This window comes from Monodelphis domestica, chromosome 4 (assembly GCF_027887165.1).
Source record: "Monodelphis domestica isolate mMonDom1 chromosome 4, mMonDom1.pri, whole genome shotgun sequence".
NCBI classification, from domain to species: domain Eukaryota; kingdom Metazoa; phylum Chordata; class Mammalia; order Didelphimorphia; family Didelphidae; genus Monodelphis; species Monodelphis domestica.
Genome location: NC_077230.1, coordinates 218,966,936 through 219,107,292, shown reverse-complemented (window position 1 = coordinate 219,107,292; position 140,357 = coordinate 218,966,936). Strand labels below are relative to the sequence as shown.

General features: G+C 37.0%; 2 protein-coding genes, 1 non-coding gene and 1 pseudogene across 23 annotated transcripts in view; 3 read left to right on the top strand and 1 right to left on the bottom strand.

Annotated features, from left to right (window-relative positions):
• The first annotated feature begins 31,495 nt into the window (after positions 1-31,495).
• Positions 31,496-80,297, top strand: SF3B1 (splicing factor 3b subunit 1). Of its 4 annotated transcripts, XM_001369907.4 has the most exons (25): positions 31,496-31,646; positions 51,824-51,990; positions 52,649-52,753; positions 52,966-53,080; positions 54,904-54,983; positions 55,430-55,597; positions 56,909-57,146; positions 57,810-58,022; positions 58,340-58,461; positions 61,245-61,442; positions 61,570-61,671; positions 62,171-62,350; positions 63,355-63,441; positions 63,905-64,175; positions 64,828-64,973; positions 65,056-65,202; positions 65,343-65,468; positions 69,167-69,388; positions 69,961-70,143; positions 70,242-70,353; positions 72,047-72,167; positions 73,499-73,630; positions 75,966-76,238; positions 77,280-77,496; positions 77,867-80,297. In XM_001369907.4, the coding sequence occupies exons 1-25, from the start codon at positions 31,619-31,621 to the stop codon at positions 78,023-78,025; spliced, it is 3,912 nt and encodes a 1,303-aa protein (XP_001369944.1). In that variant the 5' UTR covers positions 31,496-31,618; the 3' UTR covers positions 78,026-80,297. The 4 variants fall into 4 exon arrangements, with proteins under 4 accessions (XP_001369944.1, XP_056650136.1, XP_016289244.1 ...); XM_056794158.1 differs by lacking the exons at positions 73,499-73,630; positions 75,966-76,238; positions 77,280-77,496; positions 77,867-80,297 and adding an exon at positions 71,602-71,671 and having other exon boundaries at positions 31,517-31,646; positions 72,047-72,100; XM_016433758.2 differs by lacking the exons at positions 55,430-55,597; positions 56,909-57,146; positions 57,810-58,022; ... (15 more) ...; positions 77,280-77,496; positions 77,867-80,297 and adding an exon at positions 54,531-54,587 and having other exon boundaries at positions 31,518-31,646.
• A 12,988-nt stretch (positions 80,298-93,285) lies between these two features.
• On the bottom strand, positions 93,286-94,333 carry LOC100022213 (ubiquitin-conjugating enzyme E2 J1-like; annotated as a pseudogene).
• Positions 94,334-105,975: 11,642 nt separating this feature from the next.
• On the top strand, positions 105,976-106,079 carry LOC130454134 (U6 spliceosomal RNA). Its single transcript, XR_008911817.1, has one exon. It is a non-coding gene; the product is annotated as a U6 spliceosomal RNA (small nuclear RNA).
• A 25,090-nt stretch (positions 106,080-131,169) lies between these two features.
• The window catches only part of ANKRD44 (ankyrin repeat domain 44), a 384,212-nt gene continuing 375,024 nt past the window's right edge, over positions 131,170-140,357 (top strand). For all 18 annotated transcript variants that reach the window (XM_007494559.3, XM_056794152.1, XM_056794155.1 and 15 more), the window contains exon 1: positions 131,170-133,467. In XM_007494559.3, coding sequence (XP_007494621.1) covers positions 133,441-133,467 — 27 coding nt within the window. In that variant the 5' untranslated portion in view covers positions 131,170-133,440. The remainder of the gene's footprint in view (positions 133,468-140,357) is intronic.

Here is a 140,357-nt window from a genome sequence, read left to right as displayed (position 1 = left end):
ATCCTCCCCCACACTTAATCCTTAAGTGGGGGTGTCTACATTCCTGGTGGCTAAGATTCTAAAGAATAAGTAGAGTGGATTTAATCTCAATTGAACAGCCAAGAAGACCAAAAATAGAGAAAGAAAATAACAGACTAATATCCTTAATGAACATAGATGCAAAAATGTTAAATAAAATACTAGCAAAGAGACTTTAGCTATATATTCTCAGGAATTATTCATTATGACCAGTTGGGATTTATGTCGGGAAAGCAAGGCTGGTTTAATATTAAGAAAACCATCAGCAAAACTGACCACATCAATAATCAAACTAACAGAAATCATTTGATTATCTCAATAGATGCAGAAAAATGACAAAATACAAAACTCATTCCTTTTAAAAACACTAGAAAGCATAGAAATAAAATGGCCTTTCCTTAAAATAATAAATAGTATCTATCTAAAACTATTGGCAAGTATCATCTGCAATGGGAACAAGTTAGAAGCCTTCTCATTAAGATCAGGGATAAAGCAAGGATGCCCCTTGTTACCACAAAATATTATTTAATATTGTACTAGAAATGCTAACTTAGAAAATAAACTTACATAAATCATCAGCATTTCTATATTTCCAGTAAAGTTCAGAAGCAAGAGTTAGAAAGAGAAATTTAAAATTTAATTTCATTTAAAATAACTCTAGACAATATAAAGTACTTGGGAATCTATTTGCCAAGACAAATAAAGGAACCATATAAACAAAACACTTTTCACACATATAAAGTTAGATCTAAACAACTGGGAAAACATTAGTTGCTCATGGTTAGACTGTGCTAACTTAATAAAAATGGCAACCCTACCTAAATTAACTTACTTATTGTGCCATACCAATCAAACTACCAAAAACCTATTTTATAGAGCTAGAAAAAATAACAACAAAATTCATCTGGAAGGACAAAATGTCAAGAATATCAAGGGAACTAATTAAAAAAAAATGAGACCTAGCAGTACCAGATCTTAAACTGTACTATAAAGTAGTAATCTTGAAAATAGTCTCCAACTGGCTAAGAAATAGAAGAGTGGATCAATGGAATAAATTAGGGATAAATGACCTCATCAATCTAGTGTTTGATAAACCCAAAGATCTCAACCTTTGGGGTAAGAAAACACTATTTGACAAAAACTAATGGTGATATCTGAAAACAGAAAGGCAGAAATTAAGTCACACCCTATACCAAAATAAAGTCAAGATGAGTATATGATTTAGATAGAAAGTATGACATTACAAATAAAATGGGTGAACATAGAATAGTTTACCTATCAGATCTATGGAGAAGGAAAGAAATTATGACTAAGCAAGAGACAGAGAACATTACAAGATGTAAAATGGATAATTTTGATTATATTAAATTTAAAAGGTTTTGTACAAACAAAAACAACGCAACCAAAATTAGAAGGGAAACACTCAAAATGGGGGAAATGATATGGATAAAAAGCTTCTGATTATATGAGGAAGATAATTATACCTCAAATTTATATAGCAATTTATAGTTTATAGTCCATTTTCTTCATAATAATTCAAATGCTGGGGGATATATATAGTCTTTTATTGTTCTGTCACAAAAAATCTGCCATAAAAGTTTGAAATCTTAATATGGAAAAAAAATTGTGTATATGGCAGGATTTATTGGGGAACCATGCAAATAACTTTTCCAGGGTAAAAGCCTATAATTGTTAATCAACCCTAGCAAAAGCAACTATTTGTCCAATAGAACCAGGTAGTTCTCTGTTATTTCTGAATAATCAATTTCTAGTGCCTCTATTGTGTCCTGGATTTCCTGCCCTAAAATTTTCCAAAATCTTGCTTTCTTGACTTTGAATACTCGTAGCTTACATAATTTGTAAATGAGACTTCATAGAGGCTGCCATAGGACCATATCCTAATTCAGTTCTCCTTCCCCCTCCCCCATCCCTGTTTCCAACACACACACACACACACACACACACTTAAAAAAACAACTTTCTTGCTCTGCCTTAATAACTCTAAGATAGAAGGGCAAGGCAAATGGGTTAAATGACTTGACTATGGTCATATAACTAGGAAGTGTCTGAGGTCATATTTGAACACAGGTATTCCCAACTCCAGGTGTGGCACTCAATCCACTGTGCCATCTAGGTGCCCCATTTCCCATCCTTTTGCCTTAAAGATCCTTTCTTGACACTCAAGGGAAATAGCAGCAACACATTTATGGAAAAGACATTGTGGAAGCATATAACAAAATAATATTCCAAACTACTTTGAATTCTTGAATAGATAAAATCTCCAAGTCCTAGAATTAAGTTTTGTTAGAACCTAAGGAACTGAAACACAACCATTCACTCCTTAAATCTAATTATAGAGTTTACAGGTAGAGGTATGGCAATCATTTTATTGTTGAAAAGTTAAAGGGATAAAGACCTATCTGAACTCTAAATGAAGCTCCCAGAACAATGTGCATGGACCAGAAAGAGATTGTGGGAGTTGAAAGGAGTTAATAATAATTTTATCACCCCAAATTAAATAGAAGGCTGAATTTAAGGATTGATAACTCAGACTGAGGCAGAGTTTAAAAAAAAAACACTAAGAATTTCTTCAGTTGCCTTGATAGTTGAGTCTGGATCACAAAAGAACTAAAATAGACTGAAGTTGTGAGCTTAAAGAGCATGTTTTACAATGTCAAGAGGCACCTGTGGCAATTTATCAGGTGATCAAGGGGTGGGAAAAAAGCTAATGATAAAACCTATCTCTCAGGGTTGTTTTAAGGATCAAATGAAACAATAAATGTAAAAATACTTGGTAAATCTTAGTGTGAATAAAAGTTAAATAGTGCTATTGATAGATCCATAGAGGGCAGCAGAGCACATGCAGAGAGGATCCCAATGGAAGGATTTAGTAGATAGCAGTAATAGAAAAATAGAAAATAACAGCAGCAAAAAGAATAACCCAGCAGTAGAGAAATATCTTCCCTTCCTGTCATTTCCTTCACCACTGTATAAGATGAAAATGTGACTCTGTCAAGGCAAACCCATCTATATGTATATTTGATCTCATTCCTTCCCATCCAAACTAGGAGATTGCAGATTAGGCATTTTTCATTCCCTAATTTTTAATACCTCCTTATCTACTGACTCCTTTTCTGTTGGGTACAAACACATCTTCATTTCCCCTATGTGTAAAACTAAACAAAACAAAAAAACCACCTTACTCACTCTGATCACTTTGGTAGCTATCATGTTATATATCTCCTCCATTCCTTTATCTTTCTTACCTGTATGTCTAAAAAATTCATTTACTCTTATTGCTTATGCTTCCTCTCCTCTTCCTCTCTTCGTAACCCTTTGCAATCTGGCTTCCAATTTCATCATTCAAAAGAAACTGCTGTCTCTTGAGTTATAAATTAGTTACCATGTTCAATGGCCTTTTCTTAATCCTCATCTTTCAGTTTTTGACACTGTTGATTACTCTCTGTTCCTGGATATTTTCTCCTCTCTAGATTTTCATGACACTATTTTCTCTTGATTCTTTTCCTACCTGAATGACTGCTGTTTCTTCTTTCTTTCTCTTTCTTTCTTTCTTTCTTTCTTTCTTTCTTTCTTTCTTTCTTTCTTTCTTTCTTTCTTTCTTTCTTTCTTTCCTTCTTTCTCTCTTTCTCTCTTTCTTCCTTCCTTCCTTCCTTCCCTCCTTCCTTCCCTCCTTCCTTCCTTCCTTCCTTCCTTCCTTTCTTTCTTTCTTTCTTTCTTTCTTTCTTTCTTTCTTTCTTTCTTTCTTTCTTTCTTTCTTTCTTTCTTTCTTTCTTTCTTTCTTTCTTTCTTTCTTTCTTTCTTTCTTTCTTTCTTTCTTTCTTTCTTTCTTTCTTTCTTTCTTTCTTTCTTTCTTTCTTTCTTTCTTTCTTTCTTTCTTTCTTGTTCTTCTTCTTGTTCTTCTTCTTCTTCTTCTTGTTCTTCTTGTTCTTGTTCTTGTTGTTCTTGTTGTTGTTGTTGTTGTTCTTCTTCTTCTTCTTCTTGTTCTTGTTCTTCTTGTTCTTCTTCTTGTTCTTCTTCTTCTCCTTACTTTCCATCTTATAATCAATACTGTGTATTGTTTCCAAAGCAAAAGAGCAATAAGGACTAGGCAATGGGAGTCAAATGACTTGCCCATGGTCACACAGCAAGGAAGTGTCTGAGGCTAGATTTGAATCTAGGACCTTCTGTCTCTAGGTCTGACTCTCAATCCACTAAGTCACCCAGCTGCCCCTGTATAATTGAAAATCTGTTACCCTAAAAAAAGAACTACATTTCCCAATAGCCCATTGACTTCCTGTTGTTATGTACTTCCTGAAGACAGAGGATATTAGCGAGTGGGTGGTCCTCTTAAGGCTTTTTCTTGGGCCTCTTTTTCTTGGGCTTGCAGCCAGCATGGTAGAGGTGTTAAGCTAAGCGTGGGAATTTTAAATGGACTAATCAGCCACAGGCAAGTGGTCTTTATTTTGTATCTTCTTTATTCCTTGATTTCTAAAGGTTATTAGTAAATCTCCTAAAAATATAGTATTTTTTGTTATTGAGATCTAAATTTAACTTTTACATTTTTGGCAACCAGAAGGGATGAGAAAAAGCCTCAATTTTTTTTTAAAAGATAGCCTAGATAAATTTTAAGCCACATTTTTCCTGCCAAGGCTTTTTGCCCACCCCACTCTGAAGTTGTGAGTGATTGGAAAAATAGTAGTACCCTCAGAGAGGGGTAGTATCTCTGGTATGGAGGGCTTGTTGTGCCCTCTTAGGGCATCTCTCCAGCCTCTGACCCTCACCTGACACCCATCGCTCACTTGCGGCTCCTAGTAGCTGCTAGCATGCAGCAGCGGCCACACCCCAAGCAACCGCTTTGACAGGAGTCTAAACCTTGTGAGGGTAGCCATCGGGTCGTAGACCCCTGGTGAACTAGGGCTTTGCTCACCCAGCATGTGAAGACTGCTCCAGCGAAACAGATGGAAGAAACCAATAAGAAGGTTCAACGGCTGAGATGGCGACACAGCAAAGCACTGTGGAGTGCTTAGGGTGTGTTGGAGCACAAAAGACAACACAGCCATCCAACGCAGCTGAGGAAATCTCCAGGTGTAATGACTTTTCGTACCACTGGACCCAGGCTTCCAATGCCGAGAGAGTGGGACTGTCTCTATGCATCTACTTTTCCACTTAAATCTCCTTCATGCACAAGTGTCTTTGTGCACACTCATCCATCATAGATGAAAGCGCACAAAGACAATCGTCATCCTCGGTTACCGAGAGACTACTACTACTACCCACCCACCCTCTATTTGGAGCTACTGCCTTTTTCTTCCCCTACTTTTTGCCCAGTTGCCCTCACTACTGGACTATTTTTGGCTGTGGGACTCTTGGTGAAAAAGAGGTAAACCACTTCTTTTGCCCATCTGCTTGAGCCCATGTTCCTCAGTTCCTTGTTGCTACCTCTGGCATTGCTGTTGCTGATACTTCCTGCTGTTGCTTCTTAATCCTCTTCCTGATCTCTGGCCCCAGCCCAGCTCCAGCCCCAGTCCTGTTGGGCTGCTCCTAGCTGCAGCTGTGTATTCAGAATCACAAACTAGCTGGCAAAAATTGGGGTGTATTTTCCTTAGGCAACAATTAACCTTCTAACGCCCTCTCCATGTAGCTGGGGAAACTAGCATTTTACCTCAGAGGGAAGGGAAGAAGGAAGTTACTCTTTCAAACAGGAAGCAAATTACAAGCATGATTCATTCTATGAAAGAGCAATGCATTACCTATTTCAAACAGCTTCCAGCTTTAGGATGGTTTTGTTTGTTTGTTTTTGTTTTTCTTTTTTTTTTAAACATTATTTTATTTGGTCATTTCCAAACAATATTCATTGGAGACAAAGATAATTTTCTTATCGTCCCCTACCTCCCACCACCTCTCCCATAGCCGATGCACGATTCCACTGGGGATCACATGTGATCTTGATTCAAACCCATTTCTATGTTGTTGGTATTTGCATTAGAGTGTTCATTTAGAGTCTCTCCTCAGACATGTCCCCTCAACTCCTGTAGTCAAGCAGTTGCTTTTCCTCGGTGCTTTTCCTCCCACAGTTTGTCCTCTGCTTGTGGATAGTGCTTTTTCTCCTAGGGACATTGCATTGACACTAATGGAGAAGTCCATTACGTTCGATTGTACCACAGTGTATCAGTCTCTTTGTACAATGTTTTCCTGGTTCTGCTTCTTTTGCTCTGCCTCACTTCCTGGAGGTTGTTCCAGTCTCCATGGGATTCCTCCACTTTATTATTCCTTTTAGCACAATAGTATTCAATCACCAACATATACCACAATTTGTTCAGCCATTCCCCAATTGAAGGGCATCCCCTCACTTTCCAATTTTTTTGCCACCACAAAGAGCACAGCTATGAATATTCTTGTACAAGTCTTTTTCCTTATTATCTCCTTGGGGTACAAACCCAGAAGTGCTATAGCTGGATCAAAGGGCAGGCAGTCTTTTATCGCCCTTTAGTCATAGTTCCAAATTGCCCTCCAGAATGGTTGGATCAATTCACAACCCCACCAGCAATGAATTAATGTCCCTACTTTGCCACATCCCCTCCAGCATTCATTACTTTCCTTTGCTGTAGGATGTTTTTTTCTTGAGTACACTAATCCTTTCACTTGTCTTGCCTAAGATTCAGGGAAGAAAATTCATCTGCCTACAACCCTTTGCCATTTGGACCTGCCCAGTCTCTAAGATTCATCCAATTTGGGATTCCTCCTTACCATCTTCAGCAAGAAATTCTCCCTCACTATGGGAGAGCCAAAAAAATCTGACAAAAAGAATCTGGATGCATAGAGAAAGGAACTTTAAAGAGACTGGAGGTGAAATTTTTAAGTCTTTTCAGACTACATTGTTTTATGAAAGTCTCTGTATTTTATTGTATTTTGCTGATTGTCTGCTTTAAGATTTAATTTTGTTGTTTTAAGTTCATATATTAATGTATTCAATACTATTCTATTACACTGAATCAGTTTAATCTACTGTGTTTTAACTACTGATATATTCTGTTACCTTTCCCTTATAATTATACTGAACAAATATTATTGAATAAACCCATATAAAAACAGCTTTTTCTCCCATTTTTGCTTTGTAAATTGTCACACAAATGATGGTTGTGTGAGATTTAAAATGGTTGAGGTCTTAAACTATAGTGATTAAAATAGTGGAAGATATAAATTGTGATAGATATAAGAGAGGGTGAGTAAATTTTACCGCAGAAATATGTTTCACTACAGTGTCTTGGGTTTTAAAATCAAATATAAGGTGGTCACCAGGGAAATATTCCCAATTATTCAAATACCCAAGTCAATTGGGTTTTATAGAGATTTTAATTAACAATACAATGAGTAATCAAAGAAAGAGAGAGAGAGTAAGAAAGGAATAAGTATGAAGGGCCTCAAGCCAATATGGCCTAGACCTGAGTCTTAAAAGAGAAATCAGTCAGTTTTTTTTAACACTCACCACAAGGTCTGACTAAACAAGGATACTAGTGACACCAGGCCAGCATCCTTCCTCAAAGAGTCTTCCATCCAGAGATTGTTTCAAAGGGCCTCTCTCTCAAGAGCCTCCAGAGCTCCTACCCCAAAGGGACAGAGCCCCTCAGAGGAGCTCCTCAAGGAGCTCTCCTCCAGAATGAGAGTCAGAAATCGAGATCCCTGAATGAGATCCAAGCTCTTATTTTTAAGGGCAAAATTTCCTCTGTCACCTCCCCTAAGTCCTTACATCTACCAATCACTGTAGATGTTTCTAAAGGACCGCCCATTTTGAGTTCACAGCTCAGTAGTTTTAATCTCTTTAGTAAGTCAGAAAAAAATGCTGCTGTGTCGACAAATTTCATTAAGAAAAAACCTCTGAATAAGTTATCACCCTTTTAGGTTTAAGTAGTTTACAAGTTCCCCCACCTTTATAGGTACTTAGTATCCCATTGTATCAATTCTAAAACAGTCATGACTCAAAGAACTTCCTGTCCCTTCCATAAGCATGGATCAAAGTACTTTCATTGTTTAGCAAGCCGTTTTCTGTCCTAAAGCAGTCTTAAGTAGGGTGGAGCAGGGACACTCTCATAACTAGGAGCCCCCACACTCAAGTAGAGTTCTCACCATATGCTAGGGAATTTTTTTAAGTAGAAGATTCCCCAATAGGGGGGAAACCCCTAACATTCATAAGTCTGAGAAATTTTAAGGTTTACAGTTGGACTCCATCAACCTGGTTCACAACCTTTGGTAAATTTAATGATCTAAATATCTCAAATTGATTTTAAGAGGCCTTTGACATAATCAAAAAAATTTTTTCAACAACTCTGATTATTTTGCCTACATCTGAGTTATTTGGAACAAGAGGTAAAGGGTCTATTTTAGTAGCTGAAGTGAAGTACAATTATAATCCCCACCTCCCGCATTTGTAAAAATGTGAATGTATGGGACATAACAGTCTCATATCAAAGGAGCTGGGAAGTTTATCCCAGGGCATGGTATCTCAAGATGGCTCCAAAGAGGGAGCATCTCTCATTTGTAACTCTTCAGTTTAATTTACTTCCACCAGAACAATCTAGATTTCTTAGTAATGTTCTGGACCCAAATAAGTTTTACTTTGTTTAAAAATATCTCAACAAAGGTTGAAAGATTTACTACCCCTGAAAAACCTGTGACAAGTATCCATTAACTTTAAATGTCATACAGCAGACTTATGTAAAATATGATAGTGGATTTGTTTGCTGTCATAAAATGGGCTATTATAACTTTGGATATTTTGATATTTCATGAATGTGCATTACATTCTGTACTACTATTCTTTATAAAAAATTGTTAGTGGATCATGGCCAAGTTTGAAAAGGAAATAATTTTTGGTGAGAAACCTTTGTATTCTACCTTGCTTAGCTGACACAGTGTGACAATGATTGTAAGCTATATAGTTTTGATTTTTAAAACATTTTTATTATTGTTTTGCTTGCATGTGCAATATACTATTTCAGTTTGATTTTTTCCCCTCCTTTTGCATTAGAAGCACATGCCAATCCAGAGTGAACTTGGGATGTGGTGATTTGTACTGTGTGGGGTTGAATGCATTTGTTTTGTATGTATACTCTTATGCCAAAGGGGACTGCCCCCTAACTGGCTTTTTGTCAATGCACCTAACAATCATTGGTTTTGTTCTCTTTTCCTTTTATCCCCAAATTATTGTAATTTCAAAGTTGGTTATGTTTACAAGATCCATTGGAAAGACCAGTCTTCCATGTATCTCAGAGGGGAATGTATAATTGAAAATATGTTACCCTAAAAAAGAACTACTTTTCCCAGAAGCCCACTGACTTCCTGTCATTACATACTTCCTTTAGACAGAGGATATTAGCAAGTGGGCAGTCCTCTTGGGGCTTTTTCTTGGGCCTCTTTTTCTTGGGCTTGCAGCCAGCATGGTGGCAGTGGTAAGCTAAGCATGGGGATTTTAAATGGGCTAATTAGCCATGGGCATGTGGTCTTTATTTTGTATCTTCTTTATTCCTTGATTTCTAATGATTATTAATAAATCTCTTAAAATTTTTTTTATTATTAATATCTAATTTTAAATTTACTTCCCACCCCTTAGTCTTGTTGATGGACATTAATCCAAGTTATGTCCACTAATAATCATGAGAGTTCACTAAATCTCTGTCCTGATCACTCTTTTTTTCTTTTATACTTTCTCACATGGTGAATTCATTATCTCCCATGGAGCCAACTGTCATTTTTATGCAGATGAGCAAAAATCTATTTGTCTAGTCCTAGTCTTTCTTCTGAGAGAAGTTACACATCACCAAGTACCTTTTGGACACTTTAGATTGTATGCCTCAAATTCAACATGTCCTAAATAGAATTCATTATCACTGCCCCAAACTCTCCATTCTTCCCAACTTATCTATTACTGTGAAGGGTATCACCATTCTCCAAAGGTTACCTCTCTTGTATCATTATTTCAGGGAAAAAACCTAGTCATGCTTCATTCACTTCAGTCCCAGCTCCCTGGTCATCTCTTCCATAGTCTTGTCAGCCATTACATACCTGCCTCTCTCCCCAGTCCTCTAATTCTGTATAATAAATCTAAATCAAATCAAAACTTTCATTGTTCCTGGATTGAGAGTATAGATTTAATCCCTTATGGCCCCACTCATCATCACAGTTACCTTCTGGATCAAAGTGCCTCTCCTTGGCTATCACCCACCTTTGTTTTTTCTCACCCCCCTTTGAAATGTAAACTTTCCATGAGTTTTTTCTCTTATTAGTAGTAATTTGGAGCATTTTTTCATTTGGCTGCAGATAATTTGTGCTGGGGTAGTAGAGTGCATAGAACTCTGGATATAGAGTTGGGTAGGCCTGAGTTCAAATGCAGCCTCAGGCACTTACTAACTGTGTGACCTTGGGCAGGTCATTTAACCTTAATTTCCTCAATTGTAAAATGGAGCACTTACTTCACTGGGTTGTTATGAGGATTGAACAAGATAATGTTTATAAAGCACTTAGTACAGCGTAGGAACAATATAAGTCTTTATTTCTTTCCCTTCCTCAATGAGTATCCTTTAGTAATGTTTAGTTATAGGAGAAAGGTTCTTATCTTTATGCTTTTATATCAATTCTCTATATATTGGGGATATCAGACCTTTTTCAGAGAAAGTTGTTGTCAAGTCCCCCCCCCCAACAATTTCTAGCTCCCACTCTGCTTATCAATGCATTGATGTTTTGCAAAAAAAAAAAAAAATTCTGTTTTATGTAGTCATAGTTGTCCATTTTATCTCTTGTGATCTTCTCTAACTCTTGTTTGATTAAAAACTCTCCTTTAATCCGTTTTTGAGAAAGCTATTTCCATCCTATTTCCTTTAGTTTGATATTAATATGCACCTTTATGTCTAAATCACATATCAGAGGGACATCTGGGTAGCTCAGTGGATTGAGAGCCAGGCCTAGAAATGGAAAGTCGTAGGTTCAAAAATTTGCCTCAGACACTTCCTAGCCATGTGATACTATGTATTGGTTCCAAGGCAGAAGGTAAGGGTTTAAAAATAAATAAATAAATCACATATAAATTTGAAGTTTATTGTGCTACATAGGAGATGTTGGTCTAAACCTAATTTCCTCTAGAATGATTTCTAAATTTCCCAGCTGTTTTGTTGAATAGTGAGTTCCTAGTCCAGTATTTGGAGTATTTGAGTTTATCAAAAATTGTGTTACAATGTTCTATTGCTGCCAGTTCTCATGCAACTAATTTGTTCCACTAATCAACTATTTGACTTTTTTTAGCCAGTAACAAATACTTTTTACCTGATAACTTTTAAAAAAATTATTTTTATTTATTTATTTTTCTGGAATTATTTATTTTTCTTTATTTTATTCCAGTGACAAATGCACACATAAGTTTTCCAAGTTTGCATGATTCATGCTGTCTCCCTCCTCCTTTCTTTCCTCCCCTCCCAGAATTGACAAGAAATTCTACTGGTTTATACATGTATCACTCAAAACCTGCTTCCATATTATTCATTTTTTGTACAAAAGTAATCTTTTAAGACCAAAACCCACATCATATACCCAAATATACAAGTGATAAATCATGTTTTCATTTGCATTTCTACTCCAACAGTTCTTTCTTTAGATGTGGATAACATTCCTTTTCATAAATCCCTCAGAATTATCCGGTTTCATTTTGTTGCTGTTAGTAGCAAAGTCTATCACATTTGATCATCCCACAATATTTCAGTTACTCTGTATAACGTTCTCCTAGTTCTGCTTATTTCACTCATTAGTTCATATTCATCTTTCCAGTTCTTAAAGAAATCCTCCACTTTATTATTCCTTATAGCATAATAATATTCCATCACCATCATATACCACAATTTGTTTAGCCATTCCCAAATTGAGGGACAACCCCTCATTTTCCAATTTTTTGCCATGACAAAAAGAGAAGCTATTAATATTTTTGTACAAACAGGTCCATTCCCATTTTTTTTATCTCTTTGAGATATAGACCTAGTAGTGGTATTGCTGAATAAAAAAGGTATGCATTCTTTTTTTTAACCCTTACCTTTCCTCTTAGTATCAATACTGGGTATTGGTTCCAAGGCAGAAGAGTGATAAGGACTAGGCAATGGGGGTTAAGTGTCTTGCCCAGGTTCACACAGCTATAATGTGTCTGAGGCCAGATTTGCTAGGCCTGGCTCTCAATCCACTAAGTCACCTAGCTGCCCCCTATTATGCATTCTTTTAAAGCCCTTTGGGTATAATTCCAAATTGCCTTCCAGAATGGGACAACTTCTCTGGAAATGCTTTAGTGTCCCAATTTTGCCACATCCCTTCCAACATTTATTATTTTCCTTTACTTTCACATTGGCCAATCAGTTAGGTGTAAGGCAGTACCTCAGAGTTGTTTTAATTTTCATTTCTCTAATCAGGAGGGATTTAGAACATTTTTTCCATAGGATTATTGATAGCTTTTATCTCTTCCTCTGAACATTGCTTATTCATATCCCTTGACCATTTGTCAATTGGGGAATGGCTTGGTATCTTATAAATATGTCTTAGTTCTTTATATATTTGAGAAATTAGATCTTCATCAGAGAAATTTGTTATAAATTTTGCCCCCAGTTTGTTGCTTCTCTTCAATCTTGGTTGCACCGGTTTAGTTTGTACAAAACCTTTTAAATTTAATCTAATCAAAATTATTCATTTTATATCTTGTAATGTTCTCTATCTCTTGTTTGGTCTTAAATTCTTCTCTTCTCCACAAATCTGATAAGCAAACAATTCTATTTTTACCTAATTTGCTTATAATATCACTCTTTATGTTTAAGTCATATACCCATTTTGAACTTATCTTGGTACAGGGTGTGAGATATTGATCTAAACCTAATTTTTGCCATACTGTTTTCCAGTTTTCCCAGCAGTTTTTGTCAAATAGCATGTTCTTATCTCAAAAGCTGGGGTCTTTGAGTTTACTAAATGCCAGATTGCTGAGGTCATTTACCCATAGTTTATTCCATTGATCCCTCCTTCTATCTCTTAGTCAGTACTAGATTGTTTTGATGATTACTGCTTTATAGAACTATTTAAGATCTGGTAATGCCACCATCCATCATTCCCGCCCCCACCCCCCATTAATTTCCTTGATATTCTTGATCTTTTGTTCTTCCAGATGAATTTTGTTATTTTTTCTAGTTCTACAAAATAGTTTTTTGGTAGGTTGATAGGTATGTCACTAAATAAGTAAATTACCTTAGGTTGGATTGTTATTTTACTTATATTAGCTTGGCCTACCCATGAGCAATTAATGTTTTTTCAATTATTTAGATCTAATGTTATTTGTGTGAAAAGTGTTTTATAATTTTGTTCATATAATTCCTGTGTTTGTGTTGGCAGACAAATTCCCAAATATTTTATATTATATTCAGTAATTTTAAATGGAGTTTCTTTTTCTAATTCCTATTGCTGACTTTTGTTGGAAATATATTGAAATACAAATGATTTATGTGGGTTTATTTTGTATCCTGCAACTTTGCTAAAGTTGTTAATTATTTTCACTAGCTTTTAGTTGATTTCTAGGATCATATCATCTGCAAAGAGTGATAGTTTAATTTCCTCATTGCCGACTTTAATTACTTCAAATTCTTTTTCTTCTCAAATTGCTACAGCTAGCATTTCTAGTATAATGTTAAGTAATAGTGGTGATAATGGGCATCATTGCTTCACTCCTGATCTTATTGGGAAGACTTATCCCCATTGCAGATGATACTTGCTAATAGTTTTAAATAAATACTACTTATTTTGAGGAAAGGTCCTTTTATTCCTATGCTTTCTAGTATTTTTTTCCCTTTTAAACATTATTTTATTTGGTCATTTTCAAACATTATTCATTGGAAACAAAGATCATTTTCTTTTCTTCCCCCACCTCCCACCATCCCTCCCATAGCCTATGCACAATTCCACTGGGGATCACATGTGTCCTTGATTCGAACCCATTTCTATGTTGTTGGTATTTGCATTAGGGTGTTCATTTAGAGTCTCTCCTCAATCATATCCCTTCAACCCCTGTAGTCAAGCAGTTGCTTTTCCTCGGTGCTTTTACTCCCACAGTTTGTCCTCTGCTTGTGGATAGTGTTTTTTCTCCTAGATCTCTGCAGATTGTTTAGGGACATTGCATTGACACTAATGGAGAAGTCCATTACGTTCGATTGTACCATGGTGTATCAGTCTCTGTGTACAATGTTTTCCTGGTTCTGCTTCTTTTGCCCTGCCTCACTTCCTGGAGGTTGTTCCAGTCTCCATGGAATTCCTCCACTTTATCATTCCTTTTAGCACAATAGTATTCCATCACCAACATATACCACAATTTGTTCAGCCATTCCCCAATTGAAGGGCATCCCCTCGTTTTCCAATTTTTGGCCACCACAAAGAGCGCAGCTATGAATATTCTTGTATAAGTCTTTTTCTTATTATCTCCTTGGGGTACAAACCCAGCAGTGCTATGGCTGAATCAAAGGGTAGGCAGTCTTTTATCGCCTTTTGGGCATAGTTCCAAATTGCCCTCCAGAATGGTTGGATCAATTCACAACCCCACCAGCAATGAATTAATGTCCCAACTTTGCCACATTCCCCACCAGCATTCATTACTTTCCTTTGCTGTCATGTTAGCCAATCTGCTAGGTGTGAGGTGATACCTCAGAGTTGTTTTGATTTGCATCTCTCTGATTATAAGAGATTTAGAACACTTTTTCATGTGCTTATTAATAGTTTTGATTTCTTCATCGGAAAACTGCCTATTCGTGTCCCTTGCCCATTTATCAATTGGAGAATGGCTTGATTTTTTTGTACAATTGATTTAGCTCTTTGTAAATTTGAGTAATTTAACCTTTGTCAGACTTTTTATGAAGATTGTTTCCCAATTTGTTGTTTCCCTTCTAATTTTAGTTACACTGGTTTTGTTTGTACACAGATTTTTTTAATTTGATGTAGTCAAAATTATTTATTTTACATTTTGTGACTCTTTCTAAGTCTTGCTTGGTTTTAAAATCTTTCCCTTCCCAAAGGTCTGACATGTATACTATTCTGTGTTCCCCTAATTTACTTAGTTTCCTTCTTTATGTTAAAGTCATTCACCCATTCTGAGTTAATCTTGGTGTAGGGTGTGAGGTGTTGATCCAAACCTAATCTCTCCCACACTGTCTTCCAATTTTCCCAGAAGTTTTTATCAAATAGTGGATTTTTGTCCCAAAAGCTGGGGTCTTTGGGTTTGTCATAGACTGTCTTGCTGAGGTCACTTACCCCAAGTCTATTCCACTGATCCTCCTTTCTGTCTCTTAGCCAGTACCAAATTGTTTTGATGACCACTGCTTTATAGTATAGTTAGAGATCTGGGACTGCAAGTCCTCCTTCCTTTGCATTTTTTTTTCATGATTTCCCTGGATATCTTTGATCTTTTGTTCTTCCAAATGAACTTAGTAATGTTTTTTTCTAATTCAGTAAAGAATCTTTTTGGTAGTTAAATGAGTATGGCACTAAATAAGTAAATTAATTTGGGTAGGATTGTCATTTTTATTATGTTAGCTCATCCCACCCATGAGCAATCAATGTTTTTCCAATTGTTTAGATCTAGTTTTAACTGTGTGGAGAGTGTTTTATAGTTGTGTTCACGTAGTTCCTGTGCTTGTCTCAGCAGATAGATTCCTAAGTATTTTATATTGTCTAGGGTAATTTTAAATGGTATTTCTCTTTCTAATTCTTGCTGCTGAAATGGGTTAGAGATGTATAGAAATGCTGATGACTTATGTGAGTTTATTTTGTATCCTGCAACTTTGCTAAAGTTGTTGATTATTTCAAGTAACTTTTTGGTTGATTCTCTAGGATTCTTTAAGTAAACCATAATATCATCCGCAAAGAGTGATAGCTTGGTCTTCGCATTGCCAATTTTAATACCTTCAATTTCTTTTTCTTCTCTAATTGCTGCTGCTAGTGTTTCTAGTACAATGTTAAATAATAGAGGTGATAATGGGCATCCTTGTTTTACTCTCAATCTTATTGGGAAGGCTTCTAGTTTCTCCCCATTGCAGATGATGTTTGCTGATGGTTTTAGATATATACTGTTAATTACTTTTAGGAAAGGCCCTTCTATTCCTATACTTTCCAGTGTTTTCAATAGGAATGGGTGTTATATTTTATCAAAGGCTTTTTCTGCATCTATCGAGATAATCATGTGATTTTTGTCAGTTTGCTTGTTTATATGGTCAATTATGTGGATGGTTTTCCTAATATTGAACCATCCTTGTATTCCTGGTATAAATCCTGCCTGGTCATAGTGGATAACCCTTGTGATGACTTGCTGGAGTCTTTTTGCTAGTATCCTATTTAAGATTTTTGTATCTATATTCATTAGGGAGATTTGTCTATAGTTTTCTTTCTCTGTTTTTGAGATCAGTACCATGTTTGTGTTGTAAAATGAATTTGGTAGAACTCTTTCTTGGCTTTTATGTCAAATAGTTTGTTTAATATTGGGATTAGTTGTTCTTTGAATGTTTGATAGAATTCATTTGTGAATCCATCTGGACTAGGGGATTTTTTCTTAGGGAGTTCTTTGATGGCTTGTTCAATTTCTTTTTCTGATATTGGGTTGTTTAGGTAATTTATTTCTTCTTCTTTTAGTCTAGGCAATTTATATTTTTGTCAGTATTCATCCATATCCCCTAGATTGCCATATTTATTGCCATATAATTGGGCATAGCAGTTTTTAATGATTGCCTTAATTTCCTCTTCATTAGAGGTGAGGTCTCCATTTTCATCTTGGATACTGTCAATTTTTTTTCTTTCCTTTTTTTAATTAGACTGACTAGTACTTTGTCAATTTTATTTGTTTTTTTCCAAAGTACCAGCTTCTAGTCTTATTTATTAAATCAATAGTTCTTTGACTTTCAATCTTATTAATTTCTCCTTTGAGTTTTAGGATCTCTAATTTAGTCTTCATCTGAGGATTTTTAACTTGTTAACCTTCTAATTTTTTAATTTGCATGCCCAATTCATTGACCTCTGCCCTTCTTAATTTGTTAATATATAAACTCAAGGATATAAATTTACCCCTGAGTACTGCTTTGGCTGCATCCCATAGGTTTTGAAAGGATGTCTCATCATTGTCATTTTCTTCAATGAAGTTATTAATTGTTTCTATGATTTGTTCTTTAACTAACTGGTTTTGGAGAATCGTATTGTTTAATTTGCAATTAATTTTTGATTTACCTTTTCACATTCCCTTACTAATTATCATTTTCATTGCATTGTGATCTGAGAAAGTTTCATTTATTATTTCTGCTCTTTTGCACTTTTTTGCAATGTTTTTATGCCCTAATACACGGTCAATTTTTGTGAATGTATCATGTGCTGCAGAAAAGAAGGTATATTCCTTTTTGTCCCTATTTATTTTTCTCCACATGTCTACTAACTCTAATTTTGCTAAGATTTCATTCACTTCTCTTACCTCTTTCTTATTTATTTTGGTTTGATTTATCTAGTTTGGATAGAGGAAGGTTCAGGTCTCCCACTAGTACAGTTTTTCTATCTATTTCATCCTTGATATACTCTAGTTTCTCCTTTAGAAATTTGGGTGCTATGCCATTTGTTGAGTACATGTTGAGTACAGATATTTCCTCGTTGTCTATACTGCCTTTTATCAGAATGTAATTACTTTTCCTATCTCTTTTAACTAGATTTATTTTTACTTTGTCTTTGTCAGATATCATGATTGCGACTCCTGCCTTCTTTTTATCAGTTGATTTGGCTCCACCCTCTTACTTTCTAGTATTTTTAGTAAGAATGAGTGTTGTATTTTGTCAAAGGCTTTTTCTGCCTATCTATTGAGATAATCGTGATTTCTATTAGTTTGATTGTTGATATGATCAGTTATGCTGACTTTTAAAAAAATTTTTATTTAGTCAATTAAGAACAATATTTCTTGGTTACAAGAATCATATTCTTTCCCTCCCTCTCCTCCCCCCTACCCTTCCCACAGCCTTGTAGCTGATGCTCAATTCCACTGGGTTTACATGTGTCCTTGATCAGAACCTATTTCCATGTTGTTGATGTTTGCACTAGGATGTTCATTTAGAGTCTATATCCCTAATCATATCCCCCTCGACCCATGTAATCAAGCAGGTGTTTTTCTTTGGTGTTTCTACTCCCACAGTTTTTCCTCTGGATGTGGATAGTGTTCTCTCTAGTAGATCCCTCCAGGCTGTTCAGGATCACTGAATTGCCACCAATGGAGAAGTCCACTACATTCGATCGCACCATAGTGTATCAGTCTCTGTGTACATTGTTATCCTGGTTCTGCTCCTTATGCTCTGCATCGGTTCCTGGAGATTACTCCAGTTCACATGGAGCTCCTCCAATTCATTATTCCTTTGAGCACAATAGTATTCCAACACCAACATATACCACAATTTGTTCAGCCATTCCCCAATTGAAGGGCATCCCCTCACTTTCCAATTTTTTTGCCACCACAAAGAGCACAGCTATGAATATTCTTGTACAAGTCTTTTTCCTTATTATCTCCTTGGGGTACAAACCCAGCAGTGCTATAGCTGGATCAAAGGGCAGGCAGTCTTTTATCGCCCTTTAGTCATAGTTCCAAATTGCCCTCCAGAATGGTTGGATCAATTCACAACCCCACCAGCAATGAATTAATGTCCCTACTTTGCCACATCCCCTCCAGCATTCATTACTTTCCTTTGCTGTCATGTTAGTCAATCTGCTAGGTGTGAGGTGATACCTCAGAGTTGTTTTGATTTGCATCTCTCTGATTATAAGAGATTTAGAACACTTTTTCATGTGCTTATTAATAGTTTTGATTTCTTTATCTGAAAACTGCCTATTTATGTCCCTTGCCCATTTATCAATTGGAGAATGGCTTGATTTTTTTTTGTACAATTGATTTAGCTCTTTATAAATTTGAGTAATTAGACCATTGTCAGAGGTTTTTGTTATGAAGATTGTTTCCCAATTTATTGCTTCCCTTCTAATTTTGGTTGTATTAATTTTGTTTGTATAAAACCTTTTTAATTTGATGTAATCAAAATTATTTATTTTACATTTTGTGATTTTTTTCTAACTCTTGCTTGGTTTTAAAATCTTTCCTTTCCCAAAGATCTGACATGTATACTATTCTGTGTTCACCTGATTTACTTATAGTTTCCTTCTTTATGTTCAAGTCATTCACCCATTCTGAGTTAATCTTGGTGTAGGGTGTAAGATGTTGATACAAACACAATCTCTCGCATACAGTCTTCTAATTTTCCCAGCAGTTTTTATCAAATAGTGGATTTTGGTACCAAAATCTGGGATCTTTGGGCTTATCATAGACTGTCTTGCTGAGGTCACTTACCCCAAGTCTATTCCACTGATCCTCCTTTCTGTCTCTTAGCCAGTACCAAATTGTTTTGATGACCACTGCTTTATAGTATAGTTTGAGATCTGTGTGACAAGGAAATCACTTTAAAAGACTTATATATATTAATTTAAGGTCGCCAAGGAATTCAGCTATGTAATTCCTAAATGAAAACTCAAGTCAGCAGTCAATCTTTTATGGAGTTTAATTACAATAGGAGGAAGAAAGGAATTAGAGATAGAGAGAGAGAAAAGGGAGAGAAGGGAATAGGGCTTAAATACCCCTTCTGTTTAGGCTGGGCCAAAAGGCCCAAGCCCTTAGATAGCTGGGGCAAAGAAAAGAGATCAGTCCCTATTACTCACGTGACCAAAATGGAGAAACAGTCTCAGAGGCCCCCACCTTCAGCTTCCTTCAGAGCAAGCTTCTCAGAGCACACTCCAACCACTCAGACAAACTCCTCAACCACCACCCCCAGTCTTCAGACCCCTCTCTCTTTTTAAGGAAACCATCCAAGTTGCCTCCCCTCAGTTCTCACATCTACCAATCACTGTCCATCAATTTCCCTGTGCCAATGGAGGCTCTAGCTTAACCCAGGACCGCCCAGAGGTCTCTGGCTTTGCACATGTCTGTTGAAGGTCATATTTTCAAATAATTAAATCTTTGATCCTTTGCTACAGCCCTTCCTAAATCCTGTTAGGACTGAGTAGGGTGGAGATTGATTCCAAGTATCTCCATTGTATCAATTCTAAAAGCAATCATGACTCAAAGAAATTCCTGTTCTATGCTTAAGCATAGGTCAAAGTCCTTTCCATTGTTCAGCAAAAGGTTTCTGTCCTAAAGTAATCTTAAGAAGGGAGGAGGAGGAACCTCCCATGCCAATGGGGTTCACATTCCAATAGACTATCAGTAAGAAATTTTCCAAGTATGAAATTTTCCAATGGTGAAATTTCCAACATTTATAAGTCTAAGGAATTTTAAGGTTTACAATCCCCCCTGATGATCATTGGGAGACTAGTCTCCCCATTGATCATTTAACATAATCATTTTGTAGTTCTAAATTCACTTCTATAAGATATACACAATATTCAATTTTCTAAGAGAAATTAGAATAGTGAGAGAGGAAATAGAAAAGAAAAGAAAGCAAAACCAATGTTTGCTAGGCGCATTGACAGAAAGCCAAATTAGGGGCAGTCCCTTTTGGCATAAATGTGTACAGTTACAATAAATGTTCAATCAAAAGTTCAGTCCAATCAATCACATCCAAAGTTCATTCTTGATCTTCTTGATGAAGTGTAGGTTTTTGGCATCTTTCTGCAACAGTTCATTCTCTGGATATAAAAGTTTCAAGCTTCTTTCTTGAAGATCTTTTCTCAAACAGAATCAAAATCTTTGAATTTTTTTATAAAAGTAAAATCTTAAACAAAATTCTTGGATTTTTATAAAAATACAATCTCAAACAAAAAAAAATTCAAAAATTCTTAGATTTTAAATTAAAATACAATCCCCGCTGAAGTAAGTATTTAAAAAAAAAATCAAGTTTAGCTCAGAATGCAATGTTCAGTTATGGGGGTGTATGTGTCAATTATCAAAAGAATAGAAAAATAATAAAAAACATAAGAAAAATTCAAAATAGACCTTGTATAGGTCCAGTTTAAAGTAATTTCTATCCCACAAGTATGTAGGACAGAATGCAGTAATATTTCACTTAGCCATTTGTAGCCAAGACTACAGGAAGTTGCCATAATATAAGAAGAAAAGAATTAGAATTCTATTTTGATGGAGAAATGTCATTCCCTTGTCTGATTTTTTTTCCTTCAGAGATATAGGGAGCCAGCATGATAGTCAAGCTTTGTACTTCTTTGAGTACTTCACAAAGAGTGTAGATACAAGGAAGTCCTACGACTTAAACATAAGTTAAGCGTCGCAACCTCGAGTCTCACTTTAATATTTCTTGTGTGCTCTATTGGCACTATTCAGGTTTAGTCTGTGCTCCTTGTTTTTATCCCTTTTCCTGGAATCAGACACAAACATTAATCACAGTCCTATAATATTTTATCAATAAATGGCAGGTTCCCATAGTTTAAAGCTTTTAGGCATATATTGATATTATAGCAAGAGTATATATATTAACTTGTATTACTGCAGGGAAAAATAATATTAATATTAATTATGTGTACCTTCAGTACAAAAAATGAGAAAAAAATCAAATATTCTGATCAAAAAAGAAAAGAAAAGAAATAAGAAAAAATAAGAAAAAATCAGTAATTCAATATATCCTTGAAAAAAAAAACCAGCATCCACTTGTCTATGGATTATTATCTCCAATTCATATGATAAGATAGAGTCACAATTCATATGATAGGATAGAGTCAATCAGTCTCAGCAGAAGATGCTTTCTTCACATGTGAGCAGTGAATCCAAGAGTCTCTTTCTCCAATCTTTATAGATGTTGGAGTAGTTAATAATATTTGGAATGGTCCTTCCCATGAAGGTTGAGTTGCTCCAGTTCACTTGAAAGTCTTGATATAAACTTTATCTCCTGGGTTCAGGTCATGCAGAGAAAAGTCTAATGGTCCGGCTTGTACTGCAGCTCCGGATTCATGAAGTTCACGTAGTTTGTGCTGTAACTCCTGTATATAGGAAGCAATAGTAATATCTCCCCCTAATAGCGACGTATAAGCCTGGGAGAAAGGCTTAGCCTGTATAGGCGGATGTCCAAAAAGCATCTCAAATGGTGAAATATGTAAGTCTCCTCTAGGCCTGCTTCTAAGATAAAATAGGGCCAGAGGGAGAATTTCAGGCCATTTTAAATGGGTCTCAGGGCATAATTTGCCAATCATAGTCTTAAGTTCTTTATTCATCCTCTCCACTTGGCCTGAGCTCTGGGGGTGATATGGAACATGGAATTTTGGAGTTATCCCCAAGCAAGAATATATTTGGTTTAAGACAGAATCGGTAAAATGACTCCCTCTATCAGAGTCAATACGTGTTGGTAGGCCAAAACGAGGAATAATTTCTTTTAAAAGTATCTTTGCAACAAAATCTGCTGTGGCTCGGGTTGTAGGAAATGCTTCTGGCCATCTGGTTAGTTGATCTACAATTACTAGACAAAATTTATAACGTCCAGCCTTTGGCATCGTTATGAAATCTATCTGTAGATGTTCAAAAGGTGTGTAAGCCAGAGGACATCCCCCAAAGGCTTTTCCACGATATGCATGTTGGTTATATGCCTGGCAGATAGGGCAGGCTGAACATACTTTAGAGGCTATAGTAGTTATACCAGGGGCTATCCATACTCTCTTGACAGAGTCCACGATGCCCTGGGTGCCAAAATGACCATTTTTATGAATAGATTGAGAAATTTGGTTATAGAAACTTCTAGGGAGCAGGGGTTTTCCTTCAGATGACACCCATACTCCATTAATTTGTTTTGCTTTAAATTTTTGTTTCCATTTTTCCACTTCCTTTTCATTATAGGAAAGTGATAAATTTAAATTATCAGTGGTTGTTAATGTTAAAATTAATCCAGGTCCTTCTATGGCTGCTAGTTTTGCAGCGGCATCTGCTCGGTCATTTCCTCTAGAGACAGGGTCAGAGCCACCTGTATGGGCAGAGCAATGAACTACAGCTAGGGCTTTAGGCAGTTTGAGAGCAGAAAGAACTTCATTAATAATTTCTGCATTAGCTATGGATTTTCCAGCTGAGGTTAAAAATCCTCTTTGGAGCCATAACATCCCGACTGAGTGACAAATGCCGAAAGCATATCTAGAATCCGTATAAATTGTTGCCTTTTTATCCTTGGCAATTATACAAGCTTGTTTTAGAGCTATGAGTTCTGCTCCTTGAGTGCTAATGTTAGAAGGTAGTGAAGCTGACCATTCAGTGGCAAATTCTGAGACTACGGCAGCTCCAGTGTAACGTATGCCATCCCTCATAAAAGAGGAACCATCGGTAAATAAAATCAGATCTGCATTGTCTAAGGAAGTGTCCAAGAGATTATCTCGAGGCTTTTCTGCCATGGACACTAATGTTTCACAGTTATGTAATGGTTCTCCTGAAGTAGGTAAATCTGGAAGCAAGGTGGCAGGGTTAAGAGTTGAACAGCGTTTCAAGGTAATATTTTCACTATTTAATAAGGTTATTTCATACCTTGTAATTCTCTGATCCGAGAATGCCTGTGTTCTATGTTTTATCAATAATGCTTCAATCTCATGTGGGCACATTATTGTTAATGGACATCCCAATACTAAATCAATGGTTTTTGTTACTAGTAACTGCAAGTCCTCCTTCCTTTGCATTTTTTTTTCATGATTTCCTTGGATATCCTTGATCTTTTGTTCTTCCAAATGAACTTCATTATGTTTTTTTCTAATTTAGTAAAAAAGTTTTTTTGTAGTTCAATGGGTATGCAAGTAAATAAGTAAATTAATTTGGGTAGGATTGTAATTTTTATTATATTAGCTCATCCTACCCATGACCAATCAATGTTTTTCCAATTATTTAGATCTAGTTTTAATTGTGTGGAGAGTGTTTTGTAGTTGTGTTCTTATAGTTCCTGTGTTTGTCTTGGCAGATAGATTCCTAAGCATTTTATATAATCTAGGGTGATTTTAAATGGAATTTCTCTTTCTAATTCTTGCTGCTGATTGGAAATCATTGGAAATATGTAGAAATGCTGATGACTTATGTGGGTTTATTTTGTATCTTGCAACTTTGCTAAAGTTGTTGATTATTTCCACTAGCTTTCTAGTTGATTCTCTAGGATTCTTTAAGTAGACCATCATATCATCTGCAAAGAGTGAATGCTTGATCTCCTCATTCCCTATTTTAAAACCTTCAATTTCCTTTTCTTTAATTGCTACTGCTAGTGTTTCCTAGTACAATGTTAAGTGATAGTGGTGATAATGGGCATCATTGCTTCACTCCTGATCTTATTGGGGAGTCTTCTAACTTATTTCCATTGCAGATGATACTTGCTGATGGTTTTAAATAAATACTACTTATCATTTTGAGGAAAGGCCCTTTTATTCCTATGCTTTCTAGTATTTTTAATAGGAACGAGTGTTGTATTTTGTCAAAGCCTTTTTCTGCCTTTCTATTGAGATAATCATGATTTCAGTTAGTTTGATTATTGATATGATCAGTTATGCTGATGGTTTTCTTAATATTAAACCAGCCTTGCATTCCTGGTATAAACCCTACCTGGTCAGAGTGAATAATTCTTGTGACATATTGCTGAAGTCTCTTTGCTGATATTTTTATTTAAGATTTTTGCATCTATGTTCACTAAGATTGGTCTATAATTTTCTTTCTCTATTTTTGGTCTTCTTGGTTTAGGAATCAGTACCATATTGTATTATAAAAAGATTTTGGTAAGACTCCTTTGCTTATTTTGTCAAATAGTTTGCAGAGTATTGGGATTAGTTGTTCTTTAAATGTTTGATAAAATTCACTTGTGAATCCATCTGACCCTGAGGATTTTATCCTGGGGAGTTCATTGATGACTTGTTCAATTTCTAACAAATAATTTTTAAAAATAATATTTTATTTTCCCCCATTTACAAGTAAAAACAGATGATAACATTTATTTTATTTGAAATTTTGAGTTCTAAATTCTCTACCCCACTTCCACCCCTACCCTCTTCCTGAGATGGTAATCAATCTGATATAGATTTTACATATACTGTCATGTAAAACATTTTTCCATCCTAGTAATTTTATGGAAGAGATCTCAAACAAAAAAAGAAGAAAGAAAGCAAAATATAGGTTCACTTCATATTCAGACTCCATCAGTTCTTTCTTGGAGGGCAGGTGACATTTTTCATCATGAGTCTACTGTTTTGGATTAGGACATTGCTGCTCTTTATTGGCATATAATTTAGCAAAAATAGTTTCTAATCATCATCATTATTATTAATTCTCTTTTTTTCTTTTGGTAAAGAGATTTTCATCTCTCAAAGAGATTTGCCAATAGTTTCTAAGCTTTTAAAAAAATAGCTATGAAATGCTTTTTGCCATGGCAAACAACTGTAAATAAAGTAGGTGCTCTCCAGCTGAGGAGTGGCTGAACATATTGTGTCTTAATGTAATATAATATTATCCTTGTGCTGTAAGAACATGTATCTATATATGTATATACACATTGTCCTTCAGTGTTTCACAGTTGGTTTCCTTTGCAACTTAATACTTATTATATGTGACTGAAGGACTCTGATTAATAAAGTGGACAAGCATGATTCCAATTCGCTGACTGACAAAGAGGTAGGGAACTCAAAGTGCAGATTGAGACATGAGTTTCTTTTGTTGTGCTTATTAGTTACAAAGTTATTGTTGTTGTTTTTAAGGGTGGTGGGGAATTGAGAGAATTGACCAGTAGATACTGAAGAAAGAAAAGAGAGTCAGTGTAGCATTTTCTAAAAAAGTAATCAGGGGGTTCCGAAGGATACACAGACAAGGACAGCTTTGGATTTAACGTGTTTAATTTATTGCATAATTTTAAAGAGAAATGAAAGTATCTCTAACAGAAACGTGAAGTTTCAGGACAATACTTTTTCTGTTCTTTCTTGTATGTGGAAATATTAATATTTGTTGATGTTTCCCAAGTTCAGAATACACAAAAAATGAGATTATTTAAAAAAAAAACAACTCCTAGTTATATCTATTATTTGCATTTCTTGTTTTCAGTTTTATCTCTGATTTTTTAGAATGTTTATATTTGTATTTAACTGAGATTTTAAAATGTTATTTTGCTAAATTTTAAAGTTATATGCCTAATTCATTGATCTGTTCACTTTCCTGTTGATGAGTGTGTTTAATGATATAAAATTTCCTGCAGAAGTATCTAGATTGGTCATTGAATAGAGAACCAGACATAGAGATGGGAGGTTCTGGGTTCAAATGTGATATCAGATATTTCCTAGCTGTGTGATCCTCTGCAAATCATTTAACCCCCACTGCTTAGCCCTTACCACTTTTCTTCCTTAGAACCAATAATCAGCATCCAGTCTAAGACAGAAGGCAAGTGATTTTTTTTGTTTTGTTTTGTTTTGTTTTTAAATACCCCTAAGAACTACTTTATCTGTATCTTAAGAGTTCTGGTAAAGCTCTAGGAACTTTAATGGGTCAAACAAACAACATTAAAAAAAATTTTTTTTTAAGAATTCTGGTATGCTATATCATTGTTGTAATTTTCCTTAATGAAAATTTCTGTGATTTATTCCTTGCTTTTCTTTTTTTCAAAAGCCCTTACCTTCTGTCTTAGAATCTATTCTAAGTATCAGTTCCAAAGTGGAAGAGTGGTAAGGTCTAGGCAATTAAGGTTAAGTGACTTGCCCAGGATCACACAGGCAGGAAGTATCAGAGGCTACATTCAAACCCAGGACCTGTCATCTCCAGGCCTGACTCCTTTCTATCCACTGAGACATCTAGCTGCTCCTCTGTGATTTATTCTTTGGGCCACAGGGTAGCTTTTCTGGGTGACCCATGTATAAGAGATGGTATCCCATATGTTCTAAAAATGAAATTCTGAAGTAATTCAGTCATATGGAACAAATTTAGTTTAGCTGGAAAAAAAGAAGCACTGAGCAGAGGGAAAGGCATGTCCATTCTCCTACCTCTTTGGGATGGATTAGAGACAGGTCATGGGAGTTAAGGAAATTGAGAAACTGGGAAGTTTTTGTTCTCAAAAGAGTTGAGGAAAAGAAAAACACTCAAACCAGATACTAACTTTATTGAAGAGGAGGAAGTGTGATTCATAAATCCACTGATGATAGTGATCTTTAATAGAGAATAGCTGCCAATGGATAATGGAAACAGAATGATCTTAATGTGGCAATGAGAAGCCAAGATTAGGTCAATTCCCCTGGTGGTGAAGGATATGTCAAAGGGTTTTAAAGAAGGAGCTTTAGCATATGAAATGATAAAATATCTTCAAAAGAAAGCTAGGTTTGCGTGAATACCTAAATGGGGAAGAAACATGAAAGGAATAGATCTAGGATCATAGGATCTTAGACTTAGAGCTGAAATAGACCTTCCAACCAGCTGTAGATGGAGAAATGAAGGTAAAAAAAAGTAAAGTAATTTTGACACAGAATCACAGATATACAGTTGAAGAGAACCTCAATGATCACCTAGTACAACTTAAGTGGCAGAGAGATATTAGAATTCAAGCTCCTATAGAAGTTTGGTAAACAGTGGATAGTGTGCAAAGCCTGAGGCAGGAGGATATGGCTTCAAATCTAATTTCAGGCATTTCCTAGCTGTGTGACCCTAGGCAAGTCACTTAACCCCAATTGCTTAGGTAGTTTTGACTCTAAGACAGGCAGTGAGAGTTAAAAAACAAAAAAACTCAAGTCTTTAAAAAAATTTTACCTTTTGTCTTTATATCACATTTACTTATAAATAGTTGTTTCTTCCTCTCCCAGCAAAAGTATAACTATCCCTGCCTTTCCATAACCCCATCAACATTGACTATTTGCATTTTTGTCATCTTTGTCATTGTGGAACCTCTTGAAAGAGATTAGTAATCACTAAAAAGAGCTTGTCTTGACCATGCACATAAGAAAAACTAAATGGGTGAAGAATGCCTATTGGCCACACTATAGCATTCGTTTGGATAGAAAACTGCAATTGGATAGAGAGCCTATAAAATTTATCTATCAGCATGAATTTATGGAACAATGTAGATGACCTATGAGGTGGGGTTGCCTGGAGTTGAAAAAGAAAGCAGATAAGATTTCCTTTGTGGAATTATAAAGGAAGGAAGGAAGGAAGGATTTTTAAAGCATTTTCTATGTGCCAGGCCCTGTGCTAAGCACTTTATGTTACTTAATCCTCACAACCAATCCTGGAAAGTATATGCTATTATTATCCCCATTTTGAAGTTGAGAAAACTATGGCAAACACAGGGTTAAGTGACTTATCCATGATCACACAGCTAATAAATGTTTGAGGCTGGATTTGAACTTAAGACATTCCTGACTTAAGATCCAGCACAAAATACCTAGTGCACTCTCTATGGCAGTGATGGTGAACCTATGGTATGGACACCAAAGATGGCATGAGGAGGGCTCTCTATGGGCAGATGCGCTGCCTTCCCCTAAAACTCCCCCCCCCAAAGAGTTTATTACTAGAAAAAGGGACTTAGGTGCGAACTGCTCCCTTCCCCTTCCCCACCATGCCTGATGACATTTTTTTCACATCTCCCATCCCTCTGTTCAGCAACCAATGGGAGCACACAGGGAGTAAAGTGGGTGGCTCACAGGCACACACTTGCTGAGGGCATTCCTCCTTTTACCTCTCTGCCTAGCAGCCCAATGGGAGTGCTTTCTCCCTCCCTGTGTGGGGTAAGGGGAGGTAGGGTACACCTGGCACTTGGTGTGGTGGGGGGGGACACAGCACTCAGTCTGGAAGGTGGGGGGTGAGGGGCAGGGCCCAGCACTCCATCTCTAAAAGGTTCACCATCACTGATCTATGGGCTTCTTGCAAAGTTTCTTTAATGACTCCAAACTTCTCATGGAAACAGAGGCCCATCAAGGCCCAGCAGATATTCTACTGATTTTGTTCTATGGCACTAAAATAGGAAATACAACATTCCTTGAAAAAGAAATATTAAACAGATAGCAGTGATTGGTGTGAACAGGCAGCAAAATATAATCAATGGACAACTTCAAGGTACAGTAGTAAAAAGCTGATTCCATAGCAAGAATGAAAGACTATGGATGGAGAACTGGAATGTTCTAGTGATACTTTAAAAGTGTCAGGGGAAATGGATGAAAGGGTCTCATACATCAAGTAGAACTCATTTTGAGAATTGATGACCAAATGTCTTTGGCTTCTGATTGTTATCTTAGGAACGAACTAGTTAATTGATTAAGCAGCTAGGTGGGGCAATGGATAGAGTGCTGGGTCTGGAGTCAGCAAGATTCATTTTTTCAGAGTTCAAATCTAGCCTCCAGCACTTACTAGCTGTAGGATCTTGGGCAAATCACTTAAGCTTATTTGCCTCAGTTTCCTCATTTATAAAATTAGTTGGAGAAGGATAACAACCACTCCAGTTTCTTTGCCAAGAAAACCCCAAATTGTGATCACAAAGAATTGGACACGACTAAACAATAATAAATGAATTGAACAGATCACAAATCTATTTGAGAATTATTGTTACCTATTTGCTGGATTTGAGGTGAAATTCTCGAGTTGTTTTACTCTGTATTTCTTTTATCATTAGTGGTATGGAGCAATCTTTCACCTAGTTAATATTTTCAATCTATTTTTAATAACTATATATTTTGATCACTTATCAGATGGGGAATTGCTCTTGGTTTTATAAATTTCTGTTAATTCCTTATGTATTTTCACGATCAAATCCTTATCAGAGATATTTTGAAGCAAAGATATTTTTCTCCCAATAGATAATTTCCCTTCTTATCCTAGTTGCCTTGATTTTGTTCATTAAGACTTCCCCTCTTAACCAAAATTATGAAGAGAAAAGTGACAACTCATACAGAGATAGCATTTAACAAACTTTATTGCTACTCACAAGGATAGAAGGAGAATATCTGATAGTTGGGCCAGCCTCCTAGCCAGCAGGGGGGCCCATACAGTGGAGGGAAGAAGTGGCATATACATGCTCCATATGAAGACCCAGAACTCTTCAGGACTCAAACTTATATAGAGTTTTAAACAAAGGGCCAGTATAATACTAATAGAAGATTGCCCTGTGACCTAGAGGACAGTAAAGTGAGGATATTTCCTAAATTGCTGTATAAAGAGTGAGGAATGAGAAGCAAGGATGTAGGAAACTTAATTCTCTTTTGGCCAATCCAGCAAGAGGCTAAGGGGAAATAGTCATTCTCTGGATTTATTAAACTCCACATACCTGTATTCTGAGGGACTGGGGCTATATCAGTCAAACCTGTTTTTATAAGTGGAGAATACTTTCAACATTTTCTTCCAGTTATTTTAAGGTGCAAGTGTTTATTTTGCTGAATATTCATTTAGAATGTATTGTGGTATAATACTGGTCTAACCCAATTTTTTTTTGACAAACAGCTTTCCTTTTTCACCAAGGGTTTTAGGGAGTCCTTCCCCAAGTTCTTTAGGTCCTTAGATTTATGGCATACTGGATTACTGAGCTTTTGACCTTTATCTCTTGTTCTACTGTTCTTTTCTGTTCTACTGAATTTTTCTATTTTTAAACCAATATATAACATCAGCTCCAACAGTTTCTCCAACAAAATAGATATCGGCTACTGTAGCCTTATTTAAAAAAAAAACTAGAATTTTGAGAAGCTATAGCAGTTATTTTTTAAAGTGTAGTAGAAAGGCTGAGGCTAAAATACAGAGAACTTCCTAACAGTTTGAGGTTGCAGAAACTCCTTTGTAAGTTACCTAGAGATGCCTATTGATTTAATCAACTGGGATCATAATAAGGTCATAGATTTAGAGTTGTGAAAGATATTCAAGTTTTTCGAATCCACATTTCTCAATTTACAAAAAAGGAAACTGAGGCTTAAAGAGGCTCAGTGCCTATAGCTACAAACCAGTTTGTCAGGGGCAGAATTTGAACCCAATCTTCCTAAAATCAAGCTCAGCAATTTTTGCACCATCCCACATTGCCTATCCTGAGCTACTAAGGGCTGCTTTGTGACACTGTGGATAGAGTGCCAGGCCAGTAGTCTGGAAGCCTCATTTTACTGATTTATTAAACACTGCAGAAGGTTAAAATGTTAAGACTTGCATGTTCCTTTTTTACATGCTGTTATACGGGAACAAATAACATTTGACTGAGAGAATTATGCAAATAGAGCTTAATTATTATTATGGGGAACAGAGGGATTCACAAGATGTCTCTTATAGGCCTCTGATTACGTAACGCCACAAAGTGGATCTTTCTATTCAAGAAGAATCTTTTCTATCCATAAGGGTGTTAAATTACAGTTGACTTTAATTCACTTCTGGGGGCCAATCTGGGGCTGACCTCAGGGTTCTCTTCGACTCCCACAACCACAATGCACCGGGCCACGCCATCTTAGTAGTTCCTCTATCACGTGATACTCTCTTGCGCGCACTCCCCTTTGGCGTCTGCGCAGAAGCTTCGGCTCCCCTCCCCCTCCGCTATTTTTCTCGGTGGCGGCGGCCACGAGCGGAAGTTCTTGGACGTACCAGTTCCGTCTGTGTGTTCGAGTGGACAAAATGGCGAAGATCGCCAAAACTCACGAAGGTAAGGAATATTTCCCTGTTTTCTCTTGATCACTTCTTCTCTTAAGTTCTTGCGGTCCCATTTCCCCCTCGTCCTTTTGTTTTACCTTCTCTGGGGTCGAGAAGACAAACTGTAGGCCTCGGGGTTTGGGGTCGATTGGGCGGCGGCGCAGGCCGCGGTACGATGTAATGGCGTCCCACCCGCTTTCCCCCACCCCCTCCCCGACAGCGCTTTGTCTTGTGCTTCGGTGCTACTCTTCCCCTTGTCTTTCTTTGTGAGCTCGATGAGCTTCTCCTAAACGCACAGGAAAAGGCCCCGGAGAATGAGATCGTGAAAAAGGCGGAATCGGGCTCGGGGGAAAAGGGCACATGCGCTGGTCTTCTCTACCCCTAGAAATGGTGTTATTATGCCTCAGACGAGACAGGGAGGGACTCAAATATGGTGTTTTTATTTGTGGCATCGCGGTGAGGTTCCTCCGGGGCCCTTTGGTTTCCGTCTAGCCACATGTAGGGCACTCTACATGTTTTACTAACTAATTTAGTTCAGTATTTAGATTTGCCTGAGCGAAGCTGTTTGGTACCGCCCTTGTTCCCACCCCACCCTACCCCCTCCCCATTATTCTTTTTAATTTTTTTGTAGATACTGTTGTACTAGAGGGAATGGGGGAAGGTGGTTTCCTTAATGTAAGAAGCTTAGGCCTTAGTTTTTCATTTTGAAATTATTTTAACGCGAGGGAGAGGGGTTGTGTTAGCAAATTGGTAGTTAATTTACTAAAATTCACTGTATAGTCTGACTAGGGAGGGGGAATTTCTTTGTATCTCCAGCTCTTAACACAGTGCCTGGCACGTAGTAAACGCTTAGCGAATGCTTCTTGCCTTGAATGTAGAGCTCCGTTTCTGGTTTTCCAATTTTAGTAGCCACAAGAGGATTCCAAAGAATGTTACGCCTGAGAATCTGAAACTAGGCAATTAAAACTTATACCTACATATTGTTTAAAAAGCTATAGTCTATGTAATATAGCTCTATAGCTCCTACTGTTTAAAAACTTAAACCGGATGTAATTTTAGTGTTTTTCAAGTTTGTGCTTTTTTGTTTCTTGAACATTACTACCCAGAAGTGGTGTTTTTCAAGTGTTTCATTATAATAGCTTGTAAGAATGAGTAAAAGAACGTAAATTTGCATTAAATTTCTAGATGATACAATGATGGTAGGGATAGCCAACTCTAGATAATAGGATCCAAAAAAACTTACTATTTTACAAAAGTTATATAGCTTTGATTCTTAATTCTGTGGAATAATTTTGTCTTGTCACTATTTTTTATGCTTCACTTTCTGCCTTCTAAAAATGTTCTTTATTAACATGTTTACTAGAAGGTACCCATGGATAGAATGAGGAATTGAGTTAAGAGCAGTAGGTTTTGCTAAGTTTCCACATCTCGGTGTAAAAGCTTTGGTGGGTAAGATAAGATATTGAAAACCATTAATGTTAAAGTAATTTTTATGAGTGAATTTTCATGATCGATTTGAGCAACTTGATTGTATTAGGGTCATTGAAAACTGACTTGCTTTTTGTAATAAAGTGTATGTTCAGATAATTATATTGCCGAATAAGTTACCAACCTAGTTTACGTGTTTGTGAAAAGATTGTTAGATATTGAATACAAGACATTCCAGCTTAGTTTTTATTTAGTCACTAGCTCTACCTGCAGTTTGTACCTTGTCTTGTGTGTCTGTTTAACCACATCCTTTCTCTGAGGTACCTTTGTGGATCTTTGGTGTCACTTCCCTTCATTATGCTACGACTCTAGGGTGTCAGTCTATTCAATTCACATGATCTACTCGTCTACACAGATTTTTGGAACCTTGATCTTGCTATTACTCACACCATGTTCATGAACTCTGAAATTCCTTTATCTGATCATAATACTTGTTATTCGATTTTTTAATCTTTACTTTATTATCACAAATTATGCTTTATCTTTCAGTTCCTCTACCTTTCAGTTTTTTAGTAGGTCATACCAACACTGGCTACATTTTCTTGCCTTCCCCATCTTTACTTCTTGGAGAATGAATTTAGCTCTATGACAGTCTAAACTCTTGTTCTCTTGCCATTGCACTGATCACACTTGCCAAACTTAGTCTTGGATTATTCCTTTACTTTAATTCATGTTTATTTATGTAACATAATTTTCACTGCACTTTCTTGGCAGCAGGGTAATTATTTTATACCTCTTTAATTATTCCATAGTTTTTCATCTCTTTTCAAGCCTTCTGTGGCACCCCATCCCCTTTCTCTTAACCTTTGACCTTGCCTCTGCTCCAAAGAAATTGAGACTTTTTGCTGAGAGATTGCTTTTCCCATGTCTTCCTCATATCACTCAGATATTAATCCCCACTATCTCCTTCACTCCTGTCTCACATGAAAAGATGGCTCTTCTTGCAAAGGTAGCCCTCAGCATTAGGAGTTCTTTGCCTAGATTTCATGGATAGTTTTCTGAAAATCCACAAGCTGGATGGGGAGAAAATTACTTCTTTATTTATCCCTTTATGTTTAGTTGCCTTTTGTTGTATCCCCAGCACTTAGGACAGTGCTTGGTACACAGTATGCCCTTTTATTTTTTTAACTCTTAACTTCTGTCAGAGAATCAATACTGGGTATTGGTTCTAAGGCAGAAGAGTAGTGAGGGCTAGGCAATGGGGGGGAGGGGTTAGATTACTTGTCCCGGTGTCCAGAGTCACATAGTAAAGTGTCTGAGGTCAAATTTTAACCCAGGACCTCCCACCTCTGGGACTGGCTCAATTCACTGAGCTACCTAGCTGCCCCCACAGTATGCTCTTAAATGCTTCTTAATTTGTCTTGATTGAGCAATTATAATTTTAAAAAAATTCTTACCTTCTGTCTTAGAATCAATACTAAGCATCAAAGGTCAAGGAAAAGAGTGGTAAGGATTACTAGGCTATTGGATGACTTGCCAAGGATCACACAACACTCAGAAGTATCAGAGATCAGATCTGAACCTAGGACCTCCAGTCTCCAGGACTGGCTCTATCCATTGAGCCACCTAGCTGCTCTGATCAGTTATAAATTTAAAAAAAAAAAACATTTTGAGAAGGATTCCATAGACGTTTCCAGCCTGCCAAAGGGGTATCTGACATTAAAAAGGGTAAGAACTGAATGCCTATCTTCAGAAGATTGCTTCCTTATAATCTGCCTCCTTCCATACCTTCAAAGAAGATCATGTCTCTCCCATCCTTAAGACTTCACGTGATTTTATCATCTCTAGTTATTATCCTTTATCTTTTCTCCCTTCATGGCTAAATTTCTTGAGAAAGTCATCTATACTTGGTGCTTCTAATTTCTCTTCTCTTTTAAATCCTCTGTAGTCTGTCTTCCAAATTCATCATTCAGTTGAAATTGCTTGATCCAAAATCAGAGGTGCTGCCTTGCCAAATCTAAAGACCTTTTCTAAATCCTCAACCTTTTGGAACTCTGCAGTATTTTACACTGCCCAGCACTTTTTTCCTAGATAATTTCTCTTCACCTATCTGAATTATTCCTCAGTCTCCCTTGCCAGATCTCATGTTACTCCCCATTAACTGTGAGTAGTTCCTAAGGCTCTGTCATGGGCCTTCTTTTCTCCCTTTATACCCTGGGGTTCTTCGTTTCTGGCATACTCCTTTGGTAGTCTTGTGAAACCTATGGATCCCATCTCAGAATGTTGTTTTTAAATGCATGAAATAAATAGGATTACTACAGGAAACCAATTAATTGAAATAAAGATATGTTTTTTTCCAGCCTAGGTCTTGCATGGTTCCTCTGAAATCTCTCCATAGCAGTCAATGGTTCAGTTTAATAATCCCTGCTCTATATTATCTTTATTGGTGATCTTATCAGCTCTCTTGAGTTCAATTATCTCTATGCAAATGATTCCCAGTTGTATAAATATAGCCCTAATGTCTCTCCTGAATAAGGCCCTAGTGTCTCTCTGAAGCTCCAAGTCTTCTATTTCCAATTGCCTTTAGGACATTTTGAATTAGAAGTCCCTGCAGGCATTACCTCAACATGACCAAAACAGTACTCTTTATTTTTTCCTTCCCAAACTCCCCCTCTCCCCAACTTTCTTATTACTGTCAAGAGTAACATTTTTCTATCAGTAACCATGGTGACTGAGATATCATTCCTTGTTCTTGAACTCAACTCACATGTCCTCCCTGATCCCAGGCCCATCTTCTTTTGTTTTTCTTATTTCCATTCACTAAGCTTTCCACCTAGTACAAGACCTTCTTTATTCCTAGACTACTCTTCTTAATAATCTAACGTGTCTTCCTGCCTCAAATCTTTACCCATTCCAATCCAAACTCAACTCAATTGCCTATGGTTTTCCTAAAACAATAGGCTCTTCCTCCATTCCCTCCCTACTTCTTCCCTCCTCTTCTCCTTCACCAGTAAAATACAATGGTTCTTTATTACTTCTAGGATCAAATATAAAATCTTTGGTTTTAAAGCCTCTACCACCTGGCCTCTTCCTTAACTTCAGTATTCTTAAACTTTTCTTTCCTTCAGGTACTCTCACTGGCCTATTGCTCTTCACATATGGCATTCCATCTCCTGACTGCCTTTTCACTGACTTTTTCCATGCCTCCACTTCCTATTTTCTTTCTAGACTTGATTTGAATCCTACCTTCTGCAAAAGGCCTTTTCCAATCCCTTCTCCATTGCTGTGTCATTTACATTTATATTTACACTGTTTATTGTATGTGCTTAGTTCTCTTCATGTTGCCTCCCCCATTAAATGTGAATACCCTGAGGGCTGGAAACTTGTTTTTGCCTTTCTTTGTCTCCTCCAGGGTTAAATTAATACAATAACTGACACACACTAAGCACTTAAAATACTCTTCCACCATTCTGCCTTTATCATCTTTATCAAAAAGCATGTGTTGCTAAATAGGACCCACAGAGTATATTTGTGTATATATAAAGATTTAATGTACATGACCTCTACTTTCTATGATTCTTTTTATTTATTATTTCTATGATTCTTATAACTGAACATAGGTCAATCTCTAGAGTATGTTAGCAAAATTGGAAGAGAACTTCTAGTGGATCATCTAAAAATCTTTGATACTGGATTTTTGTTGTGCTGAAATTTGAAAATTCTGACTTTTTAATGGGAATATTTGATAGTGAACGTAAGATAAAGCATGAGATTAGTCTGAGAATTTGGGGATTTGTACAATTTCACAATTCTAGCATGGTAAAGTGAAAAGAGTGATGAAGTTAGATTTGAGATTCAAAATCCAACATCATTATTTGTATAACTGTGCAAACACTTCAGTTCTGGCTATTGGGTAGCTTCCTCATTTGTAAAATGTGGGAGGTTGGATCATAAGATCTCTAATTCTTCCAATTCTAAATCTGTAATTCTTTGAACTTATTCCTGTTTTACATTCATTACACAGGGATAACCTGGATTCTCAGAATAATTTATGGTGAACAGCACTTGTAAGAAATTATTCAACACCTATTTGAATTGACCCCTGCCTTATTACTAAATCAATTAGTTTATCCCTATACTAATACCTAATCAATATCCAGATTAATGTGATTTTCTAAGGATACTGATTTTTTTTTTGTACTAACAGATCTTAACAGAGTTAAGGGTAATCAACTGATCTGAATACATAATTTGGAATAATTTGATTAGATTATATAGTTGAATAGTCTTTTGTTGTGGTTGTTAGATTTTTAACCTTGTTAGAACATGTACTTATCTGGCCTCAAAATGTCCTAACTAGAGGATCTCTACCCATGTGGCCTGAGGAGTGTCATTATGGGCAAGGAAAACCTCCACCCTGGACTATATGAAGAGATGTTCTAATGGGATGGAAAGTCCCTACAAAATGTCCTCTTGTTATTTTAGTAGTCTGTTGCCCAACTCTGTACTTAACATTGGGGTAGAGATCTACCAGCTTGTTACCTTGGAATTTGCTCACCCTTTACTTTGTGAATCCCATTGTGATTGTGGGGACTACTAATGAGATTTTGTATTGTACCATCTGAATTGTTGGTTACCTAAAGAGTTATAAAATTTGTACTCTAGAGTCTTAGACCATAAGGAAAGCCTAGGATCCTAATTGTTAAAGGGGTTGAAAAGGGCTTATTTAATAGCCATTGACTCAGAGCTCTGCCTCAGTTTTGTTTATTGCAAGTTGGACAGATTTCTGGCATTATACACTTTTATGTTTTTGATTTCTCACCTTTCTTGAATTAGGAGAGGTAACATTAATTTTGGAAAGATTTGAGTCACAAATGGTATAGATTCTGGTTCTCTCTTGTTCTTCCCATGAGAGAGGTATCTTTTTTTGTCCTTTTGGGTATCAAGTTATATACCAACCAGTGAGTGACAAAGCCATATGTGAGTCCATTTAATAGGATGATAATGGCAAAATAGTCTCCCAGTTTTTCCTTTATGAGATGTAACTTTTTGACTTAAAAGGATTTCTATTAGACTGAAGGCTATATGAATAAATTTTTTTTTATTAACAGCATGCTCAGCTTCTAAATTTTCCTCTAGTGTCAATCCTGTAGTTAATCTTAACCACAACTAAAAAACTGATAGCAAGTTATCAGTTTATTATATACTCCCTACTTTTGCTTGCTCTTCATCCACAAGCTTCTCCAAAGTCTGACTTCAAGCCTCTTTTTCTCTCTAGGGTTTTCCTATTTGTCAACATACACTTCCCTCCCTTTAATTATCCCCTTCTGCAGGGGACTAACTCTGGTCCTGGAAGGGTTTCAGTAAATGACAAATCATCTCCAAAACTAAACTCATCTTTCTTTAAAATGTCCATACTTGCCAAATATCCATCTGTCTTTAAATGATGTCACTATTCTCTGAGGTTTCTAACTTTATAATCAATTATCTTTGATTTCTTCCTTTTCCTTCACTGGGTTCATTTAGTCATTTGCGAAATTCTGTGATTTCCACCTCTGAAAATTCTCCCATCTGTTTTCACTTCTACTTGCCATCATCCTTGTTAAGACCCTCATCAGACTTATTTTAATAGCTTCCTAGTCCTTTTGCTCCCAGTTTTTCTCCATTCTGTTCTATCTATGCTGCTCCTAAAATAAGCTTCTAACATACAAATACAAATCTGACTTGACTGTAGGTCTGAATTACTTTTAAGGTAAAGTACAAATAGCTTTACATTTAATTTTTCCCAAAACTTCCCTTTCATGAATTGTGGGTTGGTTGGTTTGTTGTTGTTGGAAGGGGCTTTTTTGTTGTTGAAATAAACTTTCCAGCTTCTGCCTCACAGCTTTTTTTTTAAACCCTTACCATCCATCTTGTAATTAATGCTGTGTATTGGTTCCAAGGCAGAAGAGTGGTAAGGGCTAGGCAATGGGGGTCAAGTGACTTGCCCAGGGTCACACAACTGGGAAGTGTCTGAGCACAGATTTGAACACAGAACCTCCTATCTCTAGGCCTGGCTCAATCCACCGAGTTACCCAGCTGCCCCCACCTCACAGCTCTTTTGAGACTCAAATAAGAATAAATGTAATAGCATTGGTTTGAAAGTCTTGCCTTTGACACTTTTACTAGCTGTGTGGCCATTGTTAAGTCACCTGACTTCTTGGAGCCTCATTTTCTTCACCTGTAAAATAAGAGATTAAAAATGCCTGAAGTACTTGCATCAGACTGTGAGGCTCAGCTGTGGTAATGTATATAGAGCTTTGCAGACTTTGTTATCCTGTGCTGTCCAGTTCCTCTTCTACAGAAACTTCCTCCCATGTCTGTGGAGGACTCTTTTTCCACATCTTTGCCTGTTGAAATTCTCTTCCTGTTCAAGCTCAGTTACTCCATTTTCCAGGAAGAATCCCTTCAAACTGAAAATATTCTCTCCTTGGATTTCTTATGGCTGTTTGTCTGGATGATGTCTGGACAAAAAGGCCTTTCCCTTATTGTATTTTCCTTATGTAATTGTGTGCATATATTTTATTCCTTGAATTAGATATAAACTTCCTAAAGACAAGGATTATGCCAATGCTCATCTTTGTAGTTCGGCAGTGTTGAACTATTGAAATTGGCTTGGTGCTCTCTCTCAAATATCTTCTCATCTGTCTAGACATCTGGTAAAGTAATAGTCCTAAAGCACAAATCTGAACAAAATCCTCAATAAGCTATTAATAAACTCAAGTGGTGCCTTGCAAATACAAACTCCTCTGTCTGATATTAAAAGCTTTTCAAAGTCTGACTCCAACATACTTTTCCAGACTCATTATACATTATTCCCCTTAAAACACTATAGTTTATTAAAAACAAAACAAAACATAGTTTAGCCAGACTCTCCTTGTGTTCCCCACACATGACATGTTTCCTATTTCATCTTTCTGTATCTGGAATGTACTGCCTAGCATGCAGTGCTTGCCAGTATTAGATACTTAATAAATACTTGTACACAGACATTTTCCTGGAGATTAAATAGCTATTCAAATAGCCCAATTACTGGGGCAAGTAGTTAGAAGATCTCTGATAGAATGTATGTCAGACATTAGCATCTATACATTGTCCCACCTGGATAGTACATCTCTCTTTATCACCAAATATGTTCATATTTGTGAAGCAATTTCTTTTGAGGCTCTTGATTTTAAAAATGTTTTTTGATAACTATATTTAAACAAAGAGTTTTCTTTGCAGGCCTGTCTTTTATGATTTTTTTTTAACACTGGAAAGATGTTAGGTTTCACCATCCTACCAAAGGAGTCCATGACAAAAAAAAAAACAAACAGTTATAACTTCTGCTCTAAAAAACGAAGGAAGAAGAGCTTTCAATGGATTCATTAATTTATTAATTTGCTTCTTTGACAGAGCTAAGATATAGAAAGGAGAAAGGAAGAGAAAAGGGAGTGAAGAAAAAGGGAAAGGTGAGACAGGTGCTTAGTTTAGAAAATGAATAGTGAAGTGTTCCCTATGTGCCTAAGGAGTCATAAACTCAAAGACTTTTAGAGATGGAAGTAATTGCCAGGGTCAATATATTTGCTAAAGCCAGATTGATTTTTCAATTTTCAAATAAAAAAGAAAAAACAAAACTGGGGAAGAGGGAAGGGTAAGTATGTAACAGAAAAATCCTTTGTACCATTACTAAAATGAGAGTGGGGTGGGAGGTGACTTTAGGGTATTTCAATTGAATAAAACTCAACTCTATTGGAATTTTTTTTAAACATCCAGGAGGGTTTTAAGTTTGTATTGTTGAATTAGGAAGCATTGGCTACATCTCAGGTCAAGTCTGAGAACAAGACTTATTTTAGGTTTCTCTGTATGTCTAGTGCCTACCATAATGCCATGAACTTATGAAGTTGTTGGATTGTTTTGGAAATCAGGCTACTCAGAAGTTGATTTTTTAAAAAATATTTTAAATTTTTAGTATGGTCTTTTAAAAATTATTAGGCCTGTTGTTTCATAGGTATGGGGAGCATTCCACTGAGGAAGTTCCTCTATGCCTGTTGCCTTATAGAATTGGGATAATAGCACCTTCCTTATAGGGTGTTGTGAGAATCAAATGAGTTAACATGTAAAGTACTTTGCAAATCTTAAAGCACTAATTATTATCATTTACCAATGCATATCTGACACCTCTACAACTTGGTCTTAGACTGTACTTAGACTGTAGCCTGGGTCACTGAGAAGTTAAATGGCTTCCATCTTTTCCATTGTTTTATGATCCTCTAATCTGTATTTTGCCTTTACTGTGATTTTTAGTGAGTGTCTGTATTACTCATTTCTTTTCCTGGCTACACTCTACCCTCTCCCTATCTCAATCCTTTGGTTAGCCAGTTCAACTCTTATGTTATCTTCTATGCTCTTCTGTTCCTTTCTTGTTAATCATAGATTGCTGCATGGAACTAGGGAAAATTTGAAACCATGTTTATTGGATCTACACTACATGTTATATTACATAATAATCTCAACAAGGCCTTCATCATAAGGGAACCCTTTTATATTGCTTTAATCAGTTTGTCTTCCCACTCATTACAGCATCTGTTCAAGCTTTTCATTCTTCCTACAGCCTCTAATAACTCTCTCCTGACTACTTTGTCAGCTGAGGACCTTGCTTAAATACTTAGCTTAAAATAGAGCTCCCTCTTTTCTCTCTTCATCTCACATCCCTCTGAGGCTTTCCCTCACTGTCTTCACCCCTTTCTCACCTGAAGAGATGATCTTTTTGGTTGAGGCAAATTCTTTCACCTGCAACCTTGACCTCATTGCATCTGTCTTCTCCATCAGATTACCACTTCTGCCATCCTCATTCTTCAGTTTTTCCTTCTTTACTGGCTGCTTCTTTGCAGCCTACATATACGACCCAGGTCTCCCCCATACTTTAAAAAACTCTCACTTGATCTGTCTATTCATAATCCTCTTTATTTGAATCACTAACATTTATATAGGACTTTCTAGATCCCAGTTTGGGTTAAAGGCTTTACAATTATTTTCTAATTAGATTTTCATGACAATCCTGGGAGGTAGGTGCTATTATTTTTATTTTACAGATGAGGAAACAGATGAGGAAAACAAAGGGTAAACTCGGTCACAAAACTAGTGTTTGAACTTAGGTCTTCCTGGTTCCAGGACCAGCACAATATCCCCTGGGCTGCTACCTCCCTAGTCACCTGTGCTTTACCAAAATTAGCTAAACTCCCTAAGAAAGTGTATATTTAGTGCCTCCATTCTGTCTCCTAAAACCTTCTACAGTCTGACTTCCTTATGAGTTCCATCGTAAAACTGAAACTGCTCTCCAAAATTACCAGTGATCTCTTAATTGCCCAAACTGGCCTTTTCTCAGTCCTCATCCTTCTTGACTTCTCTTTAACCTTTGACATATACTTAACCTTTTCTGGATTTTTTTTTCCTTTCTAGGTTTTCATGACACTGCTCTATTTCTAATTTTCTTACCTGTCTGATTGTTCCAACTCAGTTTTTTTTTTCCTGGTTCTTCATAACAGTTCATTCTGTTTACATGTAAGAACTAATGAATAGGAACATTCACTGTGGGTGTTCCCCCAGACTGTTCTGTGTCCTTTAACCCCACTATATTCTCACTTCATATTTCCTCCCAAGAGTTTAATTTATCTCTATGCCAATCACTGGTCCACTTACCTAATATCTCTGCTGACCTCCAGTCTCCCACCAGCAACTGCCTATTGGACACTTTGAACTGGATGTTCTGTAGACATCTCAAACTAAGAATTCCCTAAATAAAGCTGATTCTCTTTCCTAACCCCCACCCCCTTTTTCTTCTCTATTTACTTTTGAGGGTGCCACCATCCTACCAGTTACCCAGACTCCCCAAGGTGTGATCCATAATTCCTCACTCTTTTATCCCCTTCCTATATCCAGTCTATTGCCAAGTCTTGTTGATTTCACTTTTCCAAATTCTTTAAGTCTTCTTTGATGCTGCTACAACAATGGAGCAAGCCTTTGTCACCTCATATTGGACTATTACAGTAATTCAATAGATTCCATTCAACTTAGGAAACATTTATAAAATGCCTACTATATGCCAGTCCCTGTCTGCAAGGAATTTACAGTCTGAAGAGGAAAGGCAATAATATCCTTCTGGAAGGTTTCTACCAGAAGTCACAGAAACATACATTCTACTCATTAAACTCCCAAGGCTGATGATTAAACAGACAGTTTTCCATTGCCTAAACATGTGGAGTGAAACAGCAAGGAAGCAAAGGACAGAGAAGCCAAAAAGGCATGGTGGTAGGGAACAGACACTCAGTAACCAAGCATGGATGGACTGAAGACAAGCATTCAGGGGTCAGACAAGCTGGCCAGGTGGATTGGGGTAAAGGTTTTCTTTTTGGGGCAAGGGAGGTAGGGTCCTCATCAATCTGTTCTTTCACTTAGAGTTTTTTTTTAAGGGTTTTTTTGAGAGAAGGGGATGAGAGGTTGGAGTTTGGAGCCAAGGGGCAGGAGTAGAAAGAGAGAGAACATAGTATTGTACAGGAAAGTTAACATAGGTGAGTTTTTTGAATGTGAATTTCTTTCAGAATTATTTTAAGTAAAGTCAAGTTTTTTTCTTAATGTGAATTTTTGTAAAATGAAAACTTTTTGTATTTGGTTTTAGAGTTTTTTAATAATTTGGCCCCTTCCTATCCTGTTTTCATAGACTTTGTTCTGTGTCACAGTCTCTAGGATCCAGTGACGTTGACCTTATTGTTCTAACAAGATTGTTATTATGTCTAACTCTTTGTGACCCCATTTGGGTTTTGTTTTGTTTTTTTTGCAAAGATACTGGAGTGTCATTTCCTTCTCTAGCTTATTTTACAGATTTTACAGAATTTGAGGTACACAGGGTCGGGTTGAGTATAATGCCCAAGGTCACACAATTAATAAATGTCCAAGTCTGGATTTGAACTCTGTTCCCCTGGCTCCATGGCTAGCACTATTCACTTTTTTTTTTTAAACCCTTATCTTCTGTCTTGGAACCAATACTGTGTAGAATACTGCAATACTGTGCAGAAGAGTGGTAAGGGTAGGCAATGGGGGTTAAGTGACATGCCCAGGGTCACAGCTGGGAAGTGTCTGAGGCCAGATTTGAACCTACGACCTCCTGTGTCTAGGCCTGGCTCTCAATCCACTGAGCTACCCAGCTGCCCCCCTAGCACTATTCATTCTTTAGAACTGTCCCTCATGATTTCATGCTCCTTATCTTTTTTCATGCTTCAACTAAAGTCTCATTTGCATTCAGCCCTTTCAGGACTCCCTTAATACTAGTGCTTTCCCTCTGAGATTCGTTCCAATGTATCTTGTATTCATCTTGTACATATTTGTTTTCATGTTACTTCCTTCTTAAGGATACGAACTCCTTTAGAACAAGGACTTTTTTTTTTTGGCCTACTTTTGTATCCCTAGTGTCTAGAACATAGTAATACCTTAGAAAATACTTGACATTTAGACATGACAGTGCCTTGAAAGGATATGCAAGTAAGTTTGTTTTTTTAAATCTATCATGCTTTCCTATAAAACGGCCCTTTGTGTGTCACATTGAGAGACAGTACTTTGCTTAGTGTGGACAATTGTGATATAGAATAAAATTTCTGAGACTCTTAATGTTAAACCACTCATTTATTCAGGCCAGATAAAAATAACTGGAAGGAAAATTAACTTAAACAGAGTTGGGGACTCAGTGGTGGATAAGATGACCAGGCCTAGAGACTGGAGGTCCTGGGTTCAAATTTGGCCTCTGATACTTCCTAGCTATGTGATTCTGGGCAAGTCACTTAACCTCCATTGCCTAGAACTTTCACACTTAGAACTGATACATAGTTTTGATTCTAAGATGGAAGGTAAAGGTTTAAAAACAAAAACAAGAGATGAAATAATTCTGTGCAATCTGGTGGATAGGATTTTAATAAAGAACAATGGTATTGTTGAACTTTATCTAGTTCTATCCTATAATACCTGTCAGTTCTGTGCTATCAAATGTATGCTGAGAAAGAACCAATATATTCTATATAGATGCTTACTCTTTGAGTCCGTTTTGTACCACAACTATATTGTTATACTTGATGCTAGGAATGCAGTTATGAAAATTGACAGTGCTTATAAAGTAATATACATTTGATATACCATTAAAATCTTTAGGTTTGATAGTATCAATTTTATTAGAATATTCTAGTTTACTCATTGACTCTTGTTTGCTATTTGGCCATCTCTTCAGTTTTTAAAGTCTTTTTCTATGAATATTGTTTTAAGTTGTATTTACATAATACCTCTATAGTCTTGGTTCAGGTTAAGTCCCAGCTGTTCAATGCATTTGGTATGTTAAGTTGAATTTTTCTTTATTCTTCTAGGTTTTTATTAGTAAAACACAGAAAATTGAATGATTTGTTGATTTGCTTCTTGATATATTGCTATTGTGCTAAAGACCTTTTTGTTGGTCTATAGCCCAAAGAAATCAAAGGAAAAGGAAATGGTTCTATGTGTACAAAAATATTTATATCCGCTCTTTTTGTGGTGGTAAATAATTAGTAATTGTTGGTATATGATTGTGATGGTGTATTTTTTTTTTATTGTGCCTTAAGAAATGACAAGCAGGCTGGTTTCACAAGAATTTGGGAGATTTATTTGAACTGATGCAAAATTAAATAAGCAGAGTCAGGCAATCATTGTACACAATAATAGCAATATTATACAATGATAAACTGCATAGTTCCCAATTTATCCATATTATTTATGATGCTATATTTATCCTAATCATTTTTGCATTCATGTTATTATCTTAAATTGGTCATAATGAATTTTTGGATGTAATATAATGTTTTTGATAGTATTTTATTTAATAATTAGTATTTATTACTAATATTTTCTTTCCTTTATCTCTCCCTGGTTTAGGAATCAGGATCCTGTTTGTATCATAGAACTTGATAGAGTACTACCTTTCTCTTTTTAAAAGCAATTATATCCAACTTAAGGATTATTTAAGTTGCTGGTAAACTTGTATAGTTATGGAATTTTTTTTCTCATTGAAGTTCATTTTTGACTTGCCTCATCTTTCTTACTGAAATCAAGTTGTTTAGGTTATCCATTTCCAGTTTTGTAAATTTTGATACTTCATATTTGTTTAGAAATAAATGCATTTTTTTGGTTTTTGGTTTTGTGGCCATAGAATTATGTATAGTAATTTCTGTTCGTGTACTTGTTTTATTAGTTTGGTATTCTTGAATTTGGAGTCTTGAGAATCTGGGTTTCATTTCCTCTTTGATGCTTAGTCCATGTCCCAACCTTGACTTGAAAGTCATTTAAGTTCTCAAGGCCTCAGTTTCTTCATCCATAAAGCAATGAAGGTGTGGACTACATGACTTCTAAGGTGACTTATGGCTTTAGGCCTATGACCCAAAGACTTCATTAATAGAAATATTAAGAGAACAGGACCAAGGACAGATCCCCAAGCACTCCAGTAAAAGATCTTTCTCCAGCTTGATTTGGAGTTATTCCAAACTAATATTTGGATCTGATCATTTACACCAGTTTAGAATCAACATGATTGGCTTATCATATAATCCACATTTCTCTATGTAGAGGTATTTTAGTGGGTAATTTGTTGGATTTGAAGTTAGGAAGATAAGAATTTGACACCCACCTCTGATACTTAGCTATGTGACCAGAGGGACCAGTTACTTGACCTCAAATCAGTTTCCTGATCATTATCTACTTCATATAATTGTTGTGAAGCACAAGGTAGATTAGGTATGTAAAGTGCTTTTGCTAACTTAAAAGAGTTATATAAAATGTTATTAAACTTATCTGTAGGGATGTGGCAAAATATAGTTAGATGTTTGGCCAGAATCCAGTTATAAAGTATCTATGGTAAAATCTGGCAAAAAAGAAAATAATTTATTCATTTGACTTGTCCTTAAGGAACCCATAAAGATTTTTAGGCATCTCTTCCTTGTTCTAAGTACTGATGAGCTATGACCATAACATTATGCTCTAGAATTTTGTCAGAAATTATAAGATCATTGGCCTATAAGTTTGAAGAATCTACTTTTTTCCCTTTCCTGAAGAAATGGGCTGAAATTTGCTTATTACTCGTCCTTTGAACTTCTTCCATTGAATTTGACTTGGGTGGCTCTACTCCTGGAGAATAATAGGATCAATTGAGGGAAAAATTAATTGAGAAGACAGATATGCTATTTTTTGCTAGGGATTTACTCAGGATGTTCAATGATCAAGTTTTCACAAAATGAACCCCTCTGACTACTGACTTTTTTTTTTTTTGAGTGCTGAGGACTCCCTTATCTGAAATGAAAGATAGCAGAGATTTTTTTGAAAGAATTGAGAGTGAGTGAGGAGTCTTCCAAGAGAGAGTGGGAAAAGGTTAAGTAATAAGGGCTACTGTTTAGGAGTTTAAAATGGAAGTTGTTATTTTTGATTTCTCAGTAAAAAGTCCATTAATCTAACAAGTTAATTAGCATTAAGTGCTTCAGCTAAAAGAAAGACAGTTCTTGCCCTCAAATAATTTACATTCTAATGGGAGACCACCCATAAAAGGTATAGTTGAAAGAGTTCGTGTTTTTGAGTTTGTCTTTTTGAGATACAAGCCTAGTTAGTGGTATTGATAGTTTATTGATTTTGTAGTTACAGTTCCAACTTGGCTTCCCAGGATAGTTGGGCCGTTTCCTAGCTTTATGAATAGTTTATACAAATGGTGTGCCTATCTTCCAAAAATTGCCTTTTCCATCACTCTTAATGCTTCTGAAATAGTTTTAATTTTCCCCTTTTGAGCAAGTGGAGCAGTGAAGTCTATAAATATCACTTCCTAGTCCATCCTTGGTTCTTTGAAGTTTTTTTTAAATTTTATTTAATTAGTCAATTTAGAACATTTTTCCTTGATTACAAGAATCATATTCTTTCCCTCCTCTCTCTCCACCCCTTTCCATAGCCAATGACCAGTTCCACTGGGTTTTACATGTGTCCTTGATCAGAACCTATTTCCATGTTGTTGATGTTTGCACTAAGATTTGGAGTCTACATCCCGAATCATATCCCTCAACCCATGTAATCAAGCGGTTGTTTTTCATCTGTGTTTCTACTCCTACAGTTTTTCCTCTGAATGTGGATAGTGTTCTTTCTCATAAATCCCTCCAGGTTGTTCAGGATCACTGCATTGTCACTAATGGAGAAGTCCAATACATTTGATTGTACCACAGTGTATCAGTCTCTGTGTATAATGTTATCCTGGTTCTGCTCCTTTCACTCTGCATCAATTCCTGGAGGTCATTCCCTCACATGGAATCCCCTCATTTTCCAATTTTTTGCCAACACAAAGAGCACAGCTATGAATTGATTTTTTTTTTAAACATAAATTCTTTATCTTCTGGCTTAGTAGTAATTCTAAGGCAGAAGAATTGGTAAGGACTAGGCAGTTGGGGCTCAGGCTCACACAGCTAGGAAGTGTCTGAGGCTGTATTCAAACTGATCCTCCTGACTGGATCTGTATACACTGAGCTACCTAGCCTCCCCTGTCTCTTGCATTGATTTCTCACTAGAACAAGGCAGAGAGTAGATGCAGATAAGGTTCAGAAAGTACTTTTTTCACTATGAAAATCATTGTCTCCAAGAACCAAATGCATGTTATTCAGAATAGCCCAGTGTTGGGCTATTTGTCCTCAAAGTACAGCAACTATCATGTTGTGATGATGATGGTATTCTACATGTTTAATATGAAAATTGCAATAGGAACGTATTTGAGAAATTGTTTTGAAGGAACTTCAAAACACTGGTTGAGTAATATGTCACAATGCTTTGCACATATTTCCAAGAAATAGTTTGTTGGTTGAGTTAAACATTCAAAAGAATATTCATTGTGTAGAATTTTCTTTAGACTGAGTAAGAGTAGGTAAATATTTGACAAAAAGAGACAGTTAGGTGGCTCTGTGGATAAAAGAGCCAGGTCTTGAGATCGTCCTGTGTTCAAATTTGACTTCAAGACAGTTTCTATCCATGTGTCCCTGAACTTAACTGCATTTGCCTAGTCTTCATCACCCTACTGCCTTATAACTGTTTAAAAACAGCAACAAAAACAAGTTGTTGAACTTCAAAGATTCCTCACAAGTTTTCATATTTCCAGTATTTCTAGCTGGCAAAACATGACTAATATTGGTTGATGAGGTCTTATGTTCCCTTTCCTCCTCCTTTTTTTTCTTTTCCCATTCCCTCCCTCCCCCCTCAATTTTTAGTGGTCTTGGATGTAATTTTTGTTGAGCTTTGATTTCTATTTTAAAGTAGCATTTCAATAAATATAGACTTCTTTTTTATTGAGTTATGCTGAATTCTAGAACCAAAGGTTTTGTTTATTTTTTTCTTATTGGTTTGTTAATCTTCTCGAATCCTATCCTCTCCTCCCCTTTTCAAGTGGAACTGAATGTAGAAATGGAATTTTAGAGCCAAAAAATTCATTATATATAGATTATGTCTTGAAGCAAGAATGGAAACTCACTACCTTCCCAGGCAGCCCATTCTTTTTTTTTTTTAGTCAATGCCTAATAGGAGTTTCTCTTTTTTGCTGGAGAAGAGAACAAGCATTTATAGTAGTGCCTACTGTTTGCCAAGCATTATGCTAATTGCTTTGCAAATATTCTCTCATTTTATTCTTAGAACAACTTTGGGAGATAGGTGATATTATCATACCTATTTGAGAGTTGAGGAAATTGAGGCTGGTGACTTGTCTGGTGCCACACAGATTGTCTCTCAAACTGCATTTGAACTCTGTCCTTCCCTAGTCCAGGCCTACCAATCTAGCCACTGTGCCACCTAATTGCCTCCTAATATGCAGCAGCATCATTATTATTAACCTGATTGTTTATAAGTAGATGAAGAAGTATATATATATACCCAAGCACTAGCCTTAAATAGTTTAGGCAGATTCGTACATCAGTTTGATTGTAGGGCATTTCATTTTTAGTTCACAGAAACTTAAAAACCATCTTATAAAGTCTCAGGTCCTTAGAGTAATTTGTTTTAAGTTTTAAAATCTTGACAAATAATGATTGAATAAACCAAGTAAGTACTAAAATTTTTAGTAAAATAATAGGATCCAGGAAAGTTACATTTTGAAAAAAAACAAAACGAAAGAAATATATAAACTTCAACAGAATAATGTCAGCTTATTTGCTTCATGACTTCATCTGATTTCTTTTGTGTACTTATAGAATTTCGAGTTGGAATCATTCTTTACTCACTTTACAGATAAGGAAGCTTAAGCCTTTAAAAATAAATGACTTGTGTCCAAAATCACACAAAACTAGAAACAAAGCTGGCATTTGAACCCAGGTCCTCTTATTTATAATTCCCAGTTTTTTGCACAGTTGTGTAATACCTTTGTTGTTTTAACTTGCTTCATACCTAGCTCACAAATGTTAATTTTGTACTAGTTACTTTCTTCATCATAATCCTCAATTTTGTACTGACTGAAAGGTTTGCCTTGATGTCAGCAGTTACAAAGAACTCCCATAGCTACCCTCCTGGGAAGCTACTGGTTGTTTTTGTTTTCTTTTGCTAAGAGATAACTTTTTTCTTGAGAACACCACCCATGTTTATCTTCAAGCTTATTTTCCTTGATGTAGTGTAGTGTGTAGCTCAGCAGTTTTGAGAGTCAGTCAGGATAAGTAGCAGTGTGAAAAGAATATAGGATGAGAAATAAAGATCTAGTTTTTAGAATCAATGCTAGCATTTAGTGGCCTATGACTGTTAAAATCATTTAACCTTTTGAGTTATGTCATTTGTGTGTCATAAATCATCCTCAGTTTGCTTGTCTGAAAAATGAAGAAACCAAGAATCTATAGGCATATCATGAACTCTAATGGCTAAATGAGATAATATATGTGAAAGTATTTTGAAAGCCAAAAGCTAAAAATTTTATAATATAAAAAACGTAGTAGTGGGAGAGGGGGACAAAGGTGGTGATAGGTAGTAGTAATAATTTCCAAGAGTTAAGAATCCAATACCTTTCCCCCAAAGTAGCATACTGTTATTTTGTATACAATGGGAATTCTCTTCTCCCACAGCCAAACTATAGGACCCCAACATGGTATTTCAAGTTGGAATTTTGAGCATAGAAATTTTTATACATTGTGACTAATCTGTCTGGAAAAAAGCCCCATTGGTACTTAACCAAGTTTTTGAGGGCTTATTTAAGTAATCATTATATCTAAAGTTCTTCTAGTGGGCAGTCATTTCTTTTTTTTTCTTTTTCTTTTTTTGGGGGGGCAATAGGGGTTAAGTGAATTTGCCCAGGGTCACAGAGCTGGGAATTGTCTGAGGTCAGATTTGAACCTAGGACCTCTAAGTCTGACTCAATCCACTGAGCCACCTAGCTACCCCCTTGCAGAGTCATTTCTTAGCTTTTTTTGCTAAAGGACTCCCTGTGGTTGAAGCAAATCCCAACGCTTAAACAACACAGAACTGCTAGAAAATGAATCCCTTTACCTTTCTGACTAGACAACTTTATTTTTCCTTCTTGTTACATTTAATACTATCTCATTTCAAGTGTTTTATCTTTGTAAAAGAGATCACATTCTTAGTACTAGATCTTACTCAGTTCTGTTCTCATCCTTCATCCATCAGTAAATCAAACTGAATGAATGAATAAATGCTATAATTAGATATTTAATATGTATTTCTTTACAGATATTGAAGCACAGATTCGAGAAATCCAAGGGAAGAAGGCAGCTCTTGATGAAGCTCAAGGAGTGGGCCTTGATTCTACAGGTTATTATGACCAAGAAATTTATGGTGGTAATGACAGCAGATTTGCTGGCTATGTGACATCTATCGCAGCAACTGAATTAGAAGATGTAAGTATATAAAGTAAAAATTGATTAATTTGGGAGAAATTGAATAAGCAATTTCCTTTTTGTTTATATAACATTTTACAGAAGCTTATTGTTTATGTGAGAGTATGACTGGCTTCTGTAGAACATAATCAAATCTATGCATTAGTTAAAGAATATCTTTATTTCGATTTTAAAATAAGAAAGAGAAATCTTTCTTATTTTAAAATTAGAAAAGAAAGCTTTATTTTAAGCCTCATTTTTAAAAAGACTATCAAATTATTTTCTGATTCTTTTATGTTCAAATTGTTTTTATATAGTTTTAAACATTCTCATTCTTGCTGAGATAGTAAGGGTTCTTGTTCTGTAAAACTGAAACTGAGGGAAATTGTATTATACCTTAGAAATAATGTTTGAGAGACCATAAGTAAGGTACTATAAAGTTTTATAATATTGAGTATCAGAAAATATTCCTGAAAAGGGTCTCTAGCACTATGCTAGTAGCATAATTTAACTTCTTACTTTTCACTATAATATACTTCTTCCTCATTATAGTTCAATTAAGAAAAAAGACTTGAAAATATCAGTGAATATTTTGAATTTATCAAATCTGTGTACATCCCTTCCACTTACAGATTAGTTGAGACACATCTTGTTCCAAACTTTTTTTTTTTTGGCTTAGGATGATGATGACTATTCCTCATCCACAAGCCTGCTTGGCCAGAAGAAATCAGGATATCAACCCACAGTGGCATTGCTTAATGACATACCACAGTCAACAGAACAGGTAACATTTTCTTTTATATAGCTAAAGAAACTGAAGTGTACCTCATTAAAAGTTTTCTTTAAATTATGAGCTTCTTATGAAGACTATATGGTGTGGAAAACGTGTTTATTTTGAATCCTTTCCTTTATTCAGACTCTCACAATAGACATTTTATGTTTTTAAATATATTTGAGGGATTTGTAAATTGATTGATGGATTCTTTATTTCTATAGTATGACCCATTTGCTGAACATCGCCCTCCAAAGATTGCAGACCGCGAAGATGAATATAAAAAGCACAGGCGAACTATGATAATTTCTCCAGAGCGTCTTGATCCTTTTGCAGATGGTAATTGATTCCCACTTTTCTATAAGTCTTGTAAAATTTGTTTGTATGAAGTTGTCTTTAGCCCTTTGATTTTTTTTGGCATGCTTGTGAATTTAGTTTTTCTTTTTAAACAGCCCCTTATTAGAGATGTAAATAGATTTTGAAGTCACAGATGCCATATTCTTCATGTTTATAATACAAGTTTTCTTTCTAGGTAGGAGGACAAGAAAATAATGAGCCAATGCCATAGAAACGCAAAGGGTTAAAGGTTTTTCTTTTCATTTTGTTTTGGGTTACGCATACTATACTTTGAACAAATGTGTGTGTGTGTTTCTGCTCAAAATACTTTCAAGTCTTTGAAAACTTTGAAAGTTTTCATTTCCAAATCATATAATTTTACAATTATGACTTTTGAGATACTATTTCTCAAGGCAGAGTCCATTGCTCTCAGTAACGCACCTATGCTGCTTTAAGCATTCCTAAGTATATATACAAAGACTTTAATCCTTTTAATAGTTGGAGTCTGTTTTGCTAATTTTTAGTATGCAAGTCAGCTCAAGGGGCATAGTGGGCCTGATGGAAGTTTTCCTCAGGTGAGTGAGTTTCACAATCAAAATCAGGTGCCTGTTTCTTAAAATTAGACTCTGTTGCAGGTTTTACAAATTAGAATTTCTGCCTGCATGAATTAGTAGGGATATTTTTTTACTTGCTTAATTGTAATTGATTTAAACATGTATGTCAGAATTCACAGGCCCATACTAACTGTCCTTAATTTCTTTCCTACAGCAGTACTGCTATATGCCAGTCCTGTCTGCATTCTTAAGGGTGCAGTTCAACACATCCTGTGTAGATTATGGTGAAAAAGTATTCCAAAGGAAGTCTTATCAAAGCTAGTGTCAGAATGACACTGCCAATTGGGCATGGTCTTCAGCATAGAAAATGTTTTAAGAATTTCATTTCCCCCCAAATTGTGATGCTATACTATTTGTATAGCACATTTTCCCATTTCCAAAGAATAGTGTACCTCCAAGCATCTTCTTATGTGTGGTACTTGGGCTTCTTTAAAATATTTTGAAGTTTAAAGAGCAAATAATTAGACTTTAGGGATAGAATTACACATCTCATTGTACACGACTTGTGTGTGTGTGTGTGTATCATAGCAATTGTAGATGTAATATTTTTCAAGTAATTTATAATTATGCTTTCACCAGAGAAAATATAAGAATTTTCTGGAACGTGTCATGGAGATTAAAAAAAAAAAAGAAGCCCTCTTCTAACATGGCACTTGAATACAAATGTAGAAGTGTTTCGATTAGATTTGCCAGAGTATAACTATATTTTAGACTGTTATGTGATGCACTGATTTAGGCTTAGTTAATGAAAGTCAGGATTTCAACAGCTTACACAGGTAATGTTTTGAATATAAATATCTTTCCAAAGTGTTACTAATGGTAAAGAGATAATTTTCTAGGCTGCTATTCTGCTGCTTGAAGTTCAGAACTGCTGGTGGAGACAAAGGCACGAAAGTGTACGTATTCCGGATTAGCAACCCAGGAACCCATCACTTCTGAAGACTCTTAACTGTGTTTTGTCATTTTTATTGTTTTATCTGCATTAAAGTACTTGTTTTAAACTGCAGTAGTTATGTTTGTGTTCAAACAGGTTAAATTGATCAGCAAACTCAATAAACAGTAAGATGTGTAATTATTAAAAGTTTTCGATAAAAAAAAGTAAAATTAAGTGATTATGGAATTACATATTATTAGAGCAGGGCAGATAAATCATTTGAATTTAATTATCTTTTATTCATTGTGCCCCTGTCCTGTTGCTGTTATTTTCTGCAGGAGGCAAGACACCTGATCCTAAAATGAATGCTAGGACATACATGGATGTTATGCGAGAACAGCATTTGACTAAAGAAGAGGTCTGTTCTTTCTCACAATTTTAGGGTTATAGAGGTTAATAATGGAGGGTAATATTAAGATAATTTATAGTATATTAAATATTATTATACTTTAAAAATTATACTGTGGTTCATAAGATTTTGAAAGAAAAATACCTCTGAAAAATAGAAAGTGTATTGAAACTCTGGACAAAGAAGATTGGTTCAAAGGCATGCTTCCAGAAAGAACCTTTTTAAACAAGTTGGGTGGCTTCTCCCAGCATATGTATGACAATTGTTGGAAGAGATTATTTTGTTATCTGGAGAAGGAGAAAATGGACCAAAAGAAACCATAAAGAAGAAGATGAAGAAAGGGAAGATTAAAGATGTATAGGATATGACAGAAGTGGTGGGAAGTAGTGTGTGAGAATGGTACTAAAACCATTTTGAGGAGTAAATTTTCATCATTAAATTTAATTTTTTTTCAGAGGGAAATTAGGCAACAGCTAGCGGAAAAAGCTAAAGCTGGAGAACTTAAAGTTGTCAATGGTGCATCATCCCAGCCTCCATCAAAACGCAAAAGGCGTTGGGATCAGACAGCTGATCAGACTCCTGGTGCAACTCCAAAAAAGCTCTCAAACTGGGATCAAGCAGAGGTAATTCCCCAATTCCTCCCCTCCCCCCAGCCTTCTTGGGACCTTTCTTTTTTTTCTGTTCGCAAGTAGTAAATATTAATTAATCTCAGTATGCTATTAACAGAAATGGAAAGTAACAGGTCACACATTTCATTATGGTTAAATGGACAACCCTATAAGATAGATCTTTCTTGCCCCTTTGTAGAGATAGTAGTTTGGATTTCTGGGACAAGAATGTACCTTTAAAATGATCCTTGGTACGGTAATAGTGCAAAGTCATTTTATCAAACCTTTGGTAAATTAAAAGTAGTAGAGTAGAATTTGTATTGCTGTTAATAGATAGATGAGAGAAGAGAATTGATTCAGTCTTATCCTTGGGTAACCAAACTTTTCTTTGTGGAAAAAGTACATCATTTTGGTGCACTTTTGGTGCATGCAACAATTAATGGTTTGTTTCTTTTTTAATTCTTTTTCAATTACATATAGAAACAGTTTTTGACAGTTGTTTTCTGACATTTTACAATTCAGATTCTCCCTTCCCCAACTCCCAAAGCAGTAAATAAGCATGTTATATCATTACTTTCATGTAATATATATCTCTGTATTCCCCATGTTGTGAATGAAGATGCATATCACATATAATAATGGTATGCTTGATTTGCAATCAGACTTCTAGTAATTCCTCCTTGTTTGGCTGTAGATAGAATTTTTTTTTTAATCATAAGTTCCTTGGGGTTATCTTAGACCCTTTTTTTGCTAGTAGTTTAGTCCTTAACAGTTGATCATTGTTTAATATTTCTGATACTGTACATACTGTATATGTTCTGGTTCTGTTCTCATCACTTTGCATCAGTTTATGTAAGTCCAGATTTTTCTGAACTCATTCTGTTCATCATTTTTTATGGCACAGTAGTTTTCCACTATAACCATATACTACAGCTTGTTTAACCATTCCCAATTGATGGATATCCCCATAGTTTTCAATTTTTTGCCACTACAAAAGGTACTGCTAAAAATAGGTCCTTTTCCCTTATCTCTGATCTCTTTGGGATACAGACCCAGTAGTAGTATATGCTGGGTTAAAAGATGTTGCAAAGTTTTATGGCCCTCAGATTTTTTAGCTATTTTGAAGTTTTGAGTTGCCACTTAGTTTAAACTGTTAAAAATTCTATTTAGAGAATGAACATATTTGCTTTTAGGGAGATAACCGCTGATATTCCCACTTACATCTTTAGTACATAATGGAACAGACATTGAAAATTGATTTTAATGAGTTGTACCATTTCTTAGTAGAAACCACAGCTAATTATATGATTGGGTTTTTTGTTTTAGACTCCTGGGCATACACCTTCTTTGAGGTGGGATGAGACACCTGGTCGTGCAAAGGGTAGTGAGACACCTGGAGCAACACCTGGCTCAAAAATATGGGATCCTACTCCTAGCCATACTCCAGCAGGAGCTGCCACTCCTGGACGTGGTGATACACCTGGTCATGCAACACCAGGCCATGGAGGTGCAACTTCAAGTGCACGTAAAAACAGATGGGATGAGACTCCTAAAACTGAGAGAGGTAGGTTTTGGATCTAATCCTTTATTAAGAAAGCAGATTTGGGTGGTGTATTTAATAAATTGATTTGCTGCGTAATATTGGAATATTTTAATCATTGAAATCTGTACCATGTGGTCTTTTATATAAAGAAGTAGCATGTAATTCTTGTGATCGAGTGAAGTTTTGTTCCTTGTTGCTTTCCTACTTTGAAGAGGCTGAAAATTGAGGATTAGAGCAGAGGCATTGTGAGGCATTTAATGTCATGTTCTTTGCTGGGCTTCCTGTGAGCTAGATCTCTCCTAACATTAGAAACTGGTATTAGAAAATTTTTTAGAAGAATTTTTTTTTTTGGTGACATTGCTAAACTTTAATAGCAGTTAGGTTGGTGCTGAACCTGGAATCCAGGAAGAACTAAACTTAGCTTCTCTGACTCAATTTCCTTTTCTATAAAATGGGTAATAGAATAGTACCTATCTCCAAACTTGAGGTAAAAGTAAAAGTAAAGTATTTATAAGGTGCTTTCAATTTCTTCTTTCCCCTTCCTTTCATTCCCTGGTTCCCCCATCAGAAGGTAGAATGAAAGAAATCTCTTCTCTAGCTTTTAGTGGTGTTACTGCTAAAGATGTAAAACAATCACTAGTAAATTGAAATTATAAAGTTGTTTGTGGTTTTATTTTTTGAAAGATACTCCTGGTCATGGAAGTGGTTGGGCTGAGACTCCTCGTACAGATCGTGGTGGAGATTCAATTGGTGAAACACCAACTCCTGGAGCAAGCAAAAGAAAGTCACGTTGGGATGAAACACCAGCTAGTCAGATGGGTGGGAGCACTCCTGTTCTGACTCCTGGTAAAACACCAATTGGCACACCTGCTATGAACATGGCAACACCCACTCCAGGTAGTTATTGCAACTATTTTTAATATATATCTTAAGACAATGTCTGTTTTATTGGGAATTCCAATTTATGGCTTCCATCCTTGTTAGTAAGTTAATTAGAGAATTAGTAAGAAAATTTTGATAGTATGCACAATAATGTAATTCTGTTTTGGTGGTAGGTTTAGTTGATCATGAATGCAGTTGAAAAGACAAACCATAAGGCTTAGATTTAGTAGCCTATATGGTACATATCTATTTTTTTAAAGTCTAGTTAGTAAGTGCCAAAGTTAATGTTTGGTGACTTACTAAATCTTGACATCTTTTTGCTTAATATATAGGTCACATAATGAGCATGACTCCTGAACAACTTCAGGCATGGAGATGGGAGAGAGAAATTGATGAAAGAAATCGTCCTCTTTCTGATGAAGAGCTGGATGCTATGTTCCCAGAAGGATATAAGGTGATAGTACAACCTTTTTATATTTAGCTTTTCCTTTGGGATTTGCATTTTATTTATAATCGATCTATTAATTTTTAAAGAAGTCTGTGTAAATTCTTTTGACTGGATTTATTTGCCCCGACTCTCCTAAAGCTTACCTTTATTCCCTATTCTTTTCTTCTTAGTTCCATTATATTGAAACATCTAATCATAATGTTTCATGTTCTGACTCAAAAGATAAATTTCTCTGAAAATTGACCCAAAGGGAAAGATTAGATAAAGCATAACTTACGGCTTTTAAGCCCTTGTACTTGATGTTCATGTAGCTTTATGAGCACTTTGGGATCTGTTGTATATTGAATAAGGTCAGATAGACTGGTGACAGCTAAGGGACTCAAATTGATAGAGTACCAGGCTTAGAGTCAGGAGGTCCTGGGTTCAGATGTGGCTTTAGACTTTTCTTAGCTGTGTGATCCTGGGCAAATCACTTAACACCCCACCCCCCTTTGCTAGTTCTTACGACTCTTCCTTAAAACCAATGCTTAGTATTGATTCCAAGATGTACGGTAAGAGTTTAAAAAAACAAAACAAAAAGGATCAGATAGACTGGTTATTTGTAAGTTGTAATTATCCACTAAAATGAAGCTTGTTTACTGGAGTATCAGTAAGACTTTGCTTTTGTTCGTTTAGTTTCTTATCTATTTATTTCCAAGTTTTGTTTTGTTTTTTAAGAATTATTTTTTTTAAACCCTTACCTTCTGTCTTAGAATCTAAGAACAGAAGGTAAGGGTTTTAAAAAAATAATTCAATAATCAATACTGTGTATTGATTCTAAGGCAGAAGAGTGGTAAGGACTAGGCAATGGGGGTCAAGTGACTTGCCCAGGGTCACACAGTTAAGAAGTGTCTGAGGCCATTTTTGAACCCAGGACCTCCCATCTCACTGAGCCACCCAGCGGTCCCCTTAAGCGTTGCTTAAAAATTTTTTTTTTGAGTTCCAAATTTTCTGCTTTCCTCTTGCTCCTCCACCTATTTAGAAAATAAAGCAATATGATACATCAGTTATTCAATTATTGATTTTAAAATTCTTTTCAATACTTGCCATGTATGTGCCCAGAAAAGTGTTGAGGCTAGTCATAAAAGTAAAGAAAAGAACAGTTGCTTCTCTAGGTTTTATACACATCCCCAAGGATTCTTTGTAATAGTATTAAGGTACCAGAATGGAAGATGGGGGTTTTTAATCCTGACTTTATTCAGGGAAGATTGGAAGGACTTTGCTTTGTATGGAAATGATGTTTAGGACAATAAAGTAGAACTGTAAGGAAAAGGATGAATTCTCAGCCATCTAGTTTAGTCCCACCTGCATTTTCCTTGGGAATAAGAATTATAGAGTAAGTATGTTACTTTAGAAGTCCAGGAATTGTTTTTATCAGCTGCAGCATTTTCCCAGATCATATTTATTAACTACCTAACCATATTGGGTTTTATTGATATTTTTCTTATATGAGCAATTAAGACTTAGGAGGAATTGCAACCTAATTTTAAGAACTTCTAAAATGTGTGAGCATAGAATCAAGTGTCCCCTCCAAAAGATTGACCATATCAATACCATTTTACATTATGACTACTCTTCATTGAAGATTTCCAAATCTCTTTCTTATCATGCTACCACCTGCTTTCACATAGTTTGTATAATGGCATGTTTTTATAAAATAAACATTTTCTTAGATTGAATATTCATAGACCTTTTCATTGGAGCTTGAAAATTTATGTTTTGTTATAAAAATCTTTTAACAAAATTATTTTTGTAATCTGATTTGATTCTGTATCTGTTTTTATAATTAACTTCATTTCATTACTAAAATTCTTCTCAAAGCCTATGGTTTTTTTCTTCCTGTTTATCTTTTACTAAAAATAATCTCATGCAGATATATAGTTAAATTGTGGGTTTAAAAATTAGCATGGAAGTATATAGACACATGGTATGGAAAACTCAAAAAAATGATTATATGCTTAAAATAAAACCATAGATTTCTCAGTTCTAATTGTCATGCAAGTAGTTTGAAAATCTTTTTTTTTTTTAAATAAAAATGCCAGAACATGACATTTCCATTAAAAAAGCATGAATTCATACATTTCCTATTCTAATTTTTGGAATCTAAGATATATGTATGGCTGCTATTGTTTAAAATTTTTAGATTGATGAAATTTTTTTAATGATGCATAGTTTTAAAGCCTTGAGTGGTATGACTTTTATAAATATTGATCAAGATTAATGTTTATAAATACCTTGTTTGTTCCAGTTAAATAGGAACTCTGAACTCTAATCTGTGTTCCTTCTTGCTTTGCCATACTTCCCACATGTTATCATTCATTTCCAAAGAAATGCCTTTTATAGTATACATAATGTGTCTTCAGAAATATGTGATCAAAATCTTAAATCAGTATGAAAAAATAAAAGTTTAAAGAAAAACAGGATTCCAGTCTCATCTCTGGCACATGCTGGCTCTGAAATTCTGGAAAAGGGGGCAGCTTTCTAAGACTTACCAAGTCATCTGATTTTATTGGTAGAGGAAGTTTCTCAGAACACTATACCAGTGAAATTACAGGTTTAAAATCAAATCAGAATATGTTTATTATGCCAAATTAATTATTGAGTCTTTGGAAGGTAATTTCATTCTTATTAACATATTTGTGTTTGAGATTTGACATTGGACAATCAGAAATTCTTAAAATTTTAAATCATGTAATGCTATTATTCCATTTTGATGATACTTATATATCTATTGAACTCTAATTCATTAGGTACTGCCTCCTCCAGCTGGCTATGTTCCTATTCGTACTCCAGCTCGAAAGCTTACAGCAACTCCTACACCTTTAGGTGGCATGACTGGATTCCACATGCAAACTGAAGATAGGACTATGAAAAGTGTTAATGACCAACCATCTGGAAATCTTCCATTTTTAAAACCTGATGATATTCAATACTTTGATAAACTGTTGGTAAGTAAAGATAATAGAATTAGTGAAAGGCTTTAATGTGTTTCCATTTTCATTTTTGGGGAGGGGAATGGATAGTGTATAATGAATATATTAACCTTTAAATTATTTATTAAAAATTATTCTATAGGTGGATGTAGATGAATCAACACTTAGTCCAGAAGAACAAAAAGAGAGAAAAATAATGAAATTGCTTTTAAAAATCAAGAATGGTACACCTCCAATGAGAAAGGTGAGAATTAATTAAAAAATCAACTTACAATGTTATTAAATTTACTAGTTTATAATTTTTCTATGGCCCTGTTTTCCTTAAGGCAGAATAGAAAGAAATCAATTTATTATGCAGTGTGAACATTTTAGCTTTAAGGTAGATTTTTATAAAGAATCAAACTTTTTCTTTAACATTTGAAATGAACTTTAGGTTTTGGAATTTTTTCTACAAACCTGAAGCTGTCTTTTAGAATATTAGTTTTTGGTATTAATATGAAAAGTAGAAAAGAATTGGAGCAATATTAGTTAATTGAAGTCATCTTTGTCCTGAAAATAGGAAAATGAGTTCTCTGAAATTGTAAAGACTTTTGTAGCATTCTTTATCATAAACTGCACCAGAAAATCATTGGTTTTCATCCTTCATTTGGAAACAGATGAATAACTCATGTGGTAAACTCACTGCTATACTATTCCTAAAATGCTTGTGAAATGTCCTCTAAATCACGGATTTATATTTTTAGGCTGCATTGCGTCAAATCACTGACAAAGCACGTGAATTTGGAGCTGGGCCTTTGTTTAATCAGATTCTTCCATTGCTGATGTCTCCAACACTTGAAGATCAAGAGCGTCATTTGCTTGTAAAAGTTATTGATAGAATTTTGTACAAGCTGGATGATTTGGTTCGACCATATGTGCATAAGGTTTGTTTTTTTTTTTTCTTAGATTTTGAGAATTGGAGAAATAGTAAATATTTTTCCATACTGCTTGTGATTATTAAAAAGTGACATACTAGAATATTGTTGTTGGTTCTGTAGGATGACTTGAAATCAGGAAAGACTTGGACTTGAATCCTGCCTTAGATACTTGTTAGCTGTGTGATCTTGGGCAAATCACATAACTTCTCTGTGTCTCAATTTTCTCATTTATTAAATGGGAACACTGTTAAAATTTGCCTCATGAGACTATATGAATCAAATGAGATAAAATACAAAGCAAACCATAAAGTTATATATAAATATTTGTTCTCCTTACCAGTGATAAAACATTTTTGTTGAAGATGAGCAAATTATAAAATGGTACATTTAAGACCTCTTCTTATCATCCAGATTCTTCTGGAAAGTGCTCTAGGTACTTGAATTTTTGTACTCCAAAACAATTATTATTACCTTGAATCAATGAAAATATAGAATTCTATGTCCTTTTCAAAAGAATAACTCGAACATGATTTAACCTCTTGATAGTTCAAACTTATAAGAAGTTATACTGTGCTTTTAATACATTAATATATTAGGACCTGTTGAAGTTTGTTAAGGCAGTTTACTTTTCCAGTAAATACAGGTTTTGCATTCTGACTTCCTTAGCCCATTTCTCCTCTCATCTCCATCTTGTTAATTTTTAAAAACATTTTTTTAGTTCCAAATTCTTTCTCTCCAGCCCTTCCCCCTGCCCATTGAGAAGCCAATTAATAATAATTGTTACATATGTGAAGTCTTGCAAAGCATATTTCTAAATTGGCTAAATCCCATACTTTAAGATTTTACTCTATTTAAGGCATAATTATTATATATTAAAATACATGTCAAATAAATTTGGTTCATTCAAAGAAAGACATAAAACCATAATTGGGAATGTTTTATGAGATTGTCTTCTATAGGATGAGCTGATTGTTGCTATAACTCCTACTCTCTTTTTTTTCTCTTCTCAGATCCTTGTGGTTATTGAACCACTATTGATTGATGAAGATTACTATGCCAGAGTGGAAGGCAGGGAAATAATTTCAAATTTGGCCAAGGTATTTCTTTATAGCTTTGATTACATTGAGTAATTTTTTTTTAATAAAAAAAAATTGGCCATAGAAAATGTGTGGATTTCAGAGGACAGTTGCTCTTGTATTTATATATCAATTAGAGGGAAGGAATTAGCTAATCTACCACTCCTCTTAGGCACCAGAGAATTGTAGTAAAGCAAATTGGTGACTAGTTGGAGAGACAACTTTTTGTAATGGAAAGTGTGTTGGAGTTGGGATCAGAAAACTTTGGTTCCATTCTTTCCCATGACACTAGAAGTGTGTTCACAGGAAAGTTCACTTACCTCTTAAGCCTTAGTTTCCTTAAATGTAAAATGATAAAGAGAGCACTGATTTCTTCATAGGGTTATTCTGAGGGAATTGCTTCATCTACTAGAAAATGCATTATAATTAACAAAGTACTTGAGGGATATAAATGTTCAACTTCCTATGTAATTTCACCTTTTAGGCTGCTGGCCTAGCGACCATGATTTCCACTATGAGACCTGATATTGATAATATGGATGAATATGTCCGTAACACAACAGCTCGAGCTTTTGCTGTTGTTGCCTCTGCCTTGGGCATTCCTTCTCTGTTGCCCTTCTTGAAAGCTGTGTGTAAGAGCAAGAAATCCTGGCAGGCGAGGCATACTGGTATTAAGATTGTGCAGCAAATTGCTATTCTTATGGGTTGTGCTATCCTCCCTCACCTCAGAAGTTTAGTTGAAATCATTGAGCATGGTAAGTTGTCACAAACATGCTTACCTGACTGTTGATTTTGAACTTAAAGATATGATATTGGACTTAAAATTTTTAGGGGAACAAGTGTTTATTTGGGGGAAAAATATGAAGGTGTCTGTAAGGATTGAAAGCATAATAGGATGTTCTTTACTGTTGAAAGCAGGCTGATAATATACCTCTTCCTTTAAAAAAACAAAACAACCCTTTTCTTGTGTCTTAGAACTGATATTAAGTATTGGTTTCAATGCTGAAGAATGATAAACTAGGCAATTGGGGTTAATTGACTTGCCCAAAGTCATAAAGTTAGAATGTATCTGAGGACAGATTTGGACTCAGGACCTCATGTGTCCAAACCTGATTTTGTATCCCCTGAGCCACATAGCTGTCCCCAGCTGTGCTTGAGAGAGAGACAGAGACAGAGAGAATGAATAACACACAGAGAATATGGCTTAAAATCTAGGATGTACATCATAGTATTACAGACCTAGATGTTATGTGCTAACAGACCATATTTATGATGTGTTTTTTTTGGTCCATTGTTAAATTTTCCTGATTCACCTACTTTCTGTGTGTTTTGATTAGAATATTATAAGTAGTGTTTTTTTTGTTTGTTTGTTTGTTTTTGTTTTTAACTTAAAGTCTTATGTTTCAGGTCTTGTGGATGAACAACAGAAAGTCCGGACCATTAGTGCTTTGGCTATTGCTGCTCTGGCTGAAGCAGCTACTCCTTATGGCATTGAATCTTTTGATTCTGTGTTAAAGCCTCTGTGGAAAGGTATCCGCCAGCACAGAGGAAAGGTATATCTAAAAATTAATTCCCTTTTTACCTTTTGGCTTCCTTTAAAAGCTACAATTTGAACCATAATTTTATTACTTACAGGGCTTGGCTGCTTTCTTGAAAGCTATTGGATACCTTATTCCTCTTATGGATGCAGAATATGCAAACTACTATACTAGAGAAGTCATGTTAATCCTTATCAGAGAATTCCAGTCTCCTGATGAAGAAATGAAAAAAATTGTGTTGAAGGTACACAATTTTTACATTAATTTATATAAGATTGGTTTGTGTCCGAGTCTAAAAAGAAACTGTACCATATCATCTATAAAGAAACTGATTGGTTTTGTAGTAGCACTTTAATTCCATTTTTATTAAATATTGCCTCCTAGGTGGTAAAGCAGTGCTGTGGGACAGATGGTGTAGAAGCAAATTACATCAAAACGGAGATTCTTCCTCCATTTTTCAAACATTTTTGGCAACACAGAATGGCTTTGGACCGAAGAAATTACAGACAGGTAAGATTTAGTTAAAACCATTCTGACATGTGGCAGTCATTCTTAGTTTAACAATGAGAGCCAAATGTTCCATGCTTACTTAATTGACTACAAAATCATATGGTGTGCAAAATTTTCTCCCAGATAATTAGCTTAGTAGAGTTATGCTTAACTCTTAACTGTTGTACTTTTTTGTCTAATACTTTGTTTTAAAAATTCTGCATAGAGCAATATTTTAAACAAGATTTTTATGTACAATATCCTGCATGGTTTTTGGCTTCTTTTTCGAATTCCACAACATGGTGAACCATGTTTACTCTTGAAATATTCACTGAAAGCACAAATATAACCCTTGTTGCTATTCTTTGTATTACAACAGAATCTCAGTGTGGAACTCTGGTTAACATGTTTGTCTAAGCTTTGGACGATTTTTTTAAAAAAGCAGAAACTATCGCTTCACTTTCTTGTTCAATAATATCTCATAAGTGTTCTTAGTGCAGTTCAGTCTCTAAGATCTGGATCTTTTCTTCAATTCTGAGTATCAGTTTAACGCTTGTTGAGAGCCGTTTGGGTAAAGATTTTGAGCCATTAAAAGATAAGATACTTTGAAGCCATAGCAGTTTAGATCCTAGGCACACTTCCAAGGATCAAGTATTTTATGGATTGTGGTTATTCCTACATCCAGTGCAGATTTCAATTCCTGTGCAATATAATTTATTTTGACTTGTTACTAAAAAATCCCTGATATTTTAACATTAACCCAGTGTTATTTTTAACATTGACATTTAGCTTCTCTGAATGTAGCTGGTCCTAGGACATTAGACAGTCTGTTAGTAGCCATGTACTTGGCATTTTTCTAGCTCAGTGAGGCCTACCAGAGCTTCTGTTTTATACAACTATTAATAAAAAGTAGAATGTGTCAAGGGACTAGAAATACAAAAAAAGCCAAGGAGTTGGAGGAACAGGGGAATCAAAGCTTCGTGAGAGTAGAGATTGTTCATTTGTGTTCCCTAGCATCTAGCACATTGTCTGCAGTAAAATAAGTGCTTGTTGATTAGTTGTTTTTAGTTGAAAGGAGAAGGGAAGGTTTCCTGTAGGAGATGGCACCTTACCTAGACTTGAAGAATTTAAAAGATTTAAAAAAACATAATTGGAAGATAATATATTCTAATTAGATAGTCATAAGAAAGGGATAGAAAGAGTAGAAGTGAAGACAATGTTGAATACTCCCCTTTTTATTACAGTGTACAAATGCAGGATGAGCTTGGGAGAGAAGTAAGAGAGAAAGTTGGGAAGTGAAACAGGTTATGGAATGTTAAGGAGTTTGAACTATATGCCAGGGACAAGGAACTCCAAATATTTTTGAATTGGGGAGTGACTTGAGAACTGTTTATTAGGATGATTATTCCTATGTTAATGTGTAGGACAGAATGGAGGATTGAAAGATAATATAATAAAATCATGAGAGGTGATGATCTGAAATAGGGTAGTGGTAGTGAGGAATGAAGAACAAGGGATAGATTCTAGGAAGGATGGAAAGGCAAAATGTTAAGACTAGGCAACAACTATTGATGTTGGGGGGAGGTGGATAGAGTCAGGATAACTTGAGGCTTTTAGTTTGTTTTCACTGAGATAATAGCACCCTTGTTAGACAATATGAAGTCATTATAGATTGTATTGAATATATACATATATACTGGAAGCCAGTTTTCTTTTATTAAATATGATGTCTATCCAACCCACCCCTACTACCTTGACCCCCCAGTAATATCTTGGGAAAATAGATGGTAAAACCCCAAATTTTTAGTTAACCAGGATATTAATTAGAAAGCATTTAGGATGTTCTGGTCATTGTGCTATGATGATAAGAAGCAAAGAAAGGTAAAAAATCTCTTCCCTCATACAGCTTGCTTTCAGAGTGAGACAACATATAAATAACTAGCTATATATAAAATAAAGAAAGTTAATAGATGGGAAGTAATTTCAGAGGAGAAGGTACCCAGGAGCTGGGAGAATAAGCGGAGGCCTTCTATATACAAGGAAGGATTTGAAGGAAGTGAAGGAATCTTTTGATTCAGAGGTGGGGAGGTGAACATTTCTTGTTATGGGGACTTGTCTGTACAAAGGCACAGAGATTGGATATGAAATATCAAGTTCAAAAAGCTTAGGAGGTGTATGTAGCTGATTTGTAGGGATTTAAAGTATAAGAAACTAGAAATGATGGGGCCAATGTGTAATGATCTTTAAATTTGAAACAAAACTTTCTGATTTACAAAAATCATTGTCAGCTGGGCATAGGATAAATGGGAGTGAGGATAGACAAGTCAGGAGCACCAATTAAGAAAAGATTGTTGTATTAGTGGATAGAGCTCCAGACTGGGAGTCAGGAAGACTTGAGTTCAATGGCCTCAGACACTAGCTGTGTAAACTTAACCTTGTTTGCCTCAGTTTCCTCATCTGTCAAATGAGCTGGAGAAGAGAATAGCAAATCACTCCTATATCAGGAAAATCCTAAATGGGGTCATGAGTGCTCAGATCTGACTGAAACAACTAAATAAAAAATTGCAATTGTGCAGATGAGAAACTATGAGGTTTGAATTAGGCTCACATCCAGGTTGTAGCTGGGTAAAGAGAAGAACATATCTGAGAGATGATTCTGTGAAGGTAAAACCAGTGATTTGGCAATGGATTTGATATGTAAGGTAAAAGTGAGGATAATACTGAGTTTGAGATCCTTTTTGGCTGGAAGAATAAATATTGCCCTCAATAAGGGGAAGTTTGGAAGGCAGGAAGGTTTGGATGGGGATGGGGCAGACAGGTATGAATTATTGTTGAATGTGTTGGTTTTGAGGTACCAGAACCTACTGGACATCGCAGTTCAAGATATCCAATAAGCAGTTGAAAATAACAGGTTTGGAACTTGGCATAGAGAGACTAGAGCTCAACATAGATTTGAGAGTCACCTTTATAGATATGGCAGTTGAACCCATGAGAACTGAGCAGATCGAATGATATAGTAGAGAGGAACAAGAGAAAACAACGATCCGTGACCTAACTTTGGGGAATACCAGTGCCAAGTCATGCTAAGTGAGTGTAACGTGAAGGAAGAATTAAAAGGAGACAGAAGGATTATTCATTCAGATAGAAGAACCATGAAGCAGTACTGTAATAAAAACCTAGAACTTCTAGGATGGGAGAGTGATATGTCAGCTTTAGCAGAGAAGTCAAATTTGAGGCTAGAGAAAAAGTCATTAGATTCATCAATTAAGAGATCTTTGGTAGCTTTAAAGAGAAAGCTTTATTTGAATGATGTAAGAAGAGAATACAGAGAGTTTAGAGGAGATGAAGCATGTTTTAAATAAGGTTCAAGTCTTTGTATGGAGCTTATTAGCACAGTTACATAGTAGGTACTTAGCAATTTTTTTTTGTTGTTGATTCAAGAACATAGCTATTTGTCATGACACTTGATAAATTCTCATAGTACCTCTATTTCTTTACCCAAGAGGTTAAAAGGAAAAATAATTTTTTCTTCTTAAACTGCGTCATTTTTTACACATGCCATTCAGGAGACCCTGTTAACACTAATTTCTTTGTATATCTGAAATCTCAGGGACATGAAGAACCACAAGCAAATTGTTATCATGATGCCTCTAACCTTCACTTCCTTAAAATAAAAATGAATTAAGAATGTTTTTGAGGTTGTTTTTTCTTTTTTTCAGTTAGTAGATACCACAGTGGAATTGGCAAACAAAGTAGGTGCAGCAGAAATTATTTCCCGGATTGTGGATGATCTGAAAGATGAGGCTGAACAGTACAGGAAGATGGTTATGGAAACTATTGAGAAAATAATGGGCAACTTGGGTGCAGCAGATATAGATCACAAACTTGAAGAGCAACTTATTGATGGCATCCTTTATGCCTTTCAGGAACAAACCACAGAGGTAACCAGTTTAAGTTGTAAGAACGTTTTACCATTTTTTTTTAAATAACATAATAAAGTTGGTTACACTTCAGTGTCCTTTGCTTTTATACAAATATAAAGAATGAAATTTCAATGGATCCTTGTTTATTCAAAGTTTTCCTGTGATAAAACTTAAAATTTGAATCCGTCTTTAATTTTCCAAATTTTTTACTCTTGAAAGAGTGTTTTTCATTGTGCAGTTTTTACTTCTTCCTTTAAGCCACAGTGAACCACACCAGGAAAAACTCTTGATTTAGGGTCAGACAACTAAGATGCTAATAATAGCCCTTGCTTTGACGCTTCATAGTAGTTGAATGACTTGTTGGATGTCATTAAACCTGAGTTTCAATTTCATTATCTGTAAAAAGAGCTTAAGAGTTCTCTGCACATTCTGCTTTAGAGTTTTTGTAAGGAATTGCTTTGTAAAATTTAAAACACTATAAATATGAGGAAGAACCTTTAAAATGGTAAGGAAATCCCAGAAGTATTCATCTTCTATATTAACTGTTCTACAGTGTAGATTAATTGCCTCTTTTTTTTTCTTTTTTTAAGGACTCAGTGATGTTGAATGGTTTTGGCACAGTGGTCAATGCCCTTGGCAAAAGAGTCAAACCATACTTGCCCCAGATTTGTGGTACAGTTTTGTGGCGTTTGAACAACAAATCAGCCAAAGTTAGACAACAGGCTGCTGACCTCATCTCTCGTACTGCTGTTGTTATGAAAACTTGTCAGGAGGTAATTTTTTTTTATGTTCTCTCTTTTTTCTCTTTCTCTTCTATATAAAATGTTAAGTAATTTAGTATCTGTTTCTAAATTACATTTTTGTGTTTTAGGAAAAATTGATGGGACATTTGGGTGTTGTCTTGTATGAATACTTGGGTGAAGAGTACCCTGAAGTGTTGGGAAGCATCCTGGGAGCACTGAAGGCCATTGTGAATGTAATAGGTATGGAATTTTGGGAAAATGTGAGATATACCTTAGCCTTGTTTTATTTATACATTGTTAATCTTCACTCAAGCATGGTAGTTGGGACAAAAATTCCCACTCCTGGTTTTGAACACACTTCTGGTTGCTCCAAACTAAGGAGGCCATGAAATTATTACATCTCCAAAGAAAAATAATTATTTTTAGGTTAATATTAGTATGTTAGGTCAGGAAGAGGATGTTCTAAATTTGGAAAGCTTGGCATTATAGAATTTAGATCTTTTGAGATATAGTGTCCTATCAATTTCTAAAATCCAATTTCAATTTTAGGATATAACATTAATATCAACAACTCAGAATTGGCAGATGACAAATCTTTAGTTTAAAGTTCATTTGATTTAATTAAGAGATTATGAAATCATTAGTTTGCAAGATATTGCTTCTTCACTTTTATTCATATCCCATCTAGTCTGCCTAGTAGATCTTTTAAAATAAAATACTCAGTTGTCCCAAAGGAAGTGTAAAAAAACAGTTGCAGCAAGCTTAGAATAGACTATTTTTAGAAAGTGGAGAATAAGGATGAGCTTTTAGTAAGAGGGCAGTATGATGAAGCAAGACAGCTTTCCCGATAATAATAATAATAACTTACATTTATATAATGCTTTAAGGTTTTCAAAGCGCTTTCCTCACAACAACCCTATGAGGTAGGTAGTGCAAGTATTATGCCCATTTTACAGATGAGGAAACTGAGGCTCTGAGAAGGTAAGTGACTTGGCACAGCTAATAAGTGTGTGAGGTGGGATTCAAACCCAGGTCTCCTGATTCCAAGTCCAGCCCTCTAGCTACTGTATTACACTGCATCTCTTTCATAGTATCATTTCATTGTGTCTGAAGTATAGCTACTATCACAGTTAACCCCTTCAGGGTTTGGAGGGGCCCCAAGTAACCTCCATGAAGGTAGTCAGCTATGGGCTGTGGCAGCTACTTGTCTTACTAACTTAACAAAAGATATTTATGCAAAGTCAGAGAACTAAAACACTGCATTGACATATATGCATATAATCCCCAAATCAATTAAGTCCTTTTAAACTTGAAAGATTCAATTTGTTGAGGGATAATCATTTGGCTCTGGTGTGCATGGGGTTTTCAAACCTTATGGTTTGCCTGGGGAAAGTGGGAAAGACAATGGAGAGCAAAACAGTCAGAGCTAAAAATCTTTGAGTGAGAGCAAGAGCCCCTGCCAGCTGCCTCCTTTTTTTCTCTCCATAGGTTTAAATACCACCCAAGTATCCCCTGCATTGCAGGGAGACTGGAGATCTGTTTGTTTTGCAGTTAAAGGGTAAGGGGGCCCTTTCTAAAATTTTTACTTTAATTTAAACTTCTACCCCTGGTTTGAAGTAGTATTGTGCTTTGCCAGATCATTAGATATAGACCCTTGTTTCAATGTCAGTGTAAAAACACATTCCAAAACCAAATAAACTTTTTTGGGGATTGTTCACCGCTTTGAATTGCCCATCTCACTGATTTTCTTTCATTTAATGTGCATAATTGAAAGTTGATGGCAAAAGTGAAATTTAGAAATCAGTGTCTGAAGTTCTCTATAGGTAGTTGAAAGTCTTATACCTAGTTGTATACACAAAAGTTGCTCAATAAAGGTAGAAATAAAAATATGGTTCACATATTAATTGATTGTTTATTGATTTTCATTAAATAGGTATGCACAAGATGACTCCACCAATTAAGGACTTACTGCCAAGGCTTACACCTATCTTAAAGAACAGACATGAGAAAGTACAAGAAAACTGTATTGATCTTGTTGGACGTATTGCTGACAGGTATTGCTAAAAAACTTAAAAGAAAATTTTCCTCCAGAAACTATTCATCTTAAAAGTTAACTTTGAATTTGTTGATTCCCAGAACATAAAATAGTTTATATATACTTTATTTGTTAAAAATAATTTCATGTTGTTGAGGTCAGCCTAAATTATTAGTTCATTAATGATATTGTTCAGTAGTTTTTTGCTAATATTTAAAGTGATAATTTCAAGACCTACTCAGATTTTCTGTTTGTATAATTTTTTTATTACTAATTTATTTTGTTTTACTTAAAATTTGTGATGCTGTGAGAGAGAATTGCATTTGATTACCTTTAAGAAAAAGTTTATTCCACCCCATCTCTGATGATTTTGGGCAAGTCACTTAACCTTTAGCTGCAGGGATAGTGCTGGCCTGCACTGGAAGGGAGTTTCTTCACCCAAGAGTTCCTATGTCAGTGAAAGCACTGGTCTTGTCCCCTATCTCTCCCACTCACTAGCTGAGGAAATCTTTCCAGGGGGTGGGTGGGGGGGAGATCCACAAACTTATTTGTTATTTGTTTTTTAAACCCTTACCTTCCACCTTAGAATCACTACAGTGTATTCATTCCAAGGCTGAAGAATGGTAAGGTGCTAGGCAATAGGGGTTAAGTGACTTGTCCAGGGTCACACAGCTAGGCTGGGCACACAGCTAGGAAGTGTCTGAGGTCAGATTTGAACCCAGGACCTCTCATCTCTAGGCCTGGCTCTCGATACTCTGAACCACCAAACTGCCCCCTTATTTTTAAAAATATTTTGATAACTTTATTTCAATAGAATTGATTTCCTTTGTTCTATGTATTTTATGCATTCAAAAACATTATTTGAGAAGGGATCCATAAACTTAACCTAATTGCCAAAATGGTGCATGGCACAAAAATGTTATGAAACTTGAGCTTAATTGTGGCCTAGCCAGTGTCATCACTTGAAGCCTCTGTTTCATTGTTGTGGGATTATGAAGGAATCTATAGGCTAAGCACTCTGGCATCCAGAGAGCAATATTGCTAGCTTTTAAGATGACTGGCCCATATGTATACAGTGCTGATATTATTGTGCTGCTGGTGGAACCTGATGGATTTTTAACTCATGTTGTGTGCACACATATACCCCTCTTGCCCTTCCCCCTGCCTCCAGCTAGCTAATTAGTGTATAATTACAGTCTTTTCATAGACCTAAGGAACCATTCACACATGATCTAGAGACATCAAGAAGAGGCCACAATGTTTTCAGATGTTACATATCTAATAATCCCACTATTAAAAAAGCCTTTTTATTGGTATATCAGAATATCTAATGACTTGTTTTGTTTTCAGGGGAGCAGAATATGTCTCTGCAAGAGAATGGATGAGAATTTGCTTTGAACTTCTAGAATTGTTAAAAGCTCATAAAAAAGCTATCCGGAGAGCCACAGTCAACACATTTGGTTATATTGCAAAAGCCATTGGGTAAGTAATTACTTTATTGATTTCTTGGACATTTATTATAAAATTTTCTTGTTATAAATTGGTTATATGTCTTTATAGTCAAGGTACTGAGTACTTAATATGTATTCTAAAATAGTTATAGCTAAGAAGGCACTTTTACTTTTATTATTTTCCACTGGCATTTTCTATAATTCCTTAATTCGAAATCAATTTAGTTGAAAAGGTGTTTTATAATCTTTTTAAATGTTATTTTGCCTTTTCCCTACCTATTGAAAAGGCAAGCAGTGATAATCATTATGCATGTGAAATCATGAAAAACATTTCTGTATTAGTCATATTGTCCCTCTCCCAAAGTAAGAAAAATGAAGAAAGTGAAATAAAAATGCTTCACTCTGCATTAAGTTCATTGATGTTCTGAATGTAGATAGCATTTTCTTGAATTACATTTGAAATCTATGGAAAATTTATATTTGAACTTTGGGTATTTTGTTTTGTACAAACAAAATATCAGTCATACTTATGTTTGTCACACTTCGAAGAATTATTCAACAGACATTTATTAAGTATCTACTATATTCTAAATCCTATATTAGTCCCATGGTTACAAAGATAGTCCTTTGCTTCAAAGAGTTTATATTCTATCAAGACAAATATCACTTTCAGAGTCAACAAAAGGCAATTTGTGAGGGGAAGAAGAAACAACTGGGGAGAAATTAGGAAATGCCATTTGTAGATAGATGATAGTTGAGCTACACTTTTGACAGAATAACTAGGGATTCTAAGAGACAGAAGTTAGGAGGGGGAAATATTGAGAGGTTGAGGACCGCCAGTACAAAAGTGCAGAGATTAGAGATGAAGATTTGTGTGTAAGGAATGGCAAGGAAGCTAGTTTGTCAGGCCAAGGAGTGCCTGAAAGAGTAATATCTACAGAGTATAGAAAGAGAGGTTGAGTTGGTTGTCTAGGGCTTTAAAGGCCAAGTAGAGGTATATATTTGTTCCAAGAAGTAAGAGGGAGGACTTATGCTTATTGGGCAGTAAGTGGCATGGTTCAGAACCACACTTTACGACAGCTACGTGTGTGGTTGGAGAGGAGAATCACTTGAGCCAGAAAGCTATTGCAGTAGTTCAAGCAAGAGGTTTCAACCAGGGTAGTGGCCATGTCATTGAGGAGGAGGGGCTAGATTCAAGTGTATAGTGGAGTTGGAATCCTTAAGATTTGGTAATTAATTGGATAAGGGAGAATGAGGAGTCTAGAATGAATGCAAAATTGTTTACCTGGATGACTGGAAAGATTATAATAGTGCTCTCCCCAGAAATAGAAAAGTTTAGAAGAGAGGTGAGTTTAGGGGAACAACAATAAGTTTTGTTTTGGATGTGTTGAGTTTAAGGTATCTTGACCCTTCAAAAATATCCATTAGGCAATTAGTGATAGAGGACTGGAACTTAGGAATTATTCTTAAATATTAACAAAAACCATGACATTAGAAAATCAGTTGAATACACACAAGACTAATTTGAGGAAACAAGAGATACATGCTCTTCCATGTTAATGCTCACTTAACCTGCATTATTAGCTCTTGGGCAGCAATAAAGTGCAAATCATTTGTATCTTCTCTGACTTAGTGAGTGATGAAGTGTGTGATAAATGTGATGCCATAGTTCATTCACATAGTTCTAATTCAAGTTTGGTTCTCATTTCACCTGCATTTTTATACAATTTCATAGTTATCTTCTTAAAATGTTAACTAACTTGCAACAAATAGCTATTGATGAGTTTGAGGTGAAGGCCATAGTCAGTACCCTCTCTTTATTATCATGTTTGAGAATAGAAGGAAAGAAAAAGAGAAAGTTGCTGCCTCCATACTGGGATATGGTAATGGTGCCATTACCAATTGCTTAGAGTTAGAGACCATCCAAACTTAATGCCTTACATGTTGCCAGACCAATGGGTCAGATAATCTGACTAGAGATTAAATTCAATGTAAACATTTCTGTGACTTCCATTTTAGAAATTGAAACTTATTGCTATATTTTTAAAAACGAACCAATCAGTCTGTTTCAATCTGCACTCATTCTCAGTTCTCTGAATGTGGATAGCAGGCAATTTTCCTTAGAAACAGTTAAAGAGAGGCTTTTATCTTAATGTCTTAGAAGATACTTTTGAGATCCTCTAGGTCTCTACTTGATTCATGAATCCTCCTTTCCCTATTTCTAACATTGAGTATTAACTAGAATCTGTGAGAATGTGGAGTATCACATTTTATATTTCTTTATAGAATTCTTTTCCATTGTTGTTTTCCAATATAGTTACTTTTACCTTTGATGCTAACAAGTTTGCTGGTGCATTTTCCCCTAGACCACATGATGTGTTGGCCACACTGCTAAACAACCTCAAAGTTCAAGAAAGACAGAACCGAGTATGTACTACAGTTGCCATAGCTATTGTAGCAGAGACATGTTCACCCTTCACAGTCCTGCCTGCACTAATGAATGAATATCGAGTTCCTGAACTGAATGTTCAAAATGGTGTTTTAAAATCACTTTCTTTCTTGTTTGAATACATTGGAGAAATGGGAAAAGACTATATTTATGCTGTCACACCATTACTTGAAGATGCTTTGATGGACAGGTCAGTTTTGTTTTGTTTTGTTTTTTAACTTAAATTTTGGTCTCTTTCTCTTCTTGTTGCTGTAAGAAATATAATAGCTATATATGACTCATTGAATAACACCTCATCAGTTTAATCTTGATACAGTGAAACTGGTTGACAGATCATTTCTTTTCAGGTGTTGTATGTACATATCTTTTTACACATGCATATATCTTTATCTGGAAATTTGAACTTCAAAAGCCTCAACCATTAGGAAGACAATTTTGAACACAGAAGTAAAAAAAAATTAGACCCTTGAACAATGAGAAAAGCTTATCACCACAAAGTCCTAGTATTTCTTTTTTTTTTTTCTCAGACGAGGTGTGGTATTGATATAAGGCCATTTGTAAAGCTCAAGTTAACAACTTTAATGAATATTGGGAAACTGCATTTGGGTGATTGAACCAGGAGGGTAATGATGTGAAAATCACTGTAAAAAAAATAATAGTGTTGGATCATTTAGCAGAGGATATATCCCTTTGTACATCAGAATCCCATTATCATCAACGGAAGGTTACATTAGTGTAATAAGTTGCCTAAGAGATGCTATAATTCCCATGAATACTAAGAAATTTGTATTCCCTTGTCTTGAGTAAGCTGTCTTTAGCATATGTTTGGGTTATCTCTGGTTTTAAATCTGAAGTTCAGATTTCATGAGGTTTCAGTATGTGGTATTTTATATATTATGCTATATGCATTGTGTCGGCTCTTTGAGTAGTAGATTTAAAAAATACTTTCTGATAACTCATTTTTCTTATAGTGAAATACTATAAGTTTGTTTTGGTGGGGGGAAAACAGTTTTCAAGCATGCTATGCTTTTGAACTAAATTCAGTTCTAATAATTGTAATAATAATAGGGTAATAATTCTAAGGAAACCAAAGTTTCAGAATGCTTTGATTTTTCCTAAAATAAATGGTGAATACACAGTGTATTTGCTATTAATGTTCTGAAGGAGGGAAGCTTCTAATAAGTAATAAGTGTTTTCTATAAAACTAAAACTAAATTTTGTTTTGTTACAGAGATCTTGTACATAGACAGACTGCTAGTGCAGTGGTGCAGCACATGTCTCTTGGGGTTTATGGATTTGGTTGTGAAGATTCTCTTAATCATTTGTTGAATTATGTATGGCCTAATGTATTTGAGACATCTCCCCATGTTATTCAAGCAGTTATGGGAGCCCTGGAAGGCCTAAGAGTTGCTATTGGACCATGTAGAATGTTGCAATACTGTTTGCAGGTATGTTAAAGTCGAAAAAAGATTAATTTGTGGTTTGACGCATTTAAATCAGTTTTTGTAATGATGAAAATAGTTTGGTAAAAATCAATTACTAAATTAATAAACTACTGTTCTTAATTATCTATAGGACACTACGTATATGGGCAAAGCAGTTACATCATTAAGGAAAATGACAAAAGAATCGGATCTTGTCTGAACAAATTGCTTAACAGTTTAGAAAATTGATTTACCCTTTGAGAAGAAAAAAAATATCCAGACTTCTGGATGACTATTTTATGTTTGAAATATGCTTCTGAAAAGCAGATAACATCAGTATGTTGCTTAAAAAACCAAAGTAATCTTAATTTATTTTTTATTTTTTTATTTTTAGGGTTTGTTTCACCCAGCCAGAAAAGTCAGAGATGTATACTGGAAGATTTACAATTCTATCTACATTGGTTCACAGGATGCACTCATAGCACATTATCCCAGGATCTACAATGATGAAAAAAACACCTATATTCGTTATGAACTTGACTATATCTTATAATTTTATTTGTTTGTTTTTGTGTTTAATGCACAGCTGTTCCACACCTTAAACTTGCTTCAATTCGGTGATGTAAAATTTTAAACATTGCAGATCAGCGTAGAACTGGTCATAGAAGAAGAGCTAGAAATCCAGTAGCATGATTTTTAAATAACCTGTCTTTGTTTTTGATGTTAAACAGTAAATGCCAGTAGTGACCAAGGACACAGTGATTACACACAATTTACTGGAGGGATTTCATTTTGAATTCATCTTTATGAAGATTTAGATTTCATTCCTTGTGTTTAAAGGGGATGTTTATTTGAAAAATAAACATTTGTGTACAAAATGCTAATTTGTGTGTGTTTTTTGAACATGGAGACTTGTAAAATGAGGAACTTTAAGTGTTGGTTTGTGTAGGTTGAGTGGCATAATTTAACTTGTCACCTAAATTTTATTTTAAAAGGCAAGAAAAATGCACATTTCTCTTAAGTGTGACAAATGTGTTTGTCAAAAGTGATACAATCCCATTGTTTCCCCCTTATTTCAGGGTAAGAAAGCTTTGGGAGTTACTCTTGACTCTGAAAATAGCATAACCATTCCACCATGAAGGTTCATTCATTGTCACCACAGAAAGAGCACCTTTACTGATTTGTCTTGAATAACATTTTGCACTTACATAGCGCCTTTCATCTCTTAATGATCTCAAAATGCTTTTATAGACAAGCATTGTTAAAACAAATGTTGAAAGTTGTATCCAACTTTTGATAACAAATAACCAATTTACTGTAGGAAAACCTGACTAAATTTTTAAGGGTATCTTCTACTGCAAAGTATTTTTATCTATTGTGAGGGAGATAATCTTCAAATAACTGAAATAATAAAAGAGAAAGTTTTCAGTCTCCCAAGTGTGACAGAGTCAGATATCTATTTGATCATTCTTGATTCAATATTATAGATACCAATGAAATCAGTTTTTTCTGCTTCACATTTGTTTTGCATTAGGCACTTATTAGCTAATGAATGAATTTTCAAATTTCAAGCCGGACTGAAATATACACCATTTTTGGAGGGGACCAGCACTAAATAAGTGCCATTCTCTAATAAGCAATATTTTAGAAAAGGTTGTTCTCTACCTCCCCCTATAGCTTCTCTGCTCTTGCGTTTTTGTGGTCCAGCATCCCTCATTTAAGGTTTTGGCTTTACCCATGGCTTTTTTGCCCTTATGTTAGTATTTAGGTAAGTATGAGATATAGTGGGAGAGAAAATGCTCATGGCACTGTAAGGCAATATTTTTCCCACTTTGTCTAATACTAGCCACTTAGTATACTAGCTTTTTGAAATGTGTTTTGTTAGCTTTAGAAGAGAGAAGTATGGCAATAGTATTAAGTTTACTTCTACAGAATTGCTATTTGGGCAGTAAAATTTGAACTGTGGTTGTCATGCATGGAATAGTTTCTGGCAGTGACCCATTAATATATGTTACATGACTCTTCCCTACCTCCCACCATCCCCACACTCAGTTATGTATGTTCTGAAATGATCTTCACATACTTCTTGTAGCAAATATTGATAATAGTAGGTAGAAATGGCATAATTGTTAAAATCATGCTATTAATAATGGCTGGTGTCAAATTAGCATCAAAATTGATCATGAGACTTGAAGAAAAGATTACAAAGCCAATTTGGAATATGCTAGGTTTTGCGTGCAATATGTTCTTTTCAACTGTGGCAGAATTTGAAAATATAATTCAAGTACTCCTCATGTACCTACTATGTGCTGAGCACCTTGCTACATACGTGAAAGTATCTATGCATTTGTTGTGGCAAAATAGAGCACAGGAGACTACTACACCATAAGTGACTTTATAAATGCAGAGAATTTGTGGGCACAGACAGGGGAAGTCCTAAAGGATGCAATCTTAAACATCTGGACCAAACAAAGGCTCAAGAGTTCCTTAAGAGTTAAACTATTGTTTTGTATGCTTATTATTGAACAAGAAAAGCATTTTGTGAAAGTGAAAGACGCTATGTGAAGTTAAATTCTCTTCTCCAAACTTCTTTCCCACTTTGTTTTGATGTTCCTAAAGCTAAACTTAAACAAGGGCAGAAATTAATGTAATGGGGAAAGTGGGTGGGTTCTTTTCTGCACTTTTGTTGGTTCCTTTGTGGGCCTTTGCCCTCTCAATTAATCTCTTTGGCTGTTCAATTTTTTCTTATTGTATTTTTAAAATTTGTTGTATAGTACCCTGTGACCATCAGGCACCATCAGATAAATAAAACTTATTATATCTAATGATTTAGTAAGACCAATTTTTAATCGGCTAGTTTGAATATGTTGATATCACACTGTATACTGTCTTCGGTATGCCACTTTACTAATAGCTATCATGAGATCTTTGGACTGAGGATGTTCTGATTAGAGAAGTTAATGAAGAACCAAAGAATTTTTAAGTAATGCAAGTTGAAAAATGGTCATAGCCACATGAGGTTTTTTGTTTTTTAAATTTCTAACATTTTGCAAATAGCTTTCAAGTTTCTAAAGTATCATTGTGGAGTGAAGTATCAGTGTGGAGCACAATAATTGCAAGAAAATTTTTAAGAAAACTGTTAAGAGTTGGGTAGAAGTTGTAAATAGCTTTCAAGTTTCTAAAGTATCATTGTGGAGTGAAGTATCAGTGTGGAGCACAATAATTGCAAGAAAATTTTTAAGAAAACTGTTAAGAGTTGGGTAGAAGTTGTTCAGAGATCTATTGCCTTAAGATTCATACCACTGAGTTTATTCAGTACTAAAGAAAATGTTAGTGCCAGGAGGAAAGTTTCTTGAGGGCAAAACAATTTTAAATACTCATTTTCAGATAAAATTTTGTTTATAGCTATAATATAGTCATTATATAATCTAGATGTTAAGTCAATTAGCAAAAATTCCAGGGTCTTTTTTTTCAGGTTAGGATAAGATTGTTAATGATTCACTGCTCAATATTAATCCAAGAATTCCACCAAAGGAAAATTTGATTATTAGTAATAACATGCAAGTACACATCTTTTGGGGCAGCTAGGTGGCACAGTAAATAGAGTGCTGGGCCTGGAGTCAGGAAGATTCATCTTTGTAAGTGCAAATGCAAAACTAGGTGTATGGCCCTAGACAAGTCACCTAACTGCCTCTGTTTCACCATCTGTAAAATGAGCTGGAGAAGAAAATGCTAAACCAATATCTGACAAGAAAACTCCAAATGGGGTTGGTCATGGAGAATTGGTTATGTCAAAACCCAACAACAATAATAGACATCCTTTTGTCTTCTTGACTTGGTTGCAGTATTGGAAATACGGGTACTAAATTTTCATTTAGGATCTCAGATCAAAGTAGTCAATGGTCAGTAACCTTCATAAAATGTTTATGTCCATCTGCCAGGAATGTTAATCTAGTTAGCAATTATTTAGATTTTAAAATTTCAGATGGCTTGAGATGATCCATTAAGATTTGTCTTAATTAAGAATTGGGTAGGACACCACTGGCAAAGTATGTTTGTACAGATCCCCAGCTGACGTCCTATTTTGGAGCCTCTTCCTAGAATGGGTTCTTAAAGGCTGTGCAGTTGAAGCACAAACCAAAAAGTGCTACATGTCTGTCCAAGGTCCAGCCTAGCTATTTTCAAACATTTGACTTTAGGGTGATGGATTTTTTTTTTTTGGAAGACTAGCAGTTTACTCAGCAATGAATATGCTCTTGGGTACTCTCCAGCAGGTCTATCATTCTCAGGCCTCCTAAATCATTCTCTTAAGACTACAAGTTACAGTTGAGTTGTCAATTTGTATTTGTAGGAGAAATTTCCATAATGGAGTTTCTCACTGCTGAAGTCACAGATCCAAGAAGGAAAACAAAGGCTGGTAAATAAAAGTCAAGGGTGGATTGAATGCTTGAGATGAAGTGTCAAAGGAAGAAAATAGATGAATGCATTCATTAAATATTTCTTGAGCAAAAGCTTTGAGAAAGGAAAGAAATTTGATAGCATCTAGAGATTAACACCACCTTTGGAAATCTTTGAACCTGTCAGTAAATATTCTATTGTGAAAATATTTTTGTCACTGAAAACCTTAGGGCAAGAAATCATTGTCATAATTTGCTATCTGGGGCCAGGAAATCTTAAAACCCCAAGTAGATAGCAGTTGAACTTGAGATGTTGAACAGAATAAAGTAAGGTAGATGAGAGGAAAATAATATGAAAAAATTCCAGTAAAAGATTAGATATGAAGCATGTGACATGGAAGGGTTATGTCCTGGGTTACTGAAAGAAATTCTATAGAAATGAAATTAATAAAGCACTATAAATTAGTCATTGATTTTGCATTTGGGTGGTTTAACAACAAAAAATCTCTTATTTGATAGTTCAGATGGGATTAGGGGAGTTCTGGGTATGGAGAAAATTTCATTGCCTGATTTACTAATCTGAGAACCTGAGACTGGCAGATTCAGTGAATATCTGTTAATGCTCTTATTGAGGCCCTGTTGATTTAATTGGCTCTAAATTCCAAGTTTCATTGCCTGGTTTCACCTTGTTTGCATGGCCTTGGAGTATGGAAGCTTATTTCCTCATCTTTAAAATGAGAGGTTTGGACTAGATGAGCCCTAATGTCCATTCCAACTCTAAACCTGTGATATCTGATCCCTGAAGTTCAGTTTTCAAATCCCTTTATGATTACATGACTAAGTGAAGTTTTTTACCCTTGGTTTCCTTTAATTACTTTGTAAATTGTCTGTAATACAATTGTTTGCAGCAGAGAAGAGTAGGTGACCTTAAAGGATAAAAAGAACTACTTAGTACCAATTGAATCTTGTCAGGTAAGTGGCCACCCATAACACCTCTGCACAAGGCAGTTGCTCTATTTAAAATTGCTCCCTTGAAAACAATCTGGTACTGACTAAATAGATCAGTGATTCGAATATATTAGGGGTAAATGACCTCAGCAATCTAGTGTTTGGCAAAACCCAAGATCCCAGCTTTTGGGATAAGAACTCACTATTTGACAAAAGCTGCTGGGAAAACTGGAAAACATGGAAAGAGATCACATTTAGATCAATATCTCATACCCTATACCAAGATAAGGTCAAAATAGTTCTCCGACTTAAGCATAAAAAATGACATTAATAGTTTACTGTCTGATTTGTGGAGAAGGGAAGAATTTAAGACCAAATAAGAGCTAGAGAACATTACAAGATATAAAATGAATAATTTTGGTTATGTTAAAAAGGTTTTGTGCAAACAAAACCAATGCAACCAAGATTAAAGGGAAGCAACAAACCAGAGGAAAAAATTTTATAACAAATTTCTCTGATGACGGTCTAATTTCTCAAATATATAAAGAACTAAGTTAAATTTATAAGAAACCAAACCCCAATTGACAAATGGTCAAAGGATATGAATAAGCAGCTTTCAGATGAAATTAAAGCTATCAGTAATCATTTTTAAAATGTTCTAAATGTCTCTTGATTAAAGAAATGCAAATTAAAACAACTCTGAGGTACCACCTCACACCTATTTGTCAATATGACAGTAAGGAAAAATGATAAATGTTGGCGAGGATATGGAAAACTGGGATGTTAATGCACTGCTGGTGGAGTTGAGAACTGATCCAACCATTCTGGAGGGCGATTAGGAATTATGCCCAAAGGGTGATAAAAGATGCATACCTTTTTTTTTTTTTAATTTTTATTTGGTCATTTCCAAACACTATTCATTGGAAACAAAGATCATTTTCTTTTCTTCCCTCCCCCTCCTACCACCTCTCCCATAGCCCACGCGTGATTCCATTGGGTATCACATGTGTTCTTGACTTGAACCCATTTCCCCATTGTTGGTATTTGCATTAGAGTGTTCATTTAGAGTCTCTCCTCAGTCATATTCCCTCAACCCCTGTAGTCAAGCAGTTGTTTTTCTTCATTATTTTTACTCCCACAGTTTATCCTCTGCTTGTGGATAGTGTTTTTTAGATCCCTGCAGATTGTTTGGGGACATTGCATCGCCACTAATGGAGAAGTCCATTACCTTCGATTGTACCACAATGTATCAGTCTCTATGTACAGTGTTTTCCTGGTTCTGCTCCTTTTGCTCTAAGATGCATACCTTTTAATGCACTAATTTGATCCATTAATACTACTACTAAATCTGTATCCCAAAGAATTTTTTCCCCTTTTTTATTTAAAATCTTTTTCCATGGTGTGACAATGAAAATATGGGTTCAAGACTTTGAATTGTCAAAACTGTAAAGATAATTTTAGTGTCTTGAATTAAATAAAAAATAAGTGGTCGCCATGTGAAAAATTCCCAAATATGAAATACCCAAGTCAGCTGGGGTTTATGGAGATTTTAATTAATACAAATCAAAGAATTAAGGAAAGAGAAAGAGACAGAGTAAGAGGAAATAGTAGGAAAAGGCTAGGGCCTAGGCCTTTTCTCTTTAAGAGAGAAACTAAGTCAGTCTTTAATCACTCACCACAAGATCTTTCCAAGCAAAACTCTAGTATTCAGAGACCCAGAAGCCTCCTCTGACTCCTGACCTACTACCAAAGCTGAACTAAATCAAGCTACCTTGAGCTGGTTCAGACAGTTCCTTTTAAAAAGAAATTTCTCTTATGCCACCTCCCCTAAATTTTCACATCTACCAATCACAGTAGATGCTTTCCCTAGGACAGCCATTCTTAGTTTTTAGTTCTCACCTTCTCTGGGTAGATTATATCTTCTGAGTACTTCACACCTCTTTACTAAGCTTGTCCCTAGCAAGTTGCCTGACCTTTTAGTGATTAATTTGGCCTTCATAGGTACTTAGCACCCTTTTGTATTAGATCTAAAAATAGACCTAGCATGGGTTAAGTACTTTTTCATTGTTCACTAAGGAGTTTTACAACTTTATCTTCCCCTAAAGTATGCCTAAGTATGGGTGGAGTAAGGTTAAGTTCTCAATACATTCCTGATCAAGTACCTCCATTGTTTAAATGGGGAATAACCTTAACCATAACCTTAAGATAACTTTCCAAGGTAGAGTGAGAAATTTTAAGATTCACAATGGTTACATGATTCATGCTCCACTGCACTCTTTCCTTCCTCCTTCTGAAGTCAACAAGCAGTTCCACTGGGTTATACATGTATCATTGTTCAAAACCTATTTCCATGTTATTTATATCTGCAGTAGAGCGATCCTTTATTATCAAAACCCCAATCATTTCCCTGTCGCACTATGTGATCGATCCCATTTTTTATATATATGTATGTATATCTATATATATATATATATATTTACTTATTTAATTTAGAATATTTTTCCATGATTCATGTTCTTTCCTTCCCCTTTTCCCTCTCCCCTCCTGTAGCCAACAAGCAATTCCACTGGGTTTTACATATGTCATTGATCAAGATCTATTTCTATATTATTGATATTTGCATTAGGGTGATCATTTAGAGTCTATATCTCCAATCATAATCCCCATTGACTCATGTGATCAAGCAGTTGCTTTTCTCTCTTTTCCCCACAGTTCTTTCTCTGGATGTGGATAGTGTTCTTTCTCATGAGCCCCTCAGAATTGTCCTGGATCATTGCATTGCTGCTAGTAGAGAAGTCTATTACATTCAATTGTGCCACAATGTATCATCAGTCTCTGTGTATAATCTTTTCCTGGTTCTGCTCCTCTCACTCTGCATCACTTCCTGGAGGTTGTTCCAGTCTCCATGAAATTCCTCCAATTTATTAATCCTTTCAGCACAATAGTATTTCATCACCAACAGATACCACAATTTGTTCAGCCATTCCCCAATTGAAGGGCATCCCCTCATTTTCCAATTTTTTGCCACCACAAAGAGCACAGCTATGAATATTCTTGTACAAGTCTTTTTCCTTATTATCTCTTTGGGGGTACAAACCCAGCAGTGCTATGACTGGATCAAAGGGCAGACAGTCTTTTAAAGCTCCCAAAGGGGAAAAAAAAATTTAAATGGGAAAGGACCTGTTTGTACAAAAATATAGCTGCTCTTTTTGTGGCAGCAAAGATTTGGAAATTAGAGGGATATCCCTCAATTGGGGAATGATTGAATGGTGTTTAATATTGTTCTGCTATAAGGAATGATGAGCAGTATGATTTCAGAAAAAAGCTGGAAAGATCTACATGAACTGATGTAGAGCAAAATAAGTAGAACCAGTGTATCATTACACACAGTAACAGCAATATTGTGGAATGATCAAATGTGATAGGCTTTGCTACTAAGCAAAACAATGATCCAGGACAATTCTGAAGAGGAATGCTATCTGCCTCCAGAGAAAGAACTGGAGTTGGAGTAAAGATGCAGATGAAAGCATACTCTTTTTCACTTGTTTGAGGTTTTGAATTTAGAAGATTATTCACTTAAAAATGAACAATATGGAAATGTTTTGCGTGTTGATACATGTATAACCCAAAATGAGTTGCTTGCCAGCTCCTGGAGTGGGAAGGGAAGGAATGAGGGAGACAATTTGATCATATAATTCCAGGAAACTGATGTGGAAATTTGTTATTACATGTAATTGGTTTAAAAAAAAAGTAAATTTAAAAAAAAAGGTGAAAACAAAGCAAAGCAAAATTATTACCTTGTACGAAAACTCTGAAGATGTTTCAGATTTCTCAGGCTAAAGGACATGACAAAGGAAACCCACCCATAAGAATCCCCAAAGTGGGGCAGTTAGATGATCCAACAGATTGAGAACCAGGCCCAGAGATAGGAGGTCTGACCTCAGACACTTCCCAGCTGTGGGACCCTGGGCAAGTCACTTAGCCTCATTGCCTAGCCCTTACCACTCTTCTGCCTTAGAACCAATACATAGTACTGATTCCAAGACAGAAGGTAAGGGTTTGGGAAAAAAGGAATCTCCAAAGGATGGAGGCCATGTCTGTAGAAATTGCTCATAGATTTGAAAAACAGGAGGGGGGGGGGGAAGAAAGCAGAAGGTCACTGTTTGTTCATTGTCCTACTTTGCAACTGGCACTTTCCTGAGGCGACAGAATCATTTAAGTCACACTTGTAGCCATTTCCACAAAATTAGTAAATTTCCTATAAGCCATTGAAAAAATCCAAAACTCTTAATCAATGACACATGTAAAACCCAGTGGAATTGTGCATTAGATACAGGAAAGGGGTGGGAGGAGAGGAGGGAAAGAACATGAGTCTTGTAACCATGGGAAAATATTCTAAATCATCTAATTAAATAAAATTTAAAAGAACCTAAAACACACCGTCTAATTTGGGGACTTCTCAGCATGAGAAGAATCATCTCTGGAGGCAAAGATAACATGGATAGAGTGGTGAGCCTACTTTAGAAATATTCAAGTCTTGATCGCATGGAATGCACTTCTCTGCTAGCAGCAATGCAGTGATCCAGGACAACCCGAGGAACTTAGGAGAGAGAACACTATCCACATCCAGAGAAAGAACTGTGGGAACAGAAATCCGGAAGAAAATGTGATTTATCACTAATTTATATGGGTATAGGACTTGGGGTTTTGGTTTTAAAAGAGGACTATTACAAAAATGAATACTGTGGAAATAAGATTTGAGTGATAACACATGTTATCACTCATAACCCGGGCAACGGCTTCGACAGGCTGGCTAAACCTTGTGAGGGTAGCCATTGGGTCGACATCGACCCCTGGTGAACCAGGGCTTTGCTCACCCAGCATGTGAAGACTGCTTTGGCAGAACAGACGGAAGAAACCAATAAGAAGGTTCAACGGCTGAGATGGCGACACAGCAAAGCACTGTGGAGTGCTTAGGGCGTGATGGAGCACAAAAGACAACACAGCCATCCAATGCAGCTGAGGAAGTCTCCAGGTGTAATGACTTTTCATGCCAATGGACCCAGGCTTCCAATGCCGAGAGAGTGGGACTGTCTCTGTGCATCAACTTTTCCACTTAAATCTTCATGCACAGGTGTCTTTGTGCACAAAAACGCACAAAGACAATCGTCATCCTCGGTTTGAGAGACAACCAACAGATAACACATGTAAAACCCAGTGGAATTGCTTGTCATCTCTGGGAGTGGGAGCAAAGAGAGGAGTGTGGGAAAAATTTTAAAAATAAAATAAAATAAATAAAAATAGTATTCCATTATATTGATATACAGTACTTTGTTCATCAATTCCCTAATCTATGTTCCCCTTATTTGTTTTGAGTTCTTTGCCACAACTCCAAAAGAGCTACTAGAACTATTTTTGTACATGTAGTTCCTTTCCCTTTGATCTCTTCAGAGTATAAGAACGGCAGTGTGATCATTGGATCAAAGGAATGGACAGTTCAGTGATTTCTGGGACGTATTTCCAAATTGGTTCTCAGAATGGCTGGATCAGCACATAATTCCACCGACATTACAAGCAAGTTTGCTTGTTCTTCTGCAGCATTTCCAACAACTATTATTTTTCTCTTTTTTGTGTCTTTGTCAATCATGGGTATGAAGTGGAAGTTCAGAATTGTTTTAATTTGCATTTTGTATATTATATGGTCCATCATTTTATAGGGTTGGGACATACCTCGCTTTTGAATTCTTCTATTACTCCTGATGCTCAAAAGAGGGCAGCAAAGTCCATTAAAATGATTGATTCGGATTTAGGCTGTAAAGGGGCTCCGAGGTAAGAGAGGCAGAGCATCAAAAGAAATGAGAGAGATGAGGCAATACTACGTTGAGGTTATCTAGCCTGACTACCAGAAAGGTCTGCTTACATCAGACTTGGTCATGGGTCTGCATCAATGATCTTGGGCTCATGATTCAGATTGCTTTCTCCAAAGACAAGAAGACACGATGCTGCTGGTCTGAAGTCATTGGGGGGGGGGGGGGGTTCCACCACCCCCTTTTTTTAAAGTCTAGCATTCACAAGTGTTTGGATTGCCTCATACTCTAGGTCCTCAGGATATTTCAAGAAAGCTTTGGATGCTATAAAATACTTTCTTTTTCCTTTTAGCAGACAGTTCATTTCTTCTTCTGTGAAATCTGATTATCCAACTGATTGAAACCCACCCTCACTGCTAAGGAGAAACATGCCTCCTTCAAGTATGGTACTTTACATCAGTGCTTAGTTTTCAAAGAGCTTTCTTGAACCTCACTTCACTTCAGCTTCATGACTAACCAATGAAGTAGGCAAGGCAGGCGGTGGCACCCCCCCTTTTTATTAATTTAAAAGATTTAATTAATTAATTTAGACTATTTTTCCATGGTTACAAGATTCATGTTCTTTCCCTCCCTCTATTCACCCTCCCGTAGCCAACAAGCAATTCCACTGAGTTTTACATGTGTCATTGATCAAGACCAATTTCCATATTATTGATAATTGCACTAGGGTGATCCTTTATAGAGTCTACATCCCCAATCATATCCCCATCAGACCATGTGATCAGGCAGTTGTTTTTCTTTTGTGTTTCTACTCCCACAGTTCTTTCTCTGGATGTGAATAGTGTTCTTTCTCCTAAGTCCCTCAGAAATTTCTTGGATCGATGCTAGTAGAAAAGTCCATCACATTTGATTGTGCCACAGTGTATCAGTCTCTGTGTATAATGTTCTCCTGGTTCTGCTCCTTTCACTCTGCATCAATTCTTGGAGGTCGTTCCAGTTCACATGGAATTCCTCCAGTTCATTATTCCTTTGAGCACAATAGTATTCCATCACCAGCATATGGTATCCCCTTTATTGATGAGAAAACAGGTTCAGTCAGATGACTTACTCAAAGTCAATCAGTTTAAGAATCATAATCTTTGATACACTGTGGCACAATTGAATGTAATGGATTTCTCTACTAGCAGCAGTGCAATGATCCAAGACAATATTGAGAAACTTAGGAGAAAGAACAACATCCACATCCAGAGAAAGTACTGTGGGAGTAGAAACACAAAAGAAAAATAACTGCTTCATTACATGGGTCGAGGGGACATGATTGGGGATGTAGACTCTAAAAGATCACCCTAGTGCAAACATCAACAATATGGAAATACGTCCTGATCAATGACACATGTAAAACCCAGTGGAATTGCTCTTTCGCTACAGGAGGGTGAATGGAGGAGGGAAAGAACATGAATCTTCTAACCATAGAAAAATAGTCTAAGTTAATTAATTAAATACAATATTTTAAAAATTTTAAAAAAAAAGCATTCCCCCCTTGGATGAAATCTCAAGTGGGGGTGGGGAGAAATTACTATATAAAGAAATAACATAAGTGCTTTCTCTACCCTCAGGAGAATAACATATTAGTGGAATAAGTTAGTTCATTGTGATTGATAGTTTTCAAGAAGAGATTAGAAGGGGTCATCTAGATAGCACAGTAGATAGAGAGCCAGACATAGGGTCAGGAGGATCTGATTCCAATTCTGATTTCAGATACTTTCTAGTTGTGTCATCCTGGGCAAGTCACTTAACTACAGTTGCCCAACCCTTACTGTTCTTTTTTGCCTTAGAAGCAATACTTAGTATTGAAGGTCCTTGGTTTTTGTTTGTTTGTTTGTTTGTTTGTTTTAAGAATACTTAGTATGAAAGGTAAGGGTTTTTTTTAATTGTTTTTCTTTTTTTTTAAAGAGGTTGTAAAATTAATTACCTGGGATATTACCTATTTAAGTATGTGTTAGATTACTCTGAGGTCCTTCCTTTCCCTAAATTCTATGACTTTATTAAAGAATTGTGTTCTTTGGCAATTTTAGTAATCTCTTTGATTTTCAGAATTTCTATTTGTTGGGGGCAGCTGGGTTTGAGATTGGGGATTGAGAGTCAGGCCTAGAGATGGGAGGTCCTGGGTTTGAATCTGTCCTCAGACACTTCCTCATTGTGTGACCCCAGGCAAGTCACTTAACCCAAATTGCCTATCCCCCTTACCATTTTTTTTTGCCTTGGAACCAATATACATTAATAATTCTAAGATGGAAGGTAAGGGAAGAAAGAAAAGAAAGAAAGGAAAGGGAAGGAAAGAAAAGAAAAGGGAAGGGAGGAAAGAAAGAAGGAAAAAAGAAAGGAAGAAAGAAAGAAGGGAGAAAATGGTAAGAGTGAATGTGGATGGTTCTCTGCAGAGCCAGGTCAAGAGAAGAAACTGGGGGATAGCAGAGAAAACACTCTATTTGGTATCAAAGGATCTGAGTTTTAATCCTGGATTTGCCAGGTTTTTTTTTTAAATTTTTTTATTTTGGGCAAGTCATATTACCTCTATAAGCTTCATATTCCTTCTGTACAAAATAAGGCTAATAATATCTGTAGTATATATATATATATATAGTATATATATATATGTAGTATATAGTATAGTATACTATAGGTTTTCTGAGAGAACCACATTAGATAATGTTTACAAAGTACTTTGTAAATGTTAATGAACTATAGAACTCAGTCCCCCCTTCTCTCTAAAATCCCTCCTAGTCTAAATTCTGTGGTTATATTTGGAGATTTATTGTTTTTTCATTGCAAAGCAAATTTATTAAGGCTCAAGAAAACCACATTACATAGATTTATACAATGTGCTCTCATTTTAAATCTTACAACAAATAAAAACTAGTAGCTCTAGTGGATGAAAAGATGATCTCAAACTGTAAGGAGAAAATTAAACTTGCCATTCAATGCTACTTACAGATTGTTCACAATTACAACCTAAGTCAGATAAGTTTAAAAGTTATAAATTTAAACGGTTTAAAACTGCATAATGAACTTGATTAAGACCTTATAGCAGTTACATTCTGATTTAAAGTCCTTTGTGGGCTAGTTTCAGAATCTAAACACCATATTATTTTTTCCTGGTGAGAAAAGGTATTCTAAACAAATGACTTCCAAATGACCTTTTAGAACACAGCCCTTTCTTCAGTTGGGAGCTGCCTGGAGTAAAAATACAATCAGTCAGGCAACATGATGCACACCTGGAGTCTCTGCTGCTCGGGAGATTGAGGCTGCTGGTTGGCTTGAAACTGGGAATTCTGAGCCACAGTTAAGATTAAAGATGAACAGGTGTTTGCACTAAGTCTGGCACCAATATGGTGAGCTCCCAGTGAGCAGAGATGGAGAAACGAAGCAGGTTAAAGCTTCCAAACCAATCAATTGGCAGTGGGATCGGGCCCTGAGTAGCCCCTGCACTTCTAGCCAAGTGAGATAGGGAGACCCAGTCTCAAAAAAAATTTTTTTAAGAAGAAGAAATACAATGAAAGCTCTTCAATAATACTGCCCTAGTGATTGCCTGCAATGCTGCCATTGAGTTAAATGTATTAAAGAATAAAGATAGTATTTCCATGGCTCTGTTTTCCCACAAGGCATTGTAATAACCCTGGGTAACTTGTATGACATATTCCTGTAAGAGAATGTAATTTATCTTACAGTTAAGCCTTGGGCTTGGATCACGCTGACTTCATTTTAAATACACATTTTCCTCACTTTTTTCAATCACTTGCTTTTTCATAAAATATGGGCAAAACATTTCTTCAATACATTATGCATATTTTGGAAAAATTAAAAGATAGCACTGGGTAAATGATTATATTCCTTATTTATAAGTATTATAAGAACATGCTATATATAACCTTCCATTTAAAAAGCAAGATATACAACTGATATAATCAGACACAACATTCAAATCTTAAGATCAACTTATATAACTTCAAAGGAAAAAGAAATTATTTTCTGGCCTGGACCCTCTCTTTTACTAAAACCAAAGATCTGTGGGGATTTGAAACTATTTGGAGAAATAAAAGAAAATGTTTACAAAGCACCATTCCCTTTTCTTAGCCAATTCTATTCACAAATGTGGTAACTTTTTCTCCTCAAGTGCTTTAGTTGGAAGTAATTTTTCACCTTTACTAAAACATGGATTCTCACATGCACATAAATTTCATAAAATGCCCAATTCTACTTCACCTCCTATGAATGACATTTAAGTAGGACACTAGAATCTGAACCCTAGAAGGAAGGGGTTTTGCTTCTCTCTCTTCAGCTCTCCTCTGCTCTCCAATTATTCTGCTCAAGCAGATGTCTAGTACTTAACACTTGACATTTGAACACCACTTTTTATCCAAAGGACTTTACAAAAAATTATCACAAATTTTTACATAAGGAAATTGAGGCATAGAGAGCTATAAGGGATTTTCCAAGAGTCATAATGCAGGCCAGTGGTGGGATATGGGACTTCTGACTTCCAGTTTCTTGAGATAACTGTTAATGTACTCTCTATGGACATAATTAGCCTCAAAATCTGCCTAAATATATACTGACATTTATAAGGATCAAAAAAGGAGGTGAGGGACAAATACAAAAATTTGTAAACAATTCTTATATCATACCCACTGCAGAATGTTTAATGAAGCATTTGAGTCATAGCTCTTAAGACAAAAGCAATGTTATAACTCAAAGTCAATTATGTACTCATTGGCCAGATAGATGAGAGCTGCCAATGCTAGAGTCAGGATGATGATCAGTACAGCTGATCCAGTGTGATCCGTGTTGGGGTTGGCACTTGGCTGCTGGACTGGAACAGCAGGTGAAGTTGATGTTCTTCTTTGACTTTGCTGCTGGACCCGGCGCTGTCAAGGGCTCATGGAGGTATTCTTGGAAACAGTTTGGGGAGGCTCTTGTAGGGCTGTTGCAGTATTGTTCTGTGAATCATACAATGTATCCTGTTGTATACTGTATATATGTAGCTGTTGTATCCTGGAGTGTTGTTTCAAGCCTATCTTCCTGTTGTGGTTCACTTAAGGAGAAAGAGTGGTTTAAATCTGTCAAAGAAGGTTTTACAGATGAATTGACTTCAGCCTTGAAACTGATTTGTCTAGCAAGTTCCTTGGCTTCTTCATCAGTCTGGCTTGAATCACTTCCTGATGATAAAGGCAACAAGGCAATCTTCATTGCTGAGCCACATCTCTCACAACAGAAATCTTGTGACTTTTTGGCAAGTGCTCTTCTTTCCTCAGGTGAATAGTCTAGAGATCCTATAGCACCCTCTCCTTTTGTTGGCATAAATCCAATGATGGCTAACAATGCTGTTCTGATACTCCATGAAAGCTGCCAAGTTTCAGGATGATGCCCTGAGATGCTCAAACAAATTTTCTTGTGTACATCAAACCTTCCATTAGTCATTAATAGAGTAATGCTGGGTGGTTTCATAGGATATTCTGGTGGTAGCACTATTCGTCCATGATAAACTCCTCCATCGAAATCAGAATCTGGGGGACCCCTAACAGTGAAGTGCCATTCAAAAAGATTATCCTCTAAAGGCTGAGCATGGTCGTGATCTGTAGGATCTTTCAATTCTGCTGCTTCTTTCATTAAACATTTGATAGCTGGGCTCTTGAGCTTGTATTGGGTCTCCATGGTGGCCTCGCCACCCACCGCCTCCTCCTAGACTCAGCACCCCAGGTGGTAGCCCCAGCTCCCACCCGAGGGACTTCCTGAGCCAGGAAAGCTGTGTCCCTCAGTCTCCGCCCCTGGCGGCCTGTATATTTGGAGATTTAGAAGGGCAGCTCAAGGTGAAATGAGATACTGTGTCTGAAGCTCAAAGTTGCCTCTACAGGCAACCTTATTCTCAAATATTGCCCAGGGACAGGCTCTGTGTAGGTAAGACTTTTGTGTATTTATCAAATTTATAAATACTAGAAGTTGTAATAAATTCAAATTCACTCTTTTTAAATCCTTATCTTCCATCTTAGAATCAATACTGTATATTGTATTATATATACAACATAGTATATATAATAGCAGTCCTGCATTTGATGCCTCTGTCCTATACCCCAGTGCCTCTCTGGTTTTTTCTTTAAGATCTCTTTTCTTTCCTTTTTTTTTAGGCAATGTTATTTTAAAAAATGAAAACGATAGGTGGCAGTCAGATGGATCAGTGGATTGAGAGCTGTGAAAGAGAATTCTTTACTCTATTGTCTATCTTAAATTAATACTAACTTAAGTACCCCTACTTAGTAGCTCACTAGACTAAAGACAGGATTAACTCTCCTTTGTCTACTTTTGAATTGAATCAACAAAAGCTTGAACACCCTACTTAGCACTAGGTGGAGGAGCTCTCTACCCTTTCAAGTCAATCAGCCAGGAAATGAGAATTCACACCTCAGTCAGGTAGGAATCTGTGAACTCTTTTGATGAGTATTCACCTCTCCAGTAGGTGAGATTTAGAAAATCTCCCTTAGATGAGAATTTAACCTTCAGAGAGAAGTCAATCCCACAGACACTGCTCCCTGGGCAATGGTACACAATTTGGAAACTGTGATTGGCCTCTGTGAAGAAGGGCAAGGACAAGAAGTCACCATAAAAGCAAGCCCCGAACTCCCTCAGAGGAGATTGTCTTTGAGAATATAGTCTAAACATATTATCTTCTGGAGATAGTCTTCTGGGTGGAAATAGTCTTTGACGGAGCTTCACTGGAGACTGCAGCTTGGATCATGGGTTTGGAACTAGGCTTCAACTTGGATTCTGACTCCTGGACTATTTTGTTGGGTGAGTGAAAGGCCGACTCCTTTCCTAGTTTCCTAAGAGACTAGCTTCTGTCTTGGAGCAGTCTGAGTGGTTACTCACCACCAGCCTTCCTAGTTGAGAGTTAGTTAATCTCTGCCTGGATTAAGCAGACCCAGAGTAAACATTTAGGCTAATAGGATAGATAACCTCTAATTTTTTTACATTTCTCTACTTTATTGTTTCCTCTCCATTTTGTAAATATTTGTAAATAAATTTCTGACTCAAGATATAATAAATACTGGCGATCACATAATCTCATATAATCATCATCCAACCATTACTTTTAACCTTTACAGAGCCAGGTCTAGAGACAGGAGGTCCTGGGTTCAAATTTGACCTCAGACTCTTTCCAGCTGTGTGACCCTGGGTAAATCACTTAATCCCCATTACCTGGCTCTTTCCACTCTTCTGCCTTGGTACCAATACACAGTATTGATTCTAAGGCAAAAGGTGAGGGTTTAAGAAAAAGAATGAAAAAGACAAAGATGACATTGCTGTTTACTTCATAGACACTCATTCCTACTAATTCTGCTGATGAAATAGAGTTTTGCTCTCTCTCCAAAGGGCCATCTATCCAAATTTCACTTCCAAGCATCTATCCTTATTTTCCTTGTTCCCTTTCTGACATGTGTTGAATCACTGGAGCTCTCAGACTCCAATCCACACAGCCAGAATCCTCTGGACATGCCCATTCTTACTCCCCATGGCAGCAGTGACCTGAGAGCGCTGGACACTGGAGGAGTCTGGAAAAGGACAGGAAAATGAGGGGCCCCTTCAGAGTTTCCTTTTCTCTTCCAAGGAACCAATCTGTAAACACAAAACAAATCTATTACAGGGGAGGATCAGCTGTTATCCCATGGCTACCTCAATCAATAAATGAAAGCCTGATCAGCTTTGGATAATTCCTCTTCTCCTCCCTTTCTCCAGGCGTTCTGAAGAAATAAAGTCTTCTGAGCTGTATGTCCTTAGAGTTTGTTTTTTTTAAGTGGTCTCTATGACGACACCTTGTAATGAATAACCCTTCAAAATGGTGCATAATTCATGTAGCCTCTGAGAACAGATATGAGCAGTCAATGAAGCCAGGGGTTGGTCATTTTTTTCCCCTCATTGTAACCAACCAAGAACATTTTGGAATAGATTTTTCTTTTTTCTTTGTCAGGGCAGCTTTGGTCGTCAAGATCCAAACCAACAACCACTTGGTTTTCATTTCCTGGCCTCCTCCTAGCGTCTCAGGAGCAACCAGGATGCTCTAACACAAAGTCCCTATTCCCTGACCCGGAACCAGGGACCTGGTCACCCTCATGGTTTTCAAAGAATTCAAGAATTTGAAATCTAGACATAAATAATATAATATACTCCTTTATCAGTTCAAATAATAAATGACTAAACCAATAAATGAGGCATCCTCTTCCCTTAATCAAGTCCTGCAAGAGACTTAAAAAGCAAAAAGTTAACCCATACCTCTCCTGGGCTAGTCACTTAAGCCCCATGGCCCAGCCCTTACTGTTCTTTGGCCTTGGAACCAATACTTAGTATCAATTTTAAGGGGAAGGGTTTGAAAATGAATAAGTAAACTTAAGTGAACAAGGGGATTATTGTTTGGGGGGGGGGTTCTCTACTCTTTAGGTTAAAGTATATATACCCAAAAAGAAATATTGCTAATCAAATGACTGCCCTTCCCAGTCTCTAAGAGATAAATCTACAGTACAGACATTTTTCAAAAAGGGAAAACAATTAGAAATACTTTATTTCTACCATCTTTGCTAAAAATTTGAATTAACTCAGGATTCCTGATTTAAAATTCTTGAAATTAAGCCAGTTCCTCTGGAGTTCAAATTAATTTGACTTTTGGGAAAATGTGACTTTCTGTTCCTTAAGAATATTTTTAAAAAAATATATTTTAAAGACTCAAAAATAAATGTATTGCTTTAGCAAAACAAAATTTAGATGATCAAAATGTAAATGAAGAAGTAAGATATGTAAAACATTTTTCTATAGTAATTAATACATTTCAACAAACTAAAAGGCCTTTATCAAGTAACTTGGGGTTTTATTCAACTTCAAATATGTAAAAATCAGTCACATTCTAAGACACAGCTAGGATTTCTTATCCATACTGTCAGCCAATGACAATAGAAATGGATAAAAAATGCTCAGAGCTTTCACATAGAACATAAAGATTGGGAATTTGCTGTCTGGTACTGAAGCAGCGAGGTGTACTTTTAGAAAGTGCAGCTCAAGAGCTCAAATGATTTGGGGGTCCCCCCACCTTTGCATTATTTTTTCTGCAATACAACAGCCATAGTGTAGTTTTCTGTGTAGAAGAAACGTCCTGGAAAATATCTACTCCACAAAATTACTCCCTGACAAGCTTCTGGGGGCCTTGCTAAGAGCAAAGAAAAGTGCCTGGTTGAATGCAGAAATTTCCCTGGTTGAGAGTAAGAATTTTCGAAGACTGTCCCTTTCAAGCCCTGTCACTTTAAATGTAGCCTGGTTGAAGCTAGTTATGCTTTCAAGTCAGGATTTGGGGACTGAATAGACTCCGGATCCTGTACCTATAAAGAGAAGAACAAGGAACTTAGAAAAATAGAGGAAAACTTACAAATTAGGTAGATTCTAACATTTTTCCATCCAATGTCATAAAACCATCAATGTAAGCTTCTTGGGAACCAAGAATATTTTCATTCTTGTTTTCATGTCCACAGCACTTAGTGCTTAATACATGTTTATCGAGTGGGATTGAATCAAAGCATTACTTTACAAGGATCTATCGAGCATTAGCTAGAGACCGCTCACTAGAACTGGAGAAGACAGACATAAGAAAAAATCAGCAAGTGTCTACCCTCAAGGGGTTTACAGTCTTAGGACTACAAAATTAAAATACAGAAAACGGTATAATGTGCAAGATCTTCACAAAATTCTTACACAGTTCTAAACTTTTAAACTTCATTTTTAGTATTTTTGTTTTAAATGATATTTATTAAATTTATTTATTAAAAGTAAATTAAAAGTAAATTTATTTTAAAAATTTTTTTACAACACTAACTAAACCAGATTGCCTGGGACTTTGCCAGAGAGCAGCAGCATTTAGAAAGCTACTGACATACTTTGCAATCCCTTCAGTAATATTAAAAGAACTGAGTTTAGCATCTACTTAGCAACTTTAAGGAAGGAAGAAGGTAATAAACATTTACAAAAGGATCTCTTGTCATCTCACTCCTCATGACAATCTTGTTGTTGTTATCCTGATTTCAGAGTTGAAGAAAAAGCAGCAAACAGAAGTGACTTGCCTAGGGTGACACAGCCAGTAAGTATAAAAAGCCAGATTTTAACCCAGATGTTCAGGGCTCCAGTCTAGCTCTCTATCTAAAATTCTAGATGATAAATAGCCGCCACAACCCAAGATAAACTTTTTCTGGGCCACCCTATTCTTTGAGAAGGGCCAGCTTTGCCTTTAAGGGTCCATTTAATTTGATTGACCTGAACTCAAAAATTGCCAGTTACATTTACAAGTTTGAGTTTTTAGGAAAACAGTTAATGTAATGGTATATGTCAACACGTAACATGCATGTATCATGAGACACTAGTTCTGATTTCTACCAGGAGATAGGGTTTGGCTAAATCAGCAAAATTTCAAAAGAACATATTTGCATCCGTGCTTCTGGAATCAAAGATTTCCATTGCATGGATACTCCTTCTTCCCATGCAGACTTTGTCTTCTCGTTTCAAAGTTTCATGAGCTGCTATATCCCAAGTCATTGTTCACCTTGTAATGAGACCCAATTTAGCTCAATTGATCTTCCACCAATTCTTCAGCCATCATCGGGTATGTACTCAAAGTCTTGGCTGGATCTGCCAGTGCTTGGACTATGCTGCCAGTTCATGCCACAATGAATAAAAAGGGTTCCACTTTAGTGCCACATTTTAAATATATTACTTTATTGTTGAAGTTAGACCCGCAATTTCACTGGCTTGGGGAATTCCCAGAATGAAAACTCCCTCCCCCAATGAATACTAACAATTTACCTGGAAATTATAATCTTAGTTGTCTGGAGACGGTGATAGGTTCATCACCTTTCCCATAGTCACTCAAGGTCCAGCAGACGTGCATGAAGGGAACAAGGCAACTCAACTACGCAACAGAAACACTGCTGAGGGGGAAGCACAAGGCAGCCTGGAGTCCTGGCGAGCCTCTACTGAGATTTACACCCCAGACCAGCAAAGCAATTGTTAGATAGCCATGGGGGTGGAGGTCTAGACCTAAAAGTGACCTCAGAGCCCGGGATGGGTCCAGATGGGTCATCTCAAACACAGGATTTGAATCTACAATCTATTGACCCCTAGTGACTAGGCCAGAGTGTGAGATTAGGCTAGCTCAACAGGGAGTCGCCTTTATGATTGTCCAGTAGCCTGCTATGGACAGCAGGGCTTGGGACAACTAGTAATTTTGTCCTTAAGGCAGTAATTAAGGAAGGGGGGACTTTAAAGCCCAGTAAGAAAGAAGCTCAATATTTGGTATGACTTCTTTGAGAAAGGCTAGAGGGATTATAGTTTGTTTAAGCATCCTCCAAAGTGGGATTGGATCCAGTGACACCCCCAAGTCCCCCCTCCCCCAATTCCTGTTCTCTCATTACATGTGAGTATTCCTGCTTTAGGGATCAACCTCAGGGGCCAAATTTGGTTTGTGTCTTCTCTGAATAAACAGTTCCAGGAGGCTTTACTTGTCTATGTCCCTGTGGGGCCACAAAAATAAGCCCGTCAAACTACTTTTTAGGGGCAGCTGGGTGGCTCAGTGGAACAAGAGCCAGGCCTAGAGACAGAAGGTCCTGGGTTCAAATCCTACCTCAGACACTTCCTAGCTATGTGATCCTAGGCAAGTCGTTTAACCCCTCTTGCCTAGCCCTTACCACTCCTCTGTCACGGTGTTGATCCTAAGAAGAAAGTTAATGGGTTAAAAAAATACAGTAAAATACATTTTATCCATAATTTTTAATGTAATAATAAGAACAGGTAGCATTTATACAGTACTTTTAAGTTTTACAAAAATACTTTCCAAATCTCTCTCTCTTTTTTTTTCCATCACAACACCCCTGGGAGGTGATTACTGGTATTACCTCTATTTTACAGATGAAGAAACTGAGGAAGACAGAGGCTAAGTTATTTGTTCGGGGTCATACAGCTAGGATGTGTCCGAATCCTGAATTTGAATTCAGGACTTCTGAGTTGGCTAGTGGATAGAGTGCTGACTCTGGGGTCAGTTCAAATATGAACTAAGATACTTATTATTCAGTCATTTCATCTGTATCTTGACTCTTTATGACCTCATTTGGGGTTTCTAGGCAAAGTGGTTTGCTATTTCCTTCTCCAGCTTGTCCATAAGGAAACTGAGGCAAACCCAGGATCACCATGACTCCTTGTTTAGTCATGCTTACCCATAGCAAGTGTTTCAGCCACTTAATTGGATTTCCTTGTCCCAGTGAATCTTATGTGATGATGAGAAAGATGATGAATTTATCACTGTCTCCAGATAGCTAAGATTATAATTTCAGATAAGCTGTTCATATACATTGGTGGAGGAAGTTTTCATTCTGGAATTCTCCAATTCAATGAAGTCCTAGGTCTATAGGGTAAGTGACTCACCCAGGGTCACACAGCCAGTAAATGTCTGAGGATTGAAACTCAATTCTTTCTGACTCTAGTTCTGGTGCTCTATCCACTATACCACCTAACAGATATTTATTAGGTGAGAGTTAATAAATCTCTTAACCAGGCCACATCACTTAATCTCTATCTGCCATAGTTTCCTCATTTATAAAAGGGGGAAAAATATCACCTACCTCAAAGAGTTATTATGAGGATGCAAGGAGTTAATATATTAGATGCTTTGCAAATGAAAAGGTTTTATATAAATGCTAGCTATTATTATTATTATGTCGCTATTACTTTCCAACAATCTTCTTCCTTCCTCCAGAGAACAATTCCTTCAGCAAGAGAACACCCTCACTCTATCTTGCTGTTGGTTCTTGATTCCTGTCATTTGGAGGCACTTTTATTTTATTTTATTTATTTGTTTTTTTAAAACCCTTACCTTCCATCTTGGAATCATTACTGTGTTTTGGCTCCAAGGCAGAAGAGTGGTAAGGGCTAGGCAATGGGGGTTAAATGACTTGCCCAGAGTCACACAGCTGGGAAAAGTGTCTGAGGCCAGATTTGAATCCATGACCCCCTTACTCTCAATCCACTGAGCTACCTAGCTTCCCCCTGGAGGCACTTTTAAAAGATTGGTTTGGAAGGACTGTCAGAGTGGTTTCAGCTTTTGCTGCTACTGAGCCACCATCTTGGCCCAAAGAACAATTTTTCACAAAAAAGTATAATAAGCAAATAAATGGACACATTGATCATGTTTATGCCCATTTCCGCACCTGTTGACCTACACCTCAATCCTAGAAGAATGGTGAGGTACTTTACTAAGATAATGCTCTGAAGTCAAGACTGATCATTGTATTGTCTTTCCCAATTTTTTGTTTTACATTATTATGGTAATTTTATAAATAATTTTCTTAGTTCTTTTTATATGTCTTTGCCCAGAATGTCCCTTTTTATTAGGCTGCTGGGTGATGCAAAGCTGAGCTTAGAGTCAAGAGAGAGCCTCCAACACTAATTAGCTGTGGGGAGGAGGGCAAGTCATTCAACCTTTGTTTGCCTCAGTTTTTCAACTGCAAAAATAGAGATACTAACAGTAACTACCTCAGAGTTATTGTGGCGATCCAATGAGATATTTGTAAAAGACTTAGGGCAGTGCTTAGCATATGGTGGATACTTGTTATATGGTTTTTCCCTTCCCTCTTACATTTACCAATCATAAGTTCTTCAGCAATCCCCCAGTTGATGATCACCCACTTTTCTTCTAGTTCTTTGATCCTAAAAAAGATACTGCTAAAATATATATTTGTATTATATGCTTTTCCCTCTGTTTCTGATATCCTTGGGATATATGATCAGTAGAAATATTACTGGATTGAAGGATATATATGGTTTCATGGCTTTACTTGTAGAGTTCTAAATTGTTTTCCAGAACAGTTAGACCACTTCACAGCTCCATAAAAAGTGCATTAGTGGGCACCTAGGTAGCACAGTAGAGAGACTATCAGGCCTGATGTCAAGAAGACCTAGATTCAAATCTGGCCTCAGATACTTCTTTGCTGTGGGGACCTGGGCAAGTCACTTAATCCCAATTGTCTAGCCCTTATTGCTTTTCTGTCTTGGAATCAATATATAGTATCTATTCTAAGACAGAAGGTAAAGGTTTAAATTAAAAAACAACAACAGTGCATTAGTATGCCTGTCTTCTCAGTCTTCTAACAATGACTATTGTCATCTTTCATCATCTTTGCCAATGTGATGGATATGAGGTAAGACTTCAGATTCATTTTCATTTTCGTTTCTTTTATTGGTGATTTGGAGCATTATTCCACAAGGAATGAAATGTGTGTCCTAATAGAATGTATTTCTTCTTCTGAAAGCTTCCTGTTCGCACCTTTTGGCCATTCATCTTACGGGGAAGAACTTTTGGTCTTATAGCAACTATTTCTATATCCATTAGTTCATTCCCTCTACATAGCAGCTCTGCAAGGTAAAGGAATAACACATGATTTGGTCTATAAAGTCTTTGATATCTTTACATCTAAGCTGGACAGATGACCTAGTGAGGTCCAAATTGATAAGTTTAAATGGGACGAGAAAAGATCAGATGATAGAGAGAATGAATAAAAACTCTATTGAGTTTAGATTAATCTCCATTTTCTTTATAGAAAATAAGCTTCATATTAGGCTTGTGGCTTTAAAATCCTTATCAAATAATCAGGCTGTTAGCTATTGTGTGGACACTGAGTCTCTTGACTCATGGAGCTACAATAACCCTGTCTTTGCTTCCCTCTTATGAAGAACTCAACAGGACATGAATGAATAATGTCATTGTCCAGAGCAATGGGGTAATGAAACCCAGAGAGAGAGTCTTGTCCCAGGTGCAACCCCAGAAAGGGAGGATAACTGCTCTCAGCTCAGCCTGCTGGGAACATCATCCTTTTCTAGACCCTGTCATTCCTCCTCTACACAGAGTGGAATTGGGCCATTTCTCCTGGGCCAGCTTGACTGTCCTCCAGCCTTCTTGATTCTAGTGAAAAAAAAGCAGCAAGTAGGAAGACAAGAGCTATGTCCTTCATAAATGCTTCCTTATTCATTCAGGGGGTTAGGAGAGTTCCAGCCTAATGTAGGAGAGATGTGGTCCAAGCTCATGAGGGGGATGACAGGAAGGCAAATGGAATATGTGACCTACACCCTACTTCACTCATCTCATCTCCTGATCTCAACGACTCTAGGCAAACTGATCTTATCGATGTCAACAGTGTTCCTTTCTGTCTTAAAGCTTTTGCTCATGTGCTTCCTCGTGTGGTGAGAAAGGCACTAGAGTTAGGGGGACATAGCTGCTTCTGGTATTTAATAGTTTTGAATCTGTACGTCACAACCCCTCAGAGCTTCACTTTTCTCATCTTTAAAATATTATAATAATATCTCTAACACATGTTGTCCAACAGTTCAAACTATGAGTATATGTGGGGAAGGAAGGAAGGCTCAATTTTGAGAGCCTCTCAAAATTCTCACTGGGTCATTTTGCCCCTCTCACATTTCACTGAGAAACTCAAAATTGAAGTCATGTTTTTCCACGGAGAGCTAAGTCACACAATGGATAGAGTGCAGGTTGTGGAATCAGGAAGACCCTTATTAGAATGCAACCTCAGACACCTAAAAGCTGTGTAACCTTTTGAAAATCACGTAATCTCTCTGTCTCAGTTTCCTCCTCTATAAAATGGAAATAATAATAACACCTGCCTCACAAGGTAGTTGTAAGGATCAAATGAGTTAACATATGTAAAACAAAACTTACATCACTATGAAAACATTAGCTATCATTATAATTAAAATATGCCCAGCTCCCCTTTAAGGATTACAGGTAATAGGGGTAGTACAATGGATAGAGAGATAGGCCTGGAGTTAGGAAGATCTGGGTTCAAATGTGACCTCAGACACTTCATAGCTGTATAACCCTGGGCAAGTTACTTAACTCCAACTGCCCAGCCCTCTTGCCTTAGAATCAATAAGACAGAAGGTAAGGGTTTTTAAAAAAAGGCAATAATATATATTTGATATAGCTTTTGTTGAAACAGCTTTTGCTTCACTCCATAGAAAGAATGTAGAAAACAAAGGATTCATGAGGATGTGTGACAATAAAACACTCCCTCATTTCTACCTCAAAGAACTATTAAAATCTTATGGCACTATTTTTAGCTTTTGGACTCTTCTCAGAAGGAAATAAACTTGGGGTTTCTAGAAAGGCAATTCCCTTCCCATTGGACCAGCACCCTTCAAATAATTATTATGGCAGAGGAAGACTGTTCTATTTGATCAGCTCCTCTCAGAACCTCCATTTAAGCAAAGTGGCCAGGCAAGCTATGTCTTTATTCTTCTCTCTGGACTTTCTCCCTCAATGCCCCTGAAGAAACTTCCCCATACCACCCCCAACCCCGATGGTTTCTATGTGTTGCCTTCCTCTGAGAATTTGAGCTCTTTGACAGTAGGCACTAGTTTCTGGCACATACAAAATACTTAATGAATGCTTAGGGATTTGCCTTAAGATTTAATAACTAGTCAGTCACTTTACCAGAACAGGTGATAATCAGTTCCATGAAGATCGTCATGCTTGTCTAAGAGGCACAACCAGAGTCTTTCATATATAATAAAATTCCCACACAATGATCCCTATTCATCAAGGCAATGCAGTTGCTGGAGAGCTTCCCAATTTAAGGGGTTGTGATCTCTTTAAGTTTGATCTAGATCTCCAGTTCAGAGTACCTTCCTCAAAGGGTTCAGATGACGACGTGTGCAAAGTACTCTGCCAACCTCAAAGAACGATGTAAACATCAGCGATCATCATCATTTATATTATTAACTGAAATGTTTTTCTGGGCAGCTTTCTGCTCATCCTTCAAGACCTACTTCAAGTCACATGGGACTCATGAAGCTTTTTATAACTTCTCCAGGCCAAGAAATCTTGCCTTTCACTGACATCTTTGCCCTCTGTTGTCTCTACCCTTCATTTGGCTTGAATCACATGCTACTTGCAAGGGAGTAGAGAAAAAGTTTGGAGGATAATGGGAAGATCAGGAAGCAGGCGATGGGAGGGGGAAAGTTCTTAAACATACGGAAGAAATTCCTAGTTATGTTTCTGATTTACAACCTCAACCAAAACCCAACCCAGAAGTTTGGGATGTTAAGTTTCCAAAGGAAAAGAATTTGAAGCAGTGTTGTTAAAAAAAATCTTATACAAATGGGGGGAGGGATGGAAATCTGGAAATGTATTACCCACATGTGATTTAAAAAAAAATTTTCTAACCAAGGCAAGGAAATTAAAAAGTTTTCCCAGGATAACAAAGTTTGTGCTTGCTTCGGAAGTACATATACTAAAATTTGCCCAATCCAGAGAATATTAGCATGTCCCCTGCTCAAGGATGACACACAGAATGACAAAATTTCAGTTGCTGGAGGTGCTATTACATTAAAAATAAATTAATGGGGGGAGGGCCCTGGGTGGCTCAGGGAATTGAGAACCAGGATTAGAGATGGGAGGTTCTAGGTTTAAATCTGGCCTCAGATACTTCTTAGCTGTGTGACCCTGGGTAGGTCACTTAACCCCCATGGCCTAGCTCTTACCATTCTTCTGCGTTGGAACCAATATGCTGTATTGATTCTAAGATGGAAGGTAAGGGTTTAAAAAATTAAAATTAAAATAAATAAAAATAAAAAGTAACTAATTAATTAATGCATTCCCAGGGGTATCAATCTCATTTAGTGAAATGAAAAATTAAAGCTAAATGCAGTTCAGATGGTGTATATTGTGAATTTTAAAACTACTCCACCCTACTCGGACTGTACTTTAGAAGATCTGATTTACCTATTTCCTGATTAGTAACAATGGAGATACTTGGTCTAACAGAATCAAGTCTTGGGAACTCTACATTTCTCCACTCTGCTTAGTTTATCAAGGTCAGGAATGTCTGCACCATACTCAAGGATTAAGTATCTTAGAAAATGGCCTTCAACAGACATGTGCAGAAACAGGGACAGACCCCTGGGCTGTCCTAAGTTAGGCTAAGCTATCATTGGTACAGATGAGACGCAGGAAAGTGACACAAAACTGTCTATATAAGGCATGTGACTTCCTCTTTTCGCTCTTTTTTCCCAGAGAGGCATCTCTGGCTGGCAACGTGCTAAGTGTTCCAACATCTTGGTGTGGTGGCAGCTATTTGTCTGGGTTTTGGTGGTGAGTTTGCCTTTGAGCTAATTCAAGTTCAGGCATCTTGGCTGAGCCCTCTTGGAGTTCAAGCTGATTCCTTCCTCTTTTACTCTCCAAAACCTTACCTTCTAGAGCCTCTAATCTTCCCGCCTGGCACAAGTCAGGCAGGAGAAATCCTACACCATTTCCTCTCCCTTCTTCTAAAATTTCTTTCCACTATATTAATTAAATCACTATAAATTTCCAGACTGACTTGGGTAATTTTTTTGTTGTTCTTATTTGGGATATCCATGGCAACCAATAATTAATATAGTTTAGGTCACAACACTAAAATTATACTTTACAATAACTAGAATTCAGATGGTCTGTAATAGGAAAGGCACAATCTCTTTAGTTTGACTTAAGAACAGAATTATGAATGCCAGAAATAGGCAAATGATTGAAAAGACATTAAATAATTCAGTTAGTTTCAAAATTGCTTAGGAACAGGAATAATACAGGGTTTGTTTTTCACAACACAACAATCTCTCTATTCAGTAGGTGAGAGACAGTGAAGAATCAAAAAGGAACAGGCAGAAGAATGAAAAAGAAAGCCACTTTTATATACTATCTCCCTCACTGGCCTGAAATTCCCACCAATAATAGCATCAAACCTGGAAGCTTACTATAAGGAGCTATACCAGTCAATAAATATTTTTGAAGCATCTATATGTGACAACCAATATGTTAAAACAAACAAAAACCAGTCCTTGCCCTCAAAGTGCTTGTATTCTAAGAGAGGAGAGAGCAAGAAAGATTAGCATCCTTTGAAGTCCAGAGGTTGAACTATGAAAAACTGGCCTGCCTTGTGGCTGGTTTGTTGTCTTATTTTTGTCTAGATAATTCATTAAATTATATGAGCCACTTCATGATTGTCTCATGCTGGGTTCCTCATGTAAGATGATTGACTCGTTGGGAGCCACATCCCCTACAAGCTGCTGTAAAGCAAAGCTAGTAATGAATACTACATCAGCACAGACTAGCTGGATGGGAGTATTTTCAGTTTGCCTTTGGAAAAGCTGGGCATAAATTCTCATAAGAAAAATGGGATGCTGGGATGTTAGAGCTGGAAACAGAAAACAAAGAGGATAGAATGGATGTAGAACCAGGAAACTGCTGTGCACCTGGGTTTAATTCCCTGTGTTTGTAACAGGAAGCTTTTGTCAAAAGGGACATATGTTGGGTTTGGGGTTTTTGTTCTTTGAAGTTGGAAGAGAAAGGCCCTGAAAGTGGGAAGGAGTTGTTTGTACTTCCCAAAAAGGAAGAATAGAAAGTAAAGTGGGTTAATGAAGCTTTTTTTTTAATGTACAGAAGAAACAAAAATTCAGAGATGAATAGGATAGTTTTGAAGCTAATGAGCTGTACTTTATTATGTACTTGAATTTTTAAATTCAATTTTTAAACATTTTAAATTAATTCAAATTAATTTCAAATGAATTCAAATTTAATTTAAATTAATTCAAATTTTACAATTTAAAATTCTGACACAGGCAGTCAATAAACATCTAGTAATTGCTTGCAGTTAACCAGTAGAGATAGGGATTTGAAAAAAGAAAGGCAGTCTCTACCCTCAAGGAATTTACAATCTAATGGGGGGGAAACAATAAATTAAAAAGAAGCTTGAAAAGGAGAACCTCTCCTCTCTACCTCCTTCTCCATCAGATGGGCAGAGTATATTGGTGAGGGAAGTACTAAGATTGATGTGATCTTGCAGGATGATGTAGTTCCTGGTGATAAGGTTCCTGGGGATATGATAGAGAAATACAAAGGGTAGGAAATGAATAGCTTTAAACACACACACACAAATATTTTCTATATACAAAGTAGAATAGAAAAAGGTCATATATAAAGCCACCAATATCTACTGCATCTAGTTTGTTGTTTTTGTAAGATGAGCTGTCCTGTTTATCTGTTCTCTTTAGAACATTCTTTTCTCTTTTGTGTATTTTTAAATGTTCCAATAACCTTTCTATTTTTTTGACAGTGCTATGACTTATTCTCCCACCTCTCCAGTCCTCCCACCAAAAAGGAAAAAAAAAGAAAACCAAAACTTTTGTAACCAATAAACATAGTCAAGCAAAATATCTCCACAATGTGTCATTTGGCAACTTGAGTTAATCAACTCTCCATCAGAAGGTGAGAAGTATGCTTTCTAATTAACTGATCCCCTAGAGCAGTGTTGGTGAAGGTTTTCAAGTTCATGTGCCCAAACTGCAACTTCAAGCTGCCTGTGAACCCCCCCTGCATTACCTTAGACAGCAGAAGGAGGAAGTGCTCGCTTTGGGCAGCTGGACAGAGGGGCAGAGCATGCACAAAATGTCCTTGGGCATTAGGAAGAAGGGGAATGGAGCAGCCGGGGCTGGCATGTGTGCCAATACTTCCTCCATGCTGCTCTTTGATCATTGCATTGATCTGAGTTTTTCAGCCTTTCATAGTTGTTTTCCTCTACAAAGTTACTATATAAAGTGTCATCCTGGTTTTACTCCACATGTAATCAGGTCATACAGATCTTCCCAGTTTTTTCTGAAATTGCCCCTGTCATAATTTTTTATGGCAAACAGCAATAGCAACATTTACATAGGGCATTAAGGTTGGTAGAACACTTATAAAATATTATCTCATTTCATCCTCACAATAACCCAAAGAAGTAGGCCCTTTTATTTTGTTGTTGTCCAACTCTTCATGTTATGTCCAACTCCTTGTAACCCCATTTTGGGGTGTTCTTGGCAAAAATATTAGAGTGGTTTGCTATTTCCTTCTCCAACTTATTTTACAGATGAGGAAACTGAGGCAAATGGGGTCAAGTGACTTTCCCAGGGTCATACAGCTAGGACGTGTTTGAGTTCAGATTTGAACTCAGTTCCTCCAAACTCCAGGTGTGACTCTCACCACTGTGCTACCTAGCTGCCCCTAGAAGTCCCTATTTTCAAGGTGGGAGCAGCCAAAGGCAAAGAGCGCTTTCAAAATTCACAAAGAATATTCCATTTTGAAGTTGACAAAATTGAAGCAAAGACTTTGAGGAATTATTTATTTAATGAGCTGAATTTATTGAACATCAGTTATGAGCCATTTGCTTCCTTTGAAAGTTCCACAAGTGGCTGGTGTAATTCTCACTGTTCCTTTTAGTGTATGAAGATAGGAAATTATGCTGGAAATGTTCTTCTCCTACAATTCACAAATAGCAGATTAAGTAAGGGAACATACTTACAACCTTACAACCCTGGAAGCTTGGGAGGAGACATGAAACATGCGTGGGCTTTGGGTGTTGGGAATTGCTGCTGCTGAATTCCCTTGATATAACAAGACTTGCTATTTTAAGAGAAATGTTCTTGTTCTTAAAAGAAAAACAAACAAACAAACAAAAATATTCATTCCCCCAGATACAGGGGGGGAAAAAAGGTTTGTGTTGAAGTTGGATAAACTAGTGAGAAAACACCAAGAATCAAGTTCCAGAAAGAAGATTTATTGAAAAGGAGGAATGACAGGGACAGCTAAGTTCTGAGTTCAAATTTGGTCTCAAATACTTCCTGGCTGTGTGACCCCGGGCTAATCACTTCACCGCCATTGCCTAGCCCATATCAATCTTCTGTGATTCTAAGATGGAAAGTAAAGGTCTGTTTCCTTGTTTTTTAATGGAAGGAAGAGATGATAGGATATACCTGAAAAACAGAGTCCAGGCAAGCCTTTTGAGATCAGAGAGCAAAGTGTGAAGATCTTGGCCTCTGGTCTTTGAATGTGCAAAAAGAGGCAAATAGGTGGCTCAATGGAGAGAGACCAAGGTCTGGAGTTGGGAGGACCAGACTTCAAATGTGGCCTCAGACACTTCCAAGTTGTGTGCCCGTAGGCAAGTCATTCAATCCCAGTTACCTAGCCCTTCTTGCTCTTCTGCTTTGGAACAGATGCTTACATTGATCCTAACATAGAAAGTAAACGGTTAACATTTTTTTCTTAATAAAAAAAAAGAAAAAATTGGACTGTGTTGTATGTCCCTGCTCACCCTACAAAATCAGGATCCACGCAACACAAAGAAGAGAACTTTAAGGCACTAAAATGGACATTTAATAAAAATAATATTAAAAATGCATTTTTCAGTGCTTTCCTCTATGTGTGCCCCAGATAGATGCTTACTTTGACCAGTCCCAACTCTGCCAAAAAGGATAGGTTAGTGCATTAAGCCTATTCCTAGCCCTGTGCTTGCTCTTGCATGCCTCCGAGGGAGACCTGAGCCTGGGGGAGGGGGGGGGGGCGCAATGGAAGGGACTTACTTGAGTTGGTTCCATATACTTTGTCCACTGGGCCACCTAGCTAGATTTGGTCATTTAACAGTTTCTCAGGAGAGACCATGGAGAGAGGGTTTCCAGGAAGGTGGGAGAGAGAGGGGAAGACTTTGGAATGGCAGACAAACATGGGAAACCGACCCCATTGTGTTCCTGGGCTGACCTAACAAATCATATGTATTATAGTATTGTTATGTTACATATTATAAAAAATAAAATAAAATAAAATTACTTCTGTGGAGAGATGTCTGGGGGCATGTGAGAATTCTGCCTGTTTGGACACCTGTCTAAACTAGCAAAAAGTTTGAATTGGGATAATGATAAATGAATAAAAATGATTTGACAGGTTTGAGCCCATGACACAATGACACAGGTAACAATATTAATATTTGCCACACCTACTTCTGGAATTTTGTACCTAACAAATACATAATATGTGAAAATGAGACCTTTGGCTTTCACTTTATCCAGTTTTCTTTACAATGTATGAGGAAATATAGCACAGGGAAAGCTGTATGCCTCTCTGTTACTTAATTGGAGAAACATTTCTGACCTGCAGAAAGACCTCATCAATTCAGGATGACTTTGAGAAACCACCTGAATTAGTAAAAAAAAAAAAAAATCCATTTTTTTGAATGGAAAAAAATACCCTTTTTTTTTTCTTCTGAAAATGCAACAGCCAATCATGGCTAACCAACATAGAAATTTTGAATAGCTCTGTTTCTTACTTAGGTTAATTCTCCCTTCCTTGGGCAGCCTGGTGTGAACTTTAGATTTATTCTACCCTGCTTAGTCTAACAAACAGGAATGTCTACACCCCTACTTAATGATTAAGAATTGAGAAGGATGGCCTATGACAGACATGTTCTAGCAAATGACAAATCAGAAACAACTGACAGACCCCTGGGCTGTCCTAAGTCAAGCTTAACCTACCATTAGTACATGTGAGATGCAGGAAAGTGATGTAAAAATGGTCTATATATTTCACGTCACTTCCTCTCTCTGCCACTTTTTGAGGAGAGGTGGCTCTGGCGGCAGTGTGCTGAGCATCTTGGCATCTTGGCGTGGTGGCAGCTATTGTCTGGGTTTGGTGGTGAGAGTCCTTGATACACTACTGGGGAAGCTTAGTAACCTAGTTCAGATGAGGCGTCTTCTCTGAGCTCTCTTGGAGTTTAGGCTGATTCTTTTCTCCTTTACCTTCCAAAACACTATCCTCTTAGGAAAGCCTCTAATCTTCTGAAAAGACCTTGTGGAGGAGGTCTTTGAACTCCCCCTGGCACAGGCCAAGTGGGAGAAATCCTATACCCTTTTCCTATCTCTTCTCCTTAATTTTTTCCTTCTATATTAATTAAACCACCATAAAATTTCCAAATTGACTTGGGTATTTTATTTGGGATACCTTCCCTGATGACCAATTAAATTTAGATTAAGTCACAACCCTAAAATTTCCCCTTACACTGGTAAGTCTCCCTCTCCCAATGGCTTACCATATTGGTGCCAGACTTAATGTGAACATCTAATTGGCTTCAGTCCTGTTGAAAAAAAAACAACTGTCTTTAGTCCCCACTTCAAAAATCCTGAATTCTCAGCATCCTCAATACCAGGAATTATAGGCATGCACCACCTCATTTGATCCTTACCAAATTCTTTTTTAAAGAAATACAATTGTACTTCCTTAAAACAAGGATTCCCAAACTGAAGTACAAAGGGCATAAAAAGCTTTTCAATGGGGGTATAGGATATATTTTTAAAATAACTACCTTATCCCACTAAAATATTTCAAAAGTAATAAGTTGGAGAAAGCTAGGTAGCTCAGTGGATTGAGAGCCAGTCCTAGAGATAGGAAGTCCTTTGTTCAAATGTGACCTCAGATATTTCTTAGCTGTGTGACCCTGGATAAATCACTTAACCCCTGTTGCCTAGCCCTTGCCACTCTCCTGTCTTGGAACTAACACACAGTATTGATTTGAAAATGGAAAGAAAGGATTAAAAAAAAGTAATGAGTTACCAGTGGGGAGAAAAATAGAGGTTAAAGAGAGAACAGTGAGGAAGTAGGGCAGCGTGAGAAAGGGAGAGTAAGAAGAGAAGAGTATTAGAACAGTATGAAAAATTTGTAAGTGATCATTGAAGGAATAATTTCTACTGCAAAAAAACCAAGTGAATTCTGGATACCAAATCATCTTCATATTGGGCTAGGAAAAAAATCGGCAGCAACCCAGAGGAATGATAAACTGATTGATTTCCACAGAAGTCAATAATTCCAAATTGATTTCTGATCTATAAAGTTACAATACTTGGAGTGTACCATCTTACCAAATGTTCTTGAAGTACTTTAATTCCATTCATAGAAAATTTATCTCTATTTATCATGATTCTTAGTTCTGTTTTCAAATCAAATTCAGAGCAAGAAACAAACTGGAAAATAAAAATCTCTCTTTTTAAAAAAGTATACTGGTAATAAAATTGTGTATTGACAAGAAATAGAATCAAAGATCTCATTTATTTACTTTCCTGTGTTCTGATTAACATTGAACAGTTTTATGATACTAAAATATTTTGTAGAGAATAGTTTCCTTTATAAAAATAATCTTATTATATTTCCTATGTGCATAGTAAATTCTAGAATTTGTTTCATTTCATATTAAACATGGAATATGGAGAATGGGGACCAGGAATGGTTGGGAACACTTGCTTTAAAATATAGAAAGTGACAGAAATAATCTAGTTTTACTTAATAGAGTTACTTGAGGTAAAGGAGCAAAGAGTAGATTTGCTTTAATTTTTTAAAAAATTCTAATTCTAGCTCTTTAACTCCCAGGAGTTTGTGATCTAATGATCATCCTCTATAACCAGGGGTTCTTAACCTGAAGTCAGATTTTCCTGTAATTAATTAACTTGTATGAGAAAAAAAATCATCTTCATTTTCACTAATCTTTGGTTTCTTTTGTAATCCTTTGTACTTTATTTTATGAATTTAAAAGCATCATTTTGAGAAAAAGCTTCACCAGACCAACAAGGGAGTCTGGTACACAAAAGATCAAAAGAGCCTTTGTATACGAAGACAGCTTCCAAAATGAATACATGTACAAAAAACCCTTTCTTCTTCTAAGTTACCTGCATAAGGACATTGTCTTGTGTGTTATAAATAAACTCCATCATCATCAATCAATAAGCAAGTATTTGTTAAGTGCCTACTATGTGCCAGGAGCTGTATCAAATGCTGGATTGTGTCATAAAGGTATTCTAAATCAATAGTGTCAAACTCAAATAGAAAATGGGGGCCATTAAACCATTCTTAAATATCCTACTTGGTTTTACAATGAACTATAATCTAATTTGCTACATTTTAATTTATTTTATTAAATATTTCTGAATTACATTTTAATCTGGTTCTGACTGGACTTGGGAATGTCACAGACCACAGAAAGTCACCAGTTTTGCTACAAAGACTGAGGCTTGTCCAGCTCTGCACCCATCCCAGTTCTGATTCACCATTAGCTCCATCCCTCCATCTCAAGAAGGTTTTCATTTTTGTGGCATTTTTTATCCATCCTTTTCCTCCGAAAGTTGAGAGTACGTGGATAATCCCAACTTCTTCTCTTTCCTTCCCTGCCCTCATCACCACATCAAGTCAGCTAGTCAAACCATCAGGGCAGCTCTGGTTTTACTTGTATCAAATCCTGATGGATAGCACACAGCCTGCATCTGATAAGGTCTGTTCTTTTAGAACTAATTATACTCAGAAACATTTTTTTTTCAGCTAAAGTTCTATTTTTTTAAAAAAACTCTTACCTTCCATCTTGGAGTCAATATTGGGTATTGGTTCCAAGGCAGAAAAGCAGTAAGGGCTAGGCAATGGGGGTTAAGTGATTTGTCCAGGGTCACACAGCTGGGAAGTGTCTGAGGCCAGATGTGAACCCAGGACCTCCCATCTCTAGGCCTGACTCTCAATCCACTGAGCCACCCAGCTGCCTCCTAAAGTTCTATTTTGATAGAACCTAATTCACGACATTAAAGTTATATCAATATTTCTATCATTGTGTTTCCTTGCTAAGGGATTTGCAGGAAACTTATCATGGTTTCCTGTTGTCTAAATTCCTTTGCCTGGTTTTCAAGGCCTCCCATAATCCTGCCCCATCCTCCCTATCCAACCTTATTTTCCTCTGCATTCTACACCCTCCATTATAGTCAGTTGGGTATCCTGTCACAAACCATGTTTATTCATGCTTTCTTATCTTTGTGCCTTCAAAAAAATGTTTATTTTTATTCTGAACTCAAATATCCCCCCCCCCAAATTAGTATTTACATATACAAAACAGAACAGGAAAAGGATTCTACATGTAGCAGCGAACCTCTGTTTTGTACAGCTTGTTTTTTGTTCTGGTTTGTTTGAATTCTAGAATAAATTCAACATGTAACTTTGAAGGCTATTCTTCTTATCTGGGCTTCCTTCTACTCTTTTAAAAGTATGCGTTTGTAGCACCCTCCTCTGGATTGCTTCCACAGTTGCTACCTGCACTGGCAAGAAAAGCCCCCAAAGGACAATGAACCACTCCTCTCAAGATTTTATCATCTGGTAACCTAGAGGGAGAGGGTTTACTTCTGAACCCCTATCCAATAGGCAACTCAGTACTGATCATTCCACTGATATAGTTTAGCTGATTGAATAATTAATTAAATTCTAATTCCACTGATATAATTAAAGGGTAATTTACCAATATGGCACAAGGACAGAAGTGACAGAAACATTCTCTCCCACCAAAAAACACCCCTGAAAGGCACTCAATGATCTTGTGACCAAGTCCTTAGGGAGGGTGGACTCAAATTTAAAGCCCAACATTAGTCCGGTATGCGTGTGGGGAATTCGTGGGGCTGAAGGTACCTGGAATCTCTAGCCTTAGGAGTCTTTTTCTCCCTTTATAGAACATCCATTAAACTCTATTCAGGGAATTCATTGTGTTGGGGAGGGATGAGCTGCTCCCCTTCTGGGTCGGGCTGCTCCCAAGATGTAAAGGCTTGACTAGCAGGTCAATCTACTGTTGGACTGACTGGGCCATGCAGGGCACTTGACTCCACTCTCTGCTACCACCTTCAGTTGCTGAGGGACCCTCAGATGCCTCTTCTAACTCAGTAAGCTTACAAGTCTGTAACCTGGTCACTTCCATTCACCTAAGAGCAGGAAAGAATAAATTAAAAAGAAGAAGGCATCGCATGCAAGGGGACAGATGATAGCTAGATGAGGGGGAAATACACAGTAAGATGCCTTGCCCACCCATCTGGCAGATCATACCATTCCTCCTCGCTTAAAAGCCTGTTGGGGGGAGGGGGGAGGGAGAGATTGAGAGAGAGAGAGACAGAGAGAAAGACAGAGAGACAGAGATGGAAAGAGAGAGACAGGGAGGGAGAAAGAGAGAGAGAGAGATGGAGAGACGGGGGGGGGGAGAGAGAAAGACAGAAAGACAGAAAGACAGAAAGAAAGAAAGAAAGAAAGAAAGAAAGAAAGAAAGAAAGAAAGAAAGAAAGAAAGAAAGAAAGAAAGAAAGAAAGGAAGGAAGGAAGAAAGGAAGGAAGGAAGGAAGGAAGAAGGAAAGAAAGAAAGAGGAAGAAAGAAAGAAGGAAAGAAAGAAAGAGAGAGAGAGATCATACCTTCAAACATTTTCTATTTCTGGATCTTCCTCTATTGAGACATTGTTTAATTGATTCCTGAGCCATTTAGGTTTTCATCACTTTACAATATGGATCCCTGAGGCATCTGGCCCAAAATAGGATCTTCAAAGTTCTATTGATGGAACCAGCCAATGAATATGCTCTGTATAACCCACCAGCTGGGACAAATCTAAGCATCCTCTAAAGATAGGATGTTCCCATTTTATTTCAATAACTCTTTTTCTTTTTGTTCCTTTTTTGCTTTATAATTAAGAGTTCTATTACTATCCTCTCTCTTTCCAACTTCCCTTCCCCAAATTTGAAAAAGGAGAAAAAAAAAGACCCTTGTAACTAATATACATAGCAAAGAAAATTAATTGCTATAGTGACTGTGTCCAAAAATGTGTATGTTATTCTGTACCTTGAGTTCATCACTTCTTTGTAAAGAAGTAGATAACATATCTCATTCTTGGTCTGCTGGAAATATGGTTATTACATTGGTTAGAATTCCTAAATCTTTCAAAGTTGTTGTTTCTTTAAAAAAAAAATACCTTACCTTCTGTCTTGGAATGAATACTGTATGTTGATTCCAAGACAAAAGAGTGGTAAAGGCTCAGCAATGGGGACTAAGTGACTTGTCTAGAGTCACACAGTTAAGAAGTATCTGAGACCAAATTTGAACCCAGGACCTAGCATCTTTAGACCTGGCTTTCAATCCACTGAACCACTCAGCTGTCCCTAAAGTTGTTCTTTTTTACAATATTGTTAAGACATAAATTGTTCTTGGAATTCTCACTTTACCATGCATCAGTTGATACAAATCTCAAATTTCTTAGAAATTGTCCCTTTCTATCTCTTCTTACTATACAATAACATTTCATTTCATTTATAAAAATAATCATCACCAGTACTTTTGTTATGCTTTAAGGTTTACAAAGCATTTTACATGTGTTCATATATGGCATATAATTTGTTCTGCCTTCTTCAAGGGCACTCCTTTTACTTTCTAGATCTTTGCTATAACAAAAATAGCTTCTCTATATATTTTTGTATATTTGAGTCACTTCCCTCTTTCTTTAATATCTTTGGGACTTATATTTGCTTTTACTGTTTCCCCATCCATAATTATCTTGTTATTTTCCCTTTATTCATACCCAACCTTCCTCCCACACACCTTGATATGAGACTGAGCTCAAGCCTCACACCATCAAACCTTCTCTGACCACTTTAGTTTTCATTGATATTCCTCTTCTCTAAAGTGCATTGTCAACCTTATATAATACAATTAAGTATTGGCTATCATTATTTGTTCCTTTCTTCATAGACCTGACAAAGGTGTTCGACATAGTGAACAGGGATGCATTGTGGGTGATCCTCAGCAAGCTCAGTTGCCCAGCAAAATTTGTCAAACTGATCCAGCTCTTTCATGTCGACATGACAGGGGAAGTCCTATCTGGTGGAGAGACTTCCGATCGCTTCAACATCTCCAATGGCGTGAAACAAGGCTGTGTCCTCGCTCTGGTACTATTCAACCTATTTTTCACCCAAGTATTATGACATGCTGTGATGGATCTAGACCTGGGCATCTACATCAAATACCGACTGGATGGCTCACTATTTGACCTTTGCCGCCTGACTGCAAAAACAAAGACAACAGAGAGACTCATCCTGGAAGCTCTCTTCGCAGATGACTGTGCTCTCATGGCCCACCAAGAAAATCATCTCCAAACCATTGTGGACAGGTTCTCTACCGCAACAAAACTGTTTGGCCTGACTATCAGCCTCAGCAAAACAGAGGTGCTGTTCCAACCTGCACCAGGGAGGCCAACGAACCAGCCATGCATTACAATTGACGGCACGCAGCTTTCTAATGTCAACACCTTCAAGTACCTGGGCAGCACCATTGCCAACTGACGGGTCCCTAGACCACGAGATCAATGCCAGGATCCAAAAGGCCAGCCAGGCACTCGGGTGGCTGTGCTCTAAAGTCCTCCAACACAGAGGTGTAAGCACTGCGACGAAGCTCAAAGTGTACAACGCAGTGGTCCTCAGCTCGCTCCTGTACAGTTGTGAGACACGGACACTGTACCGGAAGCACATGAAGCAGCTGGAGCAATTCCACCAAAGCTCCCTCCAGTTAATCATGAGGATCCAATGGCAGGACCGAATCACCGGGAAGTCCTCGACAGAGCCAACTCCACCAGCATCAAACCAAACCCAGCTACGATGGTCTGGACATGTCATTCGCATGGACCCACAGCGAATACCAAGACAGGTATTCTATGGGGAACTGTCAGCTGGACTCAGGAAACAAGGCCAATCAAAGAAAAGATTCAAGGATCAGCTAAAGTCCAACTTGAAGTGGGCTGGCATGACACCAAAGCAACTAGAACTCGCTGCCTCTGACAGAAGCAGCTGGCGAACCCACATTAACCATGCCGCCACCACCTTTGAAGATGAGTGACGTCGACGTCTTGCCGCTGTGCGTGAACGCCGACACCAGGCCACAACTGCACCTCCCGTAACAACTGGCGTCCCAGGCCCCATGTGCCACAAACTGTGCGCCTCAGCCTTTGGACTCCAAAGCCACATGAGGGTACACCGTAGATGAAACTGCACAAAGATAATCGTCATTCTCGGTCACTAAAAGACTACTATATACAGATTTGAGGTTGGAAAGGGCCTTAGACACCATTTGATCCAACCCCCTCATTTTATGGATGAGGACACTGAGGCCCAGACACGTTAAATGATTAAGCCATATAGATACCAAGGGACAGAGCTGGTATTTGAAATAAACTCCCTTGGATGTAAATCCATCTCTCTTTCTATGGTATATGCTGTGCCCTACATCCTATTCTCTTTCCCACTGTATAGTTTTGGCATCATTAAGCTCACTCAGTAATTTAGCACTTAGAATCACTGAATTTAAAAGTGAGAAGGTTGGGGGCAGCTGGGTGGCTCAGGGAATTGAGAGCCTGACCTATATATGGGAGGTCCTGGGTTCAAATCTGGCCTCAACTACTTCCTAGCTATGTGACCGTGGGCAAATCACTTGACTTCCATTGCCTAGCCCTTATGACCCTTCTGCCTTAGAACCATTACATAGTATTGATTCCAAGACAGAAGGTAAGGGTTTAGAAAATAAAAATAAAAATGAGAAGGTTCCTTTGAGATCATCTAGTATAATCTTCTCACTTTACAGATGAAGAAATTGAGGCCTGGAAACATGTATAAAGGCTTCCATGAGAGTCTGTGCCGAATTTGAACCCATGTCAGAAGGCAGAAGAGCAGTAAAGGCTAGGCAATGGGGGTTAAGTGACTTGTCCAGGATCACACAGCTGGGAAGTGTCTGAGGCCAGATTTGAACCTGGGACCTCCCATCTTTGGGTCTGGCTCTCAGTCCACTGAGCGACTGAGATTATTTTACTCTGCATCAGTTCATACAAGTCTCTCCATGCTTCTCTGCATTCATCATATGGGATATTTCCTACAGCAGAGTAATATATTCATTACATTCAGGTACTATGATTTCCTTAGCCATTCCCTAATCAAAAGGTACTACTTTGCTTCCTGTTCTTTGCTACTACAAAAGAAGTGTAAATAGCTGTAAATATTTTGGCATATATGGGGGGTGTAATATTTAAATGAATATCAATAACTCCAAACATGACATTTTATACAAGTTATTAATAATCACTTGAAGTAGAAGAAATAAAAAAGGAGAAATACAAAGCTTAAGTATGACCATGTGAGTAAATTTTCCTGCCAAGCAATCCCCCCAGCCTCCACAGCCTGGATCAGAGAAGAAGAGAGAGAGGGACAGGTTACATGAAAATACATCTTCCTTACATAGCAACCTAAGTACACAAATGGGATGCTGGGTAAGATAGTTCTGGGGAGCAAATTCCATTTACACAGGTGTTTCTTCTTATTAATGACTCCCTTAGGGTATATGCCTCAGAGGCATCTCTGGTATTACCCATTTATTTTAACTCATCTTTTTTGTGTGAATAGAGTTTGATGCAAATCTAGTATAAAATAATATTCATTCAAATTCACTTTTTTTTAATCCCTTACCTTCTGCCTTGGAATCAAGTAGTAAGGGCTAGGCAATGGGGGTTAAGTGACTTGCCCAGGGTCACATAGCTAGGAAATGTCTGAGGCCAGATTTGAACCTAGGACCTCCCATCTGTAGGCTGGGCTCTCAGTTCCCTGAGCCACCCAGCTGCCCCCAACCTTCTTACTTTTTTGCCCCCCCATTAACTTTTTTTAAAGTGAGAAAGTAAAAAGAATATTTGCATCCTTTATCAATGGAATCACAAGTCCTAGCTTTTGTAACAGTTAAAATTCAACTGTTATGATTAAAATTTTGGGGAAACTGAGGCAGGTAGAAATTAGTTTCTTTCTGCAAGGAGTATTATATTTTTAGAGGTTTATTAAAGGTTGAGAATTTAAGAAAATACAAGTAAGAAAGACATATGCTAGGTGGGCCGAGAGGCCCCGAAGCGGAAGTAGAAAGAGGGCACTTAGCCTTTACAACGGAGGTTAAATACCCTATCTCCTTCTCAGCCCAGGTGAGGTTACAAGGCATTTTGGGAAGTGAGCAAGGACTTCTGGGGCATGCAATCCTGGATTCAAGTCTCCATTTTTTACACTTTCCAGAAGATCTTATCATTGTCATTTCCCTGCACCAAAACTGTAGTTTAATGAATATTGGACTAACATAGGAATATTGGACTAAGACAGGAGACTCATATAAACCCAGCTCTTTTGCTAATTATCTGGCGATCCTGGGCAAAAATCTCTTCCTGACCTCAGTTTACTCCTTCTATCAAATAAGGGGATTGAACTTGTCCATTTGGAAAAACAAAGAACCTGTAATGTATTCATAAAACCAAATCTTTAATCAGAACAATAGACAACTCTCAATATTTGGCCACCACACCAAAGGCTCTGGGACTCTGCACAGTGTCTCTGAGAGAATCACCAGGCCAGAGGATTCTCCCAAGAACAACAGAATGCAGGATCTTATATACTTTTGGGGGAACTGAGGACAGGGAAGTACGATTGATTGGCTTTACAATGAGAAGACAGAATTATCAGGGAGAGGCTGATAGTTTACAAAGGATACTAAAGAAAGAGTCCAGCTGGGCTACCTGGGAGAAGGCTTTGATACAATGGGAAAAGCTTCTAGGAAAAATAAGTACTTAACATTTGATTCTATCTACTAGTTCTCCCCCCCCCCCCCAACTGGGATCATTAAGGACTTTAAGGTCTATTGTTCAGTCTGAAACCAGGTCCCTCTGGGAGTCCCCAAGGGATAGGAGCAAACTTGGGGTTCCCAAAAACCCAGTTGACAGCCTGGATGATCACATATGGGTCTTTTAAGCTCTAAGACCTTATGAGTGTCCAAAATATGAGCCCCAAACACCAACTTGATACTTGTCAAGGAAGGAGTTGAGTCTCCCCCCTTTCAGAGAATAGTCACTTTCACTGCAGGAAAGCAAATAATGAAACATACTTCCAATCTCTCAGGGGGTTCCTGGGAAGAATAACATATACATTGTCAGCTGGGGCTGGGTTTATTAGGGATTTAAAAAGACTATTTTTGGAGGGTTATGGGTTTTTTTTGTTAGGTAGGAGAGTTCCATTTAGAAGTATTTGGGGCATGTTGAAAAAATAAGTATGATATGAAAACAGGTGTCAATAAAGGTATTAATAAAACTTATTTTTTAAAAACACCCCAAAAAGTCTCCTTTCACTGTTGTAAACTCCATCCTAATACCTACATGGCCCTAAGCATTAATGATTGCATCTTTTTGTTTTTTTTTAAACCCTGACCTTCTGTCTTGGAATCAATACTGGGTATTGGTTCCAAAGCAGAAGAGTAGTAAGAGCTAGGCAATGGGGGTCAAGTGACTTGCCCAGGGTCACATAGCTGGGAAGTGTCTGAGGCCAAATTTGAACCCAAGACCTCCCATCTTTAGGCCTCGCTCTCAATCCACTGAGCTACTCAGCTGCCCCCTAATGATTGCATCTTGCTCAATCTCTTCAAATATTTAGTATCAAGGTTTAGGAAACGCTATAAAGTTAAAATTTTGTTTGGAGAATCTATTTCTAAGTCTTCAGAGAGCTTTGAAATACGAAGAAATCAATATTTCTTTATTCTCCTAAGGTAGCTTTGAAGTGAAAGGATCACAGGATGATAGATTTAAATAAAGAAAAACCCATCTATTCCAATTCTCTCATTTTTTGGAGAAGGAAATTGAGCTTAAATTACTTGCTCAATGGGACACAAGTAGGAAATGGCAGAGCCAGGTTTGAAACCCAGGTGACAGAATCAGAGATTTAGAGCTGTGATGGGACCCTAGAGGCCTTTGGTTCCAACCTACAGATGTGGAACCAAGATGATCACAGAGAAGGTAAATATCTGAGGCACGATTTGAACTAAGGTCTTCCTGATCCCAAGTTGAGAAAGTTAGCTGATTCAGTGGATAGAGCAATGGGTCCCCAGTCAGAAAGACTTCAGTTCAAACCCAGCTTCAGATTTTCCACCTATGTGACCCTAGTCAAGTCACTTAACCTCTTTTCCCCCAGCTTCCTCATCTATAAAATGAGACTGATAATAGCACCTACCTCCTTTGGTCATTGTGAGGATCAAATCAGATGCTATTTGCAAAGTGCTTTACCTGGCATATTGTAGGAGCTTAATAAATTCTTGTTTCTTTTCTTTTTCTTTTCTTTTTTTTTAAACCCTTACATTCTGTTTTAGAATCAGTACTGTGTATTGGTTCCAAGGCAAATTAGTGGAAAGGGCTAGGCAATAGGAGTTAAGTGACTTGCCCAGGGTCACCCAAGGAGGAAGTGTCTGAGGCCAGGTTTGAACCCAGGATTTCTTATCTCTAGGCCTGGCTCTCAAGCCACTGAGCTACCCAGCTGCCACCATTTCTTTTCTTTGCTATCCCCTACACTGGTGGTGTCAAACTCAGATAGAAACAGGGGTCATTAAACAATACATAAAGATATCTGCAGACTACATATTGACTTAGAAAATCACATATTAACATTATCTATGTTCTACTTTATTTTATTTATTAACTATTTCCCCAATACAGTTTAATCTGGTGTGGTTACACTTGAGAGTGTTGGCTGCAATACAACCAGCAAAGGATTGCTTTATAGAACTAATAAAAGGAAACATAGCTTTGACTGTGTGACAGGTACTATGCAAAGTACTTTATAATTATTATCTCATTTAACTTTCATAATAACTCCGGGAACTAGGAGCTATTATTCTCATTTAACATTTGAGGAAACTGAAGTAAACCGAGGTTAAAGGACTTATGCTTGTGGCCAGTTTTGAATCCAGGTTTTCCTGACTCCAGGCCTAATGTGCCAACTCTTATGTCATCTAGGTGCACAGGAAAATAAAGTTTGGAGGAACAGAGTGACAAATATCTCAAGGTAAATTTTAAAAAAGAGTAGATAGGAAGAGAGCTTAGCAGAACTATACTGTTGTCTGTCCCAAAAGCTATAATGTAATTTTAAACCTTAACTTCAGAAGTATAAATGTTACAAACTTGCAGAAAATATCATTTGAAAGTTTACATTTATTTAATTTTGTGAACTTTAAGTGATACATTTTCAATTTTAATTTTAACAAGATGAGGCACCCTGTCATTATGTATCTTATATGTAACAGTTTCTGGATATGTTCTCAGACTGGTGGTAGATTAATAGAGGAGATCCCATTGCCTAATCTATCTTCATTGGACTTTTTCTTGGGGATCATGTCAAAACTGTCATGTATGTGTCAGTCTCATTCTTTGGATAATCTAAAGATTATAATTACCAATACAATCTCCACAGTTACTGAGCAACAGCTAATGAATTTTTTAAACAAAATTTGAAAGTTGACTAAAGCAACTTTTAGCATAAGACAGCAATTATGTTGAATTTTGAAAAGAAACATATTTTAAAAATTTAAATAATTAACCCTTTAAATGTTTTTATTAAGTTTGTAGCACATACTTCTAAAGATACTAATTCTTAGCACTACAATAAGACTTTTGGGACAATCTACACAAAGCCATAATCACAAAAACAATTTGATGTCGGTTAAATAATCAAGAAATTGATCAATGGCACACAACATAACAAAGCATGTGAATCTCCCACCAATAGTTACAGTATAATATCAGAAGCTTTTAACAAAGTATCTGATAAACTCTGATAGCTATTGGGAGTAAATCTTGCTGTTTTACAAAAGCTCTTAGGAAAACTAGGTATCAGTCTGAAGCATTAAATTTATATCATATGCCATGAAGAACACAAACTATATACCAAGACTAAATGGATACATGACATAAAAGGTCATATCATGAATGAATTAAGCAAATGAGGAACAAATTAGCTTTCAGACCTATGGACAGGGAAAGAGTTTATGGCCAAATAAGAAACAGGATCACAGAATATAAAATGAATAATTTTGATTATATGAGATTAAAAAGGTTTTGCACAAAGAAATCCAGTGGAACCAAGATTAGGAAGAAAAGAGTTAATGGGGGGGGGGGGGGAGGGAACTCTGCAGTAAATTCCTTTAATAAAGATACAATAATTTCCAAAATACCTGAGTAATTGATTCAAATTTATACGATTAGGAGCCATTTGCCAGATGATAAATGTTGAGAAATATGAATAGGAGTTCTCAAGGGAAGAAATCTGAGCTCTACAGCCACATGAAAACATCCTTCAAATCACTAATAACTAGAGAAATGAAAAATAAAGCAACTCTAATATTCTACCACATACTTATCACACAGAAAAACTGATAAAAAAGGAAAATGACAGTTTTCTTTATTTTTTATTCAAAGATATTTTATTTTCCCAATTACATGTAATAATATTTTTCAACACGTTTTCCAAAATTATAAGATCCAAAGCATCTATCTCTCACTTCCCTCCTATTATTTTAGATGGTAAGAAATTTGATCTGGGTCATATATGTATTATCGTGCAAAACACACTTCCATACTGGTCATTGTTGTAAGAGCACACTCATACAACTCCCTCCCTCCCCCCCGCCCAATAAAACCATAAGTAAACTGATGTGAAAGATAGTATACTTTGATCTGAAATTGATTCCAATAGTTCTTTCTCTGGAGGTAGAGAACATTCCCTGCATTAAGCCCTTCAGAATTGTTCCAGATCATTGCATTGCTGAGAGTAGTTAAGTCTTTAACAGTTGATTGTCATACAATATTGCTGTAACAGTGTACAATGTTCTCCTGGTTCTGCTTATTTTTCTCTGTATCAATTCAGGTAGATCTTTCCAGCTTTTTCTCAAATCATCTTGTTCATCATTTCTTATACTACAAAAGTATTCCATCACCAACATATACTATAATTTGCTCAGCCATTCCCCAATCGAGGGACAGCCCCTCAATTTCCAATTCTTTGCCACCACAAAAAGATCTGCTATAAATATTTTTGTACAAGCAGGCCCTTTCTTCTTCTTTATGATCCCTTTTGGATGTAGACCCAGTAGTAGTATTAAAAGGATCAAAGAGTATCCACAGTTTTATGACCCTTAAAGACAGTTCCAAGTTCACCTCCAGAATGGATGGATCAGTTCACATTCCATCAACAATGCATTAGTGTCCTAATTTTGCCACATCCTCTCCAAACTTTATCACTTTATTGTTACACTGGCCAATCTGATAGGTGTGAAGTGGCACCTCAGAGTTGTTTTAATCTGCATTTCTCTGACTCAGAGTGATTTGGAACATTTTTTCCTATGATTACTGATAGTTCTGATTTCTTCATCTGAAAATTGCTTGTGCATATCCTTTTACCATTTGTTAGATGTGGAATGGTTTGTAGACTTATAAATTTGACTTAGTTCTCTATAGATTTGAGGAATTAGACCTTTAAAAAATTTCCTCTAGTTTGTTGTTTCTCTTCTAATCTTGGTTATGTTGATTTTGTTTGTACAGAAGCGTTTTCAATTTAATAAATCATATATCCAGTTTGACCTTATTGTGCTATAGGATGTGAAATACTGACGAGTTTCTGCCATAGTGTTTTTCAATTTTTCCAGCAGTTATTGTTAAACAGTGAGTTCTTTTCCCCAAATCTGGGGTCTTTGGGTTTATCAAACACTAGGTGCTTAAGGCTTAATGCCTCTGTATATTGTGTATCTAATCTATTCCATTGATACACCATTCTGTTTCTTAGCCATTAACAGACTGTTTTGATGATTCCCATTTTGTAGTATAGTTTGAGAACTGGTATGGCTAGAACACCATCCTTCACATTTTCTCCCCATTAATTTTCTTGACATTTTTGACCTTTTTTTATTCAAGATGAATTTTGTTATTATTTTTCTAGTTCTATAAAATAAAAGTTTGATTGGTATGGCACTAAATAAGTAAATTAATTTCGGTAGAATTGTCATTTTTATTAGCTCAACCTATCCATGAGCAATTAATATTTTTCCAGTTGTTTAGATCTGACTTGATTCACGTGAAAAGCATTTTGTAACTTTGAAAATGACAAATGTTGAAGGCACATTGATATATGGGATTCTGGAATGGATACAACCATTTGGAAGAGTATTTCAAAATGTGTCTCAAAAGTTATATCATTTGAGCCAGCAATAGCACTTTCAGGTCTATATCCCAAATAAGTCAAAGAAAGAGGAAAAGCTCCACTATGTTAATAAAAACAAAACCAAAAACCAACTTTTTTTAAAGTGGCAAAGAACTGGAAATTTGGGAAATGGCTGAAAATGTTACAGGACACAAAGGTAATAGAATATTATTGTGCTGTAAAAAAAGGTAGTTTCAGAAAAAAACTTGGGAAGATTTGAATGAATGGATATAGAATGGAGTGAGACAAAGAACAATTAATATCATGACATCAACATTATACAGATGAAACATTTTGAAAGATAACTCCAGTTACCACAATGATCAATCTTCATTCCAAAGGCCCGATTATAAAGAATACTGCTATCCATCTTCTGATAGAGAGGTGATGTTGTTGTTCAGTCATTTCAGTTATGGATGAAGTAACTGAGAAAAATAGGGTTAAGCAATTTGCCTTGGGTTAGACAACTAGTAAGTGTCTGAGGCCATATTTGAACTCTGAAAGAAGAATTTCTCTGACTCCAGGCCTAGCATTCTATGCACTGTACCAGAGGTGATGTACCAATATGGAAAATGAGATAAAAACATTTTTGGATATGGCCATTATGGGAATTTGTTCTGCTTGTCTATGCTTAGTATGAGGGACTTAATTTCATTTTATTTCTTTAATTGGGGTAGGTATGTGGAAGAAAAGATAAATAAAAACAGATAATTAAAAACAATTTTAAAAAGACCACAATAGGGACATCATACAATGGTGGATAGAGAGCTTATCTCAGTCAGGAAGACCTGAGTTCAAGTCACAACTCTGACTTACTGTGGTGTGACCAGAGGCTACTTATTAAATCTTTTGATGCTCCAGCAACCAACTCTCTTTAGATTGTAATTTGGAAAAAGGGCACTGACCTGCACTAAAAACATCAACAACAACAAACCTATACCTTCTGTCTCAGTATTAATTCCAAGACAGAAGAGTAGCAATTGCTAGGCAACAGGGGTTAAGTGACTTCCTCAAGGCCATGCTGCAAGAATCTGAGGTCAGATTCGAAACTAGGTCCTTTCAACTCCAGGTCTCCTGCACTGTATCCACAGAGATGGAGCCTTCTTAGCTGCTCACATGTCTGTATTTGCAGAGAGTTTTCTGGGCAGGGAGCTTGCTATACCAAAGAAATCACTGATCCATCCCTATCTCTAAAGAATATCATTCCTAAACCTTGGCATTGTCTTACACTTCTCTTTCTCACTTATTCCATATATTAGATCTCTGGCCAATTCTTCCCTTACAACTTTTCTTGCCTATGTACTCTTTTTTTTCTGCTCATTTAGTCATACCTATAGTTCAAACCACTATCAACTCTCTCTTGAACTACTGAAAGACTTCTGGTTTCCCTACCTCAAATCCTTCTTCCACTTGGCTGCCAAGGTGATTTTTTAAAAGTGTAGTTTTTAATATGTCACCCTATTTCCCCCAAGAACACATTTAAAGTGTTCTGGCATTCAAAGCCTTTTCTAATGTGGTCCCTTGCTAGCTTTTCAGCCTTCTTACACCTTGGTTTCCTCATGTCTTCTCCTAACCAGCTCTTGTTGTTCAGTCATGTCGACTCTTTATGACTCCATGGATTTTTGCTGTCTGGGGGATTTAAACATTTTTTATTTTTATATGCAATACACACTCTCATATTGGCCATTGTTGTAAGAGCACACTCATGTAAAACCAGAATCCCCAAATAAAACCATAAATACACTGATGTGAAAGATGGTAAGCTTTGATCCACATCCATCCAACTCCAATAGTTCTTTCTCTGGAGGTGGATGACATTCCCTGTCAGAAGTCTTTCAGGATTGTCCCAGATCATTGCATTCCTGAGAGTAGCTAAGTTTTCACAGTTGATTATTGCTATTACTGGTGTACAATGTTCTTCCAGTTCTGCTTATTTCATACTGCATCAGTTCCTGAAGATCTTTCCAGCTTTTTCTGAAATCATCTTGTTCACCATTTCTTATAGCACAATAGTATTCCATCACCAACATGTACCACAATTTGCTCAGCCATTCCCCAATTGATAGACGTCTCTAAGGGATGACAAATATATTAGAGTTGTTTGTCATTTATTTCTCTAGTGGATGCTTTTGTTAGGCAATTAGAGGCTAAGTGACTTGCCAAGGACCACACAGCTAGGAAATATCAGAGGTTGGATTTGAATTTGGGTCTTTGGGACTCCAGGCCCTGAACTCTACCTACTGAGCCACCTAGCTTGCCTCTTTTCCAACTACTATCCAGGTACACAGGCTTATTTGCTGTTTCTGGCATATCACACTCTATCTTCCATCTCTAGGCTTTTGTACTGATTGTTCCTTATACTAGGGATATACTATCTCCTCATCACTTACCTCCACCTCTTAAATTTCTCTAGCTTCCTTTAAGACTCAGCTCACATTTTACCATAAGGAGATCTTTCTCAGATGTGAATGCCTCCCTCTTTCAGATTATCTTCATCTATTTTGTACATATCTTGTATTTATCCAGTTTACATGTTATATTCTCCATTAGAACATACTGTATATTCCTTGAAGCCAGGGTGTTTCTTAACTTTATCTATATTCCCATCACTTAGCACAGTTCCTGGCTGATAGAAAGCACTTAAAAAATGTTTGCTGCATGAATGTGTAAAGTCATAGAGGTGCCTGACCTCAGTTATTTTCTGATATAGGCTCTGAATTAAAGTACTGGTATTTAGACTTTCCCTATCATGGTTTTATATTTCACAGATTAGCATAAGAAATTAAATGGGAATTTTCTGGGACTTTCGCAGAAAGTGCAGATTACATGGTTCAAGGAAGAGATTGCAACATCAGTGAGATTGGCAAGCAAATGCAAGGAAATGGAAGCTTGCAGGAACTGCCAATCAAGGAGAGAAGAAGGAAGATTCTAAAGAAGAATCTGATCAGGGAGACAGTTAAAAAAACCAGCATCTGAAACTGGTCACTTCTTCTCTCTTGAACTTTGGAGAAGGAGCCAGCAGGCAACTGCTCTGGATTCCTGGCAAGTGACTTACATTGAAAAGATTGGAGCTTAGGTCTGAAGATCCTTTTCAGTTATCCCTTCAGAGACAAATCAACTTTACTTCCTTGTATTGAAGTTCATAGTAGATTAGGGTGACCATAAATTCCCTCTTTCCCTTCTCCCACCAGCATTAACTTTCCTTCTCTAAGAATAAACCCCTTTCAGAAAGAGCTATAGTGTGAGAGTAGTCTTTTGAAATTTCTAAGAACTCACCATATTGAGAAGAGCCATTAGGACTGAGACAGAGAGGGGAAGTGGGGTGGGGGAAGGAGTGAGAATCCTAGCTTTCCCTCTAACCTTATTTCCTGGTGTGATCACTCCAGCCTTTCTCTGCTACCTTAAATATCCTAGTGAGGAGCATCTATTACAATGCCAAGGCCAATAGATGATACAGCAAAAAAAAAAAAAATAGCCTATGACCAAACACTTAATCCAAATTTTACAGAAAAGTACTATAAACGCCCCATAAGAAAAAACCCAGACCATTTCTAGTGCGAATGGAGGGCCAAAAAATTGTATGAGGATTTTCCAGATTGCATGGGTGCTATTCCCCTAATCCCTGAGATGTGGTAGGGGTACCTGTATTATAGTCATTAGTCTGAAAGACCAAGCATCATGCGGTGTGCACTATCATCTGTAAAAAAAATGGCATGTGGGGTTCAAACTTTTTATTTTTTTAACAATGCAGGATAATACTGGCAAACAGGTAAAAACACAGATTCAGGTTAGGACAATGGAAATTTACCTTATATATGTGAAAGGTATTTTCCTTGCTATAGAAGACTAAATAATGTGAATTCAAGATAGTGATGATGAAACATTTTTCTTGTCTCAGTAAGGAGATGGTGAACTAGAGGTGAGAAATGATAAATTTTTAGATCTGATCAATGTGCTACTTTGATATACTTGAGTGTTTTTTGTAAAAAGTGAGTTAATCCAATATGTGGGAGGTGGTGGTGGTGGTGGGTGGGTAGGGGCAATGAGTCAGTGGGAAATGACCGTGATCTTAAAAAAAAAAAGAAAAAAATATTAAGGGAATGGATATGTAGGCCTCATTCCTTTGACTTTCTTCTTTTCATAGCTACTATATCTAGTTTTTTGGAATAGCAATAGCATTATTTGTAGCCTATTAATATAATCGCCAGTGATAGGAATCAAGCCTGTTTCTCTGGTGGGCTCTGTAATTCCTTTCTCTTGGGTGAAGGTGGAGATGTCAAAGGAAGAAGCAAGTACAGGTCCCAGGCATCTCCCCTGCCCTCAATATAGCAAAGGTTTTATTTTTCAGTTTGACAATGAAGATGCATTATCTAAATTTCTGGTTTGCTCTTGAATGAGCTGGTTTTCTTTATAACTTGAACCACTCACTATATTTGAAAAAGACAACAACCTCCCCCCATAACCCCCCAGTTTAAGCTTTAACAGGGCAGGGCATATGTCTTTTCTCTTTTCCTTTCAGCTAGAGACAATGCCAGGCACACAGTGGGCACTCAGCAGCAAATGTTTGTTGAAATTGTTGATACTATAGTCTGAAAACAACAATAATTACTGTGACTATTATTGTCATTATTTCCACTGTTTGCAAACGGCTGCAGGCATTTGTTTTAATCCCTTTGTATTTTGAAGGCTGTACTAACTTCAGATTCTGGGGGAATTATTTGACTGTTGTCCCGGTACAAAAATATGTAGGTATCTCTACAGTGTTTTAGAGTTAGGGGCACCTTACGTGTCTTTTCCTTAGCCCCAACTTCCAAATAAGATTGCGCTCCATATTTGGGGGGAGGGGTGGACATGGGTGTGGAAGGGAGGCCAAGGAGGTGGAGAATTTGTTGCAATTACACAATCATACAAGTATTACTCTGAAACTACTACACACACTTGCTAGGAAATTACACTGGGTTGGCTGCCTGTCCTGTGAATTAAACAAAGGGAGAGTAAAAAATTCTGGCCATTGAATGCCTTCTGGCATCCAGACAAGTTAAAAGTGCTGGTGACTCTTCTGGGATCTGACCCAGAAACCAAGGGGGAATCATTAAAAGGTTTGTGGGGTGTGTGTGTGGGGGGGGGGGCGGGGGAGATGGGAAAAGTGTATGTGGTGTTTATCTCCGATGTGAGCCCCAGGAAAAGATAACCTTCCTAGTAGAGGCATGCACCTATAGCAGTCTGCAAGCCTCCGTGGGCATAAGATGGGGGAACAGAAGAGGAATGCCAGCTGCCACAAGGAAGCCTGGGAAGGAGGGGTACCTGATTTGTGTGCGCGGAAGGGAGGAGAACCGCTTTGGGAAAGGGGCCACTTTGGCACACAGACGAGCTGAGCGCAGCGGGAAGGCAGCTTAGCTGAGGCAGAGTGAGGGAGAAAGGAAGGACGCCCTTATGCTGGAGCAGAGGGTACGCCTACTTCCCAGGTTGGGGTCAGCGGCCAACAGTACGCGTGCCTGGGCGCGTGGATCTGTATATGTGTATGGGGGGGAGGTGGGGGCGGAGGCGGGGGAGGTTGCTTTCGCCTCTATCAAAGTCTGCTAGGGCGCCCGGGAGGGAGCTGGATGCGAATTTGCCGGATGCGAGCAGCAGGCGGCAGCCTTGGCCTTGCCTTGAACAGGCCGGCGGAGCCGGGTGATGTCAGTAGTGGCTGGGCTGGCAGCAGTCTGTACTTCCTGTATAAAGGAAGGCTCGTCTGCAACCACCACTAGCCAGTCCTAGCTTCTTTTGACGGAGCAGCCGCCGCCGCCACCGAAGAAACAGCAGCAGCTGTAGCTGTAGCAGCAGCAGCAGCAGCAGCAGCAGCAGCAGCAGCAGCAGTAATAGCAGGATTGTCAAATTCGGGAGACAGCTTTACCCCGCTCCCGGGCTAATTCTTTCCGCTTCCCCGGATCCTGGCTTGACATCTCTGGACCCAGGAGCTGCATGAGTGTGCGTGCAAAAACAGCGGAAGAATGGCAGTCCTCAAACTCACCGACCAGGTACGAGGAGGAGCCCTGGGCGAACCGCGAGCGGGGCAGGCGCCTCAGCCACCGCCGCCGCGGTTGGGGAGAAGCTCCTTTCGGGGTCCGGGAGAGCGGAGCTGGTGCCCCTCTGCCGGCCCCAGCTGGAGAGAGGGCACACTGATGAGGAGGATGATGAAGATAGGGATGGGGAGAGAGATTCGCTTGGGCTCCCGGCAAGCTGTTTACGCAGAGAGAAGGGGAGGAGTGTTCTGGGTTGTGCGCTGCCTTCTAAATCCCGGCGTTTCCCCGTTCTCCTCCCCCTTGCCCTCCTCCCCGCCCTATGCCGTCGGAAATACCCCTGCTGCTCTAACATCCCCCCATCCCTCCCCCTACCAAAAGGATGGGGGGAAGGGGTGACTGACTGTTTGGGTGGTTCTAGCGTGCAGCCTAAGTCTGTGTGTGTGTGTGTGTGTGTGTGTGTGTGTGTGTGTGTGAGTGTGTGTGTATGTATGAAGGGAGTGATTATATGTGGGCTAAGATCTGAGACAGAGCGAAGGGGGAGGGGAGGCTTTAAGGTTCTCCCTGGGGCTAATAATGTGCTGCGTAGTGTAGGTTAAGTCAGATTTTGTATTCTGTAGAAGGCATGCAAATGCTATGGAGAGGAGGGAGATGGGGAGGGAGGGAGGAGAGTGAAAGAGGGGGAACTATAGATTGGAGATACCTCAATGAACCAATCAAGTAGAATAACCAAAGCTGTTTCTCTTTTAAGGCATATGTGTGGTTAGCCAGTATTTATCCGTTTGACATTACACTCTGACTTCCTCTTAAACTGCCTAGACTCGTGTGTATGTGTGTGTGTGTGTGTGTGTGTGTGTGTGAGAGAGAGAGAGAGAGAGAGAGAGAGAATGTATGTATGTGTAAGTACCCTTCAAGGCTGCTTTTTGGGCACAGACTAGTCCTCAGTCTCTGGCAGTGAGGTGGGAGGGTATGAAATGTCTGTTTTCCCCTAACTGGTGGTGGCTTGAACCCCCGCCTCCGTCGATTGATTAACCGGCTTTCCTTCCTCCTCAAGATGCTAGCTACCCCTTGCTGCTCTATAGTGTTTGCCCGGAGGTGGTCTGCTTATTTCCAGACCCGAGTGATTTGTGCGCCTTCCAGGGGCCCACCCTTCTCTTATTCTGCACTAAATAAAGGAGATTGAAGCACGCCACCTTTGTGTGTGCCCTGCTGCCTTTTTATAAATTGATCTTTATGTACAACAGACCAAGTGATTGATCAACTCCTCTTCGATCTCTTCCACAAAGCTCTAACTCCCCGCTGCCTCCCCCCTCCCCCCCAGACAAATTTACAATAAAATGAACATTCTCTGGGAGGAAAAGCTTGTGTTGGAATTCCGAGAGTGGGGGAACTCATCTTGACTGACATACAGACGCATGTAATTAAATCTATTCTACTGTCTTTCCCACCCCAGTACAAATCGTGGCCCTGCCTTACTTCAGTCTTTTAACATAGATCAAAATGATTGCTTGGCTGTTAAATCTATAAGACATTAAATTTTGGGCCTGTCTCCCAGGAGACATAAATGAGATTAATTACCCTAATGGCTAATAACGATTTTTCTCTCCACCTCTTCTTATTTTAAATCACAAGATCGAAAGTTTTCACAGATCTTTTTGGACTACTGTCATTAAGTTAATATCTGACGTTTTTGTTGAACTTAAATTTAGCAGGAAGAGTACAGCTGGTTATTGGAATTAACTCTCTTGCCATTGGTTTTAAAGCATTTAAAATGTTTTGTAAGTTGATAGCAGGTTTTCCACTGTCTATTTGGTTCATATACTTTGCCAACTGTTAGACATTCCCTTGTTTTATTCTGCTAATTTTAGTCTGACTTGGTCTGACATCTGTTCCTATATACATTCTGATGCTTCAGTGTTTGCCCATCAATCCCAAAATTTCCCCAATGTAATTCAAATGTATGCATAGTAAAGCCTACTTAAATAAGGCTTACTTCATCACATGCTCCAAAGGTAATTTTAATATGGTTAAATGGCATTTGTTTTATACCTCAACTGGTTTAGAATAATGCTTTTTAACAAAGGTTTACATACTGATGAAAACATTTACTTAGAATAATCTTTCCATACTTCTCATTATAAAATTTACAATACTGTCTGTATTCTGGAATGTCCTTGGTTTTTTGCCTGTTTGTTTTTTTGTTTTGCATTGGAAATAAAGCCAAGGAAAGAAAAAGTTGCACCTATAACTTGTTTCTAGCTCATAGGTGAAATGCACCTGAGAAACAATGAGGTTCATGTAATTGCTGGGAAGAAGGAAATTGGGGGTACATGAAGCTGTTGGGCTAGGGAGAGGGGGTTTGTAGAGCCCATGGTACAGAAATTGGGGCCTTTTCATGCTTTATAAATCTTTACCATTTCAGACTAACGATCTAAGTTCTTGGAATCTTTTTCACAGTTCTTGTGGAAGCTTGAAACCTTTGCTTAAACCTCAGCTTGAAAAGTCCTGTCTCATCATTCTGAGTAGAGAACAGCTGTGGTTTTAAACAACTGCTTTTTATTTTGTGGTGGAGAATGTTTCTATTTATTAAAGACTTATAAAAGAAGTTATTTCTTTTCTTTTTGCTTTATATCTTATGTGAAGTGAATCTTAGTTTTTGGTATGGCTTTTGGATTTTTCTCCTGACTTTTCCTCTTGGTTACCAATATTATAATCCACCAATCTTGGGTTGTTTTTAAATGTTTCGGAAATAAGGGTTAAAAGATAATGACATGTCCCATCCCTGGTTTTGTTACATGAGTTGATCTGGGTGGGGATAATCGTGGCTTGAATAACTAAATCATATAGTGATCTTTTAATCATTTGGCTAAAGAGAAAATAAAATTTCCTGGGGCAAGGAAGGAGAAGTCATAAGTAAGTAGATGAGAATTCAGATGTATCTTCTCTTTTCCTGCCATGAAAAATTATTTTAACTGGTAAGACTAATTCTTGAGGTTGATATTTAGCCATGGAGTTGTAGTTTTGGTGCAAAGAAAGAGCATAAGAACAGGAGTCAAGAGATCTTGGCCAATTCTACCATTTACTAGTGAGTGACTTAGAGCTAGTCTTAATTTTATAAATTGAGGAGTCCTGAACATGTGTTTTAGACTGAAGGAAAGAAATGGACAGAGAGAAATATTAAAGATTTATGAGAGTGACAGATTAGTAAAGCCAGGAATTAGAAATTATGGGATCAAAGGTGCAGTGGAAAGGATTAATTTCTACTGGAAAGAGTGTTACTTTGAGTTGTGGCCAAAAAAAATAAAAAAAGATTTGGGATCAGAGCATTTGAGTTCAAATCTCAACTCTGCTACTGGTTGGATATGACTTTGGGCAAGCCACTTTACCTCTAACCTGTGTGACCTTTGACAAATCATTTAACCTCTCCCATTCTCATTTTCCCCATCTGTAAAATTGGATGGTATTGCTAAAACTTCTTGTTCAAACTCTTGTAATCTTAGGAATAGAGAAGATTAGGGCATTTCGAGGCCGGAGATGTGTTATCTGCTAAGAGAAGGGAAGTGGCTATTGGTAAATGAGGAGAGAAGGCTTGGAACAGCTATTGTGGAGAAGAAGGTTATATATCAACAAAAGAGTAAATAGGGTCTAATTGAGATTAGAAAACATAAATTTGTTTTAGACTCAGATAGCATGATTTTGTGATTTTACAACAATTCACCCCCTTTGCCAAACAGCATCTGGCAACTAGAGAGTATAAACAGAAGCAGGTGGTAGGAGTTACCCTGGGTTGAGAGGTTACCAGGGTGGAAATAGCAGGGAGGGGCAAGGGATACAAAAGGGAGCAGAGAGCATAATCCCAGTGACCGTGCTCTTGAGGCCAAAATTGGGTTGAAAGACTAGGAGCATAGGGTTTTACTTCATATGAATCAAACAGCAAAATTCAAGCAGTGAATTATGGGCAAAACCAGTCTTAATGTCATTAGGGAGCAGTTAGTGGCACAGAATCAATATAACAAATGGTCATTCCAACCAGCTATGTTAAAGGTGTGGTTTGGTAATAACACATGAAAAGCCTTTCTCAGGGCAACCTTATATGAGATGTGCTTGTATAATCAAGTTTCCCAAGAGTTTTCTTAAATCATATTGTAGGTCACTTTTACATAGTACCTTAGTTTCCAAATCACTTTTTCCCCACAACAAACCATATTTAAGAATATTATTGTTGAGTCATTTTTCAGTTGAATCCAACTCTTTGTTTTCTTGGCAAAGATACTAATGTGGTTTGCCATTTCCTTCTCCCAATCATTTTATAGTTGAGGAAACTGAGGCAAATGGGGTTAAGTGACTTGCCCACGGTCACATTGCTATTAAGTGTCTACCGCCAGATTTGAATCTTCCTGACTCCAGGCTGAACACTCCATCCACTGTACCATCTACCTACTCACATTGGAATATCCAGTTGATATTCCTAAAGAACAGGCCTGATCACTTTCTGGCTCAAGAAATTTTAGTGGCTCCTATTGTTCCAATAGGAAGTTCAGACGAGTTAGTTTCTTTGGCATTTAAAGCCCATCATTGTCTGGTTGCAGGCTGATTACCCACCATTCCCTCCTCTCCACTCCATCCAAACCCTACTTTCAACCAAACTGGCCTACTCACTGTTCTTCGTACATGCCATTCCATTGTCTGCCTTCATAACTTTGAACAAGCTATCCTTTTTGCTTTCTGCCTCAGCTTTTTGGGAATCCATGGCTCCCTTCAGAGCTTAAGAGCTACTTCTTAAAAGAAGCCCTTTCTCAGGCAGCAAGGTGGCTCAGTATATAGAGAGCAGGGCCTCACACTTCCTAGTTGTGTATATTAACCCCAGGCACCTAGCCCTTTCCAGTCTCCAGCCTTGGGTCCTATGTATTGATTCTAAGATAGAAAATGCTTCCTACTTTTCCAGTTGTCACTGTTCATTTCCACTCTATAATTAGCTTCATATTTATTTTGTATTTACTCGTGTATAAATTATTTGCTCTAAATAGACAGTAAACTCCTTGAGGGTAAAGATTGCTCCACTTTTGCCTTTGGATTCCTCACTATTGTGACCAGCTCACAATAGCTGCTTAATACATGCATGTTCAATCCAATTGAACCAAACACTATGAGACAGGTAAGACAAGTATTTTCATTTTACAGATAAGGATTTGGAGGCTCAGAGAGGCTAAAGGATTTGCCCAGTAAATGTCACAGCAAGTCCTTTTGGTGCTTACCACCATTTGTCCTTTGGCCTCAGCATATGAATTATCTAGGTGCCTAGCAGCATCTTCTTGATCATTTCTTTGATAATTAGTTCCACTAGATCAGGATCTGGAGGAAATGGTAAAACTATCAGTCAGTATTGACACTTAAAAAAAAAGTAGAGTAACTCTTTTTTGGGATTCTTTAGCTATCCCCCTAATCTCATTACATAGGATTAAACTTTTTATTTTGACTTAGGGTAAATGTCTAGGTGTTTCCTTTTCTACCTTGATGGTATTACAGCTATAGCAAGACTTTTAAAGGCCTTACTGGTTTATGGTTCTGATTAATTACCTGGGTCTTCCCCACCTCCCCATCTAAAATATCCTTTTAAATTTGGAATACTATTTCTGCCTCAGTGGAGCCTGCAGGGCATAGATAGACACATGAGAACTATTGCCAAGAAAGAGACCTTGAAAAAATACAAAATCTGACTAGAGTGCTACTTGTGGTTTGAGTGTTTGAGTTGCCATTTTAAGTGAAAGAACCCATGGCATCCAAATTTAAACCTGTTCTCATCTCATTGACTTAGGTCAAAAGCTATGAATAATTTTAAATATGGGTTGGACTAAATGGTCAGTGAGGACCCTTCCAATTTTGAAATTCTGGGTGAGGACTTTGCTTATTCCAGTTCAGAAGCTATGGAGTTTATCTAGTTTGAATAATTACTCCAGCATGTTGCCAATAACTCATTTTCCTTTTTTCCTAGGAATTAGTCTACCCCCCTTGGCATCTATATCTTTGGGATCAATAGAGTGAGTATAGGGCAGAAAGAATTGCAGTGGCCATTTCCAGGGAGGTGTGAAACCTCAGAGAATTGTTGGGCATGTGTTGACATTGTCCCATGTGCATTACCTTTTCTGGGAATTAGGAAGTAAAATCCTCATGTACTTTTAAAAAACCCTTACCAATACTGTATATTGGTTCTAAGGCAGAAGAGCAGTAAGAGCTAGGCAATGGGGGTCAAGTAACTTGCCCAGGGTCATACAGGGCAGATTTGAACCCAGGACCTCCTTCCTCTAGGCCTGGCTCTCAATCCACTGAGCCATCCAGCTCCTCTGCCTCTCCCCTCCACCCCCATGTACTTTTAAAACATAATCATCTCTGAACTTCCCTGAACTTTCAGGTAGATGTGGACCATATTATTCATAGAACAGTACCATATTTTTACTTTGTGAGCCAATGATGGATACCCTAGTAGGGGTAGGGTTGGAATTCTACTTGACTCTTCTAAATGTGCATTACAAATTAATTATATCCCCACTCAGCCACATAAGATCCCTACTGGTCAGAATTCCTTTTTATTGAATAACACTTGGCTTATTGACTTCCCTAGAACAAAGCAATTTTGTGGCTATTATTAGGCAATTTTGGCTGACCTATCATAATTTTATTGAATGAGATGGAGCAAGACATTAGTCTCTCTCCATGGTGGAAGATTATTGCTTTTATGTCTATGGTCTGATAGTTATAGTCTGAAAAGAATAGTTACAGATAGGGGTAAGATGAGGAAACAAGGATAAATCTTGAAAGCAAGTTGCATTATTAGCAGGAAAAAGCCAACTAAGTACCTACAAATAATAATCTCTGTATTTTGTGTTCATTATTTGACAAAATTCAAAGCA

Excerpts from the sequence above, each read along its gene's own strand:
- SF3B1 (XM_001369907.4), top strand. The coding sequence starts at position 31,619 with ATGGCGAAGATCGCCAAAACTCACGAAG. Across the intron at positions 61,672-62,170 it reads GTACACCTCCAATGAGAAAG|GCTGCATTGCGTCAAATCAC; the intron begins GTGAGAATTAAT and ends TTATATTTTTAG. Across the intron at positions 64,176-64,827 it reads AGTTGAAATCATTGAGCATG|GTCTTGTGGATGAACAACAG; the intron begins GTAAGTTGTCAC and ends CTTATGTTTCAG.